This window comes from Rhineura floridana, chromosome 9, assembly GCF_030035675.1.
Source record: "Rhineura floridana isolate rRhiFlo1 chromosome 9, rRhiFlo1.hap2, whole genome shotgun sequence".
Lineage (NCBI taxonomy): Eukaryota > Metazoa > Chordata > Lepidosauria > Squamata > Rhineuridae > Rhineura > Rhineura floridana.
This window is the reverse complement of record NC_084488.1, coordinates 5,707,386-5,851,564: the sequence shown is the minus strand read 5'-3', so window position 1 is coordinate 5,851,564 and position 144,179 is coordinate 5,707,386. Positions and strand designations below refer to the sequence as shown.

The 144,179-nt window shown below is 42.0% G+C and overlaps 1 protein-coding gene across 1 annotated transcript; it reads left to right on the top strand.

Moving 5' to 3' along the window:
• Positions 1-59,811: 59,811 nt before the first annotated feature.
• BOD1L1 (biorientation of chromosomes in cell division 1 like 1) lies at positions 59,812-128,398 on the top strand. Its single transcript, XM_061585470.1, has 25 exons — positions 59,812-60,158; positions 64,473-64,597; positions 67,106-67,296; positions 68,835-69,452; positions 69,708-69,857; positions 71,643-71,806; positions 73,307-73,421; positions 73,585-73,729; positions 76,896-76,968; positions 78,065-83,987; positions 89,540-89,607; positions 91,022-91,091; positions 100,662-100,735; positions 101,141-101,225; positions 101,401-101,480; positions 106,044-106,128; positions 107,275-107,357; positions 109,123-109,198; positions 109,278-109,312; positions 110,846-110,894; positions 111,507-111,535; positions 112,525-112,609; positions 113,025-113,214; positions 121,851-121,988; positions 127,147-128,398. Exons 1-25 carry the CDS (start codon positions 59,898-59,900, stop codon positions 127,253-127,255), a joined length of 9,021 nt encoding a protein of 3,006 aa, XP_061441454.1. The 5' UTR covers positions 59,812-59,897; the 3' UTR covers positions 127,256-128,398.
• Positions 128,399-144,179: the final 15,781 nt, after the last annotated feature.

Sequence of the window (144,179 nt, the reverse complement as noted above, 5' to 3'; positions counted from 1 at the left end):
TGAGAGAGGGAGTTGTCCCCCGTTGTCTCAAGGAGGCTGTAGTGAGACCAGTTTTGAAGAGGTCCTCCTTGGACCCAGATAATTTGAACAACTATCGACCGGTAGTGAATGTTCCATTTCTGGGCAAGGTCTTGGAACGGGTGGTTGCCGCCCAGCTCCAGACGCTCTTGGATGAAACCAATTATCTAGATCCGTTTCAATCCGGTTTTAGGCCCGGTTTTGGCACAGAAACAGCCTTGGTTGCCCTGTATGATGACCTCTGTCGGGAGAGGGACAGGGGGAGTGTAACTGTGTTGATTCTCCTTGATCTCTCAGCTGCTTTTGATACCATCGACCATGGTATCCTTCTGGAGAGACTCGTGGAGTTGGGAGTTGGGGGTACTGTTTGGCAGTGGCTCCGCTCTTACTTGGCGGATCGTCTCCAGAAGGTAGTGCTTGGGGAGCATTGCTCGATAACCTGGACTCTCCATTGTGGAGTCCCTCAGGGATCGGTTCTGTCCCCCATGCTTTTCAACATCTACATGAAGCCTCTGGGTGCAGTCATCCAGAGTTTTGGAGTGCGTTGCCATCAGTATGCTGATGACACGCAGCTCTATTTCTCCTTCTCATCTTCTTCAGGTGAGGCTGTTGATGTGCTGAACCGTTGCCTGGCTGCAATAATGGACTGGATGGGAGCTAATAAACTGAAACTCAATCCAGACAAGACCGAGACGCTGTTGGTGAATGCCTTTTCTGCACAGATGGTGGATGTTCATCCCATTCTGGATGGGGTTACACTCCCCCTGAAGGAACAGGTTCATAGTCTGGGGGTTCTTTTCGATCCTTCCTTGTCACTGGAGGCTCAGGTAGCCTCGGTGGCTCGGAATGCGTTCTACCACCTTCAGTTGGTAGCCCAACTACGCCCCTATCTGGGCAGTGATGACCTCGCCTCAGTTGTTTATGCTCTGGTGACCTCTAGATTGGACTACTGTAATGCACTCTGTGTGGGGCTGCCCTTGAAGACGGTTCGGAAGCTGCAGCTAGTGCAAAACGCAGCAGCCAGACTGTTGACGATGACCAATCGGTCCTCACATATTACACCTGTTCTGGCCAGTTTGCACTGGTTGCCGATTTGTTTCCGGGCTAGATTCAAGGTGCTGGTATTGACCTATAAAGCCTTACATGGTGCGGGTCCGCAATACCTGATGGAACGCCTCTCCCGCTATGAACCTACCCGTGCACTTCGTTTGACATCTAAGGCCCTCCTCCGAGTACCGACTCATCGAGAAGCTCGGAGGGTAGTGACAAGATCCAGGGCCTTTTCGGTGGTGGCCCCCGAATTGTGGAATAGTCTCCCCGAGGAGGTACGCCTGGCGCCTACGTTGTTATCCTTTCGGTGCCAGGCTAAAACCTTTCTATTCTCCCAGGCATTTTAATTCATGTTAAAGTATTTTAATGTTTTAATGGTTTAGTGATCTTAATATTACATTATTGTTATTATGTATCTGTATTTTTATATTTCGTGATTTTTGTTGATTTATTGTATTATCTTATGTTGTACACCGCCCAGGGAGCCGTTGGTTATGGGCGGTTTATAAATGAAATTAAACTAAACTAAACTAAACTTCTAATCCTCCATAGGAAGATTGCAGAAGTTACAGGCGCAAGGAAGGTTTTCCTTTCCACCCTCCAGGAGTTGGCAGGGCACTTAAATTTTGCGTGCAGGGTAGTGGCGCCTGGCAGAGCATTTTTAAGGTGAGTTTATGATGCCATGGTCGGGCTGTTATGGCCCCGCCATAGGTTTCGAGTTACAGCAGCATTGTGTGCTGACCTGGCGGTGTGGTCCTCCTTCTTACAGGATTTCAATGGAATATCCTTTTGGAGGCAGGACCGACTCTTGGAGGCTGAGTTACAGGTTCAGTCCGACACGTCTGGAGGTTATGGCTTTGGGGTAGTCTTTGGGTCTTCCTGGTGTAAGGGTCAATGGCCACAGACATGGGTGCAAGACGGTTTAGACAAGGATCTAACCTTTTTGGAATTCTTCCCTATAGTGGTGGCTGTTTATTTATGGGCCGAGAGGCTGAGGAACTCTACGGTCCATTTTTGGTGTGATAACATGGCCACGGTCCATGTTATCAACTCCCTTACATCTAGGAACGCCAGGGTTATGAGCCTTGTCCGGGCTTTTGTTCTCCAGTGCCTGCGTTTCAATGTTCTTTTTCGGGCACGGCATGTTCCTGGCATTGACAATAGCATTGCTGATGCTCTGTCACGGAACCAGATGGACCGTTTCCGTCAGCTGGCGCCGATGGCCAGGGCTCAGTCAGAAGCCGTGCCCCCTACGATTTGGGAGATTGGAGAGCAGAGTCGGCGAGGGCCGTAAGCCTATCCATTGCCCCCAGCACGCTCGCCAGCTACCAGAGAGCAGGTAGGGCGCTTCAGGAATTCTGGGCTGGCAAGGGCTACGCACCAGAATGGCCTATTCCAATGAGTCATTTGCTGGAATTCCTGGTGGACAGCAGGAGACGTGGCCTGTCAGTCCGGGCACTGCAAGGTAAGCTGGCAGGGCTTTCATTCTTAGCAAAGGCAGGTGGTTTTCAGGATTATGCAGGGGACTTTAGGGTCCGCCGCATGTTGGCAGGGTGGGCTAGGGAGCATCCTGCCATGCCTGATCCCCGTCGACCTATTTCCGTCGACATTTTAATAGCCTTGAGTGGCCAGTGGGACAAACTTTGCTCCTCCAGCTATGAAGCCTCACTATTTCAGGCAGTGGCCCTCACACTGTTCTTTGGTGCCTTCCGAATAGGTGAAGTCCTAGCTGGCTCCAAGCGAGACCTATTTCGTCGTGCCCTTCAATTGGCAGATATTACCATGGAAGGGGGTTGTGCTTGCATAAATCTGAGAAGGTCTAAGACGGACCAGAAGGGTAAGGGACAACGCATCAGGGTGGCCCCATCCCCAGTGCCTACCCTCTGCCCAGTGCGGGCTTTACAAGCAATTTTGGCAGATAGGGGACCGAGGGATGAATATTTATTTACCCATGCAAGTGAGGTTCCCCTCACCAAATAACAGTTTGGGGCATTAACAAAGTAAGCATTGCATCAGCTGGGGTTTGACCCCTCACAGTTTGGAACCCACTCATTCAGAATTGGAGCTGCTTCTACGGCAGCAGGTCTTGGTTTTCCCCAAACAAGAGTACAGGCAGTTGGACGTTGGTCCTCTGGTGCCTTTAAGGGCTACATTCGCCCCTTTTAGAGGGCTTGGGAATGCGGAAGCCTAATAAGTTTTATTTGTTTCGGCAGGTTGCTGGACGGGGAGGGAGCAGACGCGCAACCTCATATGCTGCCACAGCATGATCTTCTGGGCAGCCCGGAGGGCAGCGAGGTCCAGCATGGGCTCGCAGCTGGGCCTCAGTCATTGGGCTATGGTACAGTGGCTTGGCCAGCGAGGAATGCATTGGGAGGGGCTCCTACCCACCCTGTTCCAGCAGGATGTAGTGCGGACGGCCCTGCACGTGGTGGTCATTCACCTGGGTGGTAATGACCTTGGTTTGCTGCAAGGCAAGGCCCTCAGGGTTCAGGCATGTAAGGACATGCAGGTGATAAGGCAAAGGTGGCCTTCGGTACGTCTGCTATGGTCAGACATGCTCCCACGTAGGGTGTGGCGTGGGGTATGGAATCCATGGGCGCTCGATAGAGCACAGAAGAGGGTCAACCGGCATATTCGGTTGGCTCTTCTTGGGCACGGGGATTTAGCCATTCCGCATCCCCATATTCAGCATTCATAGGTTGAACTATACAGGGCCGATGGCGTTCACCTGTCAGATGTAGGTAACAACTTCTTCCTGAAAGACCTGCAGAGGTGTCTGTGAGAGGTTCTTCTCGGCAGTGGGGTAAAGGGGGACTAAATAGAGATTTGTCCCCCTTTTTGTGGTGGGAAGGTGCGGGAAGGGAAATAGGTAAGGACAGCCCCCTTAGGCACCTTTGGAGGTGATTGGCGGTTCCGGAGGCCTGTCTGTCAGGGCTTTACGGCTCGAGGGCAGGATATGGGCTGCTTCTGGGGCCAACTTATCCTCATCTACCCAGGGGTTATACGGCCCCGGGTGGGGATGACGTGGGAAGGCCCCCCTACTCACCTACAAGGTGTGGCCGGGGTAAAGGGTAAGCAGATGGGCTTGCCCTTGCCCCAGCAGGGGCTGGTCGCCCAGAGCTGTGTGGCAAGCTACTTGCTTATAGACAGTTCCCGCACCTAGGTTTCCCTCTGCAGGTCACTTTAAATTGGGTTTATGTTTAATGTAATTTAATAAAGTGGCCCTTGTTCAACCCAAGCTGACGTCTCTGTGTTTTATTTCGCCCCTCGACTGCAACTGTCTTTGGCTTGTTTTCATCCCTCACCCATTATACACATGTGCACTGTTTCCCACTGTGTAGGAAGTTTAAGAGCTCGTTCTGTCGCCATGCAAGCCCTCTCCCTTTAGGATCTGACTTTTTAAATAGTTTTCATTGCATTGACACAGGGGTGTGTGCAGGAAATGCTGCTGCTATCTGTGCTGATGGTGGAATACCGGTATAATTTTTGTCAGGAGAAAAAAAAAACACCATGCCACTAGAGGGTGGAAACACATTGCATGCTGGGATGCCTGTCATGTGAGCGGCTGCAGCTATTGAAAAACTCCTGCAATTTTCCAGGTTCCCAGTCTTCCTAACAGATTATTTCTGGTATCATTTATCACAGAAATCTGCACTCAACTTGCACTACATTCCACTAGAATTCCGAAGCTAGCTTGTACGGCATGTTAGAGATCAAATATAATGCGCAAATTACCAGGTAAGAAATCATCAGAATAACGGAATAAAGTACAGTGTGAAAGCAGCCAAAGAGTTGACAATGGTAAGAGGACTAGATAACCAAATGCAGAGACATCAGTAAAAACATTTTTGAATAGTTTATCTGAGGTATTTCAGATCCACAGTATAGGAGAAATTACTCCTATAGCTAGCCACAGAAATCAAGGCATCAGTTATTATTTTTGTGTGTGCTTACTTTATTTGAATTATTTATTCTGTGTACTTTTTGTTTAAAGCAACCATCTTTTAAAGCCAGAAAATTATTTCTGAAGAAACATATTTTGATTGGCTATGTTTCAAATGAAAACAATGAGCAGAGGTACTTTTGGGAGCATCAGGAAGATTAAAGCAGAATGCTGAGAAATACACAAGTCCTAACACTTTGCACTAATGGAATCACTAATGCATACCACTTTGGCTGACTACCTTAAAACGATTTTATCTATATGAGATGTGATGCTGTTGTCAAGTGTACAGCAACTTCCTGTAATTGGATACACACAACAGCAACAAAAGCAGAACTAATCCATTCCATGGTCCTGGTCTGACATTTCTTTTGATATCTGATGAATGGCTTTGGGCCATTTTAGAAGAAAAAGCAAATGCAGAAGAGAGCTGAAATGGTAAACATTTATTTGTCGTAATTATTTTTCATTTTTACCACTACTCAGGGCTTGCCCTCAGGCTCACCAAAACAGATTAGTTGTTCAGGAACATACATATTGTATTAATAATTTGTTCTCTGAATCAGAGCAATTCTTTTCTCTCCTTACATATGTGAGGGTTACTAAGCCTCCTCTACTTTTCTTGCCCTATGACAGCAAAGAGAAATGTGTGGGTCATTTGGTGGAAACTGTGAGTGGGTGTACTCTAGATCAAGGGTGCTTAACCTATGGATTCCATAGGTGGTTGGACTCCATCTCTCCATCCTTGACCATTAGCTTTTATGACTATGATGAAATCTGCAAGTCCAACAGCATCTGGAGGGCCATAGGTTAACCACCCTTGCTGTATATCTGTTCCCTTCTGAGTCCACCCCCGCTAGTGGGGAATCCCTTACTCTTCAGTGATGTGATCCCCCCTCATTCCACAGGAGGTCAGGGGTGTTAGCTCCTCTACAGTAGAAATAAGGTTGGTATGTGATATAGTTTTGGGATATGACCCATTGTAGTCCTGGGGAGGGGGATCCACAGTCACTGTGGATTGGTATAAAATAAGATACCCTGGTCAGAAGGATAAGGATAACAGCATAATGTTTCAAGGATGTTCAAGTCCACTGTAGATAGTTATGGACTTATATCACCCAACAGATAAGAGACAGAAAAGAGATAATGTAGTGAGAAAATAGTAATAGAAGAGAGATTCACTGACTTGATTTTTTAGAAGTAAAAATCATGTTTATGCCCTGTTGCAAAATGGTCAAATACTAAGTTTGAGTTGAAAAGGGGGGACATTTCTGTTATTTCCAGCAGTAGCTAAAACCATACACCCTTTTTTGGGGGGGGGCAAATCAAAACAGGGACAAAATTGTTCACAGATAGAGTAAGACAATGTTGTGCTTGCTTTCAGTTTCAATTGGCTTCGTTCATGTTCTGTGCTAAATCAGGCTATGCAGCACTGAGATGTCATCTCATTTGCTACTAATCTCCAATTGATTGGAATCCCTTAAAAAGGAGAAAGCTGTGAGTGGGGGGGGGGGATGGTGCCAAAGTAGTATTTTGAAGTTTATGGACAGCAGCAGTAAGCCATATTGTACCACAGTTGTAACTGTTTTTATTGTGTAACCACACTTTCCTGCCAGCAACCCTTTGTTGAGGGGGCAGCTGTAGGACTTAGGTTCAATTTAGTGATGAGGGAGAAATGTGTTTGATAATTCTCACTTTCTGAACCACTTTGCAAACCAAAATGCAGCAATTCTTCAAACTTCACACTTGTCAGGATTTTGCTATGTAGTTCTCCAATTCAAAAAATGCTACAAAAAAGCATTTATTAAGAGACAGTATACAGAAATGAATATATATGTGTGAAAATAACATTAACATGCATTATAATAAGGGAAATTGCTTTAAAAGGCAATATTAATATTAAGGCAAATCTGGATAAAAATGTTAGGAGAAATGTGCATGAAATAGCATATTTTTATGCTGACTTTTAAAAATGAATGAAGTGATGTGAAAATGGGGCAGAGACTGGAAAAAAGAGGAACTGAAAGAAACCAGAATTGACAGAGTCGTCTATCCCTGGTACAATCAGTTATAGACGGGATGATGGGGAACAATGTCAGGAACCCCAAATAAGAGTGTTATGCCTCCAACACACCAGTCCCCATGTTTCCTTAAGGGAGGTAGGGGACATGAACGAGTAGGCCTGGCACAGGGAACTACAATTTATTTAACAGAGCTGGTAAAGGAGGGAACGAAACAATAGCAAAAACTCAAATGGGTATGCAATTTTAATGTCGGTCTCTAAGCAATCCTGTAACAGTGGAAAGGAGTCCAACAAAAGATTTAGGCAAAGTTGAGCATACAGAATCTCTTAGACCCCTCTCTGGCCCCACCTGCGCTATACGTGTAAAGAAGTATTATATCACTTATAGCTTTCCCTTGGGAATCCTGGGAGTTGTACTTTATTGAGGGTGCTGAGAGTTGTTAGGAGTCCCCTATACTGAGCTACACTTTCCAGAGTTCCCTGGGCAGAGGGATTAATGATAAACCACTCTAGGAATCATACTTCTGTGAGGGGTCTCTTAACTAGTCTCAGTACCCTTAACAAACTACAGCCTCCACAATTCTTTGGAGGAAGCCATGACTGTTTAAAGTGGAATAATAGAGGAATAAATGGATAGGTCAGATGGGGCCTTTGTCTCTGGTGTAGGTCTGAGGCTGTGCTCTGCAAGAGCAGAAGACAACTGCTGCCACTGCTGTTCTTTCCTCAACAGTCTCCTCCCAGCATTTCCCTCTCACTCACTCCCTCTCTGTACCCTTCAGTCTTCTGCTCTCTACTGAATCTCAATTTTTAATTGTTTTGCAATGTTTAAACTAAATGTTAATACTAAAGAGGATATGCTGTCCAGTTATTAGTTGTGCTTTATAGATTGTAGACTGTAGTGTTTTTTGTATTTGATGTTTGAGATGTTTTAACATGTTGTACACCACTTACAATTTCATTTAAATAAAAGCAGTATATAAATTGTCTAAATAATTAATACATAAATAAATCTCCTGCATCTCTCTTAGCATCTTCAGAATCTCCTTGGAATTCTCTCCCCCCCACTTCCTCTTCATAATGTCCTTAGATCACCAATCCTGCCAGCTCCTCAAGTTCAAAAAAGGGCTGTGGTGTTGGTGGGGGGGTAATTAATAATAATAATAATAATAATAATAATGGAAGAAGTAAATCCTACCCTTGATCCATTAAGTTCCTCATTCAAAAAGTCACCCTATATCCAAATGAACATCGTGTCATGTGTTACAGTATCTGCATAGATACAGTAAGTGGTTATAACAACAGCCTAAGAAATATAACTTTGGAAGTATTTGATGACTCATCCAACATTCTGCACTTGCTTCTAATCCCTCTTTACAAACTAAAAATAGAGACTATAATAAGAATCGACTGAGGGTGATGTCCCTCAGCATGTTTCTATTTGCACTGCTTTCTCTAAGAGGGAGTAGGGGATCACATTTGACCATGCAATATATAAATTGCAATTTTCAGAAAAAGAGGACTACATAGAAATAAGTTTCTCTGTTGAGGGTAGACAATAGCAAATGTGGAGTACTGATTGCAAACATTATCTATTCTGTCTTGATTTCCCTTGTCTTTCCTCCACCCACTTCAATCAACATGACTGAATAGAAACCTCAGTGTTCAGTATCACAAGACATGAGCAGGCACTTAGTCAATAATGCCTTGTGTTCTGTCAGCAGGCTTCATGCCCGGTTCTCATATTACCTCCTCTTTCTACCTCAATATGTATGGCTGATTAGAAGTAAAATAACAAAGCCCTTCTTATAGTGATTCTGTCCTCTTTCTTAACCCCTTCTGTGAATTTACCTTTCTAGCTTGTGATTAATTTATCACCCGAGTTTAGTTTGTGAATGAAAAAAGTTTTAACACACAAAATGCCAAGAATCTAATCAGACAATAGAAGGTGGCACAATAAGGCAAGATCAGATGATCAGATGACCATCTCAGATGGCAGATTTTAGATACCATTATGTGTAAAAGGAGAAAATCAAACTGGTCTACAGTTGTGCTCTTGTGTAGCTTTCTTTCATTTCAAATAGGCTTCCCCATTTCCTTCATGATAGCTTGTGCATCATGTTAATTAGTGAGAGAAAGATATATATACAGTATATTTGGCCTTGCATTTTCCAGTGCATTGTTTTTAGTGGTGTCTGCTGCTAACATGGGTCTCTTTTGAGTTGCCCAAAAGACAATCCAGTCAGGCTGAATACAGATGCATATAAAATATCTTTTCCCCTGAACTTTGAAAGGGTGATTATCCCCAGAACAATGGCATGGGAGGGTTGGACTCTGCTGTGATCTTGATTCTGGATGGGTTATACAATAAAGACAGCTATCTGCAATTTTAAAAAGATATGTGTGATGTTAAAACTTGTGTTTAATGACACAGGTAGTTTGGCCCTTGCATAATTGAAAGAGGGGATTCAACTCGAAGCATAGAATACTGTGACCATGATGTTGCTAGGTTGGTCCTTGGAAGTGGGAATATATTATTCATAGTTGATTGTAGAGGATGTAAGATATATGTGATTGGTTTCAGAATTTGTGTGATCCAGAAGAGAACCAAAGAATTACAGGCTGATTATACAACCACGAGAGTGGCTGTATACTATAGTCAGCATGGATTTTCCACATTCTGTCATGTCAAATTGAAAATACTCCCCATGCTATTCTGCTGCTTCCCATAAGTTCATTTCAAAATAAAATCTTACACAACTTACAGCCTGGTTGCCAGGTCTCTAGATTTTCTAAATTTTTGGGTTCCTCTCTGGGTCTGTGAGTGAGTCACCTTGATCTCCAGACTCTCAGCTTTCATTTGAAAAAAAATTAAGTTTCTAGGTGGTCTGGTTCATGAGATATACATCAAAACATCAGTCCCCCCACCTTCTGTTAAATGAGCTCGTAGCTGGCTACTCTAACCTTGCCCTTTTAGGTTTGTAGCCAATAAGTGAAGTCAGGGTTGTGATTGACAAGGGATTTGTTGGCCTCCAGGCAGTAGCTAGACCCCATTGCAAGGCCAGGAAACTGTTGTTTTTTCCTGCTTACCTGAAAAATCTCATAAATTGAGTAAGTATATAGCTTTCAGCAGTAGCAAAAGTCTTTTTCTCTCTTGTGTTCAGGAGTCAAACAAATTTAAATTTGCCTCGGCTGTTGAAGAGGAAAGTCTTGTGAAAACCTTCCCAATATGAAACTTTAATTCAAAACTCACTTTTCTGGGAGTAAAGCTGCAATGCTAATCCCACATACCAGGAGTAAACCCCATTGAATTCAATAGGATTCATGGTAAGGATTGTGCTGTAAATTGATGGGACTTTTGAGTGAACATAGCAAACAATTGTGTTTGTGTTGTATATCTTTCTCTCCCCCTCCAATCCTATTTTTAAAAGCAATTAGGGAGGGCATACTTAGGTATCACTGCTTGTATTATGTAGAAAACTAATACTGATTTTATTTTTTTAAATAAAAATATTCTGCAATGACCAACTGGTTTTGACAATTAACCTTTATATGGGATGTATGTATTTTTACCTCTCCAGTGTGTGTGTGTGTGTGTGTGTGTGTGTGTGTGTATGGAGTCTTTCCAACAACCCTTTGAGATAGGGTTGCCGACTGGAAACCAAGGCAGCTCACAATAAGAAATAAATCCGTTTAAAATCCAATAACCATAAAAACAAGAATAAACAGTTGCAAAACAGCTTAAAGTGGCATGATTCTGAATTTTGGGTTGGGTGAGTGAAGATCCTTTACACTTGAGTTGCAGTTCTGAGCACACTTCCTGTTTTAGTAAGCCCCATTGACTTGCTTCTGAGTAAACAAACATAGGATTGCACTATAAATATCCTTACAGATTGTATGAATAATAAACATCTTTGACAGTCAGCTTATATAAACATTTGTTCATACTATGTCTTGATAAGTATCTGATTTCACACTATGGTTGTACAGTATTACTTATTCTACATTTGAAGCACATGAATCCCACCACAGAATCATGGGAAATGTAGCTTGTTAAGGATGGTGAGAACTATAACTGTAAGGGGAAAACTACACTTTCCAGGATTCTTTAGCGGAAGTCATGTGCTTTAAATGCAAGTTGGATGTGCTTTAAACATATTATGTGGATCTACTTCATAAATTTTGCCTGCATGAAATTGTTTTAATTATTTTTAAAAATGAAATCAGATATAAAGTTTACTGGGTGATCATGGGCTGCTCACCTAATCTGCCCCTCGGGATGAAAACAACAGAGGGAAACCATGAACACCCTATATTATATTATTATATATTATATAAGCATGACTATCAAATATGTTTATTATTTACACAACCTGTAAAGACATTTATAGCACAATTCTACATTTATAGTCTGGAGATTAAGATGACTCACTCAGAGACCCAGAGAGCACTGCAAAAATCCAAAGTTTACAGGCCAAACCCGGATACCTGGTAACCCTAATGGCAAGGGAAATGCAGTGACAGCAAGAGGAAGAAGAGGAGCAGGGCCGGGGCCAACAGTGGAGCATCTGCTAAAGGGCCTCAGCAGATGTCCAAAAATGCCTACCCATGATATCAGTGCTGCTGTCTCCAGTCCAGATCTATAGACCTTATTTTATTGCACTGTGGATGCTGATTACATTGGAATTGGAGTCTGCTGTCTTGGGCTAAACCAAAATGATTGAAAACATATTTAAATGGACTTCAACATATATCATTTGTCTCCAGGACAAATGGATGCATTTGAAATAGTGCCTGCTATAAAAGCAACTCCTATCATCCCCTTTAAACACCACAATGTTTTGCTTGATTCTGATTTAATCCTTCAAATGTCAAACTGATGAGAGACAGCAGTGGCCTTTTCTGACAAAAATGCTAGATTTTGTCTGTGAATGAATATTACATTGATTAACACCATTGGATGTCATTTTAGGCAGCAAAATTTAGACTTCTTCAGTTGAGTTTATGTGATAAGGTTTTAATTTGCGGGTCAATGCTTACAGAATATGCAACTTTTTTCTTTAAAACAATATCTTTATGATTGACATTAAATCAAGCATCCCCTATCCACCTCACCAAACACAAATGAAACTGAGCTGGAAATTTGATTTGAAGGCTCCACAGATCAACATACAAAGCTGCTTTTCTAACAAAGCTGTTGAAATTATCACTAGCTTAAACAGAATGTTCTAAGAACATAAAAACTACCTTGCTGAATTTGATCAAAACCCCATTTACAGAGCAATCTAACTCAGGGGAAGCCAGCAGAAAGGGTGCCGGTGGAAGAGGAGCCGGCAGGAAGGCCCACAGCATCCAATTGCTGTTTGGGAGCATCTAAGCCAGCTGAATTCTGGCTCAGCAGGGATCTGCGCATGGGGACCAGAAAGTAAAAGCTGGCTCTCATAAATATCCCTTCCTGGGAGTAAGCACTCTCCATAGACTTCCATTGTAATTATTTTTTTAGACCAACCTTTTTCCTGACATAATTTTGGCCCGGATCAGGACCTGCAAGAGCACTCCCAACATGGGTTGGATGTGGCCTAAGTCCTCCCCTAATCCCCCTCCGACATGCCACCCCTTTTTCAAGCCTTACACTGGTCTCCACCAGCTCAGCTGAGAGTCTACCATATCCACCTCCCCTCCGCCCGGTGTAAATAGCAGCTGGGTTGCACCCTTAGTCTACCACTCTATATTCCAAAAAAGGCTGGCCCCATGCCTATGGGAATCTCACAACCAAGGACTGAAAGCAGTAGTTATGGTGCCTCAGTGGTGCCACTAGGACTTGACTACAGGGTGCAGGTCTGGAGCCCTGTGTGGCCCAGCTCTCCTTCCCAAGCAAGGTTGGCCCTTTGGAGGGGTGAGAGGAGACAGCTCTACCTTTTACCCATCTAGGCACTGACCATATCACCCCTCTAGGCAATAACCAGACCCAAACCTGCTTAGCTTCAACAAGGTGGTAGCATCATGCAATTACTTTTGAATGCTCAGACATCAGTGCCTGAAGGGAGCAATACGGAACTCTGTTGTATGTCAAATTGTATATGGTCCAGTTTCTAAAGAAAGATTATTTAAATTGGCTTACTTATGAAGCTAGGCAGCACATGGTAGCTTTTTCAAAGCCCATATTTCCACACAGGTAAGCATTGTGTCAAATGTTTTATATGGTAGGCTCTGAAGATTTTAAAAAGATAAAAATCAAGAAACTGAAAAAGACCTCTAATTTGCAAAACAAGGGAAGACAGAAATAAAGGCAATTTTGAAAAACATTCAAGTGAGCTTAGATGCAGTGTTATTGTTTGATGTTAAGTCTATGTGTTTACTTATATTCTCTGTTACTAGTTATTTCTATTTAATTTCTATTAAAATGTATTATTATTTAGTTGAATTCTTAATTAAAATCATTTATATCCTGCTCTTGCTCAATGCTTAAAAAAATGTGTTGGATCCAAACTGTTAGGTTGCACATAGGTAGGGTGAGCGAGAATTTCAATGCAGTTTGCATTTCAAGATGAATCTATCAAATCTACACTTTCCAAAACAATATGAGAACTGAAACACAACCATCCTTAAAAGTTTGCAATGCAGTTCGCCAACCAACCAATGTTTACAAAAATGCATATGTTAGGGGAAAGTGGGCATAAAAACGAATGCATGTGTGACAATAACGTGTAAAACTGCATTATGTGATGACTATGGTTTGAAAAATATGTACATTAGTCAAAACTGCTTACAAAATGTCTTTATTAGGAGGAATTCACATTAAAATGCTGGAGAATTTTCATGAGGAATTTTTTTTAAAAAAATTGCAAGTTGCTGCGGAAATGTGAACAACTGAATTTAAGAAAAATGAGAAACTAAGAGAACCAAAATTGACAGAATTTTCCGTCCCTATATAGGTCCCATTGATTTCACACATTTCTTACTAGATCTACTAGATATGATCATTGAAAAAACCTTCATTAATTTGACAACCAGGTTTTCTTTCAGATAAAGGGGGTTGCAGTAGGCAGTCCAGTAGCTCCCAATATTGCTAATGTATATGTGACTGAGCTTGAGAATACTATCATCTTAAATTCTACACATATTGTTGTAGACAATATATTAATGACATTTTAATAATTATCTAAGATTTCTGAGGTTGATTCATTTTGGGGTTGGATTAACTCAATTAAAGATAATATTAAGTTTACATGTTGTTGTACCAAAGGGCAAAAGATTATAAGGTTTGTAATTTGAGGCAATAAAACACCCAGGGATGAAAGGGTTACAACGCTTTTAATGAGAGCAATTGATGTTTATGACAGACGCAGGCAAGCAGTTAAAAGTAATTCCTATCTTACACCCTCTCCTTCTGAGTTTACCAGGAGCTCCGATGTCACCGGTGAGGAGAAAGACCAGCTGTTCAATGCCTACGTGTAGATTGATGTCAAAGAAGCTCTCCCAAAGCAGGACTTGGGGACCTCTTTTATACCCAAAGAAAGCCCCCAGAACTGGGTGCAGCCTTGCACCTTGTGACTTTAGTTCTACCTGTGACATGCTTATCTTTACATGGATCTCACACTATTGTCCTTTGTTTATTCCTTCTGTTGGGTCAGTGTTTTAGAATTTTGCTGTCAGTTCAGCCTGGGAATACAGCTCGGAGACTGCATTCCCATCCCTTGTCAATGTATTCCTTCTGTTTTGCCTGATTGGGAGCCTTTCTTACCTCATCTGTGTTATATTCTCAGGCGTCTGTTCTGAATCAGAAAGTCTGCTTTGAGCAAGCCTACACAACAAGCCCAGAGCTTGGAAAAGTTACTTTTTTAAACTACAACTCCCATCAGCCCCAGCCAGCATGGCCACTGGATTGGGCTGATGGGAGTTGTAGTTCAAAAAAGTAACTTTTCCAAGCTCTGAACAAGCCCCACTGGCCCAAGAGCAGGTGGGGGTGGGACAGGAGCATGGACAAGAGAAAAGAGCATGCCACACTAAACCTCCTCAGTCCTCACATCAAGATGTCTTGCAGGTCAGTTGGTAATACACTCCACCCCTTGGCAGGTGCCATTTTCTTGTCCCTATGTCCTGATTCCTCCCCCCTCTCCACTGTGTAAGGACTTGCACCCTTTCCTGCAAGTGCTGTATTTTAGCATACAGACAGCAACTTACTGCTAATAGGACTATACTGGCAATTAGAAACAAATTTATTGGATGCCATGCCAAGCTTAAAATGTCTGCCAGTGTCAGGCTCCAGCCTGAAAAAATGCTCCACCAAGGGTGGATGGTTAAGTCCTCTATATTTTTGGTAATTTGAACAAGCTTGGCTCGCCCAACTGAATTTTCAACATTGTTTCTTTATCACTTTTTGATAGTGCTTTGACTTGCCATTGGACCATAAAGCTTGGGCTATGGAGCTGACATTAAACCCCATAGGGAATGTAAAATTCCATTATTCTGCTTCCCACCCTAGGTATCATATTTGATTGCCATGTAATATCCCTTTGCTGTATGAATCTGTGGGACATTATATGGGCATTCTCTCACTGGAGGGTGGGATATCTAACCATTTCCCCAATATATCATATCTAAGGATACTACACAAACACATCCCCTGTAGGGGAAAAATCCACAAGGCCTCTAGATGTACATCCGAAGAAGCTTAGTGTGGCATGCCCCATTTCCCTTGTCCCATACCCCTGATCTATAGGGTGTTTATTGCTTTGCAAACTGCTTGCATAGTACTGGAGTCTGAAAAAGCTCTGTTCAAGAAACTGCAGGCTTTCCAAAGAAGCTTGTTTGTCTCTGCCAATGCTGAGAGCAGAAGCTGGGACGACGCAATTTAATTAGTCAAAACAAACAGTAGATGAGCTAATCACATATGCTGGGAGTGAGCTTCACAGATGAATTCTCAGGCCAGCCTGTAACAACTCCAAGGTCACTGTGAGATAAACAAAAGTCTGAAGTGTGAGATCTAAAGACACTAACCCCTGCGAAAGATAAAAATCTCACAGGTAAAGGTGCCACCTGTGCCCCCTCCCAGAGGGTCTTTTTGGGTATAAATAAAGGGCCCTCAATCTGAGCAGTGAAGCCTCGACACTGGCCTCAAAGGAAGAGTGGTGCGGTGTAAATCCAAACAGGGCCATAAATGGGATATCTCCACCTGTTGCTGTCTGGGGGCTTCCAACGGGGGAAAACGGAGTATGTGAGATAAAAGCTATGCTCATTAGCTATAAGTGTACGTGCCTGCTTGCTTTTGCTACAATAAAGCACTAAATTTTCTTTTCTCACTAGTGTGTTTCATTGTCATTCAGATCTTGAACTTTCTTGCCTCAGCGAAGGGAAGAAAACACCTTTGGCAAGACAATTGGCATCACGAATAGGATCTTGGAGACCATGCCCTGGTGGAGAAGGAAAACAGTTGAGCCAGATTGTGGCCTGAGCCGAATTCCGGGTTGGCCCTTTACAACGTGTGGGCCCCGGTGACTCAAATGATAAACAGGCTGATCCTGCGTGTTGATTGGAAGCCTGACTTGGCAGAACCTACCCCCAGTGATATGCTGAAGTGTTTGCAGGCACTGGGATTGGGAGTGGTGAAGAAATGCAAGCAGAAAGCAGTGGAAGCGATAGGATGGGTCCTTCCTACTGTGCTATGCAGGGATGTCAGAGAATTCTGAAGCCGGTCACCAGAGGGTTCAAGAGCAAGGTGAGGAAGTTGCTGCACTAAAGGCTCAGCAAATTCTCCTGAGGGGAGCTTTGGAGGCTGCCCAGGGGCAGAGGGAGGAGGCTGAACAGAGAGTGGCAGTAAAGACTGTTCAGTTTGGTAAACTGGAACATAAGAAGTAGGCCAGGCATGGGCATATACCTAAACCACATAAAGTTTGAGCTCTCATGGCATTCCAGGGGTGGGACCCTTAAACCTGGGATGGCAATATGTGGGACTCCTTGTTGGAGGAATCCGATGAACTTCATAGAATCATAGAATAGTTATTATTATTATTATTATTTATTTAATTACATTTTTAAACCGCCCTATAGCAGGAAGCTCTCAGGGCGGTGTACAACAAATAAAATCACAATTAAAATATGAGCAAGTGTGAAAAATATAGTACAATTATAACAACATTAAACATGATAAAAATCTGAAATAGAGTTGCCATTGAGTTTATAATTAAGATCCATATTAGGTTTAAAATATTAAATTTAAAATGTTTAAAATGCCTGGGCGAATAGTAGAGTTGGAAGGGGCCTACAAGGCCATCAAGTCCAACCCCCTGCTCAATGCAGGAATCCAAATCAAAGCATTCCCAACAGATGGCTGTCCAGCTGCATCTTGAATGCCTCCAGTGTCGGAGAGCCCACTACCTCTCTAGGTAATTGTTCTATTGTCGTATGGCTCTAACAGTTAGGAAGTTTTTCCTGATGTCCAGTCAAAATCTGGCTTCCTGCAACTTGAGCCCATTATTCCGTGTCCTGCACTCTGGGATGATTGAGAACAGATCCCGGCCCTCCTCTGTGTGGCATACTTTCATGTACTTGAAGAGTGCCATCATATCTCCCCTCAGTCTTCTCTTCTCCAGGCTAAACATGCCCATTTCTTTCAGTCTCTCCTCATAGGGCTTTGTTTCCAGTCCCCTGATCCATCCTTGTTGTCCTCCTCTGAAACTGTTCCAGTTTATCTGCATCCTTCTTGAAGTACGGAGACCAGAACTGGACGCAGTATTCAAGATGAGGCCTAACCAGTGCTAAATAGAGGGGAACTAATACTTCACACGATTTGAAAACTATACTTCTGTTAATGCAGCCTAATATAGCATTTGCCTTTTTTGCAGCCACATCGCACTGTTGGCTCATATTCAGCTTGTGATCAACAACAATTCCAAGATCCTTCTCACATGTCGTATTGGTGAGCCAAGTATCCCCCATCTTATAACTCTGCATTTGGTTTCTTTTTCCTAAGTGTAGAACTTTGCATTTATCCCTGTTCAATTTCAATCTGTTCTTTTCAGCCCAATGCTCCAGACTATCAAGATTCCTATCAAATGTGGGGGTTCACAGAGGCATGCAGCTAATGAACAGATAAGGCCAGACCATAAATCTGCCAGGCAGGAGGAACCAGGGGGTCAGCCAGCGTGTTTTACCATTTGGGAAGCGCCAAAGGAGGAGGCAGAGAAGTCCTTAAGGGAGTCCAAATGTCCAGAAACCAAGAGATCCAATCAGGCAGGGCAGGGTTCAACAGGAGAGTTGGAGTAAGGTCTGAAGCAAGGCTTGACGTTGACTCCAGCAAGGAGTCTCTCTTTTCTTCCAGCCTTTGTACTCTGCATGCTGGCCTAGGTGCTTCCAATCAGCCTGTGTTCTTGCAAGCTCTCCTACTCCTTAATTGTGCTGATTGCCTTTGTTGCTGCAACACCTGTTGGTGTCTTCTCTCCACTGGGGAAGGGGCAGCCTCCTGGTCGCTTCCTGATTCTGGCAGGCAGGCTCCCTCAGGGGCTTGTCTCTGGTCTGATGAAGGGTCCTGGGCTGTCTCTCTGCTTGTCCCCTCTCCTGGGTCTGTGATCTCCCATTCCTATTCCTCCTCAGATGAGTCCTCTGAGGGGGACCGTGGGCATCACAATCCCTTTGAATTTTGTTTCTGTCTTCCATGGTGTTAGCTGTGCCCCCCAATTTTTGTATCATCTGCAAATTTGATAAGCATGCTCTGTACCTCCTCATCCAAGTCATTAATAAAAATGTTGAAGAGTGCTGGGCCCAGGACCGAGCCCTGTGGTACTCCACTCGTTACTTCTGCCCAGTTTGAGAAGGAACCATTGATAAGCACTCTTTGAGTACGATTCTGGAGCTAACTGTGGATCTACCTGATAGTTGTTCCATCCAGCCCACATTTAGCTAGCTTGAAGAAAGCTTTTTTGTTGCTTTTTAGCATCCCTTGCTAACCTCAGCTCATTCTCAGCTTTAGACTTTCTGACACCATCCCTGCAATTCCATGATACCTGCCTGTACTCTTCCTTTGTTGCCTGGCCTTCTTTCCACTTCCTATATGTGTCCTTTTTTATTTTCAGGTCATCTCTAAGCTTTTTGTGAAGCCACATTGGCTTCTTCTGCTGTTTTCCCCCTTTTTTCCTTGTTGGAATTGTTTGCCATTGCACTTTTAGAATTTCCTTTTTTAGAAACTCCCACCCATCTTGGACTCCTTTTCTCATTAGGGTCGCTTGCCATGGAACTGTACTTACAATTGTTCTGAATTTATTAAAATCAGCTTTCCTGAAGTCCAGGGTGCATGTACTCTCAGCTTTTGCTTCTGTTAAAATCAAGATTTCAAGTATGGTGTGGTCACTTTCCCCCAGAGTTCCCGTAACTGCCACTTCATCCACCAAATCATCTCTATTGGTTAGAATCAAGTCCAGGATAGCTGATCCTCTGGTTGCTTCCTCCACTTTCTGTAGGAGAAAGTTATCTTCAACACAAGTCAGAAATATTTTGGAGTGACCATGTTTGGCAGAGTGTGTCTCCCAACAGATATTGGGATAATTGAAGTCCCCCATTACTACTACATCATGCCTCCTTGAAACATTGGCAATTTGCTTTTCAAAAGTTACATTCTTGTCTTCTCCTTGATTGGGTGGTTGGTAGTAGACTCCAAGCACCACATTCCTTGTATTACTTGCCCCATTAATTTTAATCCAGATACTCTCAGTGGAGCTATCAAGCTCATCTTCCTGTATTTCTGTGCAGGGATAGATATTTTTAACATATAGCGTGACTCCACCTCCCTTTTTATTCCTTCTGTTCTTTTTGAACAAGTTATATCCTTCAATTGCTGTATTCCAGTCATGGGAGTCATCCCACTAAGTTTCAGATATACCTATCAAGTCGCAATTACCCTCCTGTATTAAGAGTTCAAGCTCGTCCTGCTTGTTTCCCATGCTCTGCGCATTAGTATGCAGACATCGAAGACCATGTGATTTGTGGCTTTGGTTTCTTACTACATTTTTCTGAGGACTGTTACTGGACCCTAGCTGATCTCTCTGGTCCCATTACTGTGTACAAGCCTTCATCAGTCGTTACCAGCAAGTTTACATCTTCCTCCCCCTTCGGATTCAGTTTAAAGCCCTCCTGATGAACTTCTCAATGCTGTGGCCAAACACATTCTTCCCAGTCCTTGTGAGATGTAACCCATCACTTGCCAGCAGTCCATATTCCAGGAAGCATAGCCTGTGGTCCTCAAATCCAAATCTCTTACATCGGCGGCGGCACCTTTGTAGCCATTCATTCACACAGAGTATTTTTCTTTCCCTTTCTACTCCTCTTCTAAGTACTGGAAGGATGGATGAAAAAACTATCTGGGCCCCAAAGTCCTTGAGTTTCCTTCCCAGGGCTTCAAAATCTGATGTGATTTCTTCATAGCTTCATTTGGCAGTATCATTTGTTCCCACCTGGATGAAGAGAAAGGGATACCTGCTGGTGGACTTGATGAGTGATGGCAACCCTTCCGTCACATCTGTAATTCATCCTCCTGGTAGACAGCATACCTGGCTAGTCCATGGATCTTCTCGGCATACTTGGCTTTTGATTCCACGCAGTAGGGAGTCTCCCACTACTAGTACTCTTCTCTTCTTGTTGTGGGGTGAGATTTCATTGTCCCTGCTTGATTGAGCTTCAGCCTCTTGCTCGTTGTTGCACAGGGTCTCCTGTAATTCTTCCACCACAGGCTGTCCTCCAGTCTCATCCTCGAGTGGTTGAAAGCGGTTCCATAGTTCCACTGGTGAAGGGTGTCTTCTAGCTCTTCTCCTCCTAACTGTCACCCTTTTCCACGGAGTTTCCTCCACTTCGTTGCTCTTCTCCAAAGCAGTCTCCTCTTCTGCTACTACATGCTGTTGCTCTTCCACCTCCACTTCTCTTTGCTGCTGTTGTTCCAGCATTCTGTCTAAGAACTCTTCATCTTTTCTTATAGACCTCAGTATGGCCACCCGCCATTCCAGGCCTCTCACTTTTTCTTCCAACAGTGCCACAAGCTTGCACTTGTTGCACGTGTATGCCATGTTGTTCTCAGGCAAGACAACAAACATGGCACACACCTTGCAGGTCACAACCACTGGAGTATCCTTCCCATTCATTCTCTCTTCTACCTTTTGTTTCTGACTACCTTATGCATGCAAATTATTCTCTCTCTCTAGATAATTTATTTGCTCCAACATTGTGCCACACACCCTTCTCCTAGGTTCGCACACACAGAGAGCACAATCCAAAAGAAATGTATCCTGTACAGCAAAACTATCCACTGGATTGTAGCCAAAACATAAAACACAGCCATTGTATTAGAATTGTCCTGAATAAATATCAAGCATGAATACAAGTCTCAGAGTGTTTTTCATTATGGGACCTGAATGTATCTACGCATATATACAAATTACAAAATGTGTAGATACACAATAATAGTCTAACTAGCTGGAAATCCTGTAGAAAAAGCCATAGATGCCTATGCTTTTTGGATGGGAGATTTAGGAGGTACAGAGCATTTTGTGACATCATGTTTACCGCACAGGAACTCCTGGATGCCATTAGCCAAAGACACCTTGTTTCCCCATATAATTCATATTTCAAATGTATTAGCATTTGCTTGTTATGAAGCTCTCTCGGGTATCCACAAACCAAACTGCCTGGTGGCAGAAAAATCTGTGTCCCTCTGATACATGAGTGACTACTACTCCATCAATCAGTGATGAGACTGAAATAAACCAAGGTGCTTCACAAGGCTGCTGTGCCTAATGATAAGCAATTATAGGAAGTCAAATTAAGGCGTCTTTTTGTGGGCCTTGTGAAATTGATTAAGCAAAAAGAATGAGTGTGCCATTTTCCCAATTCATCCTGCTGCTCATTTTCAGTCAGAGCATTATCTCGGTTAACTGATGCAATTAATATGAAAATGAGGAAATCATTGTTTAAAGAGATGAAAGGGAAGAGAAGTGGCATTAATGCTGCAGTGGCAAAGAATGAGAGATGCTGTGATGGAAATTTGCATAGGTCAATGGTAATGTAATGCATATAGCAGATATTCAAAGCTTTACTTGCAGAGTAATGCATATCCATTAAATTGTCATTACACTGACCTATGTCTGACACAATGCAATTTTTCTAACTATTAATGATAAAACATTAATTAGGCTAAGGTGAAAACCTTTTCTACATGGACCAAAAAACAACGTCAAAAGGGCACACAGCCTACCACTCCAATAAGGCAAGGTAACTTTACTTCCACTTAATTCAATCTCTCATTAAGCAAGGCAAGATTTTGTAGTTTGCCTTCTGTGTGAATTGTGATTTATAACACTGTCACTACCAATAAATACTCTTTTGACTGTGCAGTTACCGTTTAATGCTTAGTGATATTCTGTTTAGAAAGTTTAAGACAAATTTGCATTGCTAATGCAATGGCTGGATCTTTAGATTTTTTTTTATAGCTCATAGTATACACCCAACTAGTCTGTGAAATGCTGAAGACATCTGCTTCCCTGATTTTTGTGGTGATTGCCCACCTTTCATAACTAATTACTTTTAACTGGGCATACAAGCAGTCACCCTGCTCCTGGTTTTTCTCATACTCAGCTTTTGCTTTCCAAGGAGATAAGTGGCAGTGCACGTCACTCTAACCCATTTATATCCACTTAGTCTGCATTCTAAGATAACAATAATGCTCTGAAATACATGTGCAAGAGAGGAGCATCAGCACTAATTCCCTGAGTCATCCTTCAGATAAGGTAGATGTATAAATATCTTACATTTGACTTCATAGATACAGAGTCCAACTCCAAACTGGTTTTCTGCATGCCCAGAGCCTAGATGACAATTTTCTTAAATTCCTTTTATACCACAGCTTTCTTATGATCTCAGGCCTTTCCTGGCCCTCCTACCTGAGAATGTTTTAAACAGAGATGCCAGGGACTGAACCATACAAAGCATGTGCTCTGCCTCTCTAGACTTTCCAAAGGGCTGATCTTGCAGGTTTCCCAAAGCCTGCTGTAAGGAAGTTCAGTAATTAGCTGGGAGAGAATGACACAATAAACCACTCATATGGTTGTGATATTACCACACATGCCTAATTCATGCAGGATCACTCCACAGGAAACAGTTCCCACTAGTGAAGCTGCTGAAATTCACATGAGGCTGTTCTGGATAGAATTTGCCCAGCTCATACTATTTGGCTGAATCCTGAACTAAATGCTTTTTGAGTTCTTCTACAGTTTAGGTCATAATCTGAGCTGGAGAACAATGTCCTGGCCCTGGCAGGCCCCTCCCTTCCCACTTACCTGGCTAGCCTATGCTGGCAGTGAATGCAGCAACAGCTTCAGTGTGCAGAGAGACATATGATACTCCTGTTCAGGGTTCCATCTTGTTAGTCATGCCCTTTGGAGGGCATTCCCCCCCCCTTAGATTTGTATTTCTACAACACTTGGGATTCCCCCAAGCCTGCTGATACCCCCCTCTTTGTGTGCAGTACAACTGCAGCAAAGAAAATCCAAGTAAGTTTTTCTAATAATGTGTCAGCGGGCTGTAAAGGCGATTTGTTAATGTGAAGAAACTAAATAAAGAGAAACCTTCAAACATTATTCAGGATTTATTTTAGCTATGCTCTGTGTGATAAATGAGAACTGGGAAAGTTAATTGCTTCTTTTTTATGCCTACGTTATACACATTCCCTTTTTTATTTGCATTGTGTGCGATGGCCTATGACTACAAGCAATAAATATTTATTGTATTATATCAGTGATGAAGCAGAAAAATGTTCAGAGACTGTTACAGGCATCTGCTGGGGCCTCCAGCCAGCTCTTGATTCTTGAGTCTACTGTCCAAGAACCCTGGAGAGCTGCTACAAGTTAGTGTAGACAATCTTGAGTTAGATGGGCCAATGTTCTTACTCGGTATAAAGCAAAGTTCTATGCTGATATTTAATGTGCTATTGTTATAATAAGATACATTGAAGAGACAGTCAAATCTTAAGTTGCCTAACTCAGAAAAACAACTTTGAACAAGTCTTACTTATGTTACTCTGATGGCACCACATGCTGCCTTTTATATATATATGTAAAGGGTGTTATATATTGTACTACCAAAATGTTTCAGCTTCCGCCTTCATCAGCTGCTAACATACAAATGCTGTTACCAAAATGGCAGTTATGGAGCTTTGAGGATAGAATGCTCAGAGGGGCTTCATTTTAAGTGATGTTTGTACTGTCCTCCAGGTAAAGCCATGTGGTGCCAATGTGTCCAGAGAGCATATCCAAAAGTTCTCCCTCTTAGTCAATGCTGCTGGATCTGTTGGCATCTCTATTGCTGTTATAGAAAAGTCCAACAGGCTGTGGCCCTCAGTGCTGAAATGTTTTGCAACTGATTGCGCCACTTTTTTTTTACAAGATTGCAGATTTGTGGTTTCTGAAACGTGTGGGTAGGTCAGTTGTAGTTTTTTGTACCTATTTGATATGCGATCCTCTTTTTTTACATTATGTATAAATATAAATATATAAAATGGCCAAACAGAACAGATGTATTGATGACTTAATCCCAATGTCAAATCCTAGTGCCATCCTATCTTTCCTTCCTTTAGCTGATTAGACCAGTGTGCTCAACAAACGGCATCAATGGCTTTGGGTGTCGATAATGGAAAATTCTGCTTGCACCTGACAAATGTTGGCAATGGCTTCCGAGAGAATGTGTGAGAAGGGAGACACTAGTAAATTGGTGAGGATAAAAGGGAACAACTTGGAATAGCTTCAGTCAGTCAAGTGTGGTAAAAGTGAAATAATTAAACTCCTCCAACTGGAAAATAAATATGAAACAGTCAGTGAATCTGTACACCTTGGTGAGCAAAGTTTATTTCTCTAATTATTATGCTTATTTTACCTACAGAGATAAATAGCAACTTTGGGGAGATAATCAGATAGTAGAAAAGGATTGGCTCTTGAGTTTAACCCAGAAGCAGCAATTACCAATGTCCTTTGCAAGAAAATGCTGGTACTTCATATATTGGGAGCAGACAACAGTAAGCCAAGAATGCTTTTGAACCATGAAATACCAAGACTGGAAGAGAATTGAAGGTTGTCAACTCTTTTTCCTTATGGAGTAGTCTTCACACATATTCCTCGCTTAACCTGCCCCCTCCCTGGTCTTTCCCAACTACAAAGAATCCCAAGTACATATAACTCCAGGGCCCTACCATTCAGCAGAGGAAGGCCATCACCTCAGGTGGTAAATGCTGTGGGGCAGCATTGGCAGCCTCCCAGACATTCCTTCTGAGCCCCCTGGCCATTTCCCTCTGTTGGAGATGAGGGTTTGTGCACCACAGGTCCATCTTGCAGTCCCTAAAATTAGCCTGCTGTCCCCAGGTGCACTGGAGGATGCCACTGTTGCCACCAGTGTTGAAGATTCAACTCCTAATTCACGCAGCTTCTTTTCTGTAAATTGTGGGGGGCTCATCTTGTCATTTGCCTCTTGCAACAAAATGTCTTTGGTCAGTTCTGTATAACTGTATCCATCAACAAACCTTGACTTCCACGTGTGGGTTCAAACAATATGACAACCCAGACCGTGGCTTGTTTTCTGGCAGCACAGCAGGAGCAGGGTATGAATAAAGCACCTATGATTTCAGCTGCATGCACTAACGTGCTGTGTGTTCACATTAAATCATAGTTTATTTTAATTATTCTTTAATGCAGGCATGGAGAATCTCCCCACTTGGCCAACAAGGCTGTTTCAGCCACAACCACCTGCCCTAGACCTGGCGTCATATAGGACATCATGTGTGGGGCAGATAAGGCACAGCTCAGGGATTGCAGGCACCACGTTTCCAAAGCCCAGTGCTGATGACTGGCTGACTCAGGGAATGGCAACAACAAACACCATGGAATTGCCCTATATGAAGTTCACTATAGCAAGGGGTGAGTTAAAATTACTTGGGCAGTCAAGTTACATAATATTCAGAAAGAACAGCATTTACAGTGATAAATACAAAATAAAGGTAATCCTACTACATGCTTTGTGCAGAGGCTAGAGAGCTGTATTTCCATCATATCTACTTTCACATTACTGTCTTGCTATATTTACTTTTCAACTCAAGCCACAAATCTGTCCCAAAAAAGCAAATGTGTATAGAAATGAGGAGCAAAGCTTGCCAAAACAAGGAGCTAAGCATTCTCAGTGGAATGCATTCAGTAGTAGAACAAACAGCCAAGATTGCCAAAATCTGACTGATTTTGGAAGACCGCAAAACAATTATTTGGCAAAGCTGAGGCTACATAAACATAAAAGAAACAATATGAAAGCTTAATGCTGAATAGAATTCTTTCTATTTCAACTGCTTAGTAGTTATGGAGGCAAAGGGAAGGGCAAATGAGAGTATCTCGACTAAGAGCTGCGAGAAGCTATATCTCCTTCCTTCCAGGAAGAATACCTCAGTAAAAGAAAAGCCATCCTGGCCCCAACCAGTTGCTGCAGAAAGTTTGGCTGTGATCACACTGGTCACCAAATCAAACTGTTTCCATTAGCCACACCTGGAGGAGTAACAGGTTGATCTGCTGATCAGTTGCAAAATCTCTTTGAAGACGACTTTAAGAAAAAATGCACTCAAGCTACTCCCACCAGGTTTTACAATAAAAAGGGTGGGGTCTGACTAGAGTCATGTGACCCCATTTTCAGAAGAGAGAGATGGAGACACTTTGGAACCTGCGGAACAGTGAGTGCATTTCTACCCCTTCTTTCCTTCTCTGAGAGGTCAGAGGTCTACCCTAGTGCAAACACTATTAAGGGAAGGGAGAAATCTGATTTGTCAGAGGTGCAGCCTGGAAGGCAGGGTTGAAGGCATGATAGAATCTGTGGGGCCAGGGATGGAACAAATTAGGGATGGAACTGGGCAGAATGTGGAGTTTGCTAGAATTTCAAATAGAACATGGTTTTACTAGTTGGACCAATAAATGCTGATGGGACAACTTGAGTGTGTGGGCCAATCCACAATAAAGAAAAAAACACATCTCAGTTGGAGAAACTATGCTGAAATTGCACAATCATGTGCCTTAATGTTGAAAGTGTTGATGGATGATATTATAACAGTCCCCAGACAATCCTCATTACCATTGTAAATTCTACATCCTAAATGAATTAATCTGACTAATGTCATCATTGCATTTACTTTCTACAGCAGCTGCTCAGCCACTCTGGAGTTTGTCTTTGTCTGCTGTGTGTGTGTCAATTACACTAGTCAGACACTCATACGCTGCCATCATGGGAATATTAGATAACAGACTCCTGGAGGTACATCCACTGAGGTTTAAAATGCCAACAAATTTCTATCTGTCGTAGATACATTCAGTGAGGGCCACATTCCCTCATGAACACCCTTCTGGATGAGTATACCGGGGGGGGGGGAGAGAGAGAGAGAGAGGCAAAAGCGGCCAGAGCACTGGATGTGACTCTTACCTTTACACAACAGGTTACAGTCCAGCCATGCAAAACTTAGAGCAACCTTTCCCAGCTTTTGGGTCCCCAGATGTTGTTAGACTACAACTCCCATCCGTCCTATCCAGCATGGCCAGTGGTCAGGAATAATGGGAATTGTAGTCTACAACATCTGGGTACCCAAAGGCTGGAAAAGGCTGAGTCAGAGGATTCTACAAACACACATTTCTCTAACCTCCTTGCAACAAAGAAGTGTTATCGCACTTCAAGTACACATTCCAGCCACGCAAAAGCACTCTCCAGGAGGGTGTAGCATGTGGGAGCATCTATGGCCTGGGGAGAGTCCCAAGGGTCAAATAAAGAGGCCTGAAGGGACGCATTTGGCCCCTGGGCCTGAAGTTCCTACCCCTGCTTTACGGGTACTGCAGGAACCTTTCATGTCCAGATGCTTACAAAAATTTCACACTGCACTTTGCTTGGTGTGATGAGATGTGGTGAATGGGTGACTCAGGTGAGCCATGGAGGGGCAGCCAGAACAGACTATAGCACCCGCCAGCTTCACTGGCTCCTCCACCTGCCAGCCTCGGGGCCTCTGTACCCAGTATCTGTTCGGTATTATAAAAATACACACAGAAATAGGAACTAATTTGGTTGGTCCTATTTCTTAGCAGAGTTGTAAAAATACAAGCAGCAGAATGAGAATATAAACCAGCCCCACCTTTCTCTATATAAATAACAACAGACACAATCCTTTAGGTAAAAGAAAAAGAATGTTTACTCACGAATTCTTCATATGTTAGGAACATAGGCTCTATAGCAGGGGTTCTCAACAAGTGGGGAATTCCCCCCCGGGGGGGAATTTTAGGGTTCCGGGGGGGTAATTGGGACCACAATTCAGCAAAGTGTGATGTCCTGTAGATTATGTACAATCTGTAAAATTGTAGTTTGTTTTTAATTTAATCTGCGGCATTCAATAAAGTTTATTGAATGTCACAGATTAAAATCGATTCTTGAACATGCAGCATTATTTTCATTTGCAAAATTAAATTATTATTTAAAGATCAGAAAGTGCTCCAAGAAATTCTGTTATAATATAAACTAAGAAATTTTTCTCTCACGAGAAACACCACCGTCACTCGCGATACATCAACATGCTATGAGAGACTATCTTGGGAAGGGGGGAATTATATTCTGAACAACGGTGAAAGGGGGGAATGGAGCAAAAAAGGTTGAGAACCACTGCTCTATAGCTTAGATGAAAGAAAAATAGTCTCAGTCATCTTGGTCTTTAGTAATGGATGCTCTTAGAGAGAGCGTCTTGCCATGCGGCCTCTCTCAAAGGTAGGAAGATCAGCAATGGAGGATATTCAAAAATCCCCCAGGACAAAGGAGGAGGAAGTCAGGTGACTAAACCCCACCCATTAGCAAGTTACATCATGGTAAACAGGTACATGGGATATTTCCCAAATATCCCTTAAAGTGACCATGCAATATTTGTTTACATTAACAGTATCCAGATGCCCAGGCCAGCCAGTGCCGCATGCTACTGGCCGCATTCTTCCTCCCTGGTTGGGCTGGAGATCTGCCACTGCTATTGCCGTGGTTGATTAGCAAGAAGAGTCGTCCCAGATGCCAGGAGAAGCAGCGAGGGGAGGAGCAAGGTGTCCAGTTGCAGTGGTCAACCTACCTAGTAACCCCCTGCTTTTGATTACAATGAAAAGTTGTCCCGGCAGGAGGAACACCATGGGAAGAAGCAAGATGATCAGAAATGGCAGCCAACCGTCCTGGTAATCTACCAGCAACACTCCCAATTAGGTTGAAAAGTTGGCCTGGATAAGGTTGCAGCACCAGAAAATCTCAGGCTGGCCGCCCCTTCTGGCCTCCTTCCCATGCTATTCCTCCTGAGGGGCTGGCTTTCCATCCCACTTGGCTGCAGCGGCAGCAACATGAAGCGGAAAGGAGTTAGGGTGGGAGGTTTGGTGAGGTCTAGGGAGAGATGGGAAGTGGGATTTGACAAGGTCTAAAGGGGTTTGGTGAAGGTCTAAAGGGAGTTGGGATTGGTGAGATCTGAGGGAGAGGGATGGCAAGGGGATGGGGGTAGGGTAGTTGTTGAGTAAAGCCCCATCTAGCTTTATCCTAAGAAATACTGAATTTGAAAGATTATTGATGGTTTTACTTCACAATAAGACTATAAGCTTTAATCAGTAAAGTTGCAGCTGATTAACTGGTGGGAGGACTATTTATTTTTTATTTATTAAAACATTTGTATCCCACCCTTCTGGTGGGAGAAAATTGTAAGCAGGAAGGTTGTAGATGGAGGCCATACTTATTTATTTTAAAAGCTATTTTGGCCTTGTGTAATAGGGAACAAAAAAGAAAAGATGAAAAATGACCTTTGCTTCTAAGAATTGCTGATAGCCTTTGTTTATTAAGCAAAATATCATGCTTTCTTCAGTTTCAAAAAAATATTGAGGGTTTGGTGATACTTGTATTTATATATGATTAATTGACAAAAACCGTAGGCAATTAATTGCATGAAAATTTTTTAAGGTTTGTTAGCCCTGCCTTTTGTGCAAGTAGCTAGAAAAAGAATAGGTCACACACACCCCACTTTTCCCACAGTTTTAAAAATTATTAAGCTAATGCTTCCTTGAATAAATAGCTTAATGTTGGGGATGCTAAAGCATTCGTTTTTCTGACCAGATATTTTCTGTATTGTATTAGGAAAGCAGCCTACCAAATGTGTGCTCCTTTAAATATGGTGCTTAAAGAAGCCAAATGAGTACTGTACTTTTAGCTGCAGAATTGGAGGCTGTTACTGCTTGTGATTCCAACAGCCAACTGGGTAACCCAGTCCACAGGGACTCAACACAGGCCATTCAAACAATAAATCTTTATGAAGAGTTGGCTTTCATCACACAGGGATGGTTGTAAATTAGTCTCGGAAAAATAGCCGGCAGGAAGCAATCTAATGAAGAATGGTTTGTTAAGATTTCTAATTCAGTTTCAGACATCATAAAAAAAAGTTCTAGGGTTTCCTTTTACAGCTCTGGCAGTTGCCTCTTTCTGAGTCAGGCCTGCATGATATACAGCTTGCAGACAAAATGGGGCCCTGTCCCACAATCATAGCCATGGGTGCGTGTGCAAGAGGGGGGCACTACTGTGGAGGCCTGGTTCCCTTAAGGATATTCCAGACCACCTTGCTGAATGTTTCAGCTTTCAGTTTTGCAATGATGATTATAGCCCTTTTGTGTACAGAGATATATGGGGAAATGTGCAGGCAATATTCTGTCCAATTATTCAGTCTTAAGGAGACTTGCTCCTACATCCCGCTGTTCTTTCCAATGAGTGCAAAGGCACTTAGATGACTAAGCACTTATATATATATATATAACATTTTAAAATCAATAAAATAACAAAACATCACTGTTGTTGTTACTATTATTATTTAAATTTATATCCTGCCCTTCCTCCCAAAGGGAACCCGGGGTAGCAATATTAGACAACTTGCATTTATGTTTTGTGGTTTCACACATTAACATATGATATTCCCCTCTCCAATACATAATTAGACTCCCCTACACACAAAAAGTTTCTAATTATGAGCAAGTCACATCTCTCTGTTTCTTCAGCCCTCCAGGGTTCATTCTCATCCTCCCTTATGATATGCTGACCATCAGCCTCAAAACACCAAGGAAAAGACCCAGTGGCACCCTCAAGCACACATGTGCCCACAGAGGCCTTCCTGGGCACCCACTGGGTTCCGTCCCCCACCCCTCCACCCACTGAAATTAGGCTTAAAAGAAACATTGTATTCTAGCTAATAGAACAGCTTGCAGTGCACTTGGTTGCTGTGTGTGTATACATGTATATGTGTGTGTATCGCCCATGACAGTTTCTCCAGTTAACAAATGTGTACCTGGTTGAAAAAGGCTACCAACCTCTGGATGGTTCTCAAACTAAAGCTGCTTTCACATTGTATTGCATTATTCTGATCATTTCTTACCTGGTAATTTGCTCATTATATTTGACCTTTCACGCAACGCAAAAGCTAGTTCCAGAAATCTAGCGGAATCAATTAATCAATCTGTTTATTTACAGTCATAGACCTGTCTTATGAGAACATAATATACATGTAGTACATGAGAAATCAATAGAAAAAAAATAGATTAAAAGGCATTTAACAATCACATAGTGAATAGAAATTACGTAGTGAAATCTTTAGCACGCAAGCATTGTGCAGCATATAAGAATTTGGCCACACTTAGGGTTATTTCGCTGTTAGATCCTGATATGAGGTAGCTAATCTGATTATCAGTCGACATCGAAGAGATGCTTACCAATATGTTAGATAGAAATTTAAAACGTAAAAAGTCATAGAGAGGACAAAATAAAATAACATGAGCAAGTGTGTCTATAATCTTACGAGCACAGGGACAAAAACGCTGATCGTAAGGGATCCTCTTGTATCTGCCCACCAATAATGCAGACGGTAGGGAGTTAAATCTGGCCCTGGTAAAGGCCAGACGGAAATTGGGATTAACTAAAAAATCTAGGTAGGGGGCCTGATTAAAAGATTTAAATTGAAGTCTAAAATATAAAGGTGAACAGGTTTTTGTGGCCTCCATATTTGCTGACTGAAAATCAATATCAATTAGGCGGGTGCGAATAGCACGTTTGGCCGCAAGTAAAGTTTGGGTTGATAAGAATTCAAAAGATAAGCCAATCGATGAAATGTATTTTTTAATGCTATTATTCCAGGATGAAATAAAGGAATCACCCCAGAAGTTGGATAAATAACCAGTTGGAGGATTATAAGCAATTTTGGCCCAATAATTTAGGGCCAGCTGCCACGCTTGACATATCAAGGAGGAAAAACCGGCCTCTAGCCTAAGCGCAGCCAATGGGGCGCATCTTGGCAAACCCATAAGTCGGCGTAGGAAAGAAGAAAGGATGGATTCTATTGTGTGGTTAACTGCCTGAACCCAGACTGGAATTCCAAATAATAATTGTGGGATAATTTTAATTTTAAAAACATGGATTGCTGCTGGGAGATATCTCCCTCCTTTGTAATAAAAGAAGCGGAGTAGTTTGTTAACATTGATGCGTGCCAGATTAGTGACATTTTTTATGTGCTTAGTCCACTTCAGGGATGATTGAAAGGTAATGCCTAGGTACTTATAGTGGGAAACTAAGGCAATATGATGACCATTTATAGTCCAGTAACCCACATTACGACGCCTGGAAAAAATTAAAATTTTAGTCTTTTCGTAGTTGATCGTAAGATGGTTCTGGGAGCAATAATTCATAAAGGTACGAATTAACCTTTTAAGGCCGACCTTTGAAAGAGAGAGGAAAGCCGTGTCGTCGGCATACAACAAAAGAGGGCAGGGTTGATTTCCAATTTTTGGCAGATGGAAGTCACTTGAGAGGCAGTTGGGATTAAGATCATTTAGAAAAAGATTAAACAGAAGAGGGGCCAGAGTGCATCCCTGTCTAACCCCCATACCCGTGGTGATTGAATTCATTAGACCACCCTCTCTTCCACAGCGCACTCTCAGTGAGGTATGTTGATGCAAATTATAGATTAAAAATAATAATCTTTTGTCTATAGAGGTATGTGCAAGTTTATTCCAAAGTATGTCTCTGGGAATAGTGTCGAAAGCGGATTTCAAATCGACGAAAGCGACATATAGACCATTACCCCTGGCTTTCATATATTTCTCTGCAAGATGTCGGAGGAGAAGACAGTGATCTAATACGGAACTGCTTTTTCTAAAGCCGGCCTGTTCATTCCCAAGTATTTTTTCATCTTCCATCCAATTATTTAGCTTAGTTTTCAAATAGGAAGAATATAGTTTGCCGATTACAGAGAGTAGGCTAATTGGCCTATAGTTCATCGGATTCTCTCAGTTTCCTTTTTTATGTATCGGAACAACTATGGCTTCCTTCCAGGCCTCAGAAAAATGACCCGTATCGTTTATTTTAGTAAAGATGTTAACTAGAATTGGTGCCCACCAGTCAGGAAAATTTTTTAAGAGTTCAGGTGGGATCAAATCTGGGCCGGGGGCCTTAGAGGGTTTTAAAGTTGCGATCAAATCAGTTATTTCAGTGATCGTGGGTGGTGGCCATTGTGGTAGATTAGTGAAAGAGATAGTACCAGTGGAATTCTGATGATTAACAGCATAAAGTTCCATAAAGTACTGTTCCCATCTATGGGGAGGGATGTTACAAGTGGAAAAAGGAGTAGGTCTCCATGGGGCTGAAATAATGGCCCAAATTTTTTTGTTATTTTTAGATCTGGCCGCGGTGATAAGGGATTTCCAATCATCTTGAATGGCCTGCCTTTTCTTATTGCACAGTGTCTCCTTATATTTCCTTTTCGTATCATAATATTCCAAAGGAAGGAAATTATTATTGGCATACCGATAATGTAAGTATATATTCCTAAGCTGTTGTTTAAGGGCTAAGCATTCATTGTCAAACCATTTGGCCTTTGGAAGTGTAGGGTGTCTACCTCTGGCTGTTTTGGGGGTCAGGATAGATGTTATATGAGAAAGTAACAGATCATATTGAGAAAGACAGGTATGTATGTTACATTCTTCTAGTAACATATCCCGGATGTTCATTACCCTTGGGGATTTGAGAAAGATTGCTATTTTAGATGCTAAGTGTTCTGTCCAGATAGTTGTTCTATGCACTAAGTAAGTATTATTAAGAATTGGGTTATATTCAGAGGAGAGATGCAGCTGATCGGGAAAATGACATATTACAGTGAGAGGGAGATGATCACTAAGTTGGCTAGTACCCACTTCAAATTGTGTAATTGCCCTCAATAATCGAGTTGTTATTATAACGTAGTCGATAACACTGCTACCGCGGTTTGAGATGAAAGTATATTCCCCAATGTCAGCCAAATAACTACAGCCATTTAAAATCAGCATATCATGACTACCCACAAGGCGCGTCAAGCAAATCCCCCCATAATTAATCTTAGCATCCTTCGAGGTCCTGTCATAGGGAGGGAAATAATGATCGTTTTCTTCGTCTTTCCATAGTTTGGATGTGAAAAGGGAGTCAAGAGTGGCTTCTGTTCTGGCGTTGAAATCCCCGTTCAAAATTATTTCCGCTTTAGGATAGGAACATTCAAGGTTTGATATGTACTGGTCCAGATCACCCCATAATGCATCCAGTTGATTGTTTGTATTAGATGGAGGGATATAAATGTTAATGATCAAGATGTCCATTGTTTTAAATGATAAGAGTACAGCCATAGCAATATTTTGTAAAGGTAGTAGTTCCTTATGGTGTGCCGCTAATGAGGTGGAGATAAAGATTGCCAAGCCACCGCTCAATCTACCTTTCCTGTTACAGGATGCCAGAGCTGGAAGATGATAGAAGGAGTACCCGTTTAATGACAAAATGGAATTAGACCAGGTTTCTTGTAGAGCTATTATGTCATGTTGAGTGATGCAGGCGAAAAATTGTGGATCACTAAGTTTTGAATTCCAGCCAGAGATATTCCATGAAATTAGTTGGAAAGGTGTTTTTGTTAAGGAATATGGTAAGGTATATGTCAATGCTGTAGTTCCTTGTTCCGTATTTGTACTGGTTCTCTGGTGTCAATTGTAATCCTTGTTGGTATCTGCTTCACCCAAAAGAAGTCGCCCATTTACTTTAGAGCTTCCGGTGTCTGACTTCCATCGGGTTGTCTCCATTGGGCAAGAGGGAGAGCCCAATTCTTTCGGATAAAGAAATCGCGCGGTATCCCATTTATCACCCACCTTGATTAAATTTTGGGATGTGTTGAGGTTGAGGTTGAAGTGTGGTGAGGAGTTTTCCAAGTCTAGTTCACCAAATGAACTAGTCTCTGTAGATTTCTTTAGGTGGTCCGCTTCAGACGCTGATTCTTTGAAATGTTCAATCAGTTTGTAAAACTTTTTAATAAGAATCAGTCGTTCTATCTCAGGAAGCTGTGTATAGAGTTGTGTGAGCTGTGTCTCCTCTGGCTCCAGCTCTAACATGGAGCATGATACTGTTTTAGGAACCGCTCCAATACCAGAGAAGAGCGTTGTCAAGTCTAGCGGTAGTTGAATAGATTGATGAGATCTTGAGACTGTAACGGAATCTTCTGTAGTATGGACTTTCCCGCATTTGGTAGTCGCAGCATTGATAATTAATGGACCTGGAGGGGCCATGTTGATGTAATATCTTTGTATGGAAATACCATAGTTCTTCAAAAGAGTGTTTTTTACTGCAAGGAGTTGCGTGGCATGTTGATGCGAGTGAAGAGACACTATAAGGTGCCACGTATGAAGGTTGGAAAAAATGTTCTTCATCGATTTAATATAGTTCACTCTGGTACTCTGTTGCAGTGCTCTGCCAAAGCAAGTGTCCAAGAAAGGGATACTTGGAAAGTGAGGATTCTTACCTCGAAGAGGCCGCTTGTAGGATATGATCAGCTTTGTGTTTTGGAGTAGTAAATTCCATTGAGAAGAGGGAAATTTGAAGTGACCTGGATGAATATTAGATTTGATAGATGAAGTCGTAGACGTCAAAGATGATGTATCAGTTGTGTCAGTTGTGTTATAGTCAGTATCACATCCTTTGTTCTTTATATCAGGTGTTATATTAGGTTGCTTGGTGATATGTTTGGCCGACTTGCCTTTTCGTTTGTGTTTGGAGTGATTTGATCTTGTTTGGGAATCTAGGACTTTAAATAAAGGTTTAAAATTAAAATTCTTGGCTTGCTTCAATGATTTAGATTGGATTGATTTAGTCTTCTTAATGTTTTTGGATTTTTTAAGTAACTTACTGAGAGAATGAGATGAGGGGGAAGTCTTTGTAAGGCTATCATTTCTTTTGGAGCCAACATTTGCCTCCCTGGATAGGTTCGATGCATCATTGTTGTTACTTAGTTTGGCTCCAAAGGCTTGTACCAGGGTCGTGAGTAATTTGTTAGTCTCTGTTAAGTAAGATTTGATCAGCTTGACTTCCTCAAGCAGTGCCAAATGTCTTATTAAATTGGAATCTTCCACGTCTTCCAAAGCTGAGCTGGTCTGTTTTGAATTTCTCTCACTAGATGGCGGTATTTGTTCCTCCAGTGTTTGGTAGGAATCAACTGTAATCATGTCTGAGTAAAAGTCTTCTTCATATATGGCTTTCATATTCGAGTTGAAACCAGCATCTAATAATTCCTCAGCTAAAGATTTTGTTGTCTGGATGGACAGGGTGTCATCTGCAAATCTCCCACAATCCAGAGACCATTCATGCTGAAAGTCCAGAGCTGGAATATTTGTGTTGGCTTCATGAAGCTGTTGTGAGTAGGAGATTTGTTTCAGAGACTGCATGGGAAAGAAGTTGGTAATTTTTGTTTGGGCTGTCGACATGGAGGTAGCAGCTTGCTGCATCTTTCCTTAGTAGCGAAAGAGCCCGTTTGTAAGTCTATTATAATTCTATTTGTTATCTCCTTTGACAGTAATTAACTTCTGTTCAAAGTTATGGTAGAAAGCATACACTCCTAGTGTGTGGGAGTTAGAAGAAATAAGGAGAAAAGCTGGAGGTTATCAGCTCCTCAGCCCAAAGGCTGGTAGATACTATAGTGCAAAATTGTTTCCTTATTGAGGTTTGGACTTTTGAGAGCGATTAAAAAGATGTTTAAAGTTTTAAGGAAAGATCAAGTACGGAGCAAACAAAGGACACGTCCTACCAGATAAGAAACCGGAACCGGAGAATCTAGTGGAATATAGCAGAAATTTAGCACTACTTTTCATGATAAATAATACCAGAAATAATCCATTTGCAAGTCTGGAAACCAGAAGATCATGGGAGATTTGTGCTAGCTTCAGCAGCTCACATGATTGGCATCCCAGCATATAACACGTTCCTCCCCTTTAGGCACAAGCCAATTCTTTTTGCCTGATGAAAATTGCACTGGCATAGGCTTCCCTTCCTCTTTTTCCCCACCCCTGTGTTCAGATACCAACTGAAGCAGTGAATTATGGGGGAACTACAGTGTGCATGTGTATAACAGGTGAGGGATGAAAACAAGACACTGTTGCAGCTTGAAAGACAGTTGCGCAAAATGCCAGTATTTCAGCCAAAAAGCCACAGTTCTTTAACATAACAGGTACTGCCATGTGAAAGGAATTTTAGAAATTGGGATGGAAGTGCTATCATTTTAATCAGTTAAACTAACGCAATGAGTCCCATGTCTGAATGCAGCCTGTGAAGAAGATCTCAGTGGAAGGGTGGGACGTGAGTTCCAGGGAAGGAGAGTAGGGACAGAAGGATCTGTCAGTTTCAATTCTCTCAGTTTCTCATTTTTCCAATCTTAAATTCAGTTCTCTACATTTCTGCAGCAAGTTGCATTTTTTAAAAATCCTCATGAAAATTCTTCAGCATTTTAGTGCAAATTTCTCTGAATACATTTTGTATACAGTTTTGACTAATATACACATTTTTGTAAACATTTTCTTCCAGTATAATGCATTTTTATATGTCATTTTCACTAAGATACATTTTTAGGCACACTTTCCACTATGTTTCTTTCTCATGTTGTTTCAGGAAGTGCAGATTTGATCATTCAGCTCCCACATCCCTAAAGGAGAAGATTTCTCAGCTGGTAGAGCTGGAGGAACGTTCCTCCCACCAACACAGCTTATTCTATCCACCAAAACTGCTATGCTAATAGTGAAAGCTCCAGGGAGGCACAAGGGAGCTTCTGGACATATCATCTCCTCTTCCTTTTTCCTTGGCTGGCTTGTTTCAGGAGGAAGCCAGAAATGCCCTGCTCTAGTCTTCTTCTAATGTCTGTGTGGGATTAGCTTCTAGTCCACAGATTTTTCGACACACAGTAGTGAACTGCAGACAGCAGCCATAGAGAATGCTTGCTGCTTGCTGAAGCTTTTCTATTTCTAGACATTATTTCCCAGTTGCTTTGCTAGGTTGCTGATATTTGGGGTGCAGCTAGCACTGCTATAGTGGAGGGTGGAACATGGGGGGACTGTAGATATGGGGGGAAATATGTGTGCCGAGTGGGGGGAAATATGTAATGAGGAATGATTTCCTCTGCTAGAGTATCAGGGGGTTACTTCACTCTAATAATTTAAATGGTAGCACTTCTTTGCAAGGTTGTTTGCATTTCTAATTAAAAGATTAAATTTACATTTCAGCTGGCTAAACATCTTTCATTAAAGTTCATGTGTTTTGTAAGTTTAACTGATGCAGTCAGAGAAGTAAGCACCACTGAGTTCATTGGAGCTTATTTCCAGGTAACTAGTTATTCTTCCTTCATTTTTGTAATAAAATTTATTTACACAGCTCCCTGCATTTTTGGATTCTCCTTGAGGGCATGGCTAAGGACTTGGGATTTGAGAGACATGGCTATGGGGACTGACATAAGGAACTCCCGCACTTCAAAATTTACCGCCATGCCACTGGTGGATACCACATTAGTGCGGGAGTTTCCTGCTGGGAGGAAGGGCGGGATATAAATCAAATAATAAATAAATAAATAAATACTATACATGGAATGTGAGATTACAGGTTTGTAGGGGCAATGGAGAGAGACCAACTGTTATTTACAAAACTGTACAAATGTTTAACCTTTATCTACTATTCCTTTCCGTCCGAAAAAAATGGAGTTTCATGAAGTGCAGAAGATACCACGTTCTCTCTAACAGGAATGTGTTCCATAAACAGGATCAGCTTCTCTGCTGTGCCCCAAGGATTTCCACAATGGAAGTAACGTTTTAGTAAAGAATATCATCAATGGATGTGTGCAATTTCCTGGATCTTCTTTGGCTTATTCTGCCAAAAGGAAAAAAGCCAAGGTGAAAAGGAGAGTTCATCACCACAACCTGCAAAGGTTTTGGCTAATGTAATTATCTTCACCACCACCAGGGCAACAGTGCTACAGTATCCTGTCTCTCCCATCAAGAAGTCAGAAAATGGTTCAACCCTCTCCAAGGCCTGGCTTTCCTTCTCGTGGTTGCTCTAGTGGTGTGTAACCCTTAAGTAAGTATCCTTAAGTTGCCATCCTGAGCTCCTTCTGGGAGGAAGGGCAGGATATAAATTTTAATCAAACAGTCTCTATAATAGACTACAGAAATGACACCATTCTACTTTGGAGCAAGAATGAGCTCTGTTGGCTGGTGCCAGTTCAAAAGCATTCTGTCAACCTAATAGGATGGTATTGATTTGAGTTTGTTCTTTGTCTGTTGCTTTTACCAATCTGATTTTATTCCCTCACACAAAAATATGTATATTAATATTTATATTTTAAGGAAATACTGATAATTTTAAAGGCAATATCTGTATTTTAAAAGGAAATATCATTAACATGATCATTCTTAATATTACTATTTTAGAGAAGGATTTTTTAAATTAAAAAATCAAATTTTGAAAATAGCTGCAGAAAACAAAAATAAAAATCTGATTCACAATGACAGAGAATAAGCAAATTAATGGACAATTTGATATCAAATCTGAACTGGGTGGCATTCTAGCACATCCCTACCCTGGAGTAAATGACTTTGCATGCTGCAGTATTTTAAATAAAGAACCTCAATTAATATGGTCACTGGCAGTTCTTCAGTCCAAGTTCTTAGTTTTTCAATGAGTTCTGCCTTTGAAGAAAAATGCTACAAGCTTTTTTTTAAAAAAACAATCATATTGAGCTAATTTGGGGGGTGAATATACATACATCTATAGTGAAGGCAATGCTTGAAATGTACTAGTTAGGTTTAAAACGAAGTTCTCTGAATTGTTCAAAAATCTCTAACTACACCTGGAAGTAGTTCCCATAATTTCTGGGTGAAGTGAACGTTCATAACATTCTGAATACTGAAAAATGCAGAGGATCGTTTGGATGAACTTGAATAGAACTGCGAACTGAATATAAACCAAATGAGTTCATCTTGTAAAGGGACAAACATGAACTGGAATTAGTTCCTTTTTGGATATAAACTTGAACTAGTTTGTTTTAAAAATGAGATTTCCAACTCTCTTTTCTGGGCCTTCACATCTCTAGGCACAGGTGATATAAGAGGTTTTCTGTGCTTCCTGCTGACATAAATGAGAGCACCAGTGTGATCTTGCCCAATTCTCATTCATTTGAGAGGGACTTGCACAGGAAGAAGTCCTGGCAGATTGTATCCAGACTGTTCGTACTTTTGGAATCGTCATGTGAGCACTTTCACATAGCTGGATAACTTCACAGCCAAGGAGAAAACTAACTTTCAAGGACAGCAGTAAAAACCCAGAAAAAAGCCTATTGGATTCATCAGTGTGTGGCTGGATTCCAAATTTCCTTTATTTCTCCCCTACCTAGCAAGCTTTATCTCCTGGACCTTTTCCAACCTTCTAAAAGTTTTATATATAATACGTTTCTTTACATCCTGGTTTCTCAACTAATCTTATTTATTGGTGTACCATTTTTCAAGAGAGGACTTTGCACATTCTTTAATAGCTCTGACTTGTAGTTCTGTATAATATATTAGCTACCTGGTAGAAGAGTTGTTAACTCCAAAATGCTGTTGTTTGCTTGACAAGTTGAAACAATACTTGTTCCTCTTCTGTTATCTTTCAAACTATAATATGATTGAAACTAGCTGCAGATATGCACCTAAATTCTCAATGCTTGGTGCAGACACAAGTGTTCCTAAAAACCTCCTCTTTTCTGTGTGCTGGAAAATAAGGGAGATTGCCATTCACAATTTGGGTGAAGGTGAAAGTCTGACTGCAGTAACAACTCACCTGACAGTACAGTTCATTGTGTGTGTTTTTAAATTAAAAGCCTAGCCATATAGCCTCATTTCATTTATGTCCATTGACCATACAAGGGGTAATGTGAATTAACTATACTCTCCAGATTTAGGCCACGATCCTGCTCTCTTCGTGTGCAGAGGAAATATATTTATTTTTTTATCTATTGTTACATTTATATCTTATCTTTCCTTCAAGCAGCTCATGGTTCAACCTCCCCATTTTTTGTCGCAACAACCCTGTGAGGTAGGCTATAACCCTATATACATCTTTTCTTCTTCCTCGTCATGCCATTCTATCGTGGTGCTTGGTAGGTCACAGCAAACCACAACCCTTCTATACCTCACTGTGAATCAGTTGGTGCTTTCGCCAGGGGGCATTACACATACACCAGGACGCAAACATGAGCAAGTTCTCTCCATATTGTTCTGTTGTTTCTAATACATAGATTAGCTTTGCTGTTGTTCTGCCTCACTTGCCTTCTGATTTAACTTGACAAAATTTCTAAAATTTATTTCAGAACTGGTGCATGTACAGTTGGCATACTTTTCAATTCATCTTTTTTTCCCCTTATCAACATGTATCAGCACATATGCAGTATGCACATTGGTGAAATCTGTGCAAAGAAAAGAATCCTGGTGTGACAGCATGATAGCATTGGGATTCTTTTTTGAACTGTGATTTAATCGATGCAGATATCAGTACAAAGATGCACTGGTGAACATATGAACGTAAGAACCTGCTAGATCAGGGCAATGGCCCATCTAATCCATCATCTTGTTCTCACAGTGGCCGACTATAAACTGTAAGGACAAGGAGACTAAAAACTGCAACAAACAACCCGTGAGACAAGTGCAGAATAAAGCTCAGAAATCAAAACTGGAAGCATGATAGATGGCTAATTCATTGGTGCTACTCCAGAAATGTTGTTGTTGTTGTTATGTGCCTCCAAGTCGACTACGACTTATGGCGACCCTATGAATCAGTGACCTCCAAGAGCATCTGTCATGAACAGGACTGGCTCCAGGAATGCTGGGGCCCTTGGGCATCAGCTTGCCCTGGGCCCCGGTGTGTGCGAGTGTTTGGGATCGCGCGCATGTGCGCATGCAGCCCCCCCACCTCACCTACCTGTCTGCTGTCTTTTACTATTGCCCTTAATGAAGATGGCAGCCACGGTTTCCCTAAGGGGATGAAGCCTCCGATGCCATCTTTGTTGATGGCACGCATGCGTGCTACGCGCGTACATCTCTGCCATCAAGTAAGATGGCGGCAGGGGCTTCAGTACCTTAGGGAAACCGTGGCCGCCATCTTTGTTAAGGGCAACGGTAAAAGACAGCAGACAGGTAAGTGGGGAGATGTGGGGGGATGTGGGGGGGCATGGATCACGGAAGGGGAGCGGAGGGGCAGCTGAGGGGCCCCTGTAGCTCCAGGGGCCGTTGGGCTAGTGCCCAACCAGGCCGCCTTTTAGAACCAGCCCTGGTCATGAACCACCCTGTTCAGATCTTGTAAGTTCAGGTCTGTGGCTTCCTTTATGGAATCAATCCATCTCTTGTTTGGCCTTCCTCTTTTTCTACTCCCTTCTGTTTTTCACAGCATTATTGTCTTTTCTAATGAATCATGTCTTCTCATGATGTGTCCACAGTATGATAACTTCAGTTTCATCATTTTAGCTTCTAGTGATTGTTCTGGTTTAATTTGTTCTAACACCCAATAATTTGTCTTTTTCGCAGTCCATGGTATCCGCAAAGCTCTTCTCCAACACCACATTTCAAATGAGTTGATTTTTCTCTTATCCACTTTTTTCACTGTCCAACTTTCACATCCATACATAGAGACTGGAAATACCATGGTCTGAATGATCCTGACTTTAGTGTTCAGTGATATACCTTTACATTTGAGGACCTTTTCTAGTTCTCTCACAGCTGCCCTCCCCAGTCCTAGCCGCCTTCTGATTTCTTGACTATTGTCTCCATTTTGGTTAATGACTGTGCCGAGGTATTGATAATCCTTGACAAGTTAAATGTCCTCACTGTCAACTGTAATGTTACATAAATCTTCTGTTGTCATTACTTTAGTCTTCTTGACGTTCAGCTGTAGTCCTGCTTTTGTGCTTTCCTCTTTAGCTTTCATCAGCATTCGTTTCAAATCATTACTGGTTTCTGCTAGTAGTAATAAGAAATAAGGTCAGGTAATTTGGAACTCAGACTCAAATTTGGATGGAGAGAATTCCATAAGCATCCCTAAGGAGCTCCTCCAGCTTTTGTGCGCAGATGGAGAAGAATTGTAGTCTTAGGTCACAATCTATATAGCCTTAGATCACAATCTTCTTTATAAGCACAACTCATGACTCACAAAGAAGTTAGTGAGCATTTAAATTTATACAGTGATCTTTCGTGCCACATTATAAATTGTTTTTAAAATTCCTCCAAAATTCAAAGGCAGCTGGAAGCTTGGTATGTGTACATGGGTGTGAGGGGATTTGAAAAAAGTGGGAAGCCCCACCTCTGGGCTAACTGATATAGTTAGATTCAATCTCTAGATTTTGGTTTTAGACACTTCTGCAGAATAACTGGCAGTGATGACTTGAGGAAAAAAAGTTGCATCCTATTTTGATTGAATGGATGAAATCCTAACACATTTCCAGTTGAAGCTTCAGTGCTATACATGCTATAAGGGAAGTTCCTAGCTGTCAGAAACAGACAATAAGAGTAACTCTTGGGCTGCATACACATAGTGCATTTAAAGCATACCCCCCCTGAGAATCCTGGGAACTATAGTTTACCCCTTACAGAACGAAGATTCCAAGCTCTCTTAACAAATTACAGTGCCCAGGGGGATTCTTGGGGCGGTGCTGTAAATGTGTTTTAGATCTATGGTGTGTACACAGCCTTTATTGTAAGTTCAATATCACATATTTTTAAAAGCACTGATGTGTACCATAAATTTATGAAACAATTAGGTTACAGTGTTGTTGCTCTCAGGGCTGTGGAGTCGGTATGCCAAACCTTCGACTCCCACTCCTCTATTTTTCTACTGTCTGACTCCGACTCCACCCAAAATTGCTTTTGACTCCACAGCCCTGGAAAGGGCTGTAAATGTCTTTTTAAATTGGAAGCTCTCATAGCAGCCTTTTTATTGCTGCCTGAATATGCGCTGATCTTGGCATCACAGCATTTGTCTTCATCTGGGTCCTGTGTCATACACTGACACACAAAATGTTTTCCATCTTGAGTTATGGTGAAATGCTCAACTACAGCTGACTTCATGGGAAGCTTCTTTGACATTTTGAATTTATATTTTAAAAAAATTGTCAATCAAAATTTATTTTGAAGCCGGAGTCGGTACATTTCTTCCGACTCCGACTCCACAGCCCTGGTTGCTCTGGTTCTCATACCTTTGAAAATCCATACTATTAGCATAATTATCCTCTTTCTTCTACTTCTCCCTGACTATTTTATCACATGACCAAGGGAAGTCTCTATTTCCCATTATGAAGATAAACACCTGGGCGAATTAACAAATATTTTGAATTAAAAGGAAATATTTTTATATCTGAATATTCAAGATTAGCAATAGTAGCCAACATCTAATGGACAGGAAATACTTTTAAATAGTCAGGTTCCAACTATACACATGGCATATTAAATGGACCAATCCCTTTCTTATTCACAAGAATGCCTTTCAGCACTTGTGGAATGCAATTGGTATCATGAAAATTCTCAGCAGAGATAACAAGGTCAGCAGAATAGTCATAGCAGATGTGCCTGGTTTTAAACTGGTGGGATGAATCCCACAGGTAGGATTACTCAGTGGCATCACCACCATTTTGAAAAGGTTTTTTTTTAAGTGGAGGGAGGAGAAAGAATGATCAAGAAAGTAGGAGAGAGAAAGAAACACAGTCTGAGTAAAGGAGGAAGTCAGGCCCTAATTGTAGAAAAGTGGGTCCCAGATGGTAGCAACGTTAAATATGTGTCCTTCATCTAAAAATATTAAAGACTACCTGCATATATATCTAGATCTAGATCAGGGATGAGAGAGAAATTTGGTTCAGTTCAAACGTTAATGATAATCTATCTAATTTACACTTTCCTAAATACATGAACTGAAACACAGCTATCCTTCAAAATTCACACTTCTCCAAAAAACTTTGATGCAGCTCTTTAAATGTGTACAAAAAATGATCTGTTAGGGAAAGGTGTGTATAAAAATGCATATGTTAGTGAAAATAACATGCAAAATGCATTATATTAAGGAAATTTGCCTCCAAAACATTGTATGTTGGGAAAAATCCATACAAAAATGTGTATATTAGGGGAAAGGTAGATTAAAATGTTGATGTATTTTCATGAGTAATTTTTTTAAAAAATCACAAACTGGAGAACTGAAGTGAAAAAATGAGAAATGGAAAGAAACTGAAAATGACATATTTGTCCATCTCTAATTTATCTGTATCTATATCTCTGTTTCTAAAATTAAAATAGATATGAATGTATATATGAAATCAGCTAAAGACCATATTGAAAGTTGTTTCACACGTTACACAAAGACAAAGCCAGATTTGCCACTGAGTACACAGTCGGTACATAGGTAACTTTAACCAATCCTTGTTCATTAATGGATGTACCTACATGATGATGATTAGCATTTATTGTCCGTCTTTCACCCAGAAGTCCCAGGGCGGGTTACAACAATCTTAAAATACTTAAAATAATATACCATTAAAACAACCAGAATCACAAAATAGGGTGCATCCCAAAAACATACATCTCAAGTGTCAAAGGCCAGGGTAAAAAGCTGTGTCTTCAACATTCACCTAAAGCTGTACAGTGCAGAGCTTGGAAAAGTTACTTTTTTGAACTACAACTCCCATCAGCCCCAGCCAACATGGCCACTGGATTGGGCTGATGGGAGTTGTAGTTCAAAAAAGTAACTTTTCCAAGCTCTGGAGTGAGGTTGCCAAACACACTTCAGTGGGGAGTTCCACAACTTACAGGCTGCCACAGAGAATGCCCTCTCCTGAGCCACACCACCCCAAACTTCTGAGGGTGGTGGAATTACTAAAAGAGCCCCCTCTGGAGATCTCAAAACCTGAAAAGGTCTGTAGGAAAGGAGGCAGTCTTTCAGGTCTTTGGGACCTAAGTCATTTAGGGCTTTAATCATTAGCATGAGCACCTTAAATTGTGCCCAGAAAACTACTGGTAACCAATGCAGCTGTTTTATAACAGGAGTTATGTAAGATCTAAAGGGAACCCCAGCCAGTAATCTGGCTGCTGCATTTTGAACCAGTTGAAGTTTCCGAGTTGTCTTCAAGGGCAGCCCCATCTGGAGCTCATTGCAATAATCCAGTTTGGAAGTTACCAGAGCATGGAATACTGTGGTCAAGTATCTCTGTCCAAAAGAGGCTGAAGCAGGCAAACCAGCTGGAGCCAGAAAAAGGCACTCCTACTGACTAAGGCCACCTGAGCCTCCAGTGACAATGTTGGATCCAGGAGTATCCCTAAGCTGCAGACCTATTTCTTCCAGGGGAGTACAACCCTATCCAGAACAGGCCATCTCTCCACCATCCGGACATGAGAACTCTGAACACATAACGCCTCTGTCTTTTCAGTATTCAGTTTCAATTTATTGGCCCACATCCAGCCCATCACTGCCTCTAAGCCCCAGTCTAGCACCTGAACTGCCCCTCCTGATTCAGATGAAACAGAGAGACAGAACTGGGTGTCACCTGTGTATTGATGATTCCTCACTCCAAATCTCCTGATGAGATCTCCCAGCGGCTTCATATAGATATTAAATAGCATAGGAGACAAGATGAAACCCTGTGGAATACCACAGAATAGTCCCCATGGTGCTGAACAGTAGCCTCCCATGGCTACTTTTTGGACGTGGCCCTGGAGGTATGAGTGGAACCACTGAAGCACAGTGTCCCCAATCCCCACCTCCCTGAGACACTCGCAAAGGATACTGTGGTCAACAGTATCAAAGGCTGCTGAGAGATCAGGGAGAATGAACAGATGTTATCAACCAGGTGACCAGGGCAGTTGCAGTGCCATTGCCAGGCCTCAGGGCTGGTTCTAAGGGGTGGCTGCAGCTATAGGAGCCCCTGGGGGGGCCCTGAGGGGGCCTCCACTCCCTTTCTGTGATCCACGGCACGAGCAGTGCCATGGATCACAAGACAAAACCTTCAAGCCACCTGCCATCCCCCCCGCTTCACCTACCTTTCTCTGCTGTTCTTTGCTGCTGCGGTCACTGCGCATGCAGGGTTGCCATCAATCAAGATGGTGGCCGAGGTTTCTGTAAGGGACTGAAGCCTCTGCCGCCATCTTGGTTGATGGCAGCAATGCGCGTGCTGAATGCCATCAACCAAGATGGCGGCAGAGGCTTCAGTCCCTTACGGAAACCTCGGCTGCCATCTTGATTGATGGTAACCCTGCACGCGCAGTGAGCACAGCTGCAATGAACAGCAGAGAAAGGTAGGTGAAGCGGGGGGGATGGCAGGGGGTGGCGGGTGGCTCGGAAGGTCTTGTCTTGCGATCCGTGGGATCATGGAAGGGGAGCGGAGGGGCCCAGGGCAGGCTAATGCCCAAGGGCCCCCGCATTCCTGGAGCCGGCCCTGCCAGGCCTGATGCCAGACTGGAATGGATCCAAGTAATCAGTTTCCTTCAAGCATGCATGAAGCCAAACTGCCACCACCTTCTCAAGCACCATGACCAAGAAGGGGATATTTGCCACTGGGAGATAGTTGTTTGTTGCTTCTGGGCCCAGGGAGGTCTTCTTAAGGAGGGGCGCACCTCCACCTCCTTCAAGGCAGATGGTACCTCCCCTTCCTGCAGTGAAGCATTATTCACTCTCTGGATCCACCCACTCAACCTTCTATGGCTAGCTCTAAGAAGTCAAGTTGGGCAAGGGTCAAGGGAGCAGGTGGTCGGCTGCACTTCTTAAAGCAGTTTGTCCACATCTTCAGCGGCAAATAATCAAAACTGATGCAGTACAGATGGAACAGACAGTGCTCTGGATGCCTCCATTGGACTTGTGGCATCCAACTCTGTCTGAATCTGAACAATTTTGTCCCTAAAGTGCACTGCAACATTTATTTATTTATTTATTATTTGATTTATATCCCACCCTTCCTCCAATCAGGAGCCCAAGGTGGCAAACAAAAGCACTAAAACCACTTTAAAACACTAAAATGCTGATGAATTTTGTGATTTCTGTCTGCTGAGAACTGCACAGTACAGGACACATTAGAAAAGGGGGAGGAAAATGTAGCAAAATCACAAATATTCCTGTCTGTTGTTCCTTCCCCCCCCCCGGGGAAACATGCAGGTTTCGGGGTGAAGGGCTTCCAAATGAAGCACAGCCATGCAAGTGCACATTGAGATGTAATGTCCCTGTCCCACCAAAAAATATATGTATATATAATGACTGTCCAGTTGTTGAAAGTAAAATGGAGGATTAAAAAAAGATGACAACCATCCAGTCATTAAGAAGATAAAACATCCTTCCAAAAGATTCACTCCAACCTCCAGGCCAAGGTTAAAGGCTACAGATGGGACAAGGTAAGAAGTGGAGAAAGGTCCCAGACTGATTCTGTAGGACTGAAGCCACTCCCACTGATAATAGTAATAACAGTGATTGGTTCACATGGAACTCAACAGAGCAAAGACGATGCAATAAGTGAAAATGGTGTCTTAAAACAAATTTGACAAATCCCAGAATATGGGGGCAGAAGCAGCGGTATTACCAAAGGTTGGAGAAGCAGCGTTACTAAACATTGGTGAATTCATCAAGTGATTCACGAGCAAACAAAAAGCAGCAGTACTGCAAAATAATGTTAATGAGGATTGGACCCTAGAATGTTTGTGGCCAAGCTGCGCTTTGAACCCATGAGTCCCTGGCTATACAATTCACATCCTTCACTACTACTCTACACCATTATTTGGTCTTTTCATAGGAAATTATGATCACAAGAAAACGATGCTGTAGAAACCATTGTGTAAGGATTTTACCACTCACAAAATAATGAGATTCAGCTATTAATGCGTGCATATTGCTGAAATAAAATACCTACACATGGCAAGAGTATAATTCAGTGGTACCAGATTCTGTTAGTGTATTTGCTGTACATGTTTCCAAGGGCTATTAAAATTCATTTTTTGGAAGGGATTTGGTTTATACAATAAATTATTATTGATGCAAGTGTTTTCTTTAAATAAATATTAAGGCTGGCTTATCCCTTGTTCAAGAAACATTTCCCCCTCTAGATATGATTTTACGAATGCCTATAAACAAAGAACAAGAAAGTAACCCTGTGAAAGGACAGTTTGGGACAAAGAAATGTCAGATTGGGAGAGGGTAAAGGGCCTCATCTTCTCCTTTGCTGCTGTAAATTCCCTTTCGGGAGTCTTTTTAAAAAGACATCAAGTGGGTGTAAAATTTGTTAATCAGTAAACCTGTAATTAACCCCCAAGATGTCAGTTTCCCCATTTGACAGACCAAAGTTTTTATAAAGTATTAAAATTGTAAAAGTGCATGTCATCTGACTTCCACATAACAAGATGTAAGCATTAGTCCCATTCATAAAATCCAAGTGCAGGCAAAGATCCTGCCAGTGGTGTGGTTATACCATATATGCACAACCCCAGCCAGAGCTGGGTGTGAAAATATACAGGCATACCACAACAGTCTGGTCCCTAGGCACTATGCAGATGTCAGGCTATATTCTCCTTCAGAATAACACATCCATGTCATATGGATCCCAAGGCCTTGCTCTTATCCCTGAGAGGCACCCAGTGTTACTGCTTCACACCATTCTGGACTTAACCAAGCAGAAACAGAGTGCAAAGCTCCAGACATGAGGACTGCCCCTTAAGTTTAGGTAGCTGTGCTTGAGACTTGATAGGAGCAAAATGTCAGCTTGGAGGTATCCATGGTCCCGCAACTCCTGTCTGACCCTACCTGCAAGTTGGCCATCCTTTTGACTACCCACATTAATCTACCTCTCTGGGACCTCTTTTAGCCCATGGGCTCCTGCGTATGGTCATAACAGGACATCTTCTGAAGAACTTCATATCTATCCATTAGAATGTCTGCAAGGTTCCTCTCTATTTTTCAGTTCTTGTAAAGAAGGTCTCTAAACATTAAAGGTAACACTTTCTGACTGGCTGCTGCAAGTGGCATCTGTGTTTGGACATGGTATAGCTTGAGAGGATTGCAATAACATAGATGGTATTCCATGCATGCCTGTCCTTGAGCCATAAATGCACTCATTAAATCTTGACAATAGTTTGTAGGAGCTGTACTACATTACAACCAGCTCTTTGCAATCCCTGATGCTTTAACTGCAGAGGTACTGCAGATTATGGCAAACTCAGGTTAACAGCCTATTTCAGCACATTTTGTTATTACTGTTGTGCAATTCAAATCTGTCATTTAGCTTTAAGTAGAAATAATATATATATGATATTGTAGTGTGCTGTTTGGGTTTTTCTTTTACAAAACTGAACCATCATAGGAAGCTATTGGTGCAAGGTTAACCCCATTTACCTTGGACTCAGAGAAAGCCAACAGGAATTCTTAGCAGATATGGTTAAGAGTATGTTTCCCACACTTGATGCCTAGTGATCGTCATCAGATTTAGTTCCACTAGTCTATGCCTCTAGGAGCCTGCAAAGTCTCATCTACAGAATAACTCTGTGTCAATGTCTTGTCTTTCAGCTGTGCTTGTTGTTGAGGGGCCAGTTTGTTGCTGAGGGGCAAGTTTGAGCTTTCAATAGACTAGCCCCAGAATTCAGAACCTGCCATTATGATGGGGCCTTTGAGGAGTTGTTCCTCAGACAGTCAGCTCAGCCAGTGATAAAGGAGGATCTAGATAATTGTCTTGCTTGAATTTCAAGGCCAAATTGTATTGAATTTCAAGGGCCAAATTAAGTTAGTCTGGGTAACGTCTTGAATTGAATCAAATATATTTTGGGCTCTGGTTTGGAAATATATAAGGTACTCTAAAGAACATCAAACTAAATACACTGGGTGGTATGCCACTAGACCTACTCAGAGTAGACCCATTGAAGTTAATGGAAATGGCTAACTTTGGATCATCAACTTCAGTGGGTCTCCTCTGAGTAAGTTGAATACAACGCACTTATTTTATTTTGAGGTAGAATTGGATGAAACATGCAGGGAAGTCACCCCTTCTGAGGACATGAACCCTGTTAAATTTCTGGATAACTGGAATGGTTTTCCAGCAAGAGCAGTCATTACAGTTTTGGAGTGGGTAAGAAAGGATTCACTTAATCTCTCCTAATGTTTTGTGGGAAATTGGTCTGAAAATTGCAGACCTGAGAGAGGTCCCTCTGGGTAAGAAACCTGCCAAACTACAGACAAATAAGTCCCGGAGATTTTGTGCTAGGCATCTTTAAAATTGGTTTTCAGGGAGAAGAATTAAAAGGCTCATAATGTCATCATTTAGTATTCTTCTTTAGCTAAATTTTCTCTGGATTTGAATTTTATTTATTTATTTATTTGTTCGTTTCATTTTTAAACCGCCCATAGGGAGTAGCTCTCTGGGTGGTGTACAAAAGATTAAAAATACAAAAATACAAAATATCACAATAAATAAACAGTAAACAAAGAGATTTAAAATTGTAACATTAAACGCATTAAAATGCCTGGGAGCATAGCCAGGTCTTAACCTGGCGCTGAAAAGATAGAAGCGTCGGCACCAGGCGTACTTCTTCGGGGAGGCTATTCCACAGTTCGGGGGCCACTACAGAAAAGGCCCTAGATTGAGTAACTGTCCTCCGGGCTTCCTGATGGGTTGGTACCCGGAGGAGGGCCTTAGATGCTGAGCAAAGTGACCGGGTCGGTTCATAGCGGGAGAGGCGTTCCACAAGATACTGCGGTCCCACGCCTTGTAAGGCTTTATAGGTCAAAACCAGCACCTTGAATCTGGCTCGGAAGCAAATGGGTAGCCAGTGCAAACGGGCCAGAACAGGTGTTATATGCGCTGACCGGCTGGTCCTCGTCAGCAGTCTGGCTGCTGCGTTTTGCACTAGCTGAAGCTTCCGAACTGTCTTCAAGGGCAGCCCTACGTAGAGCGCATTACAGTAATCCAACCTTAATGTCACCTTAAGAGTAGTGATGGGACCTCATCCCAAAAAGACCTTTATCCTACATTTTTTATGGCCATTTACTATTGTTCACAGGACTGTTTGTTCTCCCTGCAGCAGCTTTGGATAGAAATACTCGCTGTTCTGCCAGTTCCAATGTGCCTTCACCTCTGTCTTCTGAAAACTGAGGCACACAACGGTAGTCAAGTCCTTCCCTTTTTACTGTAAAACCTGGTGGGAGCAGCTTGAGTGTTGTTGTTTCTTAAATTCAGCTTCAAAGAGATTTCACAACTGATAAGCAGATCAACCCATTCCCCATCCAGGTGTGGCTAATGGAAACACTTTGATCTGGTGACTAGTGTGTTTACAGCTTTAGTTAGCAAGATTTTCTCTATTTCATTCTCCTCAGGTGAATGCAACCAAGCAGGGATCACATACTGGATATGATGTCACTACACTATGTGGCCAATGAGATATATCTATATGCTGATGTCACTAACGGGAAATAAAACCTAAAAAGACAATGGTTTCCTGTACTTGTTGCCTCGGCAATTCTAGCCAATTGGGGATTGAACACCTGGAGAATTCAACTCTGAAGAGGCATGCACTAGCATAGCTTTTATTCATTTTAATTGTATGCTGTGTGCACAGGCATAGTCATCAAGGGTCTCAGGAGGTCTTGCACCCTTTACTTTTTCGGGAGCAGGGTTCCAGCAGGGTCCCGTCTCCAGCATCCTGTGAGCCAATCAGCATGAAAGACGAGTGCGTTAGCCACTGCGGAGAGTCTACTAACATGCTTCCTTGTCCTTTCTTGCTGATTGGAACCAATCAGGGAGAAAGGAGGTGAGTCAGCCAGTGAGAAGACTCTTCTCAGTAGCTAATACTCTCCTCTTTCATGCTAATTGGCTCCTAGGGACGTCTGTTGTTGTGGGAGAAGGCATTCACAAGGATCTCATTCTCAACCCCACAGCAGAAAGGAGAGAGCATGGCTGTGACTAACATGAAGGGACCCTGCACTTCTGAATTTACCACTATGCTTCTGGCTGTATGGGAAGTTTAGATTAAATACAACTTAGTTTGATTAGCATTTTAATTTTCTACACTATAATGTGTACACGTGGGGACTTTCTTTAAAATCTGTGCGCAATCAAAATACATCCAATATAGTAGACACGTCCATATGTACACCATCTGCTTTTAAAACAAAATGAATGAGGCAAGTATCCAAATTTTACTTATAAGATTTAGCCTAAGATGTTAAGTTACTTTCCTTGGAGACATATACTACGCAATGAAAAAGTGCAGGTGGGGTGTTGCTGGTGATCACAGATACACTGTTAAGGAGCAGAGCTTCAAAAAAGTGAAACATTGCCACCTGCTGGCAAAATGCTTATTAACAGTATGTATAAACAAGCAAGATTTACATAAGCAAATACAGAACAAAGGCTTTATTTGTCTAGCCTAACCCATCTAAACCCAATGGCACTATTCAGTGGTTTCAGATGGAAGATTAATCTCTTTTATACTGTGCAGCTGATGTGAGTAAACAGGCAGCAGCTGACAGTGGAATATAGGCAACAACATTCTTGACCCTCTAGAGGGGAGACTGAAGCCAACTGTCAGCTCCCATGCGGTATTCTCAACACAAAAGCTGAATTTACATTTACAATATATGATCCAAATTGTAGAGAGCAGTTCCATGGGCATATAAAGAAGCATAAGAACTGCCTTAAGAGAACATTTGCTATCACCCTGATCATGTAAACCTTGCACCAATTCTCAAGTATATACACAATACTTTATTGTGTTATGTATTTCTATATCACCATATCATAAAATATCAGGGTGGTGTACAACATAAAACAGCATTAAAAACAATACAGACAATCATTAAAGTGACTGGCTAATAAAAAAAAAACTTAAACAACTACAAAGGACTGTCAGCATGAGAGGGTCTTCAAGAGATGCCTGAAAGTCAAAAGTGAGAGTGCCTGCCGAATCTCTGCTGAAACAGTGCTCCACCGCATGGGATTGGCAACCCTAAATGCCCGACTTCTAGTTGAGACCAGTTGTGACTCTGTAACACAGGAGACAATGATAGATTATATAATTATACAGAATTTCCTAAATTTGGTGAATGTGGACATTCACAGCTAAATACAAATTTTGTGAATGTCCAAAGATATATTGGTGAATATTGAAAAATCCAGGAAATGCTCCCCAGTGACTGCCAAAGATATTCACAGTTAACATAGATTTTTTCCACTTTTCAGACATTTGGATGACTGTCCACATTCACCAGTATATTTCTGAGTTTGGGGATATTAATAAAATTGATATGGGATTCATTACATTTAGGACACTAAGAGTAGAAACACATTCACTGTTCTTCCGGTGCCAGTGTGTCTCCACCTCTCTCTTCTAAAAATGGGGACAAGCAAGGCTATTCAAACCCCGCCCCTTTTTACTGTAAAACCTGGGAGGAAGCAGCTTGAGTGTGTGTGTGTTTTAATTCAGCTTCAAAGAGATTTTGCAACTGATCGGCAGATCAACCCATTCCCCCTCCAGGTGTGGCTAAGGGAAACACTTTGCTCTGGCGACAAGTGTGTTTACAGTCTAAGTATAGCACCCACCCACACCTCTGAACATCAAGAATTTTAACTGGAGCCTATTTTGAATTGAATGAAGGATAAAGAATCAGTAACACTGGCTCCATCCACAGGCCGACTCTCACGACAGGTGAGACACAGGCAAAAGGTTCTTAAAGTCTCTCCTTCCAAGTGTGAACAACAGAAGCTTTGGCAGACCCATCCTCATCTTTATTTAGTTCTGAAACAAGCATTCTCCAGTGTTAGGCTCAAAATTCAGGGGAGAAAGAGGCAAAAGGGGCAGTGTTCAGGGTGGATATGATTTGCTTTCAGTCCACTACCAAGAAGGGCTCCACTGCTAATACAACTGATAAGCAATCCCCAAAGCTTGGGTCAAATGCCATCTGTGCCCTGAAATCACTGAAATGAGATGGAGAAAAAAAACTGTGAGGTGTTATTGAAGAGCCAGTGGCAGCGATAAAAACTCTGAGGCCTATTGACTTCCCTTGGTCTGGGTAAATTGTCAATGAGGGAACTTGTCTATGGGGTTTTAGCAAGCTGGCCTGCCTCTAGGTATTTGTCTGTGTTTGGGTCTGAGCACCCGATACTTACAAATCTGTTGATGTAAGGGTCACATTTAATGAACATAACAGATCCATGGTTAGTTATATTAAATAGCCATGGTGGCGAGTCAGATTTTGTCAAGAAAATGGCAGGGGTAGGGTACAGGTAGGGGTTTAGCCCTTTCTCCCACACCCTTTGATTTTAGATGCTATTATCCACTGCAGGGGGAAAACACCGGTACAATATGGGTAGAGCCATACTAAACATGTTAAAGCATATGATTTGCAGGTTCAGTTCTACAATCCTTCAGGTTCCCAGGTTCACTTCTCAGCATCTCCAGTCCAGGTAGGAAGGGCTGGGGAAGAGTCATGCCTGAAACTGTGGAGAGCTGCTCCAAGTCAGTACAGACAATATGAACTGCAAGATGGACCATGGCCTGATTCCATATAAGGCAGGTTTTTTGTTTTTTTAAATATACCTGCTTTTTTCTTTTCACCAACAGAAGCTTCAGGGAGTGATTTAAATTAGGGAAATGACCAGGAGAAAGGATGATCTCCCAAGGTCACAACTTGACTTCAGAGTGTATTAAGAAATATTGCAGCTTGTTCCTAAGTGTTCCTGCTTTGGGATAAGGGTTACGCTTGGGGCTGGATGCAACTCCTCTGGGTTTGACTGAGCTCCTGGGCCATCCCTATCATATCATGTACTCAGCTGGAAAACTTATTGTGCTAAGTCCAATTGACCTCAATGAAAAGATGGGCAGAGCAATCCTAATGAAGGCCCAGAGGGGCATGGAGCTACAGATTCACTGACTCATCCAAAGCACTGCTGACTCCTGCTGGCTGGAGGGAGATGGTGGGAAGTGGTTTTCTTTTCCATTTTTAATTGGGTCCTTCAGGGGATTCACAGGCCTTTGAATCTAGCAGATCCAAAACCAATGGTGCCCTGTCAACAACCTGAAATGCCCCAGTTTGGGGCTTCCTGCTGGCTACTCCCAGTGGGAGAACCATTGGTGATAGCTACCCACTAGCCAGGGCAAAGCTCAGGGCTTCCACTGTGACAGAGCCTCTACCACCGAGATGACCATGCACATTCCTACTCCCTTCCTATCAACATTGGGGAGTAGGGGGTTAGGATTGCTGTTGAGATCTTGCAAATGCTAACTCTGGTTGGATTATACCCATGAAAAAGGAAATGGACTGCCTTCAAGTCGATCCCAACTTATGGCTACCCTATGAATAGGGTTTTCAAGGTAAGCAGTATTCAGAAGGGGTTTACCATTGCCTCCCTCTGCGGCTAGTCCTCCCCAGCTGGCTAGGGCCTGCTCAGCTTGCCACAGCTGCACAAGCCAGCCCCTTCCTTGTCCGCAACTGCCAGCTGAGGGGCAACTGGGCTCCTTGGGACTATGCAGCTTGCCCACAGCTGCACTGGTGGCAGGGCATGTAACCTGTGAGCCACTCACTGTGGGGGTGATCTTTAGCTGGCCCTTGACACCCAGGAGACACGAGTGGGGATTTGAACTCACAGACTCTGGATTCTCAGCCAGGTTCTCCTCCCACTGTGCTATACCAGGCTGGATTATACCCATAAGCAACTGGAATGTGACATCATTTTGAGGATGGGCACCAGAAGATAATGCATTTCACCATACAGAGGAAATGTTTCTGATTGACTTGCACTCTGTTTTATGTTCTGGAGCAGCCTTACCTAAATTTGGTTCCCCAGATTTTCTTGGACTACAGCTCTCATAATTCCTGACCATTAGCTTTGATAACTGGGGATTTAGGGGGATTAATCAAACAAAACTAGGGAACCATGATTGGAGAAAGGTGTGGAGATTTAAATTTAATTGACATACAGCCAGAAGCACAGACGGGAATACTCTTCACACGTAACTGTCTTGGCCATTGTAATTCCCAAGTGTGCACCTGACTGAGGTCATTGAATCCATGGCAGCCCCCAGTTTAGAATCTTGCTAAAAACCTTGAGTGTAAAACGAGTGTAAAATAATCAGATTAATTATTCATAATAATTCATTTTTTTATTTTATTTCTACTCTGTCTTTTAGGGCAAGCCCTTACAAGAGAACTTGTAACAAAAATGTTTAAGACAATAAACAAATAACAAAATAAAATCAGCAACAGATAAAATTATCCATATAATTATCCAGCAGTAAAATAATTAAAAAGCTGAGTAGAATAAAAAAGTCTTTAGGGTCTACTGAGAGGGAAGGAAACTTCACAAGTGTGAGATCCCATTGCTAGTACTTGATTGTCATTAATAGTGAGTTAGATGGCAGTTTCTCTGAGATCAATCTTAGGTCCAGGCAAGTTCATATGGGTAGGTGGTCCTTTATAAAACGAAGTCTCAAACCATTCAAGTGCATATTCTCTTAAATACTTTTATTGTAATTATTGTTCATTTACATACCAACTATACGAAACAATGCAGCATCCTATAATGAACAAAAGGAGTATTTACATGTAATAAGTAACTAACAGTGCAACCTGATGTGTTTACTTAGAAATAAGCCCCACTGAGTTCAACAGGGCTTACTCACAGGTTGGTGGTCGCAGGGTTGCAACCTAAACAACTGAAAAGAAAGAAAACAGAAAAAGGAGGTCAGATGACAAAGTACTGGACATGTCTGAAAGGATTAGGTATAGAAGCAGCTGTCTGGGGCTTTAAAGGTTACTATCAGCACTTTAAAATGAAACTAATAACAAATGGCAACTGATTGCAATACAACTTGACAAAGACCCAAGTTGCCTATCTGTTAATAGCTGCCTATTTGTCAAGGCTTACCTTTTCAAAACTTAGGCAAGCTTTCGAAACAATGCCAACACCTTTGATTGACGGTAGAAACTCTTGGACTCCATTGCCCTCCACCTCTGTATATGTGGAGCCCCAAAAATCAAAGACCTGCCTCACTGCTTTTGTCCATTGTATTCAGAACCTCAATCTAAATTTCTGAGTTTTATTTTGTCTTGCCTGCTTTTTAACTTTGTGCAAGAGAAGATTTTTCTCTTGTCTGATACAGACATCACTGTAAATTATAGGGTCTCACTTTTTGCTCTGGCGGCATTAAAAATTTTTAAAAATTTATCACTGATAATGCAGTCGCCTATTTGGGGGATGCCTTGATTTAACATTTTTGCTAAATGATCTGATTTTAGATATATTTTATTTTTATAAGTGATCAAATTCCCTGTTAATTTTATTTAAGTATTTAGATATCTCATTTTATGTTATATCTGTTGTAAATATTCTTATGTTTTAATTCTATTAATCCTTTTGTTTCTATCTGCAATGGCCTTTGGCCCAAGCAGTAGTAACAATATTTATCTAAAAAAACCCCAACAAATGGGTATCAGTGCAATTAATGCAAAATTGGTATGAAACCTGCAACAGAATGTTCCAGTGTATTAACAATAATAATTTAATTTATTACCCGCCCTTAACGCCGAGGTCCCAGGCCGTGTTACAACAGTTTATCCTTCGTAGCTGGAATGCAACCAACCAGCCACGACCCTCTCCAGGTACTGTAAGTTGAAAGAAGCTGACCATCTCTCTTAGGTTTTCAGTTTTCCAACCAACAACCAGCACACTGTGGCTACAGAACATACTCAGTCCTCATTAAACTGTTTTTAAGATTTTTATGGTACTTCTGCCAAGCCTCAAGGTTTCCCCAAGAATGCCAGTACCTTCCTCTTTTTTCTCAGTGGCCGCACTTCGGCTCCATTTCTGTTGGTCTGAAATGCTCCCTTCAGTAACATCTGCTTTGTTATGAATCTCGCAAGATTTGGAAATCTAGCACTCCAAATACGAGGTGCCAGGGGGAACAAAACCTCTGCCCTCCTCACCACCCGTTTTGTTATGCGTTCTCGATATTCGTTTTACACTGTTGAGATGGGCTATCAAACATAAATGGCCTACTCATTCAGGAGTCACACGGAGATAAGAATGAAAGGGGGAGGGGAAATCCATCAAATGTAACGGTAGCGGACAGTTCTAAGTGCCTTAACAGAAGTACGTAGCATTGTCTTGAATGCGAAAACCACAAGGCGGAGATTTGACCGCAGGAGATCCCGACGCGACCCCGGGATGGAATTATGAACAAGGGGAGGTGCTTGGAGAGCGGAACTGGGGAAACTTTGCGTGTGTGTTATTGTACGCATGCGTACTTTCGCGGGCGACTGGGTAATTTGAATGACTAAATGGTGAGAACGCCTCTCTTTCATCTACATTTCTTTGTTAACTACTTCCGGCCGCTTTCCTTTCCGCTTCCGGGGTTGGGGGTAGACAGGAGAAGGCGGAGCATTTCCTCCGTCGCTGTTGCTGCTCGGTAACCAGCCGCTGTAGGAGGTGCTGCTACCCCCATCATCATGTCCAACAGCGGCAGCACCGCCGCCACCACAGCAACGACCTCAGCGGCAGCCTCGCCTCCCGCACAGCCGCCGCCGCCGCCACCCCCGCCGCCGCCGCCTCCACCACCGCAACCGCCGCCGCCGCTCCCTGGGACTTCGGGCGCCTCCACCACCACAGCCGCCGAGCCCGAGTTGGTGTCTCTCATCCTTAACCGCCTCAAGAGCCAAGGACTCTTCGACCAGTTCCGCCGCGACTGCCTGGCCGATGTGGACACCAAGGTGCGGAGGGAGGCTTGTTTGGGGTGTAGTTAGCCTCAGAGGAATTACTCCCCGGGTCCATCCACCCCCGGCAGGGCTTAGGCCTGTGCCTGGCTGGCCACTGACGGCAGCGGTTGAAATTAAGCTCCCGGTTGGATAGCAGAAGCCCTACGTGTTGCGTTGCTGTTCATCGGAGTAGTTCACGTATTCTTGAGACGAAGGGCTGTAGCTCTGCAGTAGAGGATTTCCTTTGTACGTAGAAGGTCTCAAGTTCTATGCCCGGTATCTGCAGGCAGACCTAGGAACATTCCCTGTGTGGAACTGGAGAGCCGCTGGCAGTCAGTGCTGACAGTACTGAACTAGATAGACTAGTGGTATTCAGATGGTCTGTAATAGAGATGGGGAGCCGATGGTCCTCTAGAGGATATTGTTGGATTCCAACTGCCATCAACCACAGCCACCACATTTCATCATAGGGATAATGAAAGCTATAGTCCAACAACATCTGGAGGGTCACAGAGGGCCCGGCCCATAGCATCTAGTCCATGAGACAATTGATTCTGGCTTTTTGGAGAGAGGTGGTGGTCTCAGCTGCTTTGAAAGAGATGGTTGTACAACCGTTCCTAAAGCCATCTTCCTTGGACCCTAATGATAGAACAACTTCTAAACAAAGTTTAGAGTGTGTAATGGATTGTGTGAGGACTAATAAACTGAAGCCCAATGGAGCTCATACAGATTAATCTTAATACTGTGGGTGGCAGGGCTGTGCAGTCGGAGTCGGAAGCAATTTTGGGTGGAGTCAGAGTCGGTAGAAATGTACTGACTCCGACTTCAAAATGAAATCAATATTTTAATATTAATACATTAATATACATTTGCCATTTATGAAGGAGAGTCAGACAGTAGAAAAATAGAGGAGTCGGAGTTGAAGGTTTGACATACCTACTCAACAGCCCTGGTGGGTGGTTTGTCAGAGATATGGTTGCTTGCTACTTTGTGGAATAACACTGTGCATGAGGTGCATGTTCTCCTCATGCTTGGAAGTGCTGCTAGTACCTGCCCAGTGAGCATCAGTGTGACATGAAGCACCTTTCATCAGTTTTAGCTGGTATGCTTGCTGTGAGCTTCCTCGAATAAAGCATGGACACTGTTATTCATGCTCTTATAACATCCAGATTAGATTACTGCAATGTGTTATACATAGAGCTGCCTTTGAAGACTACTCCAAAACTTGATGCAAAATGCTGGCTGCATGGACAATAATTCAGCCAGTGTTGAAACTGCTCCACTGGCTTCTTGTCTGTTTCCAGGTACAACCTTTAATCTTTGGTCCATATCTCTTGGGACCAGGATATTTAAAGGACTACCTACCTCCATATCAACCTGCCTGGTTATTAGCATCTTCAGAGGTCCTTCTTTGGGTGACTCCACCTTTGGAAGTGATGTAGGTGCCGACTGAGGATAAGGCCTTCTCTGTAATGGTACCCTGGTAAGGGAACTCCTTTCCCAGAGATGTTTGCCTGGCTCCTATTTAGTTACATTTAGGCACCAGAGGGAAAAGATTCTCTTTGCCTACATGTTTAATTGGTTGTAAAACGTTCTCACTGCTATATGGAATCTTGTTGGTCTGTGGTTTTGTTGCTTATTTTAAATTAGGTTGTTTGCTTTTGCTATTTTATACTGCTTGTTTTATTTTGGTAATTTTAATGTTTCATATTATATATTAATTTGGATGTTGCCTCAGGAATCCTGGATAAAAAGTGTCCTGAATAAAACCAAAAGAAAGACTCTTGCCCTGGGGAGTTTATCATGTAGGTCTATAATAGAAATTATTGAGATAATGAAGCACTTGAGTACTGAGAAAGGGGAAGTGCTATGAACTCTCACATTTTATTGATTGTAGCCAGGCCATTGGGCACACAGACACCTGTTTTTAAACCAGTTGGAAGAGTCTAGCGCCATGGCCTTGTTCACATGTAATGCAACACCATGGTTTAGTTCAAGGATGGGGAACCTGTTGCCCTCCAGATGTTGTTGGACTACAACTTTCGGCCCTGGACAGCATGGCCAGTGGTCAAAGATAATGGAAGTTTTAGTCCAAATAACATCTGGAGAGCCATGTGTTCCTCATCCCTGTATTAGCACTATGTAGATGAGCCTGAATAAGGCTTATTCAGTCTCCTCTCTGCCTCCCACATGGTTGGGAAAAGGACTTCTGATGAGTTTAGGTTCACTTTTAAAGAATCTGTTTAGGGTTATCTTCTCACAATGGATTCTGGTTTAAAACAAACTGATAAGTTTCATAACGAGCCAGCTTCAAAGCATGGATTATGAAATGGCTTCTTAAAGTAACCCATTATTTAAACCAGAATCCCTGGTTTTAACATTAAACTAAGCTGGGATTCTTTTAAAATATTTTTCTCCTGTGCAATATGCAAGCCTGACACTTTGATCAGGCTCCTGGAGGCTTCTCCATGTGGTGCTAAACTGTGGTTAGCATTATGTGTAAATGTGGCAATTTTCAATCAGTGTCTGGGAAGCTTATCAAGTCTGTCTGTATATATGTACATGTTTGATTTTATTTTTGTAAGCCGCCCTGAGTGCCCTATTATAGGGTAGAAGGGCGGGATAGAAATATTTTAAATAAATAAATCAAGTGAGAGACTTGCCCCAGGCTTAAGACCTGTTGGCAGGGAAGTTTTAAAACCCTGCCACAGTTATGTTTATGTTTATTATTAATATACTGTCACAGACCCATTCAACAGTTGAAGACTGGTGTGCATTGTGTATCTCCTTGCCCTTTTCTAATTGAATCACTTTAATCTGTAGTAGTGGTTCCCAATCTTTGTGAGTATGTGACCCCCTTTGTAAGCTCAACAAAATCTGTGACTCTTAATGTAAAGATCCAATCAAATTGGTATCCCCCTTCCCCGCACACACACACAGTCTGAAGATGTACAGTCCTGTCTCCGAACACCGGTTACAGTGTTGGACTAAGATCCAGGTTGAAATCACCACCCAGCCATGAAGCCCCCTGGGTGACATTGGGCCAGAAACAGTCTCTCAGCCTGACCTATCTCACAGGGTTGGTTTAAAGATAAAATGGAAAGGGGGGGAACCATGTACACCACCTTGAGCAACCTGGAGGAAAGGTAGGATGTAAATGCAATAATAATTAAATAGATAAATACATTTCAGCTGCAGTATGTGAACCCCAGCCTCAGCCAACCTGCTTAGCTTTTTTAAAATCATCACTATCATTAAGAAGCAGCAATATGGTAGTCGTGGGGGTGCTAGATTGTGAAGACAAAAGGGTGGATAGAGTGAGGAGGGGGTTGGTGCTTTCAGGCCTTGGGATGATCATCAGAACTGATGGCTTGGTTAGTGTGCACTTGGGGAATGAGAGTGGAGCGGAAGACAGATCACAGATCACACAAACACACCTGCCCCTCCTGCAAGCCTGCATGCATTTGGGCATGCGGGAGGGGACAAACCCTCAACTGCCACAGCATCTTGGAGAGAGATATTGAGGAGGTGGAATGTAGGTGGAAGAAAGGGGGGACGCTGGTGCACACACAGCCTGAGAGATGGGGCGCAAGGAAGTCCTGAGCTTCCTCACTGTTCCGTAGCTCTGTCTGGGCCAAAGGTGAGATCGGAGTGACCTCGCAAATAAGAATTATTTTTAAAAGGAGGTGGCAGCAAAGCAGGAGCCAAGGCAGGCAGGCTGCCAGAGAGAAAGGGGAAATGTAGCCTTTCCTTGCAGCCTTGCTTCGTTTTGCTTCACGAAAAGCCCTCTCCTCTCATTCTAAGTAAGAGCGTCAGCAGCAGTGCGAGCAGACGGGAGTTGGTGATAGTAATCCCCTTTTTCCTGGTAGCTCCGCCCTCAGCCTCCTACGGTGTCTACCACATGTTCTATAGGCAGATGCCTACCCTCGGCACACCTGAAAGATGCTCTGGCGCTTTAGGGAAAAGCCCCCCCTCATTTGGAGCAAGTGGGAGGTGTCTGCAGCAGCAGTGGGGAGCAGGCAGTGGCCAGGGAGAGAAGACTTTTTTTAGAAAATTAATAAATAATTCATTTCTTTACTGTTTGCGGCCCCCTCTGGATTACTTTGCAGGCTCCCTGGGGGTCAAGGCTCCCAGGTTGGGAACCAGCGATCTGTAGTGTGGTATCAAACTCATACTCAGAATAGCTCCATTGAAATCAAGTTAGTGACTAGTTTAAGTCCATTGATTTCAACAAGACTACTCAAGTATGATTTAGTCAGATACCATGCATGAATCTTTAATCTTGTGAATGCCAAGCGTTACGCAAAGTGTTCTCATTTTCCCTTTTAGCCTGCTTATCAGAACTTAAGGCAGCGGGTGGACAACTTTGTTTCCAACCATCTAGCAACTCATACTTGGAGTCCTCACCTGAACAAGAATCAGCTGAGAAATAATATTAGGCAACAAGTTCTCAAGTAAGTTTCAGCCTTAACAAATCTAGTAATGCCTAAAGTGTGACTGATCTGTAATAGCTGTATTGGGAGAAACTAGAGAGAAGCTGCGGTCCCAGAAGCTGCTTAGGCAGGGTCTAAATATCTGCTAACACTCTGGCACATCATAAATTTAAACTTCCTTAGTTTCAAGAGTAATTTGGCTTATGAGGGGAGGGGAGAGGCTGCTGTTTGAGAAAAACCTATGATGACTTGCTAGTTTAGTGGGCATGGAATGCTGCCTGACTTGCAGGGGGTGGGGAATATAACAGAGTATCCTGGAAAAGGTCGTGGCCTTCTGGAAAATTGAACAGGACCGCTTCACACTGCAACCTTTTGTTGCAAGTACTAGCTGTGATTACTTTAGGAAAACGATATGCAACATATTCCTTATTTTTAAACCACTTAGTGCTCATGTCAAACTGCATTAAAATTACTCTTATGGTATGCATACAGTACAAGGATTGTATTTTTCTTGAACAATTTTTTTTCCTGAAACAGCCCTGCCCCACCCCATTGCATAAAAAAGTTGGTAATCTTAACCAAAAACAAGGGCTGGTGGTAGTTACTAGGCAGATTAGTATTCTTCATTATATATATATACCTATTTTTTGTTGTTGTTAGGTAGTTACAAATATTTACAGCTGGAATACTGACTGAGCCTATCACAGGCATCAGGTAGTTACTTTAGAGGATGATGCCTGTAATGACTTGCCAGTCCCTGCCCCCAGTATAAAGCCATAATATATGTACATTGAAAGTACTGTGCTATATTAAGTTTTTCCTCCACAGTTCTTTTACAAAGATAAGCAACCTTTCAGAAGAACACAAGAGGTCTAGGAATTGTGTTTTAAGAGACAATGGCTCGGTTTACACATAACACTAAGCCAAACCATGACTAAACATAAACAAAACTAAGTGTGAGTTTGTGGAATGACAATCATAGCTGTTTCGTTCCTTCCTGGACCTGCTGCTGCTATGCTAACTAGAACAACGATATAGTTTGGCTTGACATTACATCCAAACCTGGACAAACCATAAGCTGTTGCCAAGGTTTGTTCTTGGCTTAGTAGGAGAGACAAACCACAAGCCTGAATTCAGTCATAATGCTAAGCTAAACAATGGCTTTGCTCCAAATGGAGCAGCAGTAGGCGGATGCACTTGCACACTCACTCACTGATGCTTCGCCATCATTTGGCTTAGTATTACATATGAAACCTAATGGTTGCATTAAGTTCAGGTTGCATTTTAAACCAGGTTATTTTTTTAAAAAAACTTACTACCGCTTAAATTTTTTAAATCAATTTAAAATTTTAAAATTACTGATTTTGTGTGTCTTGGTTTAAATCAATCAACCCTGAAATGAATCCGTGCCTTACTATGATAAGCTCTTGTCTCTAACATAATAAGGCCATTAGCAATACAATTCAGCCTACCCAATATATATCTTAGTTATCAGCATGCAAGGTTTGCACAACATTGTGAGAGACTTTATTTTTAAAATTGCTGCTTTTGCTGCTTTTCAGCGAGCAATTAAAATTGCTTCCTCTTGTGAATATGAGCCACTTTTTCTTATTCAAAAGAAACACCAGTGTGCTTTGCTTTGGGATTGCCAGCTTCCTTTGTACAATACTTTCAAATTATGTCCACAGATTATCTGACTTGTAAATTCTTTTAATGCTTCAGCAAATGACCAGTCAGGCTATATCGGAGACATTGCATACCATATCCTGCATTGCCATTTATGCAGTTCATTCTAGTATATATTCTTCTATTCCTTTCAGAATTGTTTAGAAGATCAGTCAGATGATTTCAGAATTAGAGGATTGTTGGTCGATATAGACAAGTTTATTACTTATAACAACCCATAACATCTTTTTATATGCCCTAACAGCAAAAAAGTTACAGGCTAATTTTTTACCCAAAACTGTTCTAAAAATTGATATGTTGTAACTTTATCATCTTTTTGTCTGTGTGAATCATATTGTAATCGTCATTGTCTAACAATGAAAATCTGACTGACTAGCTTATAAAATAGAGAGGTGTATTTATATCAACTCGAAAAAAATTGTATCATTAGGTTGTATTCATTGTATGTGCTTTGGCATCTTCATCCCCATGATTGGTACCCAAGTCTACCTCCCTCTTCCCCCGCCGCTGCAAAAATAAATACAGTAACTTTGCAACTTTTTATAAGAGAGCTATCAACCAGGAAGATCCCATTTCAAACATTGCCTTTACAACAAACTGGATATGTGTGGTATTTGGTTAGCCACTCTCAATCACCCTCACACACCTGCACACCCTGTAATATGCAGGTGAATCTGGACTATCGTATATTGTAGTTGGGATCACCAAGAATATATATGAAGAAGTTTGCACAATTGAAATGTGTTCTAATTATTAATGCCATCATCATCTTCATATACAAATCAACATGAGGAGAACTTCCTAGACAAAAAGATACCCTTTTATGCTGCTGCTTTGTTTCAGATCTGGAATGTTAGAATCTGGAATTGACAGAATAATTTCTCAAGTTGTCGATCCAAAGATCAACCACATATTCAGACCGCAGGTAGAGAAGGCTGTCCATGAGTTTTTAGCCACATTAAATCACAAAGAGGAGGCCAGTCCCAGCCCAACGCCACCTGAGGAAAAAACAGATGCTTCTGTCCTGATGCAAGGTATTTATTTCCATTGCTCCTGACAAAACTGATGCACTGTCAAGTCTGAAATTAGGGCTTGCTGACCATATAAGCAAGCTGGAAAGATACTAAGGAAGGGAAGTTGGGTGTTAGCCTCCCTAATCCCACATATACTTAATTTCAAGGAGACTAAGTATTCATGGTGCAATTTTACCAATCCTCCAGCATAGAAAAAGTTTGAAATTGATTTGAATCCTGAGTAACTGTCGTAATTTCCCCCAAGGATCAACTGTTTTTATGAGGGTGCCAGGACTCATATGATTCAGTAGGATTAACAAACTACAGCTGTATGCAGTCAAGAAAGAGTTGGTAGTGTTTGGTGTTCAATGTCACAAGAGTGTGAGGGATATCCTACTTCTTATTTACTTACTTATTTTATAAGCTTACAAACACACGTACACATAAATCACGAAGTGTATTGGCATACTACATTTATATACACTAAATTTATAATGTCATAGCACATTAAAATCTTAATTTTAATGTAGGAATAGGATAATTTTTAAAAAATGTTATATGTATATTGTTTAATCTTATAACTTTTAACAGCAATGAAAAGGCCTTAAATAATTTAAATTGTACTCTTGTTTCATGTAGTTACTAAGAGGGAACCAAAGGTTCTCAAATTGTCTGTGGCTTTGTCTTCCATCTCTTAATCTTATCATTTCAGCAAGTTTTGACTTTGTGGTAACATACTGTGGAATAGGATCCAATAAAGTAGTTCAGTTACTGCAAGGATTTCAATTTGCTCAATGGAGCAAATTTGATCCTTTCCCTGCATCCTTTCCAAATCTACTCTGGAGGTTTGGGGGGGCCATGGGAAGAGGAGGAGGAAAGGAAGCTGTGCTGCTCAAACCCCTGCTCAGCCATGAAACTTCTTGGGTGACCTTGGGCCAGTCACTGAGCTTAACCTACCTCATAGGGTTGTTGTAAGGATAAAATAAGGAGAGGGAGAAGAACAATGTACACCACTTTGAGCTTCTTGTGGGAAAGGTGGGATACAATAAATAAATATATTCTGCAATATTTGCCCCACATTTCCTGGGCTTGAGGAAGGGCCTTAGCTCAGCGGTAGAGTGTCAGGTTTGCATGGACAAGGTCCCAGGTTCATTTCCCAGCATCTCCAGATATGGCTGGGAATGTTCCCTGTGTGAAACCCTGCCATTCAGAATAGACATTAGTGAGCTAAATGTGCCAATGGTCCGGCTTGGTATAAGGCAGCTTCCTGCATTAAATGCCAACTATATAAAAAAAATCCCTCTTACATTCACACAGGTTGTTAAGCCTACATTGGCAGAAAATATTTCCCCAAAAATAAATCTTAAAAATTACCAGCAATAGGCATCATCTGCTAGTTTGCCGCAACGTATGGAACACTCAATTAATTTTACTTCGTTAAGTTCTCCCTGAAGGAGAGAGATCCTTCTTGCTTTAGCATCTGAGAGACATAAATGTAAGAGCAGATTCTTTGTGTGTAACTAATAATGTTATTTGCTGTTTACTTCTCTACTTTGAAGGTGTTTCTGCTGCCGCTCCAAGCACAAACGTAGCTAATGATGCCATGTCCATTTTGGAAACGATAACTTCTCTAAACCAAGAAGCAAGTGCAGCCAGGGCTTCCACAGAAACAACAAATGCAAAGACTAATGACAGAGTTTCAAAAAAACTCCAGTCTCAGCAGAGCATGGACAGTGGTATAGAGAAAGACCGGAATGTGGAAGATCTGCTAGATGGAGATAAACCTCTTTGTAACTCTATAGAAGAAAGCTCTGAACCAGTATCAAACTCTGAAGATGTAGATAATTTATTTTCTTCAAGTGAAGAAGGAAAAACTGTGTCAAAAGAAATTAACAGTTTGGTAAACTCAAGCAAGGAAGTTGTGCAGGAAAGTGACGAACAGAAAAGTAAATTGATGGACAAAAGTGATAGAAAACTAGAGAGCTTGGAGAAAGGAGAGAGGAAAAAAGACAAAAAAGAAAAATCGGAGAAAAAGATAGACCACTTGAAAAAGAGTGGTGATGATCTTAAGGCAAAAGAAGAAAAGGCTGTGAAAGACAGAGAAACAGAATCCGTAAAATACTCAGCTGTGGAAAAGAGCAGCAGTAAGCACAAAGGAAATGAAAATACAAAAGAAGGTATAAAAACACAGATGATACACGATATGGGAGGGTGGAAGCTAATGGAATTGTTAAGGTTCTGATTTCTGTAGAAAGTTTATGCTGTTAGAAAGCCAATATTTATGGTAGCATTCAGTGGCTTACGTGTACTTAAAAGCAGAGTCGGTCTTTGATCTGCAATTTGATGGCAAATGTTTAAGAGGCTAGAAGCAGCTTTCCATCTGGTGCTTAAGGGACTCTGGATGATGTTTTAAGAAATTTTCTTTCTTTCAGAACTAGTTCTGGAGGATTCCGATGTGGACATTCTCAGTGATATCACTGTTAGCTCTGTACACACCAGTGATCTTTCTTCCTTTGAAGAACAGAGTGAAGAGGAAGTTGTACTTTCAGACAGCACAGAAGAAGGAGAAATAGTTTCTGATGGTAAGGTAACAGTCCTAAATCTAGACTGAGTTTCATTGCCTAGCCAGAAGAAAGCAAACTGTTAACATTTTGCTTTCAAAAGAAATGTTAATATTATTAGGGTGAATATTTTCTATTGTATAGGTCCAGTGCAACCATACAGCTTAACCAGGGCAGACATCAAGATTGCCTACATTAATTACTCTTAATCCCCTCTAAGTTTAGCTTTCCATGAGACTGTCACTTAAATGGGTTAAAAAGAACCTAGGTATGCTGCCAAACAAGAGATGGATTGATTCCATAAAGGAAGCCACAGACCTGAACTTATAAGATCTGAACAGGGTGGTTCACGACAGATCCTCTTGGAGGTCGCTGATTCATAGGGTCACCATAAGTCATGATCGACTTGGAGGCACATAACAACAACAGCATGCTCCTAAATGCAGTTTGGGAGCCTGATAAATTAGAGTTCTCTGAGTAAATGTAAGAAAGTGCTTGGCACTGAGCACAAGCACAGGCAAATGGGGAAAACTTGCATGTGAGAGGAGGGGACAAAGAGCTGTGGCTTTGTTACATTGTGCGTGCTAGGCCTTCATTATCATTATCGCCTAAAGGGCAGTAGGGATACTGACTCCATTGAAGCAGCTTATGCGCATTGATGTCAGTATGGAATTTAAGAAATTATGTCAGTTTGCAGTAGCAGCTAGCAGAGTGATGTTGCTTACCTGGCTTCTCAACACAGAGGTTGCTACCAGTATCCGGAAGGGGTGGGGGTGGAATGGGTACAGCAGCGAGCCAATCCAGTGCTCCCACTGGTGCACCCACAGCATGCTGGCCTCCCTGCTGCCTGCCCCCTCCACCTCTTGGTTGCTGGCATCGGCTGTGTTGGGAAGCAAAGTAAACAATTCAGTGGTAGAGATGTTACATCCCATCACACATACAAGCCTATTTTCATGGAGTAGAGTTAAATTTGCTGTTTTCTGTATAGTTTGAATAATGCAGAGTTGTGGGTTCAAAATTTAGAAGTTAATCTGTATCCCATTGCTAGGCTCGCCTTTATAATTTCATTGTTCCCATGTCATCTAATAAAAGAACATGGTATAATCTAAGTGAGGTGTTTATCAGGCACTGTATACAAATGCTAAAATAATACATTCTCTATTTTTACTGATTGTGCCTATGCTATATCACAAATTTAAACCATTTCATAGCTTCCGTCAAGAAATTGTTGATAGATCTCTGGACTCTATGTAAGATCCCTTTACAATATTTCAGTTCCCAGAATCCTTTGGCAGTAAAGATAATGAAATTTCCATTTGAAGTTCCAGCTTGTCCCATGACACTTGGGTATTAAGTGTTGTGAGTTTGTTGGTTTGTTTTTAAAAGTTTTTACCCCCAACAGATCTTTTCATTTTAAATGCTCTCTTAATTTTAGATAGGAAAAAAGAAAGCTAGAATTTTAAGCAGCATTTGTAAGCACGGAGTGTTTCTGAATTTGCTAAAGGTTGCTGGTTTTTCACTTCCAGCTACAGCAGATGGTATCCTGCCTATCAATATCAGATTTTGAAGAGGGGCACAAGGGGCAGGAAGAAGGGCATAAAAGTTCATGGGTCACTCTGCCTGAACCTTGTATCCCAACCCAAACCTGACTTTTAAATGTACCTTTCCTCTAAGGCATGGGTTGGGAACTTGTGTTCCTCCAGATGTAGACCATTGGCTATGCTGATGGGAGTTGGAGTCGATCAACCTCTGCAAATCACTAAGTTCCCTATCCCTGTAACCTTCATTGTCTCAACATTTCTCTAGATGAAGAACACAATCAGATTAAAACAAAGCCAGAGGCTGATGGGGCTAATGATAAAAAAACAAAATCTGGGCGCCATGCTTACGTCCATAAGCCTTACCTCTATTCCAAGTATTATAGTGATTCTGATGATGAACGAACAGTGGAGCAACGGCGCCAGTCTGTTGTAAGTTTGATTAGTTTTTTTAACAAAAATAACATTTCTTTTGTAAACAAATGAGAATAGGAAAAAGAAAACAATTCGGATTGGCAGTACAGTACAATGTGTAGTAATTTCAGAGATAAGAAATTGCAGGTACGGTGAAAGTCAAGTGGACAGACAATTCTTGTACTGAGTCATATGGACATAGGTCAGTCCAAAAGTATATTTTTGCTCTCAGAAACCTAAATTAGAATATTCTTTAATTAGATGCATTATAACTGGAATCCAGGTATCCATAAAATGATGATGTGCGGCAGCTCTTTCTAGTTATGGACAAAGATGGAAAGAAGTGCCAGCCAGTTACCCAGAAGTTTTTTTAGAATTGAGTTGCTAATATACTCTGCTTTCTCAGTCAAGAAGTACTGTGACTTCTCAGGATTAGTACTGATCTGAAATAATTTTTCTAACATTAGCTTATCTTTGGTCATGCAGTACATGTGTTCCATCTGTCTTGTTTTGAGGTTGCTAGCTTAAAGAACTGCTTATCTGTTTTTCTTAAAACATCAGATTCTAGGGATGGTGTCCGATGAAGATTTAGGTGTTTCCCTCAAGCCAAGCAGTCACGATTTCCCCATCACCATTTCTGAAATAATTTTCCTATAAGGATCTTTGCCTTCCATTGTGGCCCTACGCACAAATTTGTCTGAACTGGAATTATGCACTGCATCATTGGGAACTCATAACAGTAAAACATGAGTTACAGCAAAATGATAGCACCACTGTCCATCCTCTGTCATACCTTAGAATGAAATATATTTCTGTCCTTGGTTTTGACCTATTTTACAACTCTTCGAACAAATACTGGCACAGTTCTGGGCTGTTGTTCATCATTTTAGAGGCTCTTGTCTGAGATTCTTGCCTGTTAATGTAGTAGTCAGTCCTCCCTAATGATATCCTCTCCTCGCCTCCAGTTTTTTCAAAATGAGTGTTCTGGAGACTAAGCTCTAGTATTCTTATGTCCAGTAGCCTTATGGAGAGAAACTTAAGAAAACAAATAAGCATTTTCAGTTTCTGCATAAGGTGAACTTTTGTGTTGATACACTAAATTACTGCAAGTACATTGATTTATTGAAGAGTGTTTTGTTTTGCATTTCATAATAGATTAAAAGCTGTATCCAAAGTTAATTTGCTTGGTGACAACTAATTTGGCCCTCTACTTTGCAGCCATGAGATAGAAGTAAAAGACTGTTTAGATGTTTTAAACATATTTTGAGTTTATTTCAATTATTTTAAAATATATAGCCAGGTTCTAGAGAAACCTGTGCATGGCAGGAGTTGGTTTTCCAGGTTTTACCTGGAGCAGCCCCTCGGACCTCGTTGGATGCAATTTGGTGGTCTCCTAGCCTTCAGGGGAGCTTTTTGAGGAGATGTAGGGGCTGTTGCTGCAAGGGGGAAGTAAAACAATGCACACACTTTGCTTTGGATCCCATCATATTAACCCCTCTTCCTTTTTTTAACCTTCAGGCTAGAGAAAAAGAAGAGAGACTCTTAAGGAGAAGGCTTAACAGAGAAAAACTGGAAGAAAAGCGGAAACAGAAAGCTGCAGAAAAAACAAACATTTTGAAAAATGGAAATCAAGGTGCTGGCTTGTACTTCTTGTGTTTTCTGTTTGTGATTTAATTGCATTTTTAGCAAAAGAGTGGAAAACCTAATTTAGTATTCAGCAAACAATTTATTTCATTTCGCAACCAAAATAATAATATCAAAACACTGCTGCTTAAGACTTTACTGTGTCATTTTAGGTAAAAGCATTCAAAACTTGGAAGAGTCTTCTGCCAGAGGACTTGAACTGAAAGCCAGTGGTGCCAGCATCAAGGATGTGCTTAAAGAACAAAGGTTTTTAGAAAAGAAAGTCGCCCTAAGCAGGAAAAGAAAGAGAGAGTCAAGGTACTAATCAATTTTCTGATAGAGGAAATTAAATTTGCATTGTTTGCATATTACAAATCTCATGTCCTTTGTGGGAAGCAAATACATGGTTAGGGAAACGTGACACGTTCCCTCCCCAGCATACCTCTGGGCTGGTGTTCAGGGAAAACACTGTTGTTCAAGGTTTACCTACCCAATGTTATGGTAATAACACATGACAGCCTGTTAGGGAGCACTTTGCAGGAAAGTCTTGGCCCCAGAGTGCTTGGTGCTGCAGTAAACTTTCTGGAGCTATGGACAATCCATCCAACTCGAGCCCTTTGCTACAAGTTTCCACAGCAAAGAGATTCCAATCTGCACAGAATACATGAGCACCAACCCTTATGATAAACAGACAGGGAAGAATCCAGTCCCAGCACATTCTCAAGAACCAATTTTTCTACTTCCTCCCTGACTTCTGAAGGCAAATTTGAGACTCCAGGGGAGTAGCTCACCTGACAGTGAACCAGTCAGTGGGCCCTGAATTGACTAAGGCCATGTTTGTTTGTTTGTATACCACCCCATAGCCGAAGCCCTCTGGGCGGTTTACAACAATTAAAAACATTAAAAACAAATATACAAATTTAAAACACATTTTTAAAAAGTAATTTAAAAACACATGCTAAAATGCCTGGGAGAAGAGAAAAGTCTTGACCTGGTGCCGAAATGGCACATTGTACATTTGTTCTGCTATTATTCCACTTAAATAGTCATGGCTTCCCCCAAAGAATCCTCGGAAGTGCAGTTTGTGAAGTGTGCTGAGAGTTGTTAGGAGATCCCTATTCCCCTCACAGGACTACAGTTGCCAGAGTAGTTTAACATTCAGTCCCTTCTCCCAGGGAACTCTGGGAATAGTAGCTCTATGAAGGAGATCTCCTAACAACTTTCAGTAACCTTAACAAACTACACTTCCCAGGATTCTTTGGTGGAAGCCTTGACTGTTTAAAGTGGAATAAATGTATAGTGTGAATGTGGCTTAGATGTTTGACAAATATTGTCCAGATTTGGAACTCCTGTGATGGTTCCTTTTTGCAGTTAACCAGGTGCTCTTTTACACCAGCAGACCACAAGATAGCAGCCCAGGAAACACTCTACAACTTCCCTGGCCTCAGGATCTAAAGCAGTGGTTTCCAGTCTTTATGAGTACAGGACCCCCTTTGTTACCTCAAAAATTTTCACAACCACCACATGCTAATTGTTGTAATTTTAGTCTCTGTTAGCTGCAAAAATACATAATGAAGCATTAAATAATGTCACTTTTTATTAATTACAAGAACAAATATGATGATGATGATATTTATTACCTGCCCTTCACCAGAACGTCCCAGGGCTGGTTACAGTGATATAAACAACTTTTAACAAATTTTGAAAGAAATGAAAGGAAGAAGATAAAAGTAAACCACACAGAGTGGTGAACAGAGCCTTGTTGATGCCAGGGCATTTGGACTCTGTTTTTAAGTGTTCCGCTTGTATACAACAATGCCTCCTCTTCAGCACTCGGCTCAGGAAGCTCCATATGACAGTAATAGCATGTCTAACAGACAGAATGTCAACAGGTGCTTTCCCAATAATTATATTTCCATACTAGGAAAGGCTTAATTTAATTTCTGTTTAACTTCTGCCTGCCACACAGCTGTTAAAGGTACAAGAGCCCTCCTCTCCCCCAGTGCCAACCCTAAACCATGCAAAGAACTCAAGTCAAGAGTAAAACCAACAAAAGTAGGCAACTTAATATATTTTAAAATATTTAAAAACATAATGAACATATACAACTGTATAAAAACACACTCAAAGTCTTGATAAACAGCAACAAAAATACATTGAGCATGTGCAATTTGACATTTTTAAAATTTACTTTACCCATCTTTTTTTGCTCACTTACTGCCTTGGGTCAGCCACTAACTCTCAGCCCAACGTATCTCATGGCTGTTGCTCCACTGAATTCTATAGGACTTACTTCTGAGTAGATCTGGTTAGGATTGCAGCCTCACGTTAGAAACCTACTTTTTTTTCTTCCTTTAACCAGAATTATGCTATACTATAAAGCCCCATGTCCGTTCCCCCCCCAAAAAGTAGTACAACTTCAAAACATCAACAGAATCCTAGTCTGGTCTGATTACTACGGTTTGTAGACATTTGTATAACTGCTACGTGGACTTCTGTCCCCCCTTGCAGTAGTCACGGCAACAGCCCCCCACCCCAACTTCGTGCCCTGCAGGTGTTTTGGATTGATAAAACCCTGACCATTGGCCTTGCTGACTGGGGCTGATAGTAGTTGTAGCCCAAAATATCTGGAAGGCACCAGGTTGGGGGAAGGCTGTCCTAGAAGATTGATAGCTGTGCCTTAGCAGGAGCAACAGTTAGCAATAAGGTCGTTGTCATGTTCAGGCTGCTTTCCTGTTTGGGTTCAAAAGGATTCTTGTCCTCTCTGAATATGCTACTTTTACACATCCCAACTTGGAGTTCACCCATCCAAGGCATTTTGGTGCCTTGGTAATTTTGTCTTTGGGAGACTGAATCTGTTGCTTTTGTTGTATAGCATGGCCCTTGGCCTGTCTAGTGTTTCTTCAAGTGGCATTTGTGTAACCGCTTGTTACAAAATATTTATTCAGTTATTTCTTTTTGCCTCATTGCTTAGCCATCCTGGAGATTGGTGGGTAGTTCTGCCCTCTGTAATACAACTTTAATGTCTTCTTGGTGCCAGGCTCAGCCTTTTTTATTCTCCCGGGTTCTTTAAAATTGTTCTAAACATTGGTTTAAATGTTTCCTAGTAATATCATAATTACTGTGGTGTTGCATTTTGTTTTAACTCTACAAGGACGATCTTGTCGCCCTCAGCTGTTTAGATTATTAACATAATTATATTTTATGTATGATTCTTTTGTTTTATAGCTGTGCTTTTACATTATTGTTTTGCTGGACTTGTTTCTAAACTGTTTTAATTGTTTGTCATCCAGAGACCTCTAACTAGGGAACGACGAATAAATGTAATAAATAAATAAGAGCCTGTTGATAAGTCAAAAATAACCTAGGCTTGAACCCAATGAAGCTTACTTCTATATAGACATGTATTGGATTGCAGCCTAAATCAATCCTACTTAAAATGGTTAGTCTCAATTGCTGGATCCTTTTTTTCAAATTATTTCAGGCATGAAGAAGGCAAGAAGAAAAAATGTGAACAGTCTGAGGAAGATCTTGGAGAACTTCAAAAAATTACTGAAGTAAGTTCCTAATTAAAACTTAATAGTTATTGTTCTATAAGATTGTAAGGCTTGATCTGTACCTTTTGAAATTCACATATATGAATTTTGACCTGTATTGTCTGCACATGTAGTTTAGCAGTATGGTTTTAAAGGTTTTAAGCCATTAATAAATGAGGAAAATCTTAGAGACTCATTATGAAACTTAATTCCCTTGTTAGACATTTCACTTAGGTTATTATCTACTAACCTTTTAAAAAATTAATATACAAAATTACATGCTGCACAATATTTTTGTCACTATTATGAATGGTCTTTTACAGGGGTGGGGAACCTTTGGCCTGTGACCAAACTTGGCTCAGCATGGGTCCCAATTTGGTCTGCAAGGCCATTTTCCCCAAGCTACGCCCACCTGCCACACATCTGATGTTATATGTGATGTTAGTTGTGGGGCAGGTAAAGAGACAGCTGGATCCATTCCACATGGGGATCATGCAGACAGTGCCTGCAAACAGGAGGGTTAAAGTCACTGCCTGTCAGCTGATGGGCGGTGAGCAGCCCTGATGAATTGGCTACACAGCCAAGTTCCCCAGACAACCAACTGGCTGTCGAGAGCTTGGGAAGCGCTGCACAAGGGACTTCAGCAGGTTGGTGGGGCAACTCACTGGTCAATCATCTGACATCACAATGATGTCAGGTGATTGATGGGTGGGTTGTCCCATCCACCTGTCAAAGTTGGCTACAGCAGGTAGTGACAGATAGCTAACTGGCTCACCAGGCCAAAAAAGTTTCCCACTACTGTCTGGCTGCTTTGAATTCTGAGCTATGTCTTTGATTCCAGTGGAACAAATTTCTTTATTCATATTTTGTCTTCATTTTCTTGATTAACGTACAAACTTTACCAGTATTAATTGCTGAGTCTGAAGTTTGATAGTTTTATCTGTGTGGAAGAAGAAATAATGTTTGTTTGGCTAGAATGGCTGTGCAATTATTGATTCTTCCAATTAAATTCAAGGATTTCAGTTTAAAGCAACGGATGTGGATTTTGACACAGACTAAATTGAAATAACTGGTTTTACTGTAAGGAATTACCCAACATTCTTACGTTTTGTTGTAGAGTGGTGAAAAGCCTTCCTCAAAAGACGTGAAGGGCAGTCAAGGCAAAAATGAAGTGAGTAAACTTGTTAGAAGACTTTCAGAGTCGGCACATTCCGTTGACGAAAACAGAAGTGATTCCAAGGTAGAAAAAGAACACAAGAGAAGAGCATCTGCTACTGTCCAGGTGGAGGGAATACAGCAAGAGACTGAAGCCAAGTCTCAATTGGACAAAGCAGAGACCAACCTTGAAGAACCACAAAAGCAGAAAAATATACTTAAAAATGAAAAGCATGTTAAAAAGGATGACTCAGAAATGCAAAGTTTTAGAAATGCACCCAAGAAAGAAGCTAGATCATCGAAAGATAAAATTGAAAAAGAGAAAAGTCTTTCTGACGATAAATCATTTGTGAAGCATAAATATAAAGGAGAAGGGGTTCATAAAACAGGTGATGAGGCTGAAAATTTGCCATCTGAGAGAGGGCTGAAAATTGAGGAGAGTCTTCAGAAACATAGCCAGCTAACAAAAGCTTTTTCAGATGACAAACCTGAACGAAAGAATAAGCACAGAAGTGAAAGAAAAACATCAATAAGCAGCAAAGATGTTAAAAATGTTTCTGAAGCTTTCAGAAACGAAGAAGGTTCACGTAAAGAAAACAGAAAAGACAGACAGGGTTCTATAGATAAATCAAGAGCAGAGCACAAGTCCAAAAAACTGTCAAGTGATTCTAGACCACAGAAGGAGTCACAGGGTGCTTCAAAGCAACATGGTTCTGTAACATCAAGGAAAGGTGAAAGTTACTCAGAAGATAAACATGATGCAGAATTGACTAACTTTGATAACACTTTAAGGCAAGGTGATAATGTACACAAAGACAGGCGAAGATCAAAGAGTGCCTTGGAAGAAAGGTTCTTGTTAAAGTCCAAGTCCAAGAGTCATAGCAAACAAGGCAAAATACCTGAGAGTGAATTGCAAGAAAGTTCTTCTAAGCAGGAATCTGGACAGAAATTAGACAAAGATAAGAATGCAGATGAAAGTGATCCAGATAAGCAGTGTAAATCAAAAGCTGAAATTAAAGTTTTTGAAGAAAACTCTGTGGAATTAGACCTTGAAAGTGGAGCACATTCAGTTAGTAGTTCTCAAAAAGATGTTAGCCATAGAGTTAAATTACAGTCAGGAGAAAAATCATCTCTAAAAGAGAGAACTAAAAGCGATAAAGATTTAAGTAGTTCGAGGATGGAAAGGAAATTGTCAGTAGAAGGTCACAAAAACAGAAGTTTGAAGCATAGTAGTAAGGAAGTTAAAAAGAGAGACGATGACAGCAAACCAGATGACAAAGCTGTTAAACAAATAGATAGTCATACAAAGCAGCAAGACAACAGTCTGGTCACAGATAAAAAAGCTGTTAAAAAATTAACTAGTGAAAACAGAAAGGGAAATTTGTCAGCCCAAGAAATAGATATAGGAGAGGAAAAATCAGCAGTCACATCTGTAGCCAACCCTTTCCCATCCATTGAGAAAACAGTCTGGACTAGTGGGCACTTGTTACATTCTGAACAAAGCCAAGAGCCAAGGGAGATTCAGTCAGAACAAAGGCATAGTCATGCACAACACCAAATATCTCAAGCTGAAGAAGGAAGCAGTAATAACTTACAACAAGAAACTAAATGTAAAAATGCCAGAGACCAAATGCATCATAATTCAATGCATGGGTTGAATAAAGCTTTGCCTACTAAAAAAATACCAAAACCTTCTCTTTCCAGTTTCACTAATCCCCCCAAAAAGGTTGAAAATGCTCCTGCAAAGGAAGTGGATATGCCAAGTGACTTCTTAAAACAAGCTTCTAAAGATGTGGGGTCCGTTGAACAGCAGCCATGTCATGTGACCACTGAGTATGAGATTAGCGATAGAATTTTCCTTGATGTTTCTCATAAGGAAAATGAAACACTAAAATTGCAAAGAATGACTGAGGATGCTCAGTCTCCAAAGAATCTTAAAAATATAATTGGTTCAAGTGAAGAAAGCAGTTCTCCAACCACAAACTCTTCAAATGAAGGTGTTGTCCATCAGACATCTATGAAAATGAATCTTGCCGAACTCAAAAACCCTTCAAGTGATGTATTTAAGGAGGAGTCTTTTAATTTGCAAAGGCCATCTAGTAAAGATATAAATTTAGACAATGAAACATACACTGCTAAAATAGAACAACATGGTAGCATAGTACTCAATAGTAACACAAAAGAGAGTGATATCACAGACATGGAAATTGTTAACACAGGTGGCAAAGTTCACATAAGTTGTAAAGAAGCAACTGAAGAGAAAACAAGTGCTTTTACAGGCATTCATGAAGCTACTGTGCAAAGGAGAATTGCAAGTGGATTAACTGGCATTATACAGAGTGATAGTCTGACTGGCCCAATTCAGGTGCTTACAGATGCAAGTACAAACAAATCTGCGTTAACTAACTTGGAGAAAAAAGAAAGAGATAATCTAGGTGAACCTTCTGCAAAAAAACCTAAAGGTGGTACAGAATGCAAAGACAAAACAAAGGAAAAATATACTGTCAGTGCTGGAAAAGAATTGTCTTCAGGGTCAGTACCCAATAGTGTTCCAGAAGAAATAAGAAAAGTTTCTGTGTTGGCCAGTGGAGGAGGAGGTGATATAAGAGGGGTCACTGAAGATAAAACTGAAAACAATGTTGTAGGCAGCAGTGTAGGAAGCAGCAGTTGCTTTAGTATCAGCAACATCACAGAGACTGATGTGATTGTTATCGGAACTAGCACAGAGAGAATTACTGGGAGTTCTGTAACAGCCACGAGTACTGGAGGAAGCCTAGATGAAGAAGGTACATCAATTCATTTGCAAAGAGAAGACGATGCCACCATTACTTGTTCAGAAGAAAAAAGTGAGACTGTTTTGAGCTGTACAAGTATAGAAGCAGATGAAGGTTTCACTGTGAGATGTTGGACCCCAGATAAGGATGGTGCCCATTCTAGATCAGAAAAGTGCTTTGGTGAATGTACTGTCACAGCAGCTGAAGGAAGTGGTGGTGGTACTGAAGGGCTTGCAGTGTGTGAAAGTTCTTCAGCCAGCACAAAAGAGGAAAAAATTGGTGAATGCATTGTGAATTATGTAGAAGAACGTTCTAAACAGTCAATCAAAGAAAGTAGAGTAGAACTTGAACAAACTGTGAATAGTGTTGAAACCGAAGAGAAAGATGATGCTGTAACCAGTGCAGGCTCTGAGGAAAGGTGTATGGCTTCTGTCTGTAGTGGTACAAGCAATTTTGACAGTGCTACTACCTGCCTCAGTGAAATAGAAAGTGATGGTGCTGTAACCAGTGCAGGTACTGAAGCTCAGGACAGATCTGTGATCAGTGAAAATCCAGATGAATTTCAGAGTAATACAGCTGAAAATGAGCGTGTTAAAGCTGCTGAGGGTGCTGTGACTTGTACAGGTGCAGAAAGAGGAAGTGCTGGCTCTGCCATCTGTTCAGTGACTGGTACAGACTTGCAAGATGACCATGCTGCGACTGCAGTATGTGTTCAAATGGCCAACAATGTGGCACCTGGACCACATGCTGACAAAAGTGAAGACATTGTGAATGGTGAGAGTACTGTCACCAGCACAGGCATAACAGCAGAAGATGATCCTGAAGCTGCAGCTGCTTGTACTGGCTTGGAGGACAGCAATGAAGGTTTTGCAGCAGCTTTAGACACACAAGAAAAATATGAGCTTGCCACAGACAGGACAGTGGCTAGAGCTGAAATGAATGTCCTTGATGTCAGTCAAGGCTCCTATGATGATGAAGGTTGTGTGACTAGCACAGGTGCCAAAGAAGATGATGAAGAAGGTGAAGGTTTTGTTACTAGTACAGGAAGAGGGAATGAAGAAGCAGAACAGACGTTAGCCTGCAGAGGAGCAGAAGAAAGTGAAAGGGTGCTGGTTTGTGTCGGAGCCACAGAAAGTAGGAGCTCCTCCATCTGCGTTGCTGCAGGCCAGCTCAGGACTGAATTAGGCGATCTTGCCTCAAATGCTGACAAAGGTACTGCTGACAGCATGGCAGGCTTAGAGAAAGAAGTGAAGATTGATGATATCCACAACAGCACAAAGGGAGTAGTTGAGAGTAGTACCACTAGTGTTGGTACAGGTAGTGAAAATGTTACGGCGTTTGATGCAGAAAAAGAATCTACTGAGAAACATGAGTGTGACATGATTATTGCAACATCAGAGCAAGGTATAGATCAGAAGTCTGCTGTGGAAGAGAAGAATGAGAATGCCACATCTTTCTTAGATGGTAGGAAATCTGAAGGCCTGTTTAGGGTGGTCTCCAAGAAAGTAGCTGCTCTTTCAGCACCTGCCAATGAAGATGAGGGAGGTGAAGGAGAGACAATCTCTACAAGTGTGGTCAAAGTGTGCCCTACCTCTGCACATTATTCTGCCACTCACATTGAGCAAACATCACCACTTGTTGCAAAAACAGTTGAAAACCTTGAGAAAACCACAAGCCTCCTAAGTGCAGAAGATTTCAATGTCCCTATGCCTAGCACAGCTGTCGAATATATGAATCAGGATGGAGCTTCTAGTAAACCAAATAAAGTTTCCACAACTATTTTGGAAGAATTTGAAGCCCCTATGCCAAGTGCAACAATGGAAGATGACAAGAGTATATTTCTTACTGAACAAGCTGTAGAAATCAACACTGATGTGGAAATGTGTGCTGTTCCCATGCCCAGCATGTCTACTGGAGATGCTTATGAAAGCAATACAGTTCATAGCAAAGAAGAAAGGGATGAATGCACTGTGATTTCCACAAGCATAGCTGAAGAGCCAGACGGTTCCATTTCCCAAGAAGCAACTGAAGATGTAGATCAACATCTTTCCATGAGACTAGAACAAACGTCTGACACAACTGTGATCTCAACAAGCTCAGCAGAACAGTATGAGACTTCTCTGTCTCCTGCAGAGAGACAAGAGGTTAATCAGGTCTGTAGAACTGAAGAAAGGCTTGAAACTTTTACTATTTCTACAACAGAGGGATGTAACAAAGTTATCCGTGGTATATTTGTGCCGCTAGAAACTCAAGAAAGAGATGAACGTACTAGGGTTTCCTCAAATGGAACAGAGGGATTTGCTCAGGAAGCTGCAAGCCAAGAGTGTGTTCAAAGCACAGAAAAAAGCAGCCAAAGTACTATAACTTTGGTTGGAAAGGGAGGAAAACATGATGCCCTTGGACTTAGTGTTGCCAGTGTTAAACCTGATGAGCAGTTGGTTGCCTTGAGTACAGACAATCCAGAAGATAGTACAAAGATCTCAGCTGGAACAGTGGAAGAATGTGACAGTGTCTCTGCCATTGCTGCCTTAGAGAAAACTCCACTTGCATTTGCAAGCAAAGAAATAAAAGATGAAGATGTTCTTCATAGAGAGAGCCAAGGATTCCATCAGGGAAAACCTGAGGGTGTTTTGGAAGAATCATCCATGTCTAAGTCCACTGATGATGCCAAAAGCACAGCAATGCCTGAAAATTCAGTGAAATATGATAATGCTGTGGAAAACCTCAGCATGGAAATTTTGGATTCTTCTGTCAGTGATGGAACATCCACTGAAGCCTGCATACATGGGTACAGGACCCAAGAGAGTGAGCAACATAATGAAGCTCCATCTGGTATACCACTGAAGCAAAAAAGAGAGCATGTGAATTTAGCAATAGACTGTATTAGTCTCAAACCAGTATTAGAAACTGATCTTGCTGAAACAAGGGATCTCTCTACTAGGAGATGCTCAACTTCATTACTTTTTGACTTTGAAAGAAATTCTGAGAACAGTGCACTTGGTAGAGGAGCAGATCTCTGCAGTCAGGATACCTTGGCTGACATAAATGCTAAAGTGGATAACCATCATGAACCAGGAGCTTCTTCTCAAGAGGGTACAGCATCCAGTTCTGGTAAGGTTTCCTTCGCTTTTTATGCCCTGCAATATTATGAAATTTCAGAATTCAGTGCCTTGATTTGGGGGTGAGTGGGTTAGTCTTTGAAACCAATTAATGTAAATAAGCAAACAACCAGCATTTTATCAAATATACAAAGAAGTTATATAGTAGACAAAAGCTATGAGCACACTGGTCGCCTACAGCAAAGCATTTCAACTGGCCACGCCTGGAGGGCAACAGGTTGATCTGCCAATCAATTGTGAAATCTGTTTGAAGCTGAATTTTTTAAAAAATGCACTCAAAACTCATCCCACCAGGTTTTGCAGTAAAAAGGGTTGACTAGCGTTGTGTGCTTCCATTTTGAGAAAAGTGAGGTGGAGATGCACTGGGACCAGCAGAACAGTAAGTGTGTTTCTACCCAGAGCTGAGTTTTCCCCCCTATTTAATATAATTTAGCTGAAAACAAGATTAAGGTCATTTTTAGAATTTAAGGATAGCAGCTAGCCTATTGGCTAGCCTGAAAACATATTTTTTATTTATAACTTTTCTATGCTGTCTTTGAATACAAAATTTCCACGGAAGTTTACAGTGTGAAAAAAAAATACAATTAAGCACAGTGCTGGAAGCAGCAGAGAGAAAATACATCAGATTAAAATCCATGGAAAATAAAAGGTCTCTGGCTGGTGCCTGGAAAACATTGGCAGAGATAGCAGCCTGTGGAGCTCTCCCAAGAAAAAGTGCAGAGTCAAAAAGACCCTCTTTGTAGCCACCCCATCAAGTAGTGGGAATACTTGGTGGAGGGCCTCTGAGGAAGATCTTGAGTAGAATCCCCTTTCCCGTATTTCACAAGGTGGAGATGGAAGTAGAAAGGAGGAAGAGATGTGGTATGATTAAATAAATAATTGAGTCTACCTCATGATTTACACAGTTGTAAATAGTGATCAAGTAAAATGGAAAAATACACATCTGAAGGGTTTAACAATGCTAAATAGTGCTATAGTCATGTTTTAAAATTAAAATGGACATAGCTTTCTTGTTTTTTCACACATGGACATGAGCTTTAGGGACATGGAAGCCTCTATGGAGTGGATTAACCCATCCAAATTTCAGCTGGTTAACTCAAGGGGGTTTCATGCCAGCCACCTTTACAATTTGCTTTTTCCAAAAGAGTTAATAAAAAAATTTCAAGTGCTCAGTCATGCCAATTCTCATGCTTCTGTGTTGGCTCTATTCCTTCCTTTAAGATTTTGAAGGGAAAAAACCCTGAGGTGTTTTTTTTTTAAAAAAAAGGTTTGATACTGGGCTCTGGTTGGCAGCATCAGCAGGCACAGGTGGCAGCAACATGGAGATAATATATGCATGTCAGGACATGAAATCTGGGGACATGGTAGCCCTTAAAGAGGGGCTTAACCCTGCCAAATATCAGGTGGGTAGCCACAGGAGTTTTCATGCTAACGACTTTTAAAGTTTAAAATGTTTTAAAATTAAAATGGCCACAACTTTCTTGTTTGTTCACACAGGGACATGAAATATGGGGACATGGAAGCCTCTATGGAGAGGACTAACCCTGCCAAATTTCAGCTGGGAAGCCCCAGGGGGTTTCATGCTAGCCACCTTTAAACTTTGCTTTTTCCAAAAAAAATTTAATCAAGACTGTGTGAGTGTGCTTATTCAGACAGGCCAATTCTCAGGCTAAGAAGAAATGCCCTCATGGTTTAGCTGACTGGGTAATAATAAAATTGTGTAGTGTGTATCCTCCTAGGCAATATCGCATATTGAAGGAGGAGGAGTAACAGAACAGTGAAAGGGGGGTGGATAGAAAACATAAGTTTAGAAACCTTTTTAAAAGATGCATGCCACTAACACACACACACAGTTTAACACAATTCTAATACGAAAAAAGAACAAGCAGATGGGCTTAAGAGACAAGATTTTTTGCTAAACTAACGTATTGCGTTCTGCTCAGAGGCAGAACTAACAAACAGCAGACTGAGCCATGCAGAGAATCCGTCTCATCCAGCCACATGAAGCAAGACTGGACAGCAAAGAACCCTCCCTCCTCTCCCAACCCTTTCCCTGTGCTGATTTGCAGGAAGAACTGTCAATTAAAGGGAGAGACTCGGTGTTTTCCAAGAGCACAAGCCCCTCTCATCACTGGAGCGTTCTCTGCTGATTTGCAGAAAGAACTGTCAATTAAAAGGAGAGATTCAGCATTTTCCTTACATGGTGTGATCCCAACCAAGAGCACAATGATTAGAAAGCAAGCCCTTCTCTCCCACCATCAGCTTTCTCTGCTGATTTGCCAGAAGAGTTTTCAAAATCCAGTGTTGCACACACACACCCCACTGTTCATGTCTGGGTGTAGTGTATGTGTGTGGAATGTAACACAGCCCACCAGCAAAACAGTAAGAGATGTTGACATGTGAACGCAACTTTTTTAAAAAAAATCTGAATAGCCTTCATTTTTTAAACGAATATCTGGAAATGCTTTATCCACCCTGTATGAGGCTGTGAGTGACTGAGGCCGATTGGTAACTTCACAAAAAGGTCCCAGAGAGGCCGGATTTGGTTTGTTTTTCATTATTTGTCCAAACACAGCATAGCATTATCAGATATTTTTTTAAATGATGATGATAGAGCTCCTCAGACATTAAAGAAGTAAATGTCTTCATGGATGACATTGAATGCATGGCACGTTAATAGAAGACAACGACAAAACAGACCATCATCTCCAATTGTATCCATGATTATAGACAACCTAATTATGGAGAGGCGTATTTTTTGCTATGGTGAAGTAGCATTTTGGGGACAAGTTGTCACAAAATGAGGGCTAACGTCATGCCCATGAAACATAAATGTCATTAGAGAGTTGAAAACATTGACTAACACTTCAAACGCTTCCTTGGAATGGTGAACTATCTAGGTCCTTATTTGCAAGATAGAAGCGCAACCACTCACGTTGGAGGCTCCAGCAGTAGTCTGCCATCATGTGTCTGTCCCATCTGCCTTGATACCTTTCCTCCATCACCTTTATATCCTGATGGAACCTCTCCCCTTGTTCCTCACTAAAATCACCAAGATTATCCGGAAATCTGTCTAAGTGGCTATGGAGATAGTGTACCTTTATACTCATATTACTACCCAAATGTTTAAAGTTAGCGAGCAAGTTTTGCACCAATTCTTCATAATTGTCTGCTTTGTGGTTACCCAAGAAGTTCTTGACAACTGCTTTTAGTTTTCCATAGTCAGTCCAAGGAACAATCTACAAATGTATTTGCAGCAATCACCATCTTCGTCCAAGGCCTTAACAAATTGCTTCATCAGTCCAAGCTTGATATGGAGTGGTGGGAGAATGATTTTTTCTCTGTCAACCAATGGCTTGTTAATGATGTTCGCTGCACGTACAGTCATGTATTCCCTTGAAGGCCATGTCACTTTTTCCCAATGATCTCGCTTTGCCCTACTATCCCACAAGCAGATGAAACAAGGGTACTTCGTGTATCCACTTTGCTGCCCAAGCAAGAAGTTCACCATCTTTAGATCAACACAAATAGACCACTGGTGCTCATGATAGCAGAGCTTCTGCAAGACCATTTTGATATTTTCATACTCTTCTTTAAGTTTTGTTGAGTGAGCAATTGGAAGAGATGCATAGTGGTTACCATTGTGCAATAAAACATTTCAAGCTTCTGGTGGAGCTGTCTATAAAAAGCCACCAATCTTCTGGTCGATATTCCAGTAGTCCCATTTGGAGAAGTCCAGGAATGTTATTGCAGTATACAAGTTCTTCATCTTGGCTGAAGTATGGAAGAAGTCCCTCCTCTCTTGTCCGATAAGCTGTTATGTTAGCTTCCGGCTGTAGACAGTTCTTTTCCATTAGCCTGGATGCTAAAAGTTCAGATGCTTGCTTTGACAGACTGAGGTCTCGTCTCAGATCATTGAGTTCTTTTTGGGAGAACTGCTCAGGTGTTGAAAAGCTTCTTCATATCCACTTCCAGGGCTACCACCTATGCTACACTCTACGTCCAGCATTTCTTCGACATCTGACAATGGAAGGTCAGGCAGTGAGGTAAACACTGGTATGGGAACGTCTTCGCTGTGTGGCACAGGTCACCTTGCTGAGTCCAAATCAGGATACTCCCACTTACGTTTCTTGTACCGATTGAAGCCTTTCACATTCACAACACAAAAATAACAATCATCGTGATGGTTTTGCGGCTCTCTCCACACCATAGGCGCACCGAAGTTTAAACATTTCCTTTCTCCATTTTTCCACTGTTGTAGGCACTCTACACAGGTTTTGCAAACCTTATGGGGAGCCCAAGATTCACTCCAAAATAAGCAAGATATGCTTGTTTTACAAAGTCAGTGATGTTTTTTCTTTGTTTTTGCAGAGTGTATTCACCACAAATGTACAGTAGGGCCCCGCTTACCGGCATTCCGCTCATGCGGTGGCTTTCTTTTTCAATTTTGAAGCCGATTTTACTGCTTTTGCAGCATTTTTGCACGACGCGCACCATTAAAGTCAATGGGGTTCCGCTTTACAGCGTTTTCCGCTTTATGGCGGGGGTCTGGAACGGAACCCGCCGTATAAGTGGGGCCCTACTGTAGCAGAATGCATTATTGTTTAAGCAGCCTCTTCGTGACGAACTCATATTCCTCTTCAAAAAAAAAAATTATCAATATGATATTATATGCAATGGATAAACTTGCAAAACAATGTTCAAGAGTAAAAAGACAGACCAAATCCTGCTGCATATGTCAGCAGCTACAGGTCGTATTGGGGTACAATCGTCATTTAAGGGGTATCCATTATCTCAAAAACTAGAGCCAATTTGGCAAAACTAATGTCATTTTTGGATTTAGCACCCCCAAAATACTCTAAAGTCATTCAAACGTCCTTGGCAACTAAAAAAAAATTTTTTTTTGTTGGGCTGTGGATTAATCATCTGTTCAGAATTTGGGATACATTTAGAGAAAGCAGGCCAGTGAAATCTCTGGTTGCTACTGTAATATTTTATTTAGATTTGAATCCTAATGGAAAGTTGGAGTTCACCCATCACTAGTCTTGATTAGCTTGACTTTAAAATTCTGAAGATCTGCAACTAATTTAAGCAGAATTACATGGAGTTAACCTAGCTTGCAGCCTCTGCTTACTTACTCAGCATCACTGCAAACAATTGAGTAATTAGGATGAGGCTGTTTTCTCTAGAATAATGGCCTAATCCTAATTGTATTTATTCAGTCTATTGTTTTCAGTCTTCTGAATAGTATACACAAGAATCAAGCTGCAGGCTTGCTTATATACAGTACTTCTGCATAAAGAAGTAAATTTTCAGGATTTTATAACAAAGTCTGGAGGGAAAAACACTTGATTTTGATTCTCTATTCACTTATAAAATGTGAGTCAGTTTCTTATGTCCAGGTGCTCAAAGTGGAAAAGAGAAAGCTGTTTTAAAAACAATTGTTGGGAGCGTTTAAGAGATAACATCAAATTTTGCAAGATAGGAATAACATTGTAGCAGGAATAATCAAGTGTGTATAAATGTTTAAATTACTTTTCTTAGACAACCAAGAAATTATTTCAGTTGTGGCTGAAGAACTGGAACAAAGGACTAAGATGACAGCTGTTGAGGTACTGTGTTTTGAATTTTTTTACCCTTTTGAGCAATCTTTTGATTTAGCTTGTCGATTTATTCAGGAGAAAATGAAACTTAACTTTGAATCCTGCAAACTTTTCAGAAGATGTTGATTGGCTGATTTATCACCCTGAACTTTCGAAGTCCTAGTTCAATCATGCATCAGCATTACTGTCACACCCTGCATTAGTAGTCTACTTGTGAAACACAGTCAAAGCCACTTTCTAGTATCCCTGGTTATAGCTGCAGTAACGGAGATATAGTTCCAAGGAGGGTAGATTTGCTGAAAGTTCCAATGTGATCTGCTGCCCTGTTCCTCCCATTTTTAAAATGCAAACTCCATCCATTGCCATATGTCATAATACACTGTCACATAATATGCAAATTGCAGGCTTGGAGCAACTCTTCAGGATTTTAGACAGAGCTTCAGTCAGGACTGTTGATGATAGTATTTTTGCTGGAACACTAATGGATTCCATTCTCTTCCTCTTATGAGACCGCTTGCCTCCTGTTGAAATGCAAGTTCTTCTGTGCAGGGATTAAAAACCCTCTCCCGTTTACAAATAGTAGGAGGCTTTTTGAACCCCCTGATCCTGTACATTAACTTGCTCTTAAGTTTATAGCTCTCTCCCAGATTGGGATGTCCTGTGCAGAGGCTATTATGAAATTAACAATGGCTGCTCAGTAGTACTCTTGAACATCTCTCATTCTTTTCACTGAGGGTCACCCTGAAGAATTTCCTGATGAATTGTGCCCTGTGTGTCAAATTACTCCGCCTCCCACTTTGCTTATACCTTCTAAGAGCACAAACTTGCTTAAGTTAGAGTATGGCTCTTGCCACGCTGATACTGCATGCCAAATACTCAGACATTTAAGACAACTTTTTTGTGTTTTATTAACATAATATTCAGGCTTTGTATGCAGGTATTTCCATGCCTGTAGAACAGCGGTCATGCGTTTTAGTGTAAGTATTGGATAATTTGACAACCGGAGTGTGCCCTAATTAGGAGTTTTTGGAGGAAGTTCCCCCCTGTAGTTAAGTGATGGCCATGTGAAAGGCTTAACCCCCCCTGCCGCTCGCTTTTGTTGGGCTTGCCGCGATACATGGGTCACATGACTGAGGACAAGAGGCCTTGGCTCCTTCTGGGAGAAAGAGCAGGATGTAAATGTAATTAACAAAATAAACAGCCTCACATGCTTAATTTAAATTATTGCATATATTTTGCTCTGTAAGAGAGCCTTCTATTAGACTGTCCTGTGTATTAGACACCATTCAACATGAATTCATTTAAGAACTGATGCAATTTCTTTTATTCTGCAGTGTAGCGTCTTGAGTCCTCACAGGAGCATGCTGTCCACCGACTTGGATATTAGTAGTCCTGACAGAGTTTTCTCTCTTTGATTTCATAGGATCCACAATGTAGAAATCTGGCAAAGGAAAATCTCTCTGAAGAGATTCGACCAGAAGACATTGCCAAAGGTAATTCCTGTTTCTAATGACAGTAATTAGCTGAGCTGTTGTAGGTCATGATCTTGGGTACCAATCAGCAGAAGTAAAGGTACCGTTCTTTTAATATAAAACTGCATAAACCACTTTATCCACAATGTCCATGACTGCCCAGTACAAGTGCAGAGGTGAGGAACCTCTGACCTGCAGGCCCAACTGGCTCTCCAGATTGGCCAGTTTGGCCTGTGCAGCTGTTTTAATCAGACCACACCTCACTGTCACCCACCCTGGCGTCATATGAATCAGGTACGGGGCAGGTAAAGCTGTGTATGCCAAGGGATAATCAGGAGGGCACTCATGACCGGGACTGGCTCTGGGTTTCTGGGGACCATTGGGCACCGTGGCCCCTTGTCCCCAGGGCACCCAGGTGTTGCCTCACGGCAGCCACCACTGCCTTAACACCTTATGCACCCCTTTCCCTACCATAGTTCTCCATTCATCCTTAGCTTTTTTCTTTCATTTGGCCCCTCTTTCTCCCCCTCACCCCCATACCCCTCATTTTCCTCCTTACCCCATAACCTATCCCTTTCCCTTTACATCCTCACACCCCAAACACCTGTTCTTCCTCTCTCATACACACACTCACCAGCTACCCCTGCCCCCAACCCCTCCTTTTTCCTTCATCCCAGCCCTTGCTGCCCCATACTCCCATTTTTCTTATTCACTCACCAGCCTCTCCCACCTCCATGGCCATCCTTTTCTTCTCATGTCCCATGCCTCTTTCTCTCACTCTCACTCACACACACCCCAACTCCTCATTCCTTCTGCCCCTATCCCTCCATTTTCCCACACCCCAATCCCTCATCTCCCATGCCATTTTTATTTCTGTCACCAGCCCCTCCAGCCCTACACCTGCACTTTCTTTCTCTCTCCAGCCCCGCCTACTACCCCCTAACCCTCCTGCTCCTTCTTCCTCCCCAACACCTCTCTTTTGCCTCGCCTCCATGCCCTTCTCCTCTCTCACAGACCCCTCTAGGGCTCCCCTCCAGTGTACACCCCTCCCTGGTAGGGGCTGCCACCGCTCTTCTTGCATGCACTGGGCTGCAGAAGTTGCCAGTGTGTGGCAAGTCTCTGAGGCGGGAAAAGAGAGGTGAGAAGGAGGGAGGCTTTTGTTCCACACTGAAGGAGGAGGCACCGCTGCTGCCTGGCACTGCTGGAGGGAGTGGGTGATACAAGGTGAAGAGGGTGGCTGCTCACTCGTGGCATGTGAAGCAGCAGCGACAGCCATGCCTCTTCCTTCTCAGGTGTTCAAGCGGAAGCCTCCCTGCTTCCCACCCATCCTTTCTCACCTCGCCCACCAGTAACTTCTGCAGGAGAAGGAAAAGGCGCTGCTGCTGCCACTTCCTGGTGTGAGCACGCAAGCACCCATCTCTTTTGCCTCGCATCACTCGCTTATTCGAGTCGTGCCAGGCAGTACTGACAGCAACGAAGATGGGCAGCATGAAGAGGTGACCAGGTCCATCTTGATAAGCCAACAGTAGATCATCAGTATAAATCAGTAAGTCCATCTGTTGCTTCTGAATCTGCTGTACAGGCATGGCTCTGCTCTGCCTTGTACAAAGCCTTCCTTTAAAAGCATTTTGCTCAGTTTCTCATTCCAGGCTGTGGCAGCCTGTTTAAGACCATAGATGGATTTTTGAAGTTTACACACTAGCATTTCCTTTCCTGGAACTTCAACCCCTGGTGGATGTTGCATGTAGACTTCCTCTTCTATTTCTCCATGCAAGGCTGTTTTTATATCCATGTCTTCCACCTGCATTTTCTTCTTAGCAGCAACACTCAGAAGAGTTCTGATAGTGTGTTTGACTACAGGAGTAAATGTTTGATAGTAGTCTTGTTCATATATTTGAGAGGATCCTTTGACGACTAGTCTTGCCTTGTATCTCTCAACTTTTCCTTCAGCATCTGGCTTTTTCTTGAATATCCACTTGCAGCCTACAGCTTTTCTTCCTTGAGGAAGGTTGGTCAGTGTCCAAGTTTTATTCTTGTTTACAGCTTCCAGCTCTTCCTCGGCTGCCTGCTTCCACCTCTCAGCTTCATCTTTGGGTAAGGCTTCAATCTCTTTCCAGGTCTCTGGCTCTGGAAGTTCATTTCTCATGAGGTAAGCAAGTCTCTGGTGGTACACCTTTGTTGGTGCTTTCAGAGCATCTGGGTGCTGGCGTTTCAGCTGCCCCTTCTGGCTCTGATGCCTCTTCTAGCTCAGACTTCTCATCTTCCTCTGCTGGTGTATTATTGTGATCTCTTCTGTTGTGGAAGAATAGTTCAGCTTATTCCATTTCGCTGTCATCTGTTTGGTGTGGCGCCCCTTCTGTTGGTGTGCACACTTTCCGTCATCAAAGTGGACAGCTCTGTATACTGCAGCTTTGCCAGTTTTGGAATCTATGACTTGGTATCCCTTCTGCGTTGAAGAATATCCAATGAATATTCCTTCCTTGGCCGTGTTGTCAAATTTTGACCTCTTTTGTTCCAGGATGCGTACAAAGGCCTTGCAGCCAAATACACAAAGGTGAGACACACTTGGTGTCCAATCATGCCATAGCTTGAAATGTATTTTGTTGGTTGTAGCTGCCGGAAATTGGTTCTGCAGATAGGTGGCAGTAACCGCTGCTTCCCCCCAGTACTTCTGTGGTAACTGTGCATCTTCTAACAAGGAACGAATCATCTGTCCAGGAGTCCAGTTCATGTGTTCCACGACCCCATTTTGTTCTGGAGTATAAACAACAGTAGTCTGGTGCTCTATGCCTTCCTCACTTAGAAAGTCTTGCATAGCTGTGGACACAAATTCTCCTCCATTGTTGGATCTTATAATTTGTGGCTTTCTGCCAAATTTGTTGGAAGCAATTCTGATATAGTCCTTCAATTTTTGAAGTACTTTTCTCTCTCAGTAGGTACACTGTAGTATACCTTGAGTATGTATATACTATGAAAGTATGTATAAATTTCCGCCCTGTGATGGCATTCTAATGAGTCCATGAAGGTCAGTGTGAATTAATTCTAGAGGTTTTGTAGTTTTCCTTTCACTTTTCTTAGGAAATTTTGGTTTCACACTTTTTGTCTTTATGCAACATTCACATTTTTTTGTGGATTTACATTGTCCAGTGTTAATGTCTCTAGCCAAATTTTCTTTCTTTAGAGCATTGATTCTGACTAAGCTGGCGTGTCCCATTCGTCAATGCCAAACATGTACACATCCAGAATCACAGGTTTCTTTGGCTGTATTTGCATGCATAGTTATAAAATATTCCAAATGCAAACATCCATTTTTCAATTTTGCAGTACAACATACTTCTTCATCTAAAACTTTGTCATATAAACACAATTCATGTCCAAACTTCATTATTTTTGTAGCATTAAATTATCTTTAAATGCTGGAACAAATAGTCAGTTTTTCAGTTCAAGATCTCTGGTGCCCTCTGGCGTTTTGCAAAGCAGCTCCACTGTGCCTATTCCTTGAGAACAGAAAACATCTCCTGATGCTGTAATTACATTCTGTGTATGGGGGCTAAAGTTCTTAAACAAATTTTTATTATTTATTAAATGTGCGGTACAACCAGTGTCAGTTAAAAATCTGTTTTTATAATATCATTCTTTCTATCAGATACATAGTAAATGGAATCCTTCACTTTAGTTTGGCTAACTGATATTCTTTCAGCTTGCTTCTGTTCAAAATCAACTCTTTATCCTGTCTCCCTTCTAGGACAATCTCTTTGAAGGTGATTAAGAGATTTGCATTTGAAGCAATTCTTCCTTTTTCTATACCCTGCTGTAGCTTCAGGGCATGACTCATCTCTCTATCCTGTGCCTTGCTGTTTCTGCCCACAGTAAAATTTGCTTTTTCAGACAGAGGTTGTTCCTGTCTCTCTTTATAGTCCTGATCTTTCAAATATGCAATAATCTGATCCAAGTTCTGATCTGTGTGTTCTAGTAGGAAAGCCGTTATTTAATGATGTTGATTTAGAGAGGCCATCAAAATAATGTTTTGTAAATCTTCATCCAACAATCTTCCACATCTGTCTAATTCTCGGAGCAGACTTGTAAATCTCTCCAGATGTGGATTCAGATTTTCTCTGTCCAATTGTTTCAGTGTGTACAGTGACTTATAGGGAAACATCACATGATTTTTAGATTTTCTGTGATACACATTTTCAAGCTTTTCCCATATTTCTTTAGCATTCCTACAGTCCATGCAAACATTTAGTGCCTCCTCTGATAAAGCAGAAAAAAGGAGACTTCACTTTGGCATCCTTACGCTTCCAGGATGCAGTGGCTGCTTCATCTGCTGCTGAGGGTTCAGGATCAGTCAGGATTCCATGCAGATTCTCCCCTTCCAAAAGTATGGTCATTTGAAGACTCCAAATCACATAATTGTCCTTCTCCAGCCTTGTATTAAGGCTTGTATGCTTGTATTAAGCATTGATTCTTCGGCCATGGTTTCTTATCTTTTGTCTGCTTTTCTTTCTCTAACCTAAAGCCTACTTTTTGATCTCTTTGTAAATCACAGACAGTACTTAGCCCTTTTAGTTTTCAGGCACAACTCTCAATTCAGTTTAACTAACTGGCTCGCATAACCCTTTGTTATAGGAATATAAATATGCAGAGATACTCAGCAGTCTGAGCTGCAGGTGTAACAGTATGTGTATTTAGCTAAGTAGCAGGCTTTTACTCTGCATTTAGATCACTGAGACTTAAGACTTAGTAAAATAAGAAAAGCTGCTTTATTTATAGAAATACATAGTAGATAGGAAAGGCATACCTAGTTCTAACTAACTAAGTTGGAGGTGCAATGCCCAGACTTGGGTATTGCCCTCATTTTTCAGGAGAGAGAGCAAAGACGTCTCCTCTCTCCTCAGATAGTCGAAGAAGAAGACAAAGGAAGGAAGGGCAGGTCAGCTTCCCTGAGCATATCAGTTTACAATGGAAGGAAGTTAGGTAGAGAACAGCACAGGTAAAGTTAGGCAAGCCTAGCCAGCTGAAGGCCCTAACTCTATCTTCCGTCTGGAATACAAACAAAAGAACCCAAACAGGAGTTGCTCTTGTCCCATTTCCAACAATCCAGCACTGCTGTTGGTGAGGGGCCCCTGTGAGCTCCTGGGCCCTTGGCCAGCGTCCATCCTGGCCACTCATTGGTGCTGGGCCCACTCATGACCTCCCTTTTGTTTCTTGGCAGCGAGGCTTGCATTTGGCACTGTTTAAATTCAGCGCCAAATACAAGTCCCGCTGCTTTCCAGTGAGCTCAGATCCTCCAGATGTCATATAATGTCAGGTGATTGACACATGGATGAGCCCACTCTCCTTTCAAAAGTGGTTCCCTACCCCTGCCATAGTGTTTAGTGCACTAAAATTAAATGTCTGAAAAACTATTCACCACAGTAGCTAGTTTAGCAATAAGGCTAGAGATCCTAATACGCATTTCAGTTGAACCCCACATTTTCGATTTCAATAAAATTAGTTAGTGGTAGGCAACGAAAAGAAGAAAAAAGCAGCTAATCTTCTCCCTCTCCTGATCTGAGATGAGTGATATTTGTGAAAGGAAGTCACGAGTGCTCTACACCAGCTGCCTTACTGAGGCTCCAGACACACTGGTGAGTTGGAGTGTGCCTGTGCATATATGTAAGGAAGCAAATAGGAGATCAGAAGTTGCCCCTTCCCCCTCCAATTCTTGCAACAGCATTTCCCCTCCACATCCTGAACATCAAATTTAGCCCTTGTCGCGTGTCTTGGCTACAATGGAATTAGTACGCTATTCTCTGTTTTGTCCTGTGGGTTTGTTAAGCTTTATTGCATTTCACATCTTAGGAAGTAGTTTCACTACCACAAGGACTTCTCGCTGTGCCACAGAACTTCCCCTCCCTCTCCTCTCCTCTCCACATGTGCTCCCTAAATCTGTTCTGGGGGTTCCCTCAACCGTTCAGAGCAGGTCTGGGAAGGCTGTGGGAGGCCCACAGGGAAGAGCTCCATTGCAGAGACAGAAATCCTTGCCCTAACAGAACTATTTGGTTGCATATTGCCCTTAGCTATTATTTTTGAGAAAAAATCTACTAAGGTATTATTTCACAGTCAGATATTTACAAGGGAATCTCTTTGCTTTGATATTTAAATTGTGTTGTATATGGCAAGTATTAAATTTGTAAAACCTTTCCCATTAGAGACATTTTAGAGCACTCCTGCTTTGTTGGAGATGATTCTTCCTAGGCAAAAGGAAGTTGTTTAAAAAATAATCATGTCTTGTGTCAGAGCTGAGTATGCACAGCAGACAGTGAATTTCATAGTTCAAAACTGCAAAGAATGTAAACACCCTGTTACTGTTTGAGAAACTAAGATCTAACTCTGCCTTTCACAGTATATTTAAAAAATGAAATATTTTTCTTATAGCCTAGTATAGTAACAATGAAACTGTGTACATATTTTTAATTTTTTTTAAAAAAGCATTGTTTTTGCAAGGGTTCTTGGAATAATACCAGTAGCTAGATATATTTACAATAGGAAGTTCCAGTAAATTGGAATTTTAAACATTTTTAAAGTTGAAATAAGCAACTGGGAGGCACAGGCTTCCTGCCTGGTGCTCAGCATAACCCCTCCACCCAAAGAGGCCTCTCCATCTGCCTGTGTCTGCTGAGCAGCTGAGGTGCATAAGAAAGCGAGTGCTCTTCAAAATCCTTTGTTGCGTCTCATGTTGGAGAGGAAGGGGTTAAAGAGGCCTTTACAATGTTCTGGTTGCTGAAAACTGAGCCAATAAGTGGAATCAGTGTCGTAAGGATGAGGGACAAGCTAGAAACTTAAACACACGCACAAGGTCAAGACTCCCTTTTCTAACAAGTTATATTGGGAGAGGGAATCTGGTCGGCAGCCTCTGCAATAGCATATCACAACTGAAAGGAAATGGAACTTGTCCAACAGGATGCTGTCAGTGAAGTAACTAATTGCAATTTGGAGATGAGTTGTTGTTTTGCAAGCTGTGTATAAGGCACGGTGAAAAGCAGATTCCAGAACACAAAATCTTGCTAATATGATGCCAGAAGAGCTTCCTCTGAAATAAGGATGACCTACAAATTGTAACATAACTTATTTTTAATAAGAGCATTTCAGTGCTGCTGATGAAAACTGCATCAAGCAAATTATTTTTGGACAAGGTGCTTTCAACGGTAAAGTCTACCACCTGTCTGATTGATCCTTGCCCATCATGGTTTCTTATGAAATGTAGGGAGAAATTAGGCAAAGGGATCAGGGCGGTGGTAAATGCATCCTTGAAGGAGGGTGTTTTGCCACCAGCCCTCAAGGAGGCAATTATAAAACCTATTTTGAAAAAGGCCTCCTTGGATCCCAAAGTCTTGAACAACTTTCGCCCCGTTTCAAATCTGCCATTTTTGGGGAAGATCATTGAGCGAGTGGTGGCTGGCCAGTTGGCAGCACACTTGGATGAAACGGATTATTTGGATCCATACCAATCGGGTTTCAGGACTGGACATAGTACTGAAACAGCCTTGGTCGCTCTGGTGGATGATATGAGGAGGGCATTAGACGGGGGAGAATCCACCTTTCTTGTCCTCCTGGATCTCTCGGCGGCTTTTGATACCGTCGACCACGGTATCTTGTTGGATCGCCTGGAAGGATTGGGAATAGGAGGCACTGTTTTGCAGTGGTTCCGTTCCTCTCTCTCTGACAGGCATCAACAGGTAGCATTGGGAGATGAGGTTTCAGACCCTTGGCCCCTCACATGCGGAGTGCCACAGGGTTCTATCCTCTCTCCCATGCTATTTAACATCTATGTAAAGCCGCTGGGAGCTATCATCAGGAGTTTTGGGCTGCGATGTCATCAATATGCAGATGACACGCAGCTCTATCTCTCCTTTAAATCTTCACCAGAGATGGCTGTGGAGACCTTGTCCAAGTGCCTGGAATCCGTGAGTGGATGGATGGGAAGGAACAGACTGAAGCTCAATCCTGATAAGACCGAGGTGCTACTTGTGGGTGACAGGGGGAGGTTGGGTGCTGTTGACCTACAGTTTAATGGGGTGAGTTTACCCCTGAAAGATCAGGTCCGCAGCCTCGGGGTGGTTCTTGATTCCAAGCTGTCCATGGAGGCTCAGATTTCGGCAGTGAGCCGGGCAGCTTGGTACCAATTACATCTCATACAGAGGCTGCAACCCTACCTCCCTATTCATCAGCTCCCACTGGTGGTACACGCCCTGGTCACCTCTCGATTAGACTACTGCAATGCGCTCTACGTGGGGTTACCCTTGAAAACGGTCCGGAAAGTACAACTGGTGCAGAATGCGGCGGCTCGGTTGCTTACAAACAGCCGCTGCCGTGATCACATCACGCCAGTATTATTTCACCTACATTGGCTGCCAGTTGTTTTCCGGGCCCAATTCAAGGTGTTGGTATTAACCTTTAAATCCCTATACGGTCTCGGCCCAGTTTATCTGAAGGAGCGCCTCCAGTACCACAAATTAAGCCGCCCAACCAGATCAGCCACACAGGGCCTTCTCTCAGTCCCACCAACGAAAACAGCTAGGTTGGTAGGGACTAGAGAGAGGGCATTTTCAGTGGCGGCCCCCACTCTCTGGAACTCCCTCCCATTCGATCTTCGCCATGCCCCTTCCCTGGATATATTTCGCCGGGCATTAAAAACTTGGCTTTTTGGACAGGCCTTCAGGAATTCCGGGGAGGGCTAACTTTTTTGGGATATTTTATTATCTATTGATCGCCCTAACTGATTTCATGCTGCTGTGATTAATGATCGTTCTGATTTTATTGTATTTTATCTGTATTGTATTGTAATTTACTGAATTTTAGTTTGTACGTCGTCTAGAGTGGCTTCGGCCAGATAGGCGACACAAAAATTAAATTTATTATTATTATTATTATTATTTCTAATGGAGATAAAATGTGCATGCGATAGGATCCAGCAGGCATAGTGCCTCTGAACTGAAGCCAATGGATTTGGGATTGGAGGGGGAAGTTATTAGGTCTCTTGGGGAACTGCTTGCCCTACCCTTGTATGTGTAGAAATACTCTTTGCACACACCATCCAACTGAAACTTGTTTGCATAGTTCTGAGAGCACTTTGTAATAGTTGTAAAAATCCATCTTGATTCAGCTTGTGCTACCATAGTGCTAAGGAAGTGGAATGGCGTATCAGGAAGTCGCAACTTTAAATCTGAGATCTGCCATGAAGTCACTAGGAGGCAGTAAACAAACCAGTATTTTCCAATCTTTAATCTACATCCACAATATAAATTGGTTTACCCTACAAGTTCATGAAATGATTGAGAGAACGTTGTGAAGCGCTTTGAACATTCAGTGCTATTAATATTCCTTGTATTCCTGGTCCCAGGCTATGGTCTGAAGGCACATGAGGCCAGCTCCCTGCTGAGCCTAAGCAGGGTCTGGTCTGGTCAGTGCCAGGATGGGAGACCGCCTGGGAAGCATATGTAAGCCACATTGGGTTTCTATCATGAAAAGAAAGGCGGGGTATAAATGTAAATAATAATTAATAATAATAATAAATAATATTTCTGCCTTTGTGCTTTTGTATTTTAGCACTTGAAACGTCAGATGCTACTGTCATGTCAGAAGTGGCAGAAGTCCACATTTCTAGAGAGAAATCATTAGAGGTTTGCATTTCTTTCTTTACATGTTTTACTTTACTGAAGAAAAAAACCACCTTTTTGAAAACACTTGGTATTAAAATTGGTCTCTTAACTCAATATTTGAAAATCAAAGTTAGACGATAGATTTTCAGGTACACTCTGAATAATTAGGTAGTCTTTTTGGTCTGTCAAAGGCATGATGTCTGTATTGAGGTAGCAAAACGAGGCCTTCTTATTCAGAGGTGGTATCCCTCCTAACACCAGATACTAGAGACAGACAACAGTGGAGAGCTGTAACTGATGCATTGCTGATGCATCTTGGCTGGCTCCTGTTCAGAAGACAATGCTGGACTAGTTCACTAGGAGGCAGTAAACAAAACCAGACAGCAAAAAAAAATCTCATTTGTCTCATCTCTCCCCTCCTCTTAGTTGCAGGTAGAAATACCTGATCAGAAGGAAGAGAGCTTCATGCCAGAAACAGACAAACATCCTGCTACTGGAGAGGGTGAATCAGGTAGTTTACCAATAAGCACTCTTACCTTATTGTCTCTGGTGAACATGTGACTAGATTGGCGTGGGATGGCTTGCAGGCCAATATAATTTAGAAAAAGTTATCTACAAGGTTTCAGCACTCTTTTTTCCTATGTCTTTGGAAAATATTTCAGAAAATTGTTAAAATTATTTTGCAGATGGTGGTCCAGTGTGTCAGATTTTGGCGGAGGAAGCTGAACAGAGCCAGTATTTTGAAGCCAACCCAGAAATTAATACGGTATATTTTGAATATGTTTTCAACTATGTGATTTACTGAAATCCATTGGGCATGTAAAGTACATACAGGCAGGCCCCACTTATACTGCAGGTTCCGTTCTGGACTGCCGCCGAAAAGCGGAACCCATTGAAAATAATGGTGCGCATTGCACGAAAATGATGCGAAAATGGCGCGTGACGAAAAAACTGCCGTAAAAGCAGAACAAGCGCCTTAAAGCGGGGACTTTCCGGAATTGAAAGCCGCCGCATTAGCGCAACGCCGAAAGGCGAGGCCTGCCTGTACCTGTGCTGCTACTTGTTTATCAGCTTTTGCTGATTGCACATTCAGTTTATGTAATGGGCTTGTTTCGCACAGCACAGTAAGCCAAATCATGGCTTAGAGCAAATGTGTGGGCTCTTGTAGAGGATATTGTGGCCACCTTCTCTTCCCTAGTGGTTCTGCTTGCCACACTGGGCAGAGCCATGGTTTGGCATAGTGTGTCATCTGAACCCAGGGCTGTGATGTAGTTCTCCCCAGAGTGACCATGAGCTGTAATCAAGGCTTGTCCTGTGGTTTGTATGGTTTGTCTAAGAGAACTAAACAAAGAGCCCAGGTTCAGGACAGCAGCAAAACAACTGGAAAGAAGCATTGTGGCCATGGTCTCCTCTGTGTGGCTCACATGGGTATGCTGATCCAGCACTACTGCAATGCGCTCTACGTGGGGTTACCCTTGAAAACGGTCCGGAAATTACAGCTGGTACAGAACGCGGCGGCACGCTTGATTACGCATAGCCGTCGCTGGGATCATATCACCCCAGTGTTATTAGATCTTCACTGGCTACCAGTTGTCTGCCGGGCCCAATTCAAGGTGTTGGTGTTGACCTTTAAAACCCTCTACGGTTTCGGCCCAGTATATCTGAAGGAACGCCTCCAGAATCACCGATCGTGCCGCCTGACGAGATCAGCCTCGCAAGACCTTCTCTCGGTCCCACCGGTGAGAACAGCGAGGCTGGTGCGGACCAGAGAGAGGGCCTTCTCTGTTGTGGCCCCCACCCTCTGGAACTCTCTCCCTTTCGATCTCCGACATGCTCCCTCCCTGTCCAGCTATCGCCGAGCCTTGAAGACCTGGCTGTTCAAGCAGGCCTACAAGATTGGGACAGATTAACTTATGCTACAATTGAATTAATGAATGGTTTTTTAGCTTAAAATTGGATTATGTTGATCTATATGGATTGTTTTTATTCTTGTTGTTCGTCGCCTAGAGTGTCCGTAACCCGGACAGATAGGCGGCTGAAAAATAAAATTTATTATTATTATTATTATTAATCTTCAGCTTCATGTGATGTCCAGACCAATCCAGAGTGGCTGCTTACCTGGTTCTTTCTGTGTCCCCACAAGCACTTCTCATTGGATTAGGAACAATTTTCTATAAATAAAAATTGAGCTTGATTTGAAATTCATGTAAAATTGCAAGGTTTAGTCCACCCTTTCATGCAAATCCATAATGGGTGACATTCAACAAGGCATGTAATTGCATTGATCTATAGAGTTGTCTGTAAGATGAGATAATATCATGGAATTTTTCTGTACTTGTGATATTTAAATACTTGTAGTTTTTGTGAGGTATATCCATGCATGTAATATTTTCTTAAGCTTCTTTCATGCTTTGATCACGTGATGACAGCCTTCTAAACATTGTGAGGTCATAGGGAGGGCTGGAGGAGGCAGCAAGGGGAGGCAGGCTGCGGTGGAGCAAGTGAGGTAGGTGAGGCGAGTGCCCGAGGACGTGGGCCACCAGCTACCAAATGCTTGGAGGCACTGGGCCTAGGGTTAGATGTTGAGGTTGAACCACACAGGGGCAGAATCCCCTAGTCTTTTCTAGTTTTCTTACTTGTGTGTGTATGTCTATGAAAGATCATACACCTGTTTTTTCAAGTTATGTTCATGTGTATGGGAGCAGCGATTGAGTGAGGTGCAGGACATACACAATTAAGCTTGTGGTAAATGTGTACATTGAACATTTTAAGTTAGTTTTTAATAATAATAATGCTTCCTGCTTCAGAACTACTGTGTTTGTCTACATTATGCTTTGGCGTCTGAAATGGTGATTAATTTATCTGATTTTAAAAATTATGCTGGGCTGAATGTTGGTCCTATTGCTATTCTATTCTTCTGGGGTCATTCTGCTCTTTTTGTGGGTTTTCTCCTGTGTTTTCAATGTTTTGATTATGTGTTTTTTGTGTTTATATGTTGGAAGCTCCCTTGTGGAGCTTGGTACTTTTTTAAAAAAAAAAAAGACTGCCTAAAAATATCTGATTGCGTTTGAGTAAATTTTATTTCAGTCTTTTAAAACTCCTTTGATCAATTAAATCTAGTTAGTTTGCTGCCCTAATGGATGAAACAAAGTGAAAGTGCTATAGCAAATTGATCTTCACCTGATGGGTTAGAACCCAGTACTAGGTCACAGCCTGACCTAAAGAAGGTCACAACAGCAGCTGTGGTAACAAATGTTTCCTTGCCAGGTGCCCTGTCCAACAATTCTTAGTGTCTGTCTGTATTGTTGCTGGGCCCTTAAGACAGGATAGGGATTCTAGTACACTAACAGTCTCGTGTTCTGAGCTGACAGATGGTTTCAGAAATATTGCTGAGGATTGCTTGACTTTTTATCTTGGAAGATTTCAACATAGATGTTGAGACCCTGTTGTCTAGTGCAGCTCGGGACTTCATGGCCTCTATGACACTAATAGGCCTAGGAGCTGCTGGGCTGGCTGAATACTGGCTCAGTCAGGAGCCCCAAGCGGGAACTAGAAAAGCAAAAGCTAGCTCCCGTGAATACCCCTTCAGGGAGTAATTGACATTATTTTACTCCACTAACCTATTGCCTGGCAGAAATTTTGCATGGATTGGGACCCGAGGGAGCACCACGAATGCAAGGCAGATGATGTGTAAGCCCCCCCCGGCTCCTCCTCCACCATGCTCTGGAATGCCCCATTTTCGGGCCTTCCACTGGCTCTCCATCTGCCAGGCTGGGCTTCCCCAGCAAGATCCCAGTGGCACTGTGGCTGAGCCAAGATGAGGGGCTTCTGCCAGTGGAGCCTGGCAGAGCCAGGAGCCTGCCAGCTCAGCTGGGGGTCCACCACTTCCAACTCCCTCCAGCCCGGCACAAATACTAGTTGGATTGCACCCTAAGCTGGGCACATGCTTAATTTGATGTGTCATAGTGGGTAGGAGGAAGGTGATCTGTGTGGGAGCCTATAGTTCTGTTGTGTTAAACCGATCATCAATGTGAGCACATCCACCTAGATAAAAACATTCTTTAAAAAAAAGGTTGTAAAATAGCAGCTGGAGATCTCGGGGAGCACACTGCCAACAACATTGAATCACTTGTCAACGGAACCTGAGAAGCATTATCCATTTCCTGTGTGAACAGCAAAAGATAATGTGCACGGGGAGGGGGAAAGCTAATGTCTCCAGAAGTAGAATATTGTGATTTGAACTGCTGTGAAAAATGTGCTCCTGCTTAAAGCAGAGGTTTTATTCCCATCAGCATTACAGACTTGCATCTATTGCAATATGAAACTATGATCTGCAAAAGCTATTCTAAATGGCTTAGCCTTAGGTTGCTTGTTCCTAACCCATCTTCTTTGCCTCAAGAGCATATGCTGCAGTTGCATTCCTTGCATTGCTTTTTGGTAAAAATGTAAGTACACGATGCCATTCAGATCAAGGGCAGGGAACCTCTGGCCCACAGGCCAAGTTTTGCCCAGCGCAGACTCCAGTTTGGTCTATAAGGCCATTTTTCCCAAAACATGCCCACCTGCCCCACACCTGATACCCTATGTGATGTCAGGTGTGGGGCAGGTAGAGATGTGTCTGCTACGTGTGCAGTCGATCCCTGCAGAAAGCAGCTTTGCCAGCCCTATACTCTGTATCTCCCAAGTGCCACGCACTGGGCTGGCAAAGCCCCTGGTGCTGCACTTCCAAAATGCCTGACAACCATCTAACTGTTGGGCACTTGAGAAGTGCTGTACAAAGGACTTCGACAGATGAGCTATGCCGCCCACCGGTCAAAGTTGGCCCACACAGGTGGGGACAGATAATAACCATCCCTCCTTTTGATAGTGAAATGACGCTGACTTACAACTTCTTCTAATCTCTCCTCCTGTCTCTGAGATAACGCTATGTAGGGTGCTGTAGATCATTATTTTACTCCGCCGACATGCTGGGATGTAGGATTATTCTGTAGACGTCTTGTTCTGTCCTGTTAGACCCTCTTCTTCTCACTGGGTTTTCTGACCATGCCTTTCCCCTGTACCTTTCTCTCTTCTGTTTCCTGCAAACATTCCTCTGGATTGTTCTGCTCATATTCCTCTAATCTCCTCAGACTGCACTCTCTTTATGTGTTCATGTGTGGCTCTCAAGCCACGCCTAGTTTTATATTGATTTAGAGATTTTGCCATTCTGGTCAAGAAGAGGATTTATAGAGCTAGTAATGGTGATAGCCTTTAACATCATAATAGTTCACAATGCCTTTCTCTTCGTACTACAGCACTCTGTGTTTTAATATGTTTTATAATTACCTAGGAAACAACTACCATAGACTCAGAAGAAATGCTTGAACAAGGTACAAAGTCTCAGGAACCTTCATCAGAAATTGCAGAAGAAAAAGGTAATGGCAGAGTCACTAGTTCGAATTTTCCCAAAAGGATTAAAAGGCATCTTTCACTTTTCTCCCTTGGGTCAGTTACCTCTCTTTGGTTAGAGTGGTTATTGCTGCTACCAGTCAGAAGGCATCCTAGAAAATGGAGATGCCTCTGGCCAAATCATTCTTCTGAAGCAGGGTTGGGGAGTCTCCAGCCCATGGGTGCAACTTGGCCTGCCAGGCTGTTTTGGGGACACCATGCTTGTCTACTCTACACCTGACAACATACATAATGTCAGGCGTAGGACAGGTAAGGGCGGGGCTTCAGAGGAGCAATCAGGCTCAGGTGGGTTGCAGATTGTTCCCTTGCTAGAGGAAACCACCCATCAGCTGATTGGCAATAGGAACACACCTTGCTCAAGGTGGGGAAAGTGATTTCCATTCTCCCTCCCAGCACTGCTCTTTAAAACCACTCCACATGACTCTTTTCGACCTCTGACATCAGAGGTAGAAAGGAGCAGTGTCGGATGGCTTGCAAAGTATAGGGCTGGCAGTGGCCATTGTGCTGTGGTTCCCAAACCTGGGAACCCCATACAAGGGATTTTGACAGATGGCCAGGACAACCCACCTGTCAGTCATGGGACATCAAAATTATGTCATTTGATTGTCAGATGGGTCGCTCCAGCTACATATCAAAGTTGGCCCATGAGATGGGGCCAGATGATAATTTGGCTCCCGGAACCAAAAAAGTTCATCACCTCTGTTCTAAACAATATTTCCTGCTTGGATGGATAATAGTTTGTCCATGTCTGGACCATAGTCTAGTGAACAAGTGGAATAACTGCTCCCAAGTAAGGAAATACTCTATTCCCTTGCATATCTACCCTGTGGAAGTACAGGTGTCTACAGTGCTGATACATGTTCCTTGAATATTCAGATTCCGGTTACTGAAAGTAAGTGCCATATTCATATGACCTCTACATACAGCAAACTGTAGGACAAGTTATAACAGCTGCTTATTCATTGATGTTTATCTAGATTGTCAGAGAAGTAGAAATGATAGGGTGTACTGCAAGTGAGAACTAGGCTGTGTACAATTCAGAGGAAGTCAGCAGTTTAAGCAATTTCTCAAAAATCATGATGGGGATTTAATTTGCTTTTGATTTTGTTCAGCTTTTTCCCCTGCAGATGAAACTGTTGGCAAAGTGGATATTTGTGAAAAGTCAGATCAGGAGTCCCATTCAAATCCTGTTGAGGCAAGTAATGCAGTCTGTTCCGATTGATTAATTGTTATTTGAACATATACTTTCATATGGAACAGATGATCATTTGTTCATGCTTTGCTGACTGTAGCAATAAATAATTATATCACCAATATAAAAACAGCATAAAGCAATGAAGTAGAGCATAGACAAGTAACTAAAGGACCACATCTGCAATCTTTTTCTTACTTACCTGGGAGTAAGTCTCATTGAACTCAGTGGTACTCACTTCTGAGTAGACATGTATAGGATTGTACTGCTAATCATTAGCAGTTTTGTCCATCTTAAGATTCAAAAGGCTAAAGAAAAATGCGAAAGTAATGTTCAAGTTTGTTTCAGTATGCTTCTACGTGAGTAGTATATTTATGGCAGATGTTCCTTTTATCACCTTGCTAAATTGGTACTAGATATGAGTGCAATGCAGCCAGTGTTAAACATTTTAATATCCCACCGTATTTGGTAGCAAATTCTTAACTCTTCTGTTCTTATCTTTAAACTGGTCATTCCCAAAGATTGTACATGGTGTTTTATGGAATAACAAGCAAAAAAGCAGGTTCCACCCTGCTATGAGGAGCTTGCATCTAAATTTCAGTGGTTGGAAAGGCCAAAATAAAGAGGCTATGAACCTCAATAGGCAACGAGTGTGCTCAAATGCATTTACACAGGCGTGTTTCAATTGGGATAATGAATTAAGGGATTAGGGCAAAGGCTTTGTGGGAGTAGTTTTAAGGTGGAGGCAGTAGAGAGAGTTAGGTTGCATTATATGGATGTTCTTGGATAAAGTTATCCACATAGGAAGCAACCAGGATGAAGGGGCGCAGCTGCTTGAGGGAGCAGGAGATGTTTACTCTGTTCTTGGTTGTAGTGTTGGAGGAAAGGTCACAACACAGAGATGAGGGCAGAAAGTTAGGTTGGGGCAAACTCATGGAGAGCTTTCAAGGTGAGGCCACAAGAATGGAATGGAAAGCCAAAGAGAGAACTTGAGGAAAAGGAATTCTGTGACAAGTACCCAATAAAAGTTTACCAGACAGAGCAATTGTTTTAGCTAGAGCTGATCCTGTATTCAGTGTGGAGTCAATGTTGGAATGGACATGAGCAATTGTATCTGCAAAGTGTCGTACAAATTAGTCTCAGTGGGCTACTGAGGACTGTAATAAACTGTAAACCACTCAGAATAGCTGTACAAGGTTAATCTTGCAGGGTCCAACGGCGGTGTCTAAAAACTAAGTAATTATTATTATAAATAATATTGGTGCAAGCTGGAGCGTGTAAATGGTTTAACTTGGTTCCTAAGTGTCCAGTCCAGCCATGTTTTTTCCCATTTCAGTGGGAGAGACTTAAGCAAATTTCTTAATTCTCCATTGAAATTAGTGCAACTTTTAAAATGGTTAACTTGGGCTAGATCATGCTGTATGATATGTGAGAGAGATTGAGAAGGACAAGTTCTTCAAATGTAATATCACTGTGACATTTTAATGTGACGAATAACAACTTCCAGTGGAGTGGTTGTGTTAGTCTGTTGCATATCACACACACACACACACACACACACACACACGAAATCCAATAAATAGTCTAACTTGCCACAAGACAGAATTATTGTGGCATAAGCTTTTTTGGGCACTAGCCTGTGAATGTTTATGCCACAAAAAAATCTGTTAGTCTTTTAACGTGGCACAAGATTCTTTGTTCTTAATATGGTTGCCTTAATGGACACCTTGGGTTGACTTAAACTGCTCTCAATTTGTCCTTTGTTTAGGTAAAAAAGCAAGTAACAGTTAAGCGGAAAAGAGGAAGACCTCGTAAATATCCTGTTGAGATAATGGCACTGCTTGGTAAGTAACAAGGGTACATTTCCATGGAAAATGTACTTGAACATTTCATTGAACTCAGGAGGTTTATTTTGCCTTTCAGGTCAAGTTTCAGAAGCTGACCCAAGAACTGGAAATGTAAGCGTTTGGATGGATATTCTATTTGAATGCTCACATATTGTGGGAATTTTGGCTTTCTGTGGAACATTATTTTATATTTGTTCCAATTGCAATAACAAATCCTTGGCCTGGATCCTGTTGCTATTAACCTGGTTCCTTGAGCTCAAAGGCCTGTACCCTTCTTTCCTTTCATACAGCAGCCCACAGTGCTGTAACAAATGATTTTTGAAATTGAGGGGACCTTCAAAAGCAGCTACTATATTCAGAGAAGGCAAAATTTCCACTGGTTTGGTGCAAACCACATAAGCAACAGGAACATCTAAAGCCTAGAGGGTAGACATTTTTCATCATCTTTTATTTTAGCCTTCATCAATCATCACTGCTGTTAAAAAAAGAATGAACTGTTAATTTTCTCTTATTGTCAGCTGCCTCGGAGGTATGTTGTCAGAAAAAAAGGCAGCCTATAAATAACTAGATAACTTTTACTGCCTAAATATGTATCACACTGTTTTTGGGATTACAGTAAGCATTTATACAGCATGTTCCAAGTGTTTAAAATGCTTTATACAAGTTTCCAGAAATCCTTACATCAACCTTGTAAGGTAGGCCAGTACTATCCCTGTATTACAGATGCAAAGGGTGATGTTGGTGGACTGGGTGAATAATGCTTTACCAAAAGTCATAAAGTGAGTTTGGTCTAAATCTCATCGCAACCATAGAGATTTCCTAGTTCATGTTTCTTCTCTTAACCACTATGCTGCACTTAATTTTACCTTGCACTTGAAACTATACAAAAACGTGGAAGTTAATTTGAGTATAGCGAATATAGATATATGCCTATACAAGAAATAAGGGTCATTTCTCATATTGCATCTTTTATATGTCCACCTAAACTATTCTTAACTATATGTCTAAAAATGTTACATGTGACAAACAGTGGTTTTAAAAGATGTGTTGTGCAGGTAAACTCACAAGTCAGGATTAGCTGTCAACTGCAGATGTTACGGCAAACCTAGATTTATTGCTGTGTAATTTGAGAAATGCTCGTGAGCTGTACAGCACATTGCATATCAGATTCTTTTGCTGCTTAATTTACATTAACGGAAGTAACAGTTAAGCTCTCTTCAGGGCCTGTTGCCACAAGAGGGAACTCATGGAGATTGGGGCTGAATGCACATTTAGCCCTGCCTTCCCACACCCAGAGCCACATGACTTTTTTTTTAGCTCTTTCACACAGCAGGGAGCCTTGTATATCCATGGCAGCTCCCCATTCGAGTAAGAATACTGATCTTCCAGGGTTCTCACTCTGGAAGGAGCCTCCATAGATGCACAAGACTCTGTGCTGTGCAAGTGCATTGTCAACATGTGAAGAGGCTAGAGGGGAGTCATGTGGCTTTGAGGGAGGGGTGCAAACATTTATCTTTGGAGCCCCAGTCTGTGCATGTTCCCTCTTCAGGTGATTACACCTGGCCAGGGCTTGAATGTCACTTAAATCTGCTTAATTTTCCTAATTCTATATAGAAAGATACTGCTGTTTTTGTTTTTCATTAGATGGTGCAGTCTTCGGGTTATACCAACAGGCAGATAAAGACCCCAAAAGGTAAGAGTTACTAAACATTCAGATAACCTTCTATAAACTCATCTGGAGCCGAAAAACCATAGTAACTCTATAATATGCATGGAAAGACTTTTCCCATATACTTGAAAAGTGGGTAAAGTTCTTTGTTAAGTTCCCTGCGCTGTCATGGACTGATTTCAGTGGCACTGATGCAGATGCAGGAGGTTTCCCACTTTGTGAGTAGGAAAATTCAGGGTGTTTAAGGCTGAATGGCAAGGAAACCCTGGTGGCCTAACTGCTTTCTACATTGTTCCAGTAATGTTTTGAAGTGATGCAGTTGCATGATATAGTTCTCACCATTTATAGGCTGTTGGCACTAAGAAGTAACTACATCAACCACTTTTTACCAGATTATAGCATTTACAACTGACATTAAACATTTTAAAAAATCCTGAATTACCTTCAGTTTGCCATTAGTTGGCATCGCTGCCAGAAAGAACTGGATTTTTGCTTCTTCTCTTTGCCATGGTGAGTTTTAGAAAGTTCCTTGATCATTTAAGTTTAAATTAAACTTCATACAAAAAGCAAAGTTTTTGAGTGTTTAGAGTTGCATTTTTGTAGAGTTCTTAACTCTTCCTTTTTCCTTTTTTTTAGTCAAAGGTTCAGTGAATGAGAGAGACACAGTAAGTTCAATTAGTGCAAATTTCTTTCCACCCTGATCCTAAAAATGTTTGGTTTCAGTGGAGTTCTCTCTGTTTAATTGTGCTTAGGATCATTGCCAGCACAAGGAAGCCAGTGTGGTGTAGTGATTAGAGCGCTGGACTGGGACCTGAGAGAGCAGGGTTAAATCACTGGTTGGCCATAAAGCTCACTGGGTGACCTTGGGCTAGTCAGAGTCTCTCAGCCTGCCCTACCTCACAGGGTTGTTGTGAGGATTAAATAGAAAGGGAGGAGAGCTGTGTACACCACATTGAGCTCCTTGGAGAAAATGTGGGATATAAATGCAATAATCAAAATAATGAAAACAGCTTCATTAGAATTGAGTTGCTGGATCAAGCAAAGGACTATCGTGTCCTGGAAACTGTTTTTCAGCATAGGTAAACAATATGCTTCTAGGTGATTAGTGCATAAAAGTAAGACATCCTCTGTCTTTAGCATTTTGAAGTCATGAATATATTGCTTCTGAACTTTGAGGTTCCATTCAGTTATTGATATTAGGGGTGTCAAGTAGCCACTGACATCTAAAAATATAGATGTGGCAAGCTGAGCCTGGGTTGCTGCAGAGGTGAGGAGACACATTTCTCATATCTTGCTCATAGAAAATCTTGCTGGTTCCTAGACTTTGCACAGTGTCTGCTTATAGTCTTGATTGTGGGCAATAGTCATTGATTAGTCTGTCATCTATGAACTTGTCTGTTTTTAAACCATCTAAGTTAGCAGTCATTCCCACCTCTTGTTGGGTGTGCCTTCCATAAGTTAGGTACATGTTGAATGAAGAATTGCTTACACACTCACACCAAGTGTGCTGCAAAATGCTCCTACCCTCTTTCTCTCCATACGGTGGATAATTTTATAAGCTTCTTTCATGCCTTCCCTTTGTCTTTTTTCGAAACCAAGAGTCCTAAATGTGTTCCATTTCATTCCTGTTTTTTCCTTTCCTTGCAACTATTAGGAAGCTAGAGAAGGGGAGGTGGAGGTGGTTTTACGTCGAAGAGGAAGGAAGCCCAAACGGCCTCTAATTCCTTCAGAGGAAACAGGTAAGACATGGAAGCTCTGCTTCTCAACTTTTTTATGGTTTAAGGTGTATGCTAGCTTATAAAAAGATTGGTTTTATTATCTTTTATTCATTGAGGGGGAAATCATTGGGTTAGGGCTAAAGTAAATATGGGAAAATGTGCAAATTGCTGTAATCTCACGTCAGGATTGGTACATCCCAGCTGCTTTCCTGAACTGCTTGAGTTTTCTATGAATTCTGGCTGTGAACTGAAGAAGTAAACTATTGTAAATGTGTTTGGAGAGATTTTAAACAAGTGTGCATTAAAACACTACGGAAATGGAAAATTACTTATTCCACTCACAAAGTCCATTTAGAATTCCCCTTCTAAAATAAGTTGTCCACACCCCTTCTGGAGCCTTGGGTGGAAATTTGAGTGTGTTTATAACATTTTGCAGGAATGGACACACCTGAGCCAGATAAAAAACGTCAGAAGCTAGCACTTGCTGTTGAAGAAGAAACAAAAGGCCCAGATGAAAGCAAGGAGAGTGGCAATAATGAAGGAGGGGACAGTGACAATGGTGATGATGCTGATGAGATGCATTCAGGAGCCACAACTCGGTCAGCCTCAAGATTAGAAGCTCAAAGGTAACGCTGGCTCTGTTGAGATTTGGGCAGTGTGTTAGATGCTTTCCCAAAGACCCTCTTTGAATGGCTTTGCACATGACATGGATGGCTCTTGTGGGGATTGAGGGGCTCCAGTCTCCCAATGTATGAGCAGAAACAACCTTGCCGTTCTTTGAATCCTGGCCTCTGACTCCAGTAATTACTGTATTCTTCTCAAATCTAGTGCAAATACTGAACTCTAGCCATCCCATTGTTTTTAATCCAGGAGAAAGATCTTTCCATTTTTTCGTGACACTTCTATTCCCATCTTTCTATTTAAAAATATAATAAAGGCATCTTACAAACAATGAACCAAATTGGACCTTCAGAACTGTCTTCTTTGGCAGGCAAATATGCAGCATGTTACTGTAATCTGACATGAAAGTTCCTGACATGGAGGTTACTGTAGCCAGGTCTGGTTTCTCCAGAAAAGGCCACAGCTGACTTACAAGGTAACTGGTATAAGGCATTCCTGGCCACTACTGCCAGCTGAGCACCCAGGAGCCAGATCCCATAATATCCCCAGGCTACAATCCTGCTGCTTCAGGGGATTATAACAGGCTGTATATCTAATTCAAGAACACCAGATGCCCCAGCCAAACTATCTCCATCTTATCTAGATAAAGCTTCAGTTTGTTTGCCTTTCTTCAGTCCTTCATTCAAGCAGACTCACAACTTCTGTAGCTTTTCCAGGATCAGATGATGGAAACAAAAAAGGGAATCGAGTGTCATCTGCATGCTGCTTCATCTAACAGTTTCATACAGATGTTAAAACAATAGAGGGAGCAAGGTGGATTCTTGTGGTACCCCAGATGTGTCACAGGCTGTGAGGTGGATCAGCAGTCTCCCAATACCACTTTCTCAGATCTGCTCTTCATAAAGGACCAGAGGCACTGCAGAACAGTACATCCCAGTCCCATCCTGGCTAGGCAGACCCAAAGGGGATACCATGGCCAGTGGTATCAAAAACTGCTGAGAAATCCAGGAGAATTAAGTCTGTCACCTTGCCCCCATCCACTTCCTAGTGGAGGTCATCGACCAAGGTGACCAAGGCAGTTTTCATTCCAAAACCTGGCTAGACAGGATCCAAATCATTAGTTCCAATCAAGAAACGAGGAGCTGGATTGTGGTCATGACGTCAGACACCTTGCCTCCAAAAGGTAGAATTGATATAGGACAACATTGTTAAGGGCAGATGGGTTAAGTGATGGCTCTTTCAGAAGGGATTTTAGACCCAGCATGGTGTGACAATTAGACTAGGACTGAGGAGATCTGGGTTCATATTCCCACTTAGCCACAAAGCTCACTGGTTGACCTTGTCAAGCAATCACTATCTCTCAGCTTAATCCACATCACAAGATTGTTTGATAAAGTTAGGGGATAATCACATATGTCAGCCTGAGCTCCTTGAAGAAAGGGCAAGATGGAAATAAAATAGACTTTACCAAGACAGCCTCAAAACCTCCTGAAATGTCCATTCATTCAGTAAACCTCTGTAACACAATTCCTGAGACCTGACTGACTTAAAGTTAGTAGCACACACTTTTCAGTTGCAGAAACAGAAAGGTGCTCAAAGAAAACCAGTTAAACAGAATGGAACAGTGCTGGGACTGATTCTGACATAACCATGGCATCCAAGACAAAGCAAATGTGAGCAATTTTAATCATAAAGTATCTTGCATATTTATTCCAAGAGTTCTACCATATAATTCTGTTGGACAGATTGTAACAGACCTATAACTACTCAAAAAAGCTTCACAGATTTGATGGTGAAAAAGAAATAGAATTTATTTTTTTTGCAATCATCTCTGCCAGAGGGTTGGCTTTGATATTTCTTAGCTCTGTTTTGTCAGATGTGGCTAAAGTCTTCTGCCATATCAACTCTAGCCATTGTCCTGTGAGTTTCATCATCTGCAGCAATGGAGAATCAAAAGGATGGTTTGGATTGTCGTTTGGCCCCCTGGTAGTTGTGCTGTCTGTCCTCAATGCTGTTTAAAATCTATATGAAGCCCTTGGGAGCAGTCATTAGGAGATCTGGGGCGAGGTGTCAGTTGACGATACCCAGCTCTATTTCTCTGTAACATCTGAATCGGGAGAGGCCATGCAAGCCCTGGACCAGTTCCAGGAGTCAAGTGGTGGGTGGATGAGAGCCAATAAACTGACTCCAAATCCCAGCAAGACAGAGGCACTTGTGGGTTTGTGGTTCCTGAGTTGTGATAATTGATCAGTTGCCTGCTTTGGATGGGGTCAGACTCGCTCTGAAAGAGCAGGTTCATACTCTGGGGTTGCTCCTGGATCCATCTTTGTTGCTAGAGGCCGAGGTCACCTGGCTGGTAAGACAGCTGTGGCTGTTTCTGGACCAAAATACCTTGACCACTGTTGTCCATGCACTGGTAATCTCCAGGCTGGATTACTGAAATGCGTTCTATGTGGGGCTGTCCTTGAGGTTGGTCCAGAAGCTGCAGCTGTTGCAAAATGTGGTGGCGCGACTGCTCACTGGGAAAGGGTATCGCCAACATGTCACCATGCTGCTGAAAGAATTGCACTGGCTGCCCATTAGCTATAAGGGTAAATTCAAGGTTCTAGCCCTATACAGCTTGGGACCAGGATACCTGAAAGATCGTCTTACCACTTTTATACCCAGTCGATCCTTGTGATCTGCAGGTGAGGGCCTCCTGCAGATACCATCTTATCAGGAGATCATAGAATCATAGAATAGTAGTGTTGGAAGGGGCCTATAAGGCCATCAAGTCCAACCACCTGATCAATGCAGGAATCCAAATCAAAGCATTCTCGACAGATGGCTGTCCTGCTGCCTCTTGAATGCCTCTGTTGTCGGAGAGCCCACTACCTCTCTAGGTAATTGGTTCCATTGTCATATGGCTCTAACAGTTAGGAGGTTTCCCTGATGTCCAGTCAAAATCTGGCTTCCTGCAACTTGAGCCTATTATTCCATGTCCTGCACTCTGGGATGATCAAGAAGAGATCCCGGGCCTCCTCTGTGTGACAACTTTTCATGTACTTGAAGAGTGCTATCATATCTCCCCTCGGTCTTCTCTTCTCCAGGCTAAACATGCCCAGTTCTTTCAGTCTCTCCTCACAGGGCTTTGTTTCCAGTCCCATGATCATCCTTGTTGCCCTCCTCTGAACCTGTTCCAGTTTGTCTGCATCCTTCTTGAAGTGCGGAGACCAGAACAAGATGAGGCCTAACCAGTGCTGAATAGAAGGGAACTAATACTTCACACAATTTGGAAACTATACTTCTGTTAATGCAGCCTAATATAGCCTTTGCCTTTTTTGCAGCCACGTTGCACAGTTGGCTCATATTCAGCTTGTAATCAACGACAATTCCAAGATCCTTCTCACATGTCATGTTACTGAGCCAATTATCCCCCATCTTACAACTGTGCATTTGGTTTCTTTTCCCTAAGTGTAGAACTTTGCATTTATCACTGTTCAATTTCAATCTGTTGTTTTCAGCCCAATGCTCCAGCCTATCAAGGTCCCTTTGAATTTTCTTTCTGTCTTCCACAGTATTTGCTGTGCCCCCCAATTTTGTATCATCTGCAAATTTGATAAGCATGCTTTGTACCTCCTCATCCAAGTCGTTAATAAAAATGTTGAAGAGCACTGGGCCCAGGACAGAGCCCTGTGGTACCCCACTCGTGACTTCTGCCCAGTTTGAGAAGAAACCATTGATAAGCACTCTCTGAGTACGATTCTGGGGCCAACTGTAGATCCACCTGATAGTTGTTCCATCCAGCCCACATTTAGCTAGCTTGCTAATCAGAATATCATGAGGCACTTTGTCTAAAGCTTTGCTGAAGTCGAGATATATTATGTCCACAGCATTCCCACTGTCTACAAGGGAGGTTACCCGATCAAAAAATGAGATAAGATTAGTTTGGCAGGATTTGTTCTTGATAAATCCATGTTGGGTCCTAGTAATCACTGCATTGTTTTCAAGTTGCTTACAGATTGACTGCTTTGTAATCTGCTCCAGAGTTTTTCCAGGGATTGATGTTAGGCTGACTGGTCTGTAGTTCCCTGTAGGGATAACATTAGCTCTTCTCCCGTCATCTGGCACTTCACCAGTCCGCCATGATTTCGCAAAGATAACAGAGGTTCTGAGAGTTCTTCAGCCAGTTCCTTCAATACTCTAGGATGCAGTTTATTGGGCCCTGCTGATCGTCAAAATGATTAGGTATTCCTTGACCGTTTGTCTATTAATCTCAAGCTCCAAACTCCCTTCTACTTCATGTTTGCCGGGAGGGTCATAGACCCTCTCTTGGGAGAAGACTGAGCCAAAGTAGGAATTGAGGACTTCTGCCTTTTCTTTGTCATCTGTTATCTTTTTGCCATCCTCATTGAGTAGCTGTGCCAGCGTTTCTTTTCTCTGTCTTTTACTATGGACGTACCTGAAGAAAGCTTTTTTGTTGCTTTTACCTTCCCTCGCTAACCTCAGCTCATTCTCAGCTTTAGCCTTTCTGACACCATCCCTTCCTTTATGGCCTGGCCTTCTTTCCACTTCCTGTATGTGTCCTTTTTTGTTTTCAGGTCAGCTCTAAGCTTTTTGTGAAGCCACATTGGCTTCTTCTGATGTTTCCCCCCTTTTTCCTTGTTGGAATTGCTTGCCATTGCGCTTTTAGAATTTCCTTTTTTAGAAACTCCCACCCATCTTCGACTCCTTTCTCATTAGGGTCGCTTGCCATGGAACTGTACTTGCAATTGTTCTGAGTTTATTAAAATCAGCTTTCCTGAAGTCCAGGGTGCGCATATGGCTACTCTCAGCTTTTGTTTCTGTTAAAATCAAGAATTCAAGTATGGTGTGGTCACTTTCCCCCAGAGTTCCTGTAACTGCCACTTCATCCACCAAATCATCTCTATTGGTTAGAATCAAGTCCAAAATAGCTGATCCTCTGGTTGCTTCCTCCACTTTCTGTAGGAGAAAGTTATCTCCAACACAAGTCAGAAATTTCCTGGAGGGGCCATGTTTGGCAGAATTTGTCTCCCAGCAGATATCAGGATAATTGAAATCCTCCATTACTACAACATCATGCCTCCTCGAAACATTGGCAATTTGCTTTTCAAAAGTTACATTCTCGTCTTCCCCTTGATTGGGTGGTTGGTAGTAGTAGCATCCAAGCACCACATTCCTTTTATTACTTGCCCCATTAATTTTAATCCAGATACTCTCGGTGGAGCTACCAAGATAATCTTCCTGTATTTCTGTGCAGGGATAGATATTTTTAACATAGAGCACGACTCCACCTTACTTTTTATTCCTTTTTGAACAAGTTATATCCTTCAATTGCTGTATTCCAGTCATGGGAGTCATCCCACCAAGTTTCAGTTATACCTATCAAGTCGTAATTACCCTCCTGTATTAAGAGTTCAAGTTCCTCCTGCTTGTGTCCCATGCTCTGTGCATTAGTATGCAGACATTGAAGACCATGTGATTTATGGCTTTGCTTCCTTATTTTTCTGAGGACTATTACTGGGCCCTATTAGAGCCGATCTCTCTGTTCCCATTACTGTGCACAAGCCTTCATCAGTCGTTACCACCAAGTTTATGTCTCCCTCCCCCTTAGGATTCAGTTTAAAGCCCTCCTGATAAACTTCATGCTGTGGCCAAACACATTCTTCCCAGTCCTTGTGAGATGTAACCCATCACTTGCCAGCAGTCCATCTTCCAGGAAACATAGCCCATGGTCCCAGAATCCAAATCTCTCACATCGGCACCACTTTCGTAGCCATTCATTCACAGAGAGTATTTTTCTTTCCCTTTCTACTCCTCTTCTAAGTACTGGAAGGATGGATGAAAAAACTATCAGGGCCCCAAAGCCCTTGAATTTCCTTCCCAGAGCTTCAAAGTCTGATGTGATTTCTTCATAGCTCCGTTTGACAGTATCATTTGTTCCCACCTGGATGAAGAGAGAGTGATACCTGTCGGTGGGCTTGATGAGTGATGGCAACCCTTCTGTCACATCTCTAATCCATCCTCCTGGTAGACAGCATACCTGGCGAGTCCACGGATCTTCTCGGCATAGTCCACAGATCTTCTCGGCATACTTGGGTTTCGATCCCACACTGTAGGGAGTCTCCCACTACTGGTACTCTTCTTGTTGTGGGGTGTGGTTTCATTGCCCCTGTTTGATTGAGCTTCAGGCTCTTGCTCGTTGTCATACGGGGTCTCCTGTAATTCTTTCACCACAGGCTGGCTTCCAGTCTCATCCTCAAGTGGTTGAAAGCAGTTCCATAGTTCCACTGGTGAAGGGTGTCTTCTAGCTCTTCTGCTCCTACCTGTCACCCTTTCCCATGGAGTTTCCTCCACTTCGTTCCTCTCCAAAGCAGCCTCCTCTTCTGCTACCACATGCTGTTGCTCTTCCACCTCCACTTCTTTTTGCTGCTGTTGTTCCAGTGTTCTCTCTAGGAACTCTTCATCTTCTCTTATAGTCCTCAGTGTGGCCACCCACCGTTCCAGGCCTCTCACCTTTTCTTCCAACAGTGCCATGAGCTTGCACTTGTTGCACATGTATGCCATGTTGTTCTCAGGCAAGAAAACAAACATGGCACACACCTTGCAGGTCACAACCACTGGAGTATCCTTCCCATTCATTCTCTCTTCTACCTTATGTTTCTTTCTAACTATCTGTTTTGCAGTGGCCTGTGCTTTCTCCTGTCCTACTTCAGGGTAAACTTGAGAGTCCCACTGGTATGTGGTGCGCTATACAAGAAGAATTAGTTTTTTTTTTTAATTTGGGGGGGACCTCCCCCTTGGCCTCCCCTGTCGAACTCCTTTGTCAAATTCATGTTTGCTCTCCCTGTTCGCTCACTCTCTGAAAGCTGGTTTGCTTATATGTCCTCACCTGTGGACCAACTGCTCTGCTCAGTTAGGAGTCAGGAAACAAAAGGTCTGTTCCGTACAACATAGGAAGCGGACCTCTAGTGTAGTGGCACCTGCCCTTTGGAATTCCCTCCCTAGACACCATCTCTGTTTTCTTTTTGACTCCTACTGAAGACCTTCCTCTTTCAACGAGCCCTTTCAGTAAAGACCTTATCCCAGTCTGTGTCCATGTTGGAATTGTGTTTTAAAATGTTTTTAAAGCTTTTTTTAAAAAGGGTTTTTAAAGATGTTTTGTTTTAATATATTGCAAAGTCTTTTTTATGTTTTAGAGTGTTTTTAGTGTTTTTGTTTGCCGCTTTACTTACTTACTTACTTACTTACATATTGAGAGGAAGAGGAGAGAAGATACCTATATGTGATTTAGTAGACAAGCCTAAGTCAGCTCCGTATTCCAGATATCAACCCAGCTGACTTCTGTTGGTCAATGAAGGCATTCACGTGGAATTAATTGAAGAGAATGTAGTCTTGGAAAGTTGGTTTTCTAGAGTACACAAGTGCTCAGGTTTTGGCACTCTTGGCTTATAGGGAGACCTGCTGTGCTTTTTATAGCTGTCCCTTTCCAAAATCTAGCAATAACAGCAAGAATGTTAAAATATGTTTAAACCTCTTAGTTGTTCATGATCCCACAATGAGTGGAAAACCATTAATGGGACTGTTTGTGATGCCTATCAAACCTGACTCAAGATGTGGTAAAAATTTGCTCAGCTTTTGCATATATAAAAAATGAAACTTCCAATATATTCTATAATAACTTTTTATTGCATTGATCCCTCATAAGAAAAGTATTATAGCCCATCTGCTTCTTCAAGAAGTACATTTGTTTCACAGCCATCACCTCCTCAATGATCTATTACCATCTTGGAAACATATATTTTAGACCCATGAAGCCTTTGGTACCAGGCAATCCTAACTTGATTATAGAAACTGACTACCTGTGATGAGGGCAGATAGTTTTGGCATCCATTAGTGTCTGGAAAATAAGATGTGTTTTCCCCTACGCATCTTTCACTTACACATGTGCACACGCACACACACCCTGGAGAATACAGAAGTTAAGAGATGGAGGACTCAGCAGTTCTACTTTAAGATCAGTCCTACTCCGCAGAGCTCTTTTAGAGCACACTATATATAAGGAAATGCGCAGAACAAAATTCTGATGGCTGCTTCTGCTAGGTCAAAGGAGAGGGTCTATGGATCAGTAGTAGACCACAGCCTTTGCATCCTGAAGGTCTCAGGCTCAATCCCTCGCAGCTTCAGTTAAAAGGATCTCTGGTAGCAAGGCTGATAAAATCCTCCACCTGAAATCTGGGAGAGTCAGTGCTTGTATTAAGCTGGATGGACTAGTGGTCTGAATCTGTACGGCAGCTTTGGAAGTGAGCATGAGGTCCCATTTTAGAAGCAGTGTAGTATATACACTCAACTCACCTTCCTACCACTTTTCCACTCCAAACCACTACCACCCCTGCTGCTTTTCCCTCTGCTAGGATCCAGACCAGTGCCTTAGTGGTGCAATTGGCACTTACAGCGTCAGAAAACAGAAGAATACTCAAATCTAAACATACTGGCTTGCCAAGTATTATTGCTTGCTTCTGAATGGCCAGTGTAAGAGTGTAAAAGCACTGGGTGGTGGGTTTTTTCTTTTTTTGCCACTTCATTATATTTGCGGTATAACCTGTACTCGGTACATCTGTTTATCTGTGATTTTTTTCAGAAAGCAGCCCAGCAAGCCAACGACACGTGCCGCATCTAAAAATCAAAGCCAAGGTGCATTTCCTCCTACAAATCACCGAAATATAGGAAAAAAACAGTCACCTACCAGTGCAAAATCTAATAAATCTCCTGCAGCACAGTAAGTGTGGAGTGGAAAGTCACTTCTAGCTTGTGGATATCTCTACATTACTCCTCTCTTTCTCCTCCTCTTTCCTTGGGAGGCAGTTGGATCCTTGGATAACAAGGGAGTCAAAGTTGTGCTATAGCAGGATAAGGAGATTGCAAAATGAATTCTTTGCATCTGTCTTCACAGTGGAGAATATAGAGCAGATCTAGAGCAATACAGAGCAAGGGAGTCTGAGAAACTGAGGCATATAGTGGTGACAAGAGATGAAGATCTAGGCTTAATAGACAGAATAAAAACTGACAAATCGCTGGGTCTGGATGCCATCTATATGAGAATTCTCAGATGTGAAATCATTGATCTAACAAAAATATGTAACTTGTCCCTCAGATCTGCCTCCCTACCTAAGGACTGGAAAGTGGCCAATGTAACACCAGTCTTTAAAAAGGGATCCAGGGTGATCCTGGAAATTACAGGCTGGTTAGCTTAACATCTGTCCTAGGAAAACTGGTAGAAATTATTGTTATAGATAAAATAACAAAGCATATAGAAGAGTTAACCTTGTGAATCAGAACCAGTATGGCTTCTGCAAAGGTAACTCCTGTCTCACTAACCTATTCAAGTTCTCTGAGAGTGTCAACAAGGATATTGATAGAGGTGATCTGGTTGAAATACTGTACTTGAACTTTCAACAAGCTTTCGACAAGGTACCTCACCAAAGATGCTTAAGTAAGTTTAGCAGACATGGAATAAGGAGAGAGGTTCTTCCGTGGATCAGGAACTGGCTAGGAAACAGAAAGCAGAGAGTAGCAATAAATGGACATTTCTCCCAATGGAGGAATGTAGAAAGTAGAATCCCCCAAGGATCAGTATTGGGACCTGTACTTTGAAATTGTTCATAAATGTTCTAGAGTTAGGGGTGAACAGTGAGATGGCCAAGTTTGCTGATGATACTAAATTGTTCAGGTTTGTTAAAACAAAAAGGGGTTGGGAAGAACTCCAGAAGGGCCTCTCCAAACTGAGTGAATGGGCAGTAAAATGGCAAATGTAATTCAATGTAAACAAGTGTAAAGTTAGGCATATTGGAGCAAACATCTTAATTTTACATGTACACTCATGGGGTCTGGACTGCTGGTGACTGACCAAAAACAAGACCTTGGACTTTTAGTGGATAGCTCAATGAAGATATCGACCCAGTGTGTGGCAGCTGTGAAAAAGGCAAAATCCATGCTAGGGAGCATTAGGTAAGGAATCAAAAATAAAACTGCCAATATCATAATGCCATTATACTTATCTGTGGTGCGGCTGTATTTGGAATACCTCAAAAAGGATTTTGTAGAGCTGGAAAAGTTTCAGAAAATGGCAACCAAAATGGTCAAGGGCAACTCCCCTATGAGGAACGGTTGCAGCATTTGGGACTTTTTAGTTTACAGAAAAGACAAGAGGTGACATGATAGAAATGTATAAAATTATGCATGGCATGGAGAAAGTGGATAGAGAAATGTTTTTCTCCCTCATAACGCTAGAACTTGTGGACATCCAATGAAGCTGAATGTTGGATGATTCAGGACAGACAAAACAAAGTTACTTCACACAGCACATCGTTAAACTATGAAATTCGCTCCCACAAGAGACCGTGATGGCTACCAACTTAGCTGGTTTTAAAAGAGGATTAGACAAATACATGGAGAATAAGGCTATCAGTGGCTACTAGCCATAATGGCTATGCTCTGTCTCCATAGTCGGAGGCAGTATGCTTCTGAATACCAGTTGCTGGAAACCACAGGAGGGAAAAGTGCTCTTGCACTCAGGTCCCACTTGCAGGCTTCCCATGGGCAACTGGTTGGCCACTGTAAGAACAGGATGTTGGAATAGATGGGCCTTGAACTGATCCAGCAGGCTCTTCTATGTTCTTATGACAGTTATTTTTTGTTCAGAGTTTTGGTGAACAAATTGCAGAGGAGGGCTGTTGCGTTGATGCCCTACTTGTTACCCTAACCCATAGATTCTAGGTTTGATCCAGCACGGCTTTCCTTATATATTGTCACTGCTGTACAGGGCACTTTAGAGAGGGATAAATGAAGAAAAACATAGATACCTATCTCAAGAATATTACCAACATTTTTGAGGTAACATTGAAAATCATGACCTGTGCTCTGTACTGACATTAATAAGCCATTTCTCTTTAAAAGCCTGTTTATGAATACCTGTGTCAGTAGCCAGGCCACCCAGGGGTCAGTCTAAGGTCAAGTTCCCAATGTCCATTCTGTTTTCAGCTAGGAGTCTTAAAAATGGTCATGGTCAGACAGCCAAGCAGGAATTTGAAATACAGAAGGCAATTCCTGATACAAACGAAGAGCACAGGTGAGGATCAATGGGAATGGGAGATAAGTATTCCATAAAGCAGTTGGGGAAAGAAGTAGGAGGCATCTCATGAGGGCTGCATCCAGGAAGTGTATTCCAAGGCTTCCATCCAGTTGGAGTAATAATACTTAATATGCACTTGAAGTGTTTTCATTAATTTTTGTTCATTACAAGTCTGTAATATGGGGCAATTTTATCACTATATTACATTTGGAGGACCGAGGCTGGGAGTTGGCTGCTTGTCTAAAGTCCCCTGTTGAATCATTCCTGAAGCAAAATCTGAATCATGGGCTTCCTGATTCAGAACTTGCACCCTTAGTGTCGAAGCTACACCACTCCAGTTCACAGTGCTAGTGGGAGCTTGAAGAAACTCCCACAAAGCATTGCTTTGAAGGGCAGGAGGGGCTCTTGCATCCAAACGTTCCTGCGCCATACTTGATTAGTGAGTTAAAAAACGGAAGAGTAGTAATATGCAACTAGAGGGATATGACCTAACACAACATCCTTATTCTTAGTCTACAGAGATCTTCTCAAGATTCTCTATGACAGCAAACATGAGATACCTACATAATAAGCAGTGAAAGGAGCAGGCCATTAGTTGACAAAAAATACTTACTGTGAAAGATCTGTGTTAAGGATAGGAAAGCTAGGAGAGCTGACAGAAATTAATTCATGTGTGGGTGCACTGGCTGTTTAAGTTGCTATGGCCTGTGTTTTATTAGGGCAGGCTTGCCTACTTGCCTCTGGTGAACAACTGTTCACTCCAGGCAGCCAGGTAGGAAAGCTTTTGTAAACTGGAAATATTTCTTTTTAAATTTCAGGACTTTAATATGTCTTTGACTGTAGTAATTATGTGCCACAATAATAAGATGTGATGAAGTAGAGATGAATCAGGATTAGCTAAAGTCAAGGGCAGGGAACTGTGGCATTTCTTCTCTTGTTGGACTCCAACTCCCATGAACCCCTCCTTCTGGAGAGCTCCAGGCATCCCCATCCCTGAGCTTAAAGCTGTGAGAATTTTATTTTATTTCCTTATTTAGGCATTTTTGTTTGGGGTGTGCAATGGCTTCAGATGAAGCCCAAATCCTGAGGCAAAGCAGGATCTCTGTGAGGCAGTGCAAGTTGAAGTGGGACCCCTGAAGCACAGCATGCCATTCTGTGAAAAAGAGTTAAACTGAAATGTCTGTGGAAAGGAAAACTAATATTACCGCATAAGGAAAAACCATGTTTTGAGGGGAGGAATAAATCTTCTGTGACTGACAGGTGTATTCTCTAATAGATCATATTCACCTGGGCTCTTCAGTGCCATTGATGTTGGGGATGGCTGTTGATGGAAAGAGTACACTTGCCTCCCATGCTCTTCTTTGCCCTTAACAAGTTCTATCACTGTGCTGCAGAATGTTATAGAAGAGTTCTGGTGGACTTGAATATGGCATCCCTCATTCACCCTTTCCAGTCACATTAACATTCTTTCATTCTGTTTTGAATACCCACCCTTTTTAATGTATAATTATCATTTGTATTATTAGCAGTCCTTCTCATTCCATTTTCAGTTCATATCTTTATGCTGTTTGGCTCAATCCCCCTCTCCTTTAGGGAAGTCTAGGTCTGAAATGTTTGCATATAAGTCTTTTTTAAATTAATCTGAATTATTTTATTTTCACTCAGCATTATTGCTGTGTGTGTCAAGCTCTGTTTCTTTTCCCGATCTCAGCCTTATGAAGAACTGCTCACTATGTGTCTCTGATATGGGCTGTTTCGCAGACCCTTGCAACAAGCAGCAACAGTAACTCTGTGCTAAGTGGTTTATTTTCCTCTCTCATCAATCTCAGACCATTATTATTAAATTATATTTTTGGCACGTGTCACTCTTTATATGCTGTTGTATGTAAATTGCAGGCAGATCAGATCCAGATCAGAACCCTAGCATAGGAAGCAAGTGGCTTTAACCTGCTATTCTTAAACATTTTGGTACAATTGGTTGTTTATATTGCATCATCAAGATACATAGTGCTGTTTGACATAAGCAAAAGACATGTACCTACCCCAAGGTGCATATGGTCTAAAGGTAGGCAGTGTGGTCATGATGAGAGGGTTGGTGGGAAAGGCAACGTTAACAAATGACGAATACAATCAAGTGTGTTTGTTTTGCTTGAGAATGAGAGCTGAGAGGTTAAGCAGAAGATTTTATTGAAAGCTGAGTTTTGAGCTGAGATCTCAAGCTCCAGGCATAAGAGGCAACAACGGAGAATTGGTGGAGTCAGTAAAGAGACCAGGAGTTTTGGGAATGACTCTGGGTAGTGGAGTTGTAGGAGAGAAAGTTACTCCAGGGATATATGGACAAACATTGGGGGCAGGGTGTTAAAACTTTGGAGAGCTTTCAAAGTAAGATTGGGTTTGTGCTGACTGCAGAAAGGGAGGAGAAGCCATTGCAGCTATTTGATGAGGGGAATGGCATGGTCTGAACAATGAAGGATCCAGTAAATGATACTGGCAGCAGCAGAATTAGAGATGAGAAGGAACAGCCAGAGAGCAATTAAGTGCAGTATAAACTGTTACTGGTCCTCTTCCATTGGCAGCTCTTTAAGCTGATTGGGTTGAGCACTCTGTCTCCAGAATGCACCGAATATACAGCGTTCAAGAACCATTTTCTCCTGAAGTCGCTGTTTTCCTTCCTTGGCACAACCTAGGAAGTAGACTCATCCTGGATTCCTCTCCATGAAGAGACTTTATATAATCCAGTGGCTTAACTTGGTTCCACTGACTACCAGAGTAATTTTACCATGCTTTTTTTGTGTCTGTGTTTCAGGTCAAAGGTACCACCCACCAAGCGTAAAAGAGAAGCTAGTCCCCCAGTGTCACATAAGAAAAGTCATCAGAGAGCAGATGAAATGGACGGGAAGAAGTCTAAGCGGTAGTTGCGCCCCGTACCAGATGATTGGGGGATGGAAAAGACAAACTCCTGTCTGCTTTTGTGTAATTTTTTTTAAAAACCAAGAGGGTTTGCATGCACTTGTTTCCAAGTTATAACACATGTTACCTATGTAACGCATTCAAACAGCTTTATAAACTATGTGTTTATGCAGAAGACTATATACATTGCAAAAGTTTACTTTGTGTCTCAAGCAGAGATTGTCAAGGGCGACTCCCTAATGCTGATGCTTCCAATCCACTCATCACCAGTGGCCTCTTAATGACACCTTTTGTACATAAGCCACATATTTTTAAAAAGAATGTATTTTACTGTGTATAAACTTAATCAAACAGCAAGGACTGGTCTGTGACTTGTTACATTATCCTATGTTGGCCGTTTTAACTGGATTCTTAAATGTTGTGCAGCCGTCATTAGCATTGTATAGGAGAGGGGATTCTTTGTCAATGGAATCAACAAATCTCTGACAACTGGCAAAGTACTCTCTTGCATGTATTCAAGTCAAGTAGAATTAGTATAAGGAGACTAGTTCCTTTCCTCACACTTGTGGCTTTCTGTATGGTAAAAAATTTAAATTGCATTTACAGTGTTGAGTAAATGCATCCTATTCACTTGAAAATATATTTTCATCTGTAAATTTTCTCCCAGCATCAAAGTAGCTAGAACTCATTAAGGTAGAACTAGACCCCTTCAGCTGAAACTTCAGAATTTAAAACTGACTCATTTTGAAGTTTTTAATTGTTTTTCTCTCAGTATTTCTCTTTTTCAGTTGAAACACACTGAAATTAAAGTATCACTTTTAGGATTTAAAGATCTTCACCATTTATCTTACACTTTATATACAAGTATTAAAAGAGAATGTAGAACCTGATCCAGTTTCCAGAATCCTTAGTAAACTTACATTTTGCTCTCACAAGAACAAATCTTCAAGTTCAGTTTCATGTAAAGCTTTTTTAATTACTATCAAAATTTGTCTCTTGCAAGGATGTGGTAAGTTGCCAAATAACCTGAGATTATTTTAAAATGTTCATATTCATGTTTTATAACTAAAATCAGCATTCTATGTTTTTTTAATTTGTTTTGTTTTTGTTTTGGGGACTTTATTGTTGTAATGTGAATTTTTCTGTCAAATATTCTACTTTGTTTCTTACTGAATTTTTATATATAAAGTATAAAATGTTTCCCAAAATTAGAGTCTCAGCATCTGAGTTGCTATATTATTATTTTTATTAGTCTTCTGTAATATATAAAGGGCATAACCCAAAAAACATTTAACTTCCTTTGAAATTGGGAAATTGAGAAGCACAAGCTCTGTTGAAATCACACTTAACTTTGTCTGGATTGTGCCCTTAATGTATAAATTATAATAAGCTGCATGCACAAACAACAGAAGATACAAAGAATATCATGGTTATTGATTCATCTATGTCCTGTACTGTTAATAATGGCCATGGCAGGTAAAGATGGTTAATGACATTATGGGGAGGTGCCACAGGTTTTATCCACAAGTCTCAGACTAAGGAAGTTAAGCCTCAAGAACATAGACCTCCAGTTCTCAGCTTGGCTTTGCCTGTCCCTCCCCACTACAAATCCTTGGTTCAGATGCTGGAAAATCCTCCATACACCAATATGAAGGAAATAACATCTGACCCAGCATATTTCCAAACACTGCTCCCTGGGCTGGACAATACAGCAACTGAAAAGCCACGAAGTATCCCTCCTACCCCCACCCCACAGTAGGAGGGGAAGACGAACAGATCATCTACCCAGGGAGAAACTGAGAGAGTCATCATCTGCTGCCTGCCTGTCTTCTATCTCTGGTTCTTCTCCTGAAACTCTATGTGGCCAAATATTCTAGGCAGCTAGAGGGAACCAGGCCTGCTTCAGCAGTTTCCATCCAGCCCCCTCCTGTCTTCTGGTTACATCAGCTTCCTGGGATAGGGATTAAAAATGCTGCATTGCATGGAAGGGTCATCACCGAAGAGGAACCCCTGTCAGAACTGGAAGGATATAGGTGTTTTTCTGATTGGTCTACTGCTGTTCTAATTATGTGCTTGTGTTACTTAGTTAATCTGGGGTGGGGTGACTGTGCCCCTATAAGAATTGTTAGGGAAATGTATGGCAGTGGGATTCAGGTATGCTAGGAGAGGGGAAGTTGACATCTTAGTGTAGCATCAGCATAGGCTGGAGAGGCAGGGTGGAGGGATTTCTGTAATCTGTAGGCATGCATTCTTTGTCTTCGGGTCTCTAATTCAGATGGACATCAGTCTGGAGTGTTTGTACCTTCTGTTGGACAAATTGGGGGTGGTACTGGTGCACCAGCTGCTCAGCAACCTCCATGCTTGAGCTCACAGTGATAGTCTTGGACTTGAGGACTCCCAGGACAAATATTCTGGAGACGTCACTGTGATGTCCTTATATGCGGGTTTATATAGGAATATATGGTAAGTGAATTGAGTAAGAGGGGAGTACATGGGCTAGTGCGGGAGAATGTTGGGTGATGATTGGCTGAATGTTTTGAATGGCTGAAGGTATAGAGAGGTTGGTTGGGGGGAGTTGAGAGGAGAGTGATTGGAAAGGAGTTGAAGTGGGAGGCAGTTGGGATTGAGTTGACAAGAGTTCTGTGGGAGGTTTGGATTCTATTAGGCTGATATTTGGACAGAATGTATATAACTGGAAACATAAGAGTGACACTATATGAAACCATATGCTTGTTAAACATTCCTAAAGTAATCTTGTTATTTCCTAGTGTTATCAAATAAATACGTTTATTGGTTTACCAAAAGCCTGATCCTTGGCTGGGGATATACAGACCAGAAGGGAGGGCAGAGTAATTACCAAGGCTGAAGGGAAACTGTATCTAATAGTGGCAGGTGAAGGAAGAAATTGTAACATCGTCAAGTATCCAGAGCAACCCAGGATTGCATGCTTTATAGACAAAGATACAGGGGCGTTGTGGACAGCAAGGGCACCCAGACACAAAGTAACAAGCCATAGGGAGACTACGGTGAAATCTCTAGCAGTATTGTTTACAGGGAGTGGCTGGTGGTGCCGCCTAGCAGTGGGATCTTGAGAGATCTGTGCTAGAGCGGAGTGAGAAAAAATAAAAATGATGATCCTGACTGGTGGTGTCCTGAGGTGGTGCCTAGTGAAAGGTGGTAGCCACAAGCAGGTGGGAACCTGACAGGTGGATCCAAAGGTGGGAACATCACAGGTGGTGTTAGCAGTGGGATACAAACAAAAGAGAGTCACTAAAAAGTGGTGTGACTGTAAAGGAATAACAAAGATTACTTGTGAGTGTGTGGCAAAGTGTGTGAGCTCCGAGAAACATGGCTGAGTTCATGAAGATGAAGAGAGAGGAACTGGTGGAAAAATGTATAGCGTTTCATTTACCTGATGAGGTTAAAGGGGTGGATGAATTGTGGGTGGCATTAATAACGTATACGTCAATCCAAACCAAAGAACCTGTAAGAGAAGAGACCCCAGAAGGGTGCTTAAGTAATCCTGCCTATGTGGAGTATTTAAGAGAGAAGTTAAAGTTGGAGGCTGAAAGATTGAGAATGGAGGCTGGGGAAAAAGATAAGGACAGAGATTGAGATGATGAAACTGAGGGTGGAGATTGGAGAAAAGGAAAAGCAACGTGTGACGGAGGCTGAGGAGAAGGAAAAGCAACTTGTGTTGGAAACTGAAAGGTTGAGAATGGATGCTGAAATAGTGAGAATGGATACTGAGATACAAGTGGAAAGGTTAAAATTGGAGAGAAGTTTCATTCTGATGAAACAAGAAAAGAGAGATGAAGCAAAAATAAAAGTCACTCCAAAAGACTTTGCTGTGTATGAGCCTGGTCAAGATCCACAAATTTACCTCACAACATTTGAAAAGGCAGCTCAGATGTGGGGGCTACCTGAGGATAAATACATGCAGTATTTATCAAACCTAATTAAAGGGGATTTGGCTGAAGTGTATCAGTATTTCCCTCAGACAGGCCAGTGACATGCTGAATTCAAAGAAGCAGTGTTTAAAAGATTTAGACTGGGGCCTGATTATTTTAGAAAACTGTTCAGAAACTGCCAGATACAGACAGGGAGGTCTTTCGTGGAGTTGGGAGCAAAACTGATGGACATATTTGAAAAATGGCTGACAAGTGCTAAAGTTCAGTCTGGAAGAGGTGAAAAACCTCATGATATTAGATCAGTTGTACCATCAATTGCTGCCTGAAATTAGGTTGCTGGTGAAAGTTCGTTCCCCTAAATCTGTGCAGGAAGCAGCAGAGCTGGCAGATCATTTTACCTCAAACCGAACTGGTTGGATGGGAAAACCACAAAGAGATTTTAAACCAAGACCAAATAACAATGGCAGAAAAGATGTGGCACCACAGAGAGTAAACCCTCCAATAAAATCAGAAGGGCACAAGACACCTCAGTTTGGGTCTGTGTTTCCTAAAATGGAAGAGAAACTCTGCTACAAATGTGGTAAGGCAGGCCATCTCCACTTTCAATGTGAGAATATAAACCCCATCAGTAATCCTGTTCAAGGAAGAACAGTGAAAAGTGAACTGAGAGAGGGAGAAACGAAGAAAATACAATTCTGTCAAATAAGCTAGTCAAATGTTCAAGATTTTGACTGAAGCTTGAGAGAAGAAGTATGTGTGCAAGGGGCAAAATATTGGGCTTTGCTAGACACTGGTGCTGCCCAGACCTTACTGAGGCCAGATTTGATAAGATCTGAAGAAATTTTACCTCAAGAAAAGTTGGTAATCCAAGGTGTGAGAGGTGAGCCAGAAAGCATTCCCATGGCCCTAATAAAACTGAAATGGAGAGGAAGATAGGAGACTTATAAAGTGGGTATCAATGCCCAGCAACAGGAACCTGTAATTTTGGGCAGATATGTTATGGGGGTACAAGGAAAAATGTATGTGGTGACCAGACAACAACTTGGCAAAGCAGCAGAAGCCATTTTATCTGACACTGAACAAAACAGGGTGGAACCTGTAATCGAGCCTGAGGTCGCCATAGCAACCCCTAGTATGCCTGGACTGAATGAAACTTTGTTACAAATGTTTTCTACTGCAGAAACACAACAGTTCAGGGATGAGCTGGAAAATGATAGCAGTTTGAAAATAATAAAGGAAAAAGCCCTTCCACAAAGAATCACCTTTACAGAAACTCTGAGGGATCAAACTGTGTGGGAGAATGGTGTACTGTATAGGCTGTGGTTACCTAATGAGAGAGAGAACTACTGTGAACCAGTTAAACAATTGGTTGTACCTAGCAAATTTAGATCCAGATTGCTAGAGGTAGCACATGATGTTCCTTGTTCAGGGCATCTTCGAATAAAAAAGACCAAGAAAATTCTGGCTGCGCCCTTGGTCGCTCTGGTGGAGTGATACATGCCCTGGTCTCCTCTCGCTTAGACTACTGTAATGCGCTCTACGTGGGGTTACCCTTGAAAACGGTCCGGAAATTACAGCTGGTACAGAATGCGGCGGCGCGCTTGATTACGCATAGCCGTCGCCGTGATCATATCACTCCAGTGTTTAGATCTTCACTGGCTACCAGTTGTCTACCAGGCCCAATTCAAGGTGTTGGTGTTGACCTTTAAAACCCTATACGGTTTCGGCCCAGTTTATCTGAAGGACCGCCTCCAGAATCACCAATTATGCCACCTGACGAGATCAGCCTCACAAGACCTTCTCTCAGTCCCGCAACCAAGCCTTCATCAGGGGCTAGAACAGAAAAGAATTTTTTATATATATAAACACACAGTTAAAATTACATACATCTTATCTAAATCATCTAAAATTATATAAAAAATACTTACACACATTGATTCTTCATCAAATTGAAGAACATCTTGCTAGTATTTTTGCAAAAGATGCAGCATATAGTAGAGCATGTTGAAGGGTATCAGGAACCTCCAAAAATCTCATACAAAAGAACTAGGAACCTTAAGGACATTTTAGTAAAAAGTGATTTCAGAGGTGGAGCACAATTGAGGCAAAATTTACTCCCAGGTGCAACTTTTCCCCTGGGTCATCATCCCTGTGGGCGCTGCATCTTTTGCAAAAATACTAGCAAGATGTTAGAATTTGTGAACCCCACTAATCAAAGGAAGTATCATCTAAGACACTTTTCTACATGTAATACAGATAGAGTTATCTATGTTATACAATGTGGCTGTAAAAAACTGTACATAGGACAAACTACAAGAATGATAAAGTTAAGGATAGGGGAACGTTGGAGTAACCTAACGAATAACAGAAGAGGGGCCCCTCTTGTAGATCATTACAATCAATGTCCTCATTCTGTGACAGAGTATAAGTTTTGGGTTTTGGAAAAGGTATATGGAAGAAATATAGACATCCTATTACGAAGGGATTACATTGGATTTTAGAACTGGATACCATGATTCCAAATGGGTTGAATGAGGAATTCAACCTGTTGCCTTTAATTTAGAAAGCAGAGATATTTTCAATTACAGTCAGGTGTGCCCAGAAAAAGGTTAAACTCGTTATATGCTATAGAGCTACATTTAACTTAGGATATCCTCCACATAACAGAAGTTACAAAACTATTAGTAAGAGTTGGCTACAGTAATTTGATGAAGAATCAATGTGTGTATTTTTTATATAATTTTAGATGATTTAGATAAGATGTATGTAATTTTAACTGTGTGTTTATATATATAAAAAATTCTTTTCTGTTCTAACCCCTGATGAAGGCTTGGTTGCACAAGCTGAAACGCGTTGGGCTTTGAGCTTCTATAGAGCATCTTGTAATATATCCTCAAGCTTTTACATTTTTTTGCATATATATTTTTAATAGTACTTTTGTACAATACAATAAATATCTTTTCAGCATTCTGGTTTTTTACCTCTTTTTTCTGCATTTTGTGGATGCTAGACACTTCATTTTTTCTTCTCTCGGTCCCACCGGTTAAAACAGCTAGGCTGGTGCGGACCAGAGAGAGGGCATTCTCGATTGTGGCCCCCACCCCCTGGAATTCCCTTCCTTTTGACCTGCGACATGCTCCCTCCCTGATAGGCTTCTGCCAAGCCTTAAAGACCTGGCTATTCAGGCAGGCCTATAAGATTGGGGTGGATTAGTTTTACGGTTTTTACTGAATCTTGATTGATTATGTTTGTTTTTGATATGTATACTGTATTTTATATTGTTGTACGTCGCCTAGAGTGTCCGTTAACTCGGACAGATAGGCGACACAACAATAAAATTTTATTTATTATTATTATTATTGGCCAAATATTTCCAAAGATGTCAAACAGTACTGTTCCTCTTGTATGATATGTCAAAAAGTGGGGTAAAAAGAAAAGCTCCACTGAGATTTCCTATTCTATTGGTGCGCTATGTTGTGAAAGAAACCTCACCCATTTGGCACCTTTATGGGGGGAAGGACTTTGGAAATGCACCACCTACATCTTCAGCTAAAAACTACATTAGTCCTCAGAGTTCTCCTTCTCACACACCCACGAGGCATGGGCATAATACAGCCTGTGGGGGAAGAGGAAGGAACCCAGATTTCTTGATGGAAATACAATTAAGCATGGTGAAATTCCAGCCTGAGGTACATCCATCTGGTGAATCAGAGTGTGAGGTCAACTTGTTAGAGCAACCAGATTCTCGTCAAGTGTTTGTGGTTCAAGATCTTGAGATCAGAGATCGCTTGGCTACATCTCAGATGAATAAATTTCTCTACCTTTTGCAATATGGCCCAAAAGGAGATGTAATAGAACCCTCAGTAGAATGCTGTAACATATTTGCAAAACATGTTGAGGATAAGGTCACCCATAAACATCAAGACTTAGACCCCACAATTAATGCAAAGTTGTTAGTGGAGGTGTCCAGAGCATCGTCGAGTCCAGTTTTGTTGGGTGATTTTCAGTTAGAACCTGAGTGTGGACAAGGTGATTTGTTGAGTCCAGCCAATCATTTGTATGCTCAGCCCTTGCCCTTCATGGCTTATTAAATTTTATCAGGGAGGAGAAACCATAATTCAACAACTCCTGAAGAAACTAGCCTGAACCCAGATGACATTAACAACTATAGGCCACTGGCTAATACTCCCTTCCTGGGCGCCATGATCAAAAGAGTAGTGAATGGGTAACTCCCTTCAGTCCTGGATGAAACAGATTATCTAGATCCACTTCAGGCGTGATTCCAGGACAGAAACTGCCTTGGTCACCCTGTGGGATGACTTTTTGTGGAGAGAAGAGGGGAGGAGTACGACTCTGTTGATTCTGCTGGACGTCTCAGCAGCTTTTGATGCAGACTATTCCTTCTGCCCAGATTAGGTGTGGAAGGCATTGCTTGGTGGTCGTTCTACTCTACTTAGATGGCAATTTCCAGAAGAGGGAAACTTGCTGCTCATATACTTGGCAGCCATGCTTGCAGTTCCACAGGGTTCTGCTTTTTCTCTCATGCTATATAACATCTACATGAAACTGCTGGGTAAAGTTATCCAGAGATTTGGACTGAGGTGTCACCAGTATGCAGATGACACTCAGCTTTATTTATCAGTTGTGAGTGAGGCTGTGGTCAGTGCTTCAGTGTGGTGTAATGTTGTGGATTAGGGAGAATAAACAGATGATGATGAACTAAATTCTAATCATCCCTACCACTGACCATGTTGCCTGGGGCTAATGGGAATTGGACTCCAACAACATCTGAAGGGCCACATGTCACTGATCTCTGCTTTAGGGGGAGTGCAGCCCTATCTAGTATATGCTGAACATTCCCCCCTGTGGATGAACCAGCACCACCACCAACGTGTCAGGAGTGAGTCCATTTATGATAATTGGCCATGCTGGCTGGGGTTGAGTTGTGTTTTTTTTAATAGAGTTAATTAATAGACATGACTAAGGTTCGTTCAGTGGCTCTACTCTACCTGGCTACATCTATTGTTTTTTCATGTGTATTTCCACCACCACAGCCACAGTTGACAGTATTAAGAAGCTGAAAACTGGAGAATGCGAATTTCTTCCTACTTATCACTGTTCCCTGGGCCAGACACTAAGACTATCTCATCTCCATCCACCACGGGGCAAGATGTTTTTAGAAGAAAGACTTTTGTGGGGGCTGAACTAGGAGGCACTTTATGATTCCTTCTTAGAGCTGGTCTTTCTCCTGCCTCTGCAATTACAGATTTGCCTACCTGTTTGTGGTTCATTCTAAACAACCAAAAGAGAAATGTAATGTACAATCATCAGTAGTATACTTGCCAACAGTCTGTACTGATACGTAATCACAACTGTAAAAACTTAAATGCTGATTTATTTTTACATGCTTTACAGCTGCTTCAGAGTGATTAAAAAAGTATTTCTCCAAAAAATAATTTCTGTCCGAGATGCCACAATAAAGCTAATCACCTACATGCCTATTTTGTAAGTCAGTCACCTTTGGATAATCAGATTAAATGCTTCCTCTGAATTACTGCAGTTGCCAAAGCAAAAAACTCTGGGAATAGCTTTAGTTGCCATGAGAGTCTAAGAACACTGGGGATAGCACTGAACGCTACATGTGCACCTATAGGGCGGCTGCCGAAACAGCATTCCCATACCAAGTCCCCCTCACTCTCTTCTCTCCCCCCCATAACCGTTTTGACCTAGTATCATTCGATGGTGTATTTCCCCATCCTTGCTCCAGATTCCATAGCTTTTATGGTCAAGGCTAGAGAAATAAACCATGTAATAAATTCAATATTACTGATAATGTTTTGTCACTCTGAAGGAGGGAATTGAAGCTGTAACTAAGGGGAGTAGAAGTTGTGAGCCCAGTGAAATAATGCCCAGGAGCAAGATAAACTGGGCATTGACATGAATAAGGGATATATATTCTGTAATGTTCTTGCAGTACCTTTGGTCGCGTGACAAAGGGTCAACTTTTCTAGATGACCTAAATGACCATGTCTGATCATGGAATCCAGAGGGGAGATACCTCTGGACTTGAGCCTGAGTGGCACCTAGCTACTGTGAGAGGTACATAGAAATGTATGAGCAGTCCTCTGCTTGAACCAAAAGCAAGTGCTTACAGTGTGCCCACTTCTACCCACCTGTCCCAAGTCTCGCTCCACCAGGTCTAATCCAGGGTAAGGGCAAGTGGCATTGGACACTGCAGATCCCAGTGAAGCATTTTCCCCCACTGGTCCAATCATCCCCCTGCAGGAAAATGGCATTCCTCTAAAGAGAAGGCTCCCATGAGTCAACAATGGTCTTTGGGAGGCAATGGAAACCTACATGACAGCAAACTAGTTGGTCCAAAATGCAACAGCCAGAATGCTAACTGGAGCACGGTGCAGGGAGCATATCACCCCTGTCCTTCAGCAACTCCACTGGCTCCCAATTTGTTTCTGAGCCCAAGTCAAAGTGCTGGTTTTGACCTTTAAAGCCTTAAATGCCCTTGGACCAGTGTGTTTAAGGAACCGCTTACATCCATATGTTCCTACTCTGGATTGAAGATCATCTGCCTCTGGTCTCCTCTGTGTGCCTGGAAAGAAAGAAGTGAGACTGACAGGCACGCGGGAGAGAGCCTTTTCAATGGTGGCTCCCAGACTTTGGAATTCCCTGCCCCAAGAAGCCCACGTTGCTTCCTCCCTGATGGTATTCTGGAAACTTGTAAAAACTATTTTGTTCCGGAGAGCCTTTGGTTGGGACAAACGGGTCAGACTGACACTGTTTTAAGTTTTTTATCTTTTATTTTTATCTTTTAAGTTCTTTTATTCTCACTCCCTCATATATGTATGCACATATATACATGTATGTATGTTTGTATGTGTGTGTGTGTTATGCATAATGCATTTTAATCATATTTTATGCATTTTAATTTACTGTAAAGTTTGTGTTTTTATTGTGTATTTTATTGTATGTGTGTGCAATTTCATTGTAGCCATCCTGAGTGCCCTATTGTAGGGTAGAAGGGTAGGACAGAATTATTTTAAATAAATAAATATTACCCCAGTCCTTTTTTTAAAAAAAATCTGTTACTTGCCTATTTGTTTTGAGCTCGGTTCAAAATATATGTTCTTTACTTTTGGAAGGCTTAAATGGCCCTAGGAATTGGATACTTTAAGAACTGCCTTCTGCTTTATATTCCCTTCCATGTAGGTCACCAGCATCATGACAGTAGGCCTATTCTGCAATTCTCTGCCATCTGAAGTGTGGTGGATGAGTAAAAGAACAGGAACGTTTAGGTTGCTCTTTGCAGAAAGACCACCTCCAAGTTTAAGCTTGTTCCATTACCAGGCTAAGATGTGACTTCATACTGACTTCTGGTGATAGCTGATCAGGTTTGGATGTTTTCTTCTGTTTTGCTGAGTTGCAAAGTCAGTGGGTGCATTCTGTGTGATTTTGCTGCAGCTATATTTTTGCTGTTTTTATTATTGCTATAATTTGCCTTTAGTATTGTGATAATGTTTATTGTTTTAAGTCATTGTGTTAGCTGACTTTATGTCTTTGAAAGAAAAGTGAGTACAAAATTGTACAAAAAAGATGGCAATATGGTTAATGAGCACATTATTTAAACCTTGATGGTTTTGAAGCTATGCTTGAAAGTGAGTGGGCACTGTCTGGTGAAATCTCAGAAGCCGGGGCCGGGGCCGGCAGGGCCAGCATGCTACTGAATGGCCTTGTCAAGCTAGCACTCTGTGTCAGGCCTCCAGCTTAAGAGCAGCTAATCAGTAAGAGGGAAAACTAGATATGTGAAGCATCTGTTAAGGTTCCTTTCATCTAATTCTCTAGGCTTTTTAATAATTATGTATATGATACCAATAAGAAGGGCAGCCCTGTTGAAAGACATAAGGTGAAGATTAAAGGTGAATAATTTAAAGCATATTATCAGGAAATATGTACCTCTTGATTGGTCTGTCTCCATTCCCCGCAGCCAAATTTCAGACCCGATTTGGAAGTTAACTTTTCAAAAATAAATAATAAAATAATCACAGTTTGTCTTTGGATATATTTAAGGCCTTTAATTGCCTGGAGTGGTCTTATTTAATTGGTATAATCAAACAAAGGGAATTTGATCCTAAATTTATTAGTATATGGGGGCAGATTTCTGATGGTTCAAAAGCAAAAGGTAGGGTGAACAGTTTCTCCAGTGGTCCACCCTGCTGGTCAGGAGTGAGCAACCTCTGGACCACACAGAACAACTCAGCCAGACAGCTCCTCAAGGAAACAATGGAGGCAGCAAAGCAGGATCTCTTTGCTGTCCCTCCACAATATGGTAGGCCTGATTGTGAGCCTGAACATGTGCTTGGTCAGCCCTGCAGCGAGATCTCCACCACTTACACACTAGCCCTTGCCCAGACCATTTTATCGACCACAGCTCCTCAGTATACCAAGGAGCAAAGTGGGCTCCACAGCACCAGAGAGGACCCTCAGGAGCAATTGTGTCTCACCATCCATTGTGAGACTAGGGCCTCAACAGGATCACCTGCTCTATCCACTGGAAAATCCCTCAGAGCGGTCAGCAATCTATCAGATTCCATCAGTCTCCAAGGGCAGACCACCCAAACTGGTCCTCCACCCCTATATTGCTGTTGTAAGACCAAACCTCACCAGGAAGTGGTCTCACCATCAGGGCTGGCCCCAGGCATGCCAAGGCCCTTGGGCACCAGCCTGCCCTGGGCCCTGGCACACACACACACACTCTACCTACCAGGTGGGCAGAGGAGCGGGAGGTTGGGCAGGCAAGTGAGCGAGCAGGGGGGAGAGGGCAAGTGAGCGATCAGGTGGGAGGAGGGCAAGCAAGGGAGCAGGCAGGGGTGCAGGGTGGGGGAGCAAGCAGGCGGGCTAGCTGTGGGGAGAGCGGGCAAGCGGGAGCAGGCAGGCCACTGAGCAGGCAGGCAGCTCCCTCTCTGAAATCTGCACACTACTCCCCCATCCTAAGAAGGGGCCCTCAACCAGGGCCCCACCTGGCAGCCCTTTGGAGCTGGCCCTGCTGACCATGACAATGGGTTGATAGCCATCCAACTAATTTCCACACTGCTACCCTCCCCACATTGAGTAAAGGCTCTATTTGAGCAGCAAGATGGATGGTAGACCAATAGAATCCCTAATCTGTCTCATTGGCCCAACACCAGATGTAAGCCCTCCAGGTCTGCTCCAAGAGACAGGGGCTGCTTCCCAGTGATAGAGAGTGATGTTCTATGGACTACAACAACACCTCCCCCCTGCCCCTCCAGTTTGGGCTGACGTCGTACCAAGCACCCAGGTGGGCAGATCTGAGTCAGATCACTATGCTGTGCAAGTAAGGGCCTCCTGCAGATACCATCTTATCAGAAGGTCTCTTCCGCACAACATAGGAAGCGGACCTTTAGTGTGGCTGCACCTACCCTTTGGAATTCCTTCCCCTTAAATATTAGACAGGCACCATCTCTGTTATCTTTTTGGCACCTACTGAAGACCTTCCTCTTTCAACAAGCCTTTTAATTAGAGACCTTATCCCAGTCTGTATCTGTGTTGATAGTACTTTTTAAGATGTTATGTTTTGGTACAATTTTTCAGCTAAGACCTGCACTGCAGATTTCAGAGAAGTGCAAAATGTTCCTGTCTGCACAATGGTCTGGAAAGTATGGATCAGATCAGTTTGAGGGTAGAAACACCCTCACTGTTCTGCTGGTTCCAGTGCATCTCCATCTCTTTGTCTGAAAACGGGGGCACACAAAGCTAGTCAAAGCCCATCCCTTTTTACTGGAAAACCTGGTGGGATCAGTTCAAGTGCATTTTTTAAAATTCAGCTTCAAAGAGGTTTTGCAATTGATTGGCAAATCAACCCGTTCCCCCTTCAGGTGTGGCTAATGGAAACGCTTTGCTCTAGGCAACTAGTGTGTTCACAGTCTGAATTGGAATTCATAAAGAACAAATTCCTCAAGCATCCCTACTCAGAACACAAAAGCTAGGCTGCTTGCATCATATATGAAGTTGCTCTAAAAGTTAAGTCTCTTAAGGGCCATAGCAGGCTCGCCCTTTCCTTAAAATTGAGAAAAATCTATAAAAATAGGGAGGCAACCTTTAGTTGGCATGATTGGTAGAATAATCAACTAAAAGATTTGAGCTGCAATCCACACTTACCTGGGAGAAGGTCCTGTTGAACCCAGTGGAGCTTACTTCTGAGTAGACATGTATTGTATTGTAGTCTTAGTTGATTAAAATTGGCTCCCACTGTTCAATCAGTGAATTAAAGGCATACAGACTATTGTGGTTCTAGTGTGTTACAGTCAACGGGAATAAAAATAAGGGTTGTGTTCAACTAAGTCCTACTCAGAGTAGACCCACTGAAATTAATGAACATAAGTTAATCATATCTATTAACTTCAATAGGTCTACTCTGAGTAGGACTAGCATTGCATACCACCCTAAAACATTAACTATCTCCTGCCCCCCCCTTACAATGAGTGGTAGTTTTGGCTTTTATTGTTAGGTAAGTGACATGTTATCTGCTATCTCAAAAAGGCACTTGGGTTGAATTAGGCAAAGTTCACTTGTGGGAATCACCTACCAATGCCGATGAACCATTGAGAGAACAGGTGAAAGTGCATCCCTGCCAATGACCATTGGGAGGCAGCAGCAGCAGAAGCAGATGAAGTGAGGGAAGTGCGCAGCCACTGACTCTGATGTCAGCAGCAACTAATGAGCAGCTGTGCATTTACAGGGTCTTGATTGAACTGCCCCTGAGTCTGCCTTCCAGTGGTTACCTCTCCACCTTTGATCCTTCCACAGCAGTCAAGTCCTACCTAGCAAATCATCTCAATGACCCATGATTTTGTATGAAGTTCGGTTATATTGACTAATCGGTTAAAAGGCAGAATCTTTATCAAACATTGTTTGCCAGACTTTACTTTAAAGTATCTTTATGGGATCCTTTCTATCCCATTCACCCGTTCTGGAGAGGAAATTGTTTCACCAGAACCTGCATTTCAGCACTGTTCAGAAAATTAGCTTGAAGGACTTGCTCAGACATGCAGACATATCACTTAAACAGTGCAAGCAATGTACATTTTCTTCCTCGTTTCTGTCCCAGGTGCCAGGAAGCAATTGAATAGTACAGGGGGATGCCAGGTCAATTAGGTTTAGAGTTTTATTGTGACTTGTCATACACGTGATGCAATAATTTCTCTCTAAATGTCAAAGCTCATTAATGTGAGTGAGGAAGAAGAAATACAGGAAAGAGGTAATGGCTAACAATCACATGTATAATAGTCTGTCACCATTTTCAAGTCTAAAAAAAAAATTTTTTTTCCTGGCTTGGTGCCCGAGTAAAGCAGAAAGCTGGAAGCTTTTCTTTTGAGACCATGATGTCTTTTACTATAAACACAGGCTCAGAATGCTTGAGTAACAAAATCCTTATTTAATTCAGTTCTGCCAGTACCAAAATGAGACTAAACTGGTAATTTGAATTCTTAAAAAGGGTTTGGCTAGTGATAAAATTTCTTCTGAGATAAAGGCCACTCACACATGGATGATATAGGTCCCGGCAAGAAAAGCAGGTAACCCTGCTTTTATCATGCTGCCGCACTGTGGAAACTAAGATGAATACATTTTATGAAGAAACCCTACAGCCAAAGCTTTGGTTGTTTTTTACAAATCAGAATGTGATTCCCCTTCTCTTCACCTTGTCATCGCATGTGCTTTCCTCTCTGCCCCAGTCTCTCTTCTCCACTCCCCCTTCTCTTGCACTCTTTCCCCTGTCTTTCTTTTCCCTCTGGAAAGCTCCATCTTCTGATGTCACATCCACACCATACATTTAAAACACATGGCTTCCCCCAAAGAATTCTGGGACTGTAGTTTACTCCTCACAGAGCTACACAACCCTTACCAAACAACAGTTCCCAGGGAAGCCATGTGCTTTTAATGTCTGGATGTGGCTGAGTCCCAACTCTCATTTCCCAGCTGCCCCACTTCACCATTCTCCTCCTGATCTCTCTTGGCTTGCTGCCTTCTTATAGCTCCCTGCTTTCCCAGGCCCTTGGCTTTTCTATCTTCCTTGCCTAAGCCTTTCTGCATCCCTGCCACTCTAGGACCTGAGCAGTTCCAGTGGCAGCCAGAGACTATTCTGCCTGCCCCACCAATCGGTGATATGAGGATAGCACAGCCAATCATGGCAGGAAACATCACAGAGTGCTACCACCACAAATCCCATAGTTAGTACATTGCAATATATGTATTTTTACTGCTTCCTCTCTCTGTGTGTGTGTACGTTTACATTTTGAGGATTAAAAAAAATAGCTTGAAGTGTGCCACTTTGATACATGAAAGTTTATGTATTAGAAAACACCTTTCAAGTGAATAATAAAATGATAAGAGAGGTAAGCTCAGGAAGTGTCCACATCCCTGACTCCTTTGGGGAACCAGAAACTATCCCAAACTAGGGCAAGCTGTTGAGTAATACAGAGGTGTGAGCAATTGGTTTTTCTTATGCTTAGGGTTTGTTGATTATCACATCATTAGATTGGGAAAAAGGTCTTTTGCTGCGTACTGATTGGCTTACTGGCATACATTATCTTTGAGGTCTCTTGAAGCCCTGATCATGCTTCTGCTGAACTTGCAGGGCTCATCATGTTGAGGTTAGATGCCATCTCCCTTCTCACCTTCAGCATATGCATGGAAGAAGCATATGAAAAGGGCTCTATTCTCTGCTTTGTTCTGACACACTGTTAGATTATACAGATTGGTCTAGGGACAGATGGGTGTTCTGCCTTGGACAGCTGTGGCCAACTCCTCATCTCCTCTAACTGCTCTTGTGGCAGTGAAATCTACCAGTTGCCTGAGCTGAAATGGCGTTGAGGCATACAAAGTAAAGATGAGCTCTGGCCTGGAGGTAGTAAAACTATGTAGGAACGTGCAAGACCCCTCATGCTCATACCCAAAATCGAACAGGCTCTTCACTTTATTCAAGCTG

Coding starts and splice junctions, on each gene's coding strand:
- BOD1L1 (XM_061585470.1), top strand. CDS start 59,898: ATGTCCAACAGCGGCAGCACCGCCGCCACCACAGCAACGACCTCAGCG. Junction 91,092..100,661: donor ACCAGAAGACATTGCCAAAG/GTAATTCCTGTT, acceptor TTTGTATTTTAG/CACTTGAAACGTCAGATGCT. Junction 109,313..110,845: donor CTGACCCAAGAACTGGAAAT/GTAAGCGTTTGG, acceptor GTTTTTCATTAG/ATGGTGCAGTCTTCGGGTTA.